Here is a 121,896-nt window from a genome sequence, read left to right on the forward strand (position 1 = left end):
CAGTGGCAAGAGAATTTGGGCAGTGCTGTTAGGCAACAAGGCCTAGTTTAGCAGTGCTGCCATGTTTCTGATTGAAAGCAAACAAAACTTAAAGCTGATGCTACACTATGGTCTAAAATATTATTGAATGCTGTAGAACTTAGATTTCTTGTAATAGTTCAACATGTTGGAAACACGCTTTCTTGCTGAGAGCTGGATGATACGACTCTGATGTTTGCACATTCAGTGTTGAGCTACAACCAGAAGCTTGTTATCTGCTGGCTCTGTCCACTGGTAAATAGAAATAGTCCTGCACATAAATCCCCATAACACCACAAGAGGGTTTTTTTTATTAACACTTTTGTATAGATTAAAGGTTTTTGTATAGATTAAAGTTACAGATTAAAGATTAAAGTCCTTCAGAGGTGCTGGAAGGCGGATTTTGTTAGCCAGGCCAGCTGTTTCTCCCTGTTTCCAATCTTTATGCCAAGCTAAGCTAGCCAGCTGCTGGCTGTTGCCTCATACTGATGGGACAGATATGACAGTGGCATCACTAAAACTAAAGCCAAGATAAAAATAAAGTAAACAAATGAAATTTCCCCCAAAAAAGAAAAATTATTTCTTTAATTACAACTAAAGGGCGTTACCAAAACCACTAAGAAAAACACCACAGCATGCAGACAGAGGTGTCCATATACTTTTGGCTTACAGTGCACATCAAAATAACTGAGTCACCAGTTTGGTGTAACTAACTCCAGAGAGTAATCAGTGCAGCAGATTTTATTATGAAAGTAACCTTGTCTACAGATCCATCCCACATAGATGTGCTATCCTCTGCCAGCTGGCTGCTTGTGTGAGTGCGTGTGTGTCTGTGTGTGACGCAGTGTAAAGGGTGATTGCGGCTTCCTGTGCCCGCATGTTGTGTTGTGATGTGTGTGTACGTGCAGCTTCATCGAGTGTGTGACCAGGCGTGTCCCCTGATGCGTCCCCGAGCTTAGCCTGACGCTCCATTGATTTGTATGGAAATACTGCCTGTTCACACAGCAGGTCGAACGCCCTCTCTCTCTCTCTCTCTCTCTCTCTCTCTCACTCATCAGTGCCCAGCTGTGGGACACTCGCTGTGTTCTTTCATTTGATTGTGTGTGTGTGTGAGTGCAAGAGAGAGAGGGAGACAGAGATCTGTGTGATTGAGTGAGTGCTACAGTATGTGGCTGGAAGGATGAGAGCACAAGACTGTGCAGGTTTAGCTCATCAGACGTGTGTGTGTGTGTGTAGCATACAGATTCAGTGTGTTGGTGTTTCAATAAGTGCGTGAACTCACATCTGTCTCTTGATGATACTATTGATCAATCTTTGAGCTGTTAATACAAACACACTATCACCATCTCTCTCTCTCTCTCACACACACACACACAAACAGAATCCATGGGGTGAAATATAATGACCAGAAGCACCATTCAACATCCTCCTATCAACACCATCCGTCCTTTTGTTTACCACCCATTCTTCCTCTTGTCCTCCTCTTCCTCCCTTGCAAGATGAGTCAGTCCTGCCCTTTTCCTTCTTTTCGTGCTCCTCTCCAACCCTCTGTCCTTCCTCCCTTTCTCCCATCTTTCTTTCTCCCCCTCCAACGGCCTCTCCTCTCTCTCTATTCTCTCCAGCTCTCCTTCCATCCCTCTCTCTCCCCCTCCTCTTCTCCTGTCTCTCTCAGTATTCTGTTGAAGTCACGACCCTATTCTGTTCACGTGCTCATCACTAAATGACAAACCAGAGACAGCTTCCGCCTCTTAAAGGCCAAAGCGAGATGTGTGCAAATCTCTCCCCCCCTCTCTCTCTCTCTCTCTCTCTCCCTCTCCCTCTCAGCCCTTTTACCACTCATACAATATGTGTTTTTTGAGCCACCCAGGGCTTCTCTCTGTCTAAAACTACAAGTAATGGCACTATTCACGCCAAGAAAAGACCACACAGAATGGAAAGGCCTTGTTGTAGCCTGCATTGCCTTTTTTCCGTGTTTTTTTCCCCCCACATCATTTTCTATGTTAAAACACAGACTGACAGCATATTTTCCTCTCCTGTAGCAGTGTCAGGGTGGCAGCCATTTCAGATTTTGACACATGTTGTACATACCAAAATGAAACCTACCTAATATCAGTATACACCTTCATTTTCTTGCAGAAAAGTTTACCCGCCTTTGGAGGCTGACATGCATATTTATGAGATGAATTTATCATCCACATCATAGCAAGTATCATCAAACGGTTGCAAGTTATATGAAGACAGGCTGTTTTAAGGGGGAAGAGGAAGGAATTGAATTTTTGTTCCACTGGTTGTTGTTAAGTCTCATGATGCCCAGACTTTTCCATTTTCCACTACATCACTGAATAAAATCATGTTATAAAAACCCGACTTTAATGTTGGTTTGTTTTTCTGTGGCATGCTTTTCAAAAAATTACACGAGCCAACATATTTTCCTCCAAAATGAAATTCAAACCAACTGATGATTCCCACAATAAATGACCAGACAGGGTATCCTGCCTACCTGCCTCCACAGTAAGTAATCAGCACAAAATGTTTCTCATTTGTGCAGCTGTTGTTTCAAGCCGTTCACTGAAGGCAAACCTTTGAAGAAGATGGGCCAGTATACAGTGTTTGGAACTAATATTGGTTTACTGCTGTGCTTCTCACTGAAGCAACAGTTTGATCTGACTGTACAACTATGCAGTTACTAAACAGGGGAAGGTGAGTTCACAGCACTGTTGTGCAAGCTCATAAGCTTCGTGTAGGGTTAGACACAAAGCTTTGATTCATTATGATGTTAAAGTTGATATAATTAGCTCTATTGGTGGCATCACGTCATGAAGCCACCGCGACATCACCACCAAGTGACTCGTCCTTCAAATTCCCTCTGCAGCCTCATATCCAAACAATTTTTATGCTGAATTCAGCCTGTGCAGCTACAACCGACCATGTTTATGACTATGTATGATGACATCAGAGAGAGATTCGCTTTATGGCTCAATTTTATGCTGCTCCTCCTCTACGAACTGTGAAGTGAGAGCAATGAGATGAAGTATAGGACAAATATGACCCTACGTGGAGCTGTGTGTGTGTGGCTGTGCATGGAACTACAGCATAAATTGAACCATCATAAATTTGCTTTATTGTGCTGTGTCTGTGTATGTTTGTGTAAGTGTGAGTGGACTGGGTTTTTTACTATCCTGTGACGCCAAAAAATGCCCCAGTGGGAATAGATAACCCTAAAATAGTGGTCTCCCGTGAGCCCTTTATCCTGCAGTTTATTAGAAAAATGTCTGTTTTTAAAACCGAGTGTACAAGTTAAGGGTGAGGATAGTCTTCGCTAGTAAATTAAAATGTGTGTGTTTGCTCTAGTTAAACAGAAACATGTGGAATTCAACCATTTCATTCACAATAAGGTAAAAACCCTGAAACTACACCTTCACTATGGCCTTCGGTGTGTGTGTGTGTGTGTGTGTCTAGTATTACTCGGTACTAGCTGGCAGCCATGTAGCTCAATAGTGGAATTAGGGTGATATTGGATATTGGATGGACTGTAACACATTACACCACTTCACTGTCATGGACGGCTCAGTGCTTATAGCAAACATCACTTACTGCACACACTCAAACTTGCACTCTCTCTCTCACACACACATAATCCGACACATGATAACATCCATTTAACACACATACATACACACATACGCACACGCCTTTTTATGATATTTTGGAGCTTGAAAGTAAACGACAAAAGAGGAGGACGTTTAAAGAAATGTTTTTTTCGGGGCGATTTAGGGAAGGAAAGTGCATACCACACATTAAGCGCGTTCTTTCCTTTATGCGAGCATGCATAAAGCTCTTTTATATCATTTTAGATAATTTCTCGCTCGTACAGGCTCCGGCTAAAGCATATTTCTCTCCTTTTATCAGCTTTTTTTATCGCTCCATCCTCTTAACAAGCATTTTCCTGTCTCCTTTTGCTAAGTATGGGCTTTTTTTCACAGCCTCTCTCCCCTTCGTCAATCTTCCCATTTTGCCAACGCTCATTCACAGCCACCACACACACTCTTATTGTCTTTTCTTTCATCATCAGTCCAGTCCTCTCTCAGCATTTATGTACTTATACATTTTGCACTGCAGACATGATATAGTATAGGTGTAGCTCACTATCCTGAATCAATCCTGACCTTTGGAGTGCATAATAGAATCTTTGCCATGTTTTTATGTTTTTAATGCATTCCTGTAGTTATTGCTGCCTGGGGAGGAATGATGTTGATTGAATTGTAATGTTTGAAATTGAATCTCTCCTCTGTTTGTCTTCTCATCCTCTTTCTCAGCCCTCCATCTATCTCCAGAGACTCCTATCTCCTTTCCGTCTGCTTTCTCCTCTCTCTTTCCTTCACTAATGCATCTTTACTCTCTGCGGCATCGTCACTCACCTTTCTGTTGAGTTCAGATAATTGGCTCCATTTTGGATCTGATTCCATGTTGTCAAAATACGCAGAATTACTAAGCTCCAAAACTAACAATAGAATATTTATCCTCCCTTGCTGCTTTCGCACTTGCAAAGAAAACTGCACTATTCAAGTACTACACCAGATACTATTCTCATGTTCAGTTAGCACCAACCATCACAGCTTAAAACACAGGTGTCAAGATTATTACAGCTCCAGCTAATTTAAGTTAATGCTGTAAATAACTTTATTTAAACATGGTTGAAGGAAAGATCAGGATGAAGTTAATAAAAAGGCCGAGTTTAATTGCAGGTCACTGACCGAACACAAACTTTGGTTTCCTGCAGGGAAATCACACATTCTACGAGCCAATCCTCCACCTCCACACCCTTCATTTCTGCTTTGTACCTAAAGGGCACACTACTTCCCACATTTTCACCGAATGTTGGCACTGAACTTGAATTGTGAAGTGCACAGTCATCCAATATAGACGTATAGGTCCCTCAATACCAGCTTTCAGTGAACTGAGGTCTGCACTCTACAAAAAGTTTGTTCGTTAGAGAATGAAACAGCACTGTAAGATCACAAGTAGAGAGTGTTTTTTCAGTCTATTAAGAACAACAGAATGATGACTCCTCACATGAACTCTTTAACTGCATATCAATAATTAATAATAAAACAGTTTAACAGTCCTAAATCTGGACATAAAGACTTTGGAGCCAGTACCTTATGAAAGGTGTGTGAAAGTAAATAGGCTACAGCTACTGATTCAATAAGTCACACTCTTATTTAATCATCATTTCATGTCTTTTGCTGGTCATCACATGTTCAGATTGGAGCTACAGGAAGTAGACATTAATTAGAGAGCCACTACAAAGTCTACTTTTCTGCTCAGCCAACAAAGGCTAATTGCAGAGCTCATTTGAATCTCTGAGTTTTTGTTGTTTTCTATTTAAGTTTCTCACAAACATTAGAAGCCATACCTGAATGGGGGCAACATGGGATTCAAAAGAATTTGGATTTGATAAGATGATCTGATAACGGTCACAGACAATGAATTTGTTTTTCACCAGAATATCAAATCTTAGTACAACATCCACATGTAGTGGCAACAAGATTATTAAACTTTATTCTGGTTGTGTTTAGGCACTCAAAGTACTTGGGAAAGGTTAGAGAAACAATGTGGTCTGGCTTTGTACAGACAAAAAAAAACAAAAACAAAAAAAAAAACACAAAGACACACGCTCAGGCACATGCTCATTTGCATTCAACTAAAACCACAAGCTTTGCCTAACCTTAAGCAAAGAGCCTCTGTTGCCTAAACCGAACCACAGACAGGACTCTGGATGCAAACTTTGGTCTCTGGCGTCACAGTCACACACTTTGCACACCTACCATCCACGCCAACCACCTGAATGATATCCAGGCAAGTGATTATGAAACTGGGAAAACAGTTCAGTCGTATACAAATGTAATTTCTAACAGAAGGGGTTGTCTTTAGATACAGTATATACATGATTAAATTTGACTTTCACTTTCTTAATGTTCTTAAAACTTTGTGCCATGTAACATCATCATCTAGTGGCTTTACCCTCTGCTTCTCCCCAAACTCTTCACTTTTCTCTTCAGTTTCTGGTTCTTATGTTCTCCTCTTTCTTCCTTCTTTGATAAGTAATACACTGACCTTCTTTCCAGGCCTGAATCTACTGCAGGACTTTTTTCTCATTTGCCTACCCCCACCCCCCTCACCCCCTTTTCCCCTCTATCATATCTGAAGCAAAGGGAAGAAATGGGGCAGACACTGCATACATTTGCTGTACTGGCACACACCCATAAATACACAGAGGAAGTGACAGACAAGGGAAACATAGCCACAAGGGATGGGGAGAGAGCTGTGTGCATGTGTGTCTGTGTTTTTGTGTGTAAGAGGGAAAGAGAGAGCAGGATAGCTGACACCAATATGGTGTTCTATTTGTCTGTTCATATTGGTAAACACCACCTCATCTGGCTTTAACGCTGTTTTCACGGTGACACCCAGAGCATAATTATGACACATTGTCCTGCTTCTTGCCTTTTCTCTTCAGCAGCTACCACATGCTCGTCATGCGCACACGCATACACACACACACACACACTAATACACACATAGACACATGGTCAGACGGTGCCGCAAATCTGTACGCAGACACACTGTGATAGAGATGCAAGTGCAGACACACACAAACACCGATGCACATCTAAATAAACAGACACACACAATGACTCACACCGACACACTCACACACACAAGCATGTCACACTTGTCTTGCATTGTGTTTGCTTACTGGCTTTGTTCCATCCATCACGCCATGACAGCCAGTCGCTGTGGATTAGAGCCATGTCAGCCTCAACAGAGAAATCAATGGTGAAATATATAAATAAGAACACAATTAAACCAATTGAGTGCAGGGGAGGCAACAAGTGGCCTGCAAGAGTGACAATTCCTGCCAGCAGAGGGCACCGGTGAGCTTCCCAGTCAGTGCAGGGAGAGGAGAGGGTGGTCTGAGGTTTCCTTTGTTAGTACCCCATCATGCTCCCCAGTCCCTCAACAACAATGTGTGTATGATTGTACAGAAATATGCTTGTGTGTGTGTGTTGGCAGTGCATCGGCTTTATAATGACCTCACCCTTGCAAATTATTTGCATCTGAACTTGAACGTCCGTTACACACACACACACACACAAAAAAAAAAAACAACACACCCCAGTTTCTCACCATCGATCATTGCACAGAACTCAGACACACAGTTGGCCCCTGGAGCCCCCAGCAGCATCATTCAGAGGCCTGTCTGATCATGAATAAAAATGATTCATGTGTTTTGGGGTTGGTGAAAAGCGCCTGGCCTTGGAACTTGGAGAAGACGGTGAGTTTTTCGAACTAGGCAAAGAAAAAAGAAAACGAATAAAAGAATATTAAAAAAAAAAAGGATATAAACCGAGAAATGCACAAATGCAGGAAACTAAAAATAGAGGAAGAGACCCATGAAGAGGCAAGTAGAGTGGCCTGAAAAGAAGAGAAAAGGAAAAAGAGAGAAAATGCCGCCAGCTGCTCCTGATTCCTCGGCGGAGGAGTTGAGTGGCATTTTTATCAAGAAAAGGCACGCAAGCCAGGACGCCGAACTGTGCCCACTTCACGACAGCCTGGCATACATACACACACACACACACACACACTCCGGGGTAAAATGGCCTGCACCGCTGCACATACTACAACTGCTCCGCGCATGTGTGGAAACGTCCGTGTGTTTGTGCAACTAAGGAGCAGGAATGCACTCAAAAATGCTAATGCAAACCACATCTCCATAACCTGCATTTGTCTGTGCGTGTGTGTTCGTTTCTGGCATTTCAAAGCTTCTTGTTTATGGCTCTTAATAAGTCACTTTCATGTCAAATCTCAAATGGACACACACACACACACACCCACTAAGTAACACCCCAGCGTGATGTTGCTAATAGCACTAATTAATAGGCTAAATTCTGCTAATTGAACTCGCTTATGCTGAACCTCTCTCTTCCTCCTACTCTATCCACTCCTCTTTCATTCTCTCTGGACTTCAAGTCCATGCTGTTAGCTTTAATTTAAATTTGCATGGTGATTACATTACTGTTCCATACGCTAATGCAATCTGTTCTTTCATCATTACTGTAAATAATTTCTCAATACTAATCCCACATTCACCTATTTTCAACCTTCTCTCATTTTCAGCATTTGCTGCCCCCCTTTTTTTAATACCTAAGTATTGTCCCCTACAACACACACACACATTTGCACAGACACACACCTGCTTCAGTTTGAAGCCTCCAGGAGGAGAGACGAGCAGCAGCAGAAGAAGAAGCAGCAGTGTTCAGCTGAGTGTGCATAGCGTGGAAGAGAGGATGGATCTGGGAGGGACATGGGGAGGGACAGCCATTAGCCACGCCAGCTGTTTCTCTTGTATATTAATACACAAGCAGACAGGCAAACACACACGCATGCACACACGCCGGCAAACATGCAAACTCAAACTGTGAAGACAAAATCTAGCGAGACAAGTAGAAAATTCAGACATACGTACTCTACTTTAAACATCAATGTCATGCAACAGATTTACAATAGAGACATATATTGCAGATTCGTAACAGGTATATGTAGACACACACACAAGCACAACCACATACACAAGCATATAGATATAATAAAAGGGAGTGGTGATCAGAAATGCATAACACAGAGACAAAAGAAGATACAACAGATTTATAGCTGTCCATATTGATATATACACACACGGATACAAGCTTACAAGCTATAAGCCTGACTATCATGTGCATAAAACACAGATGTATGAGATTTACAATGTCAAAATATACCCTTCAGATTCATAAGAGATACAGTGGAAGACACGTTCACACACACACACGCACACAAACAAACCCAAGCTATCAAGACAAGCATAGAAATCAGACATCTAAAAATATATATATGCATAAAACCCATGCAACACACTTGCATGGGTTGAGACACATGCTGTGCAGATACATAGCAGATGCGGCAGCACACACGCAGGCACACAAAGGAGTCGGCAAGAGGAGGAAGGAAGCAAGCAGTGCGGTATGATGGGTAGAGAGAGGGAGAGAAACAAAGTGAGGAGGGGAGAGAGAGGACAGAGGGTGGCGGTGATTGTGGCTGTGGCTCAAAGAATTCCCCGAGTGAGCATTATGTATTGAAAGGGGGATAAAGTGCAGAATTGCCTCTTCCCTTTCTCTCTCTGTTGTGTTTCCACCAGAACGAACAAACACCGTCACATCCCTGAAGGCTTTTCACAAATGCTATGTGCTATTTACTACTATGCATTATGTGCTATAGAAAATATACCACGGCACAACAACAGAACATACAGGAACATCTGAACATTACATCGTAGTATATCAAACATAACATTTGTGGAAAGCATACGCTGAGTGTGGTTTACTGTTGTGTTTGATAGTACCATTTTATTCCACGAGGTGTTTCTAATATTTTGCCCAGCCCCATTTATATCTGTGTGGGTAGACTAAATATCCGAGACACCTTTAAAGTGACATGACAGTTCAGCAGCACCACAAACTACAGCTTCCAAAACTGATCACACACTTGTCTAGTTTCTCACCAGAGTCAGCAAAAACAGAGCAGTACAACCTAAGAAGTATCACAGTGCTGTTGTATTAGAAGCCATTAGTTTCACAGTAGTTCGATGTGGCTGGAAACTTAGTGTATGTACTGTGTATAGCAGCTTCTACAGTTATCAAGCCTCTGAAGATGATATATATTTGAGCAACAGATGCAAAGGATTGTTGATGTTATCAAAAAAGTTATGTGTTTATATATTTATCAGAGGTGGCCTCATCCAGCATCAATCAGACTATGCAATATACAGAATATACTGTATCAAAAATACACATATAGCCACAGGCCTATTAAAGGTTAAAGTCACACACACAGAGGTAGAAATCCCCCTTCATGCATTTCTCGTGCATCTATAATGCATCAGGACTGCAGACATTTCTTTCTTCACTGTTGTATAGCAGAGGCAGAGGCAGATAAGTACATTGAAATATAAAACTGAAGCTTCTCTCAGCCTCCTATCAGGCCATTCCCTGTGACTTCTGACAGCTGAAAAGAGAGGCAAGCCTGTTTTTACCAAGCAATTGCTCATGGGGATGGTACAAAAGTGCAGCATTAGTTCAGATATCATGCGGCAGATAGCATCAAGGCCTTGGAGACGGTGCACCCTAATGGCACGGATACCCGGGCAAAACATGAAAAAACACCTGGATAAAAGACAAAAATGGGGACAGATAGACAGATAAATATGGAAAAATAATGTGTCATCTCACCCCAGACAACAAGCAGACAGGCTTATTAAACAAAGGACAAACAGAGTGACAGGGAGAGGAATTCAAAGGAACGCATACTCCGAGACTCGGAGTATGTTCTGAGACAGATGTACGCAAATACACACAATCACGTACACACACATGCTGAAGAAAGTAATAAGTGTTATGACATTGTAATTGTTAGAACATACACACACACCCACCCACCCACACACACCTACACGAGCGTCTCTAGTGTTAGCCTGACTTATGAAATCCTAACTGTGGCTCAACACCGCAATATTGTCTGAAAATGTCATGGCTTAGATGGAAGCCCCACTGGGACAAAATGTACTGTCAACACACACAGGGCTCAATCTGTTCTCGCAAAAGACATATGGCTTTCATTTATCACATTCTATGCTGAGACAAATTGTTTTCCAAAAATCTCGATGTGCAACACAACAAGAATGGTACAGCTGAGGTAAAGTAGAAATGTCACAACAAGAGAAAGGAGAGCGGAGAGTGGAGTCAGAGTTGATAGTGTGAAACCGCAAGACCAATATATCCAGGTATGTTCTCAGGGCTGCACTGCACTGGATATTTTATTTTATTTATTTATTTATTATTTTTTTTTTTTGTTAAAGTACTACTGGCTATCATCAAATTATATTTTTATTTGGCTGAAATCCTGTTGAAAAGTGTAGTTTTCATCTGCTTTATTTCAGTACAAACAGCCAAGTTCAAAACCAATTAAAAACAACACAGACTAAATATCTTTATTTATTAGGCATTTGTTAACTTCCCACCAGGTTGTACATTTGGCCCTGGGGGGGCATAAAACAAATCTAATTCTAGTCCCTTAAACTTCAGCTTAGCATAATGGGTTTGTGCTCTTACAATTAACCTTCTCTGTTGCACAAACCAGTTAAAAATACATATAAAAATAGAATCTGAGCATCAGCCCAGACTGCAATCTGCCCTCGGTTATTTTTTTTCTGTTATGCTTTCCAAGCATCAGCAACTTGGCTTTAAGACGTTATAATCTGTCTCCATATACCCATAAACCCTTGCGTTCCGGAGCAATTTCCTGTTCAGATTATGTTCTCACTCCTACCACAACATGCTGCAGTTGTCTGGGAAGAGTGCAGACGGAGCTGCATTTTAAGGTATCTCTGTAAAGTCCAAAGCTTCGCTCTCACCTGGACAGATGAATGAAACAAGAGCAAACTTGTTTGACGCGAACGCTCCCTAAATCAACTCAGTGATTCACCCATCTGAAAATGAGGGTTGAGGCTTACTCACCGACAGGAAATCTTTAATCTTTCACTTTAATCTACACAGAAGATACAGGGTGTGAATCAAACTCTTGAACACATGCACACTGACTCTGACAGAAGTGAGAGCTTCACCTGAAAAACCACAAACATAACAGCACAAACTTCAGGCAAAACACACATGCACCATATGTGTAACACACACACATCTTGATCCCCTACTTTAATTACAGTTGCCTATATTTCTTTACTGTGTTTCGCGCTAATTAGACAGAAGTGGTCTGTCGCGAGATAAACGATCCCATGTGGCAGCCTTATTTGGAATTTTATCACAGCATCACACCCACGCCCACACATGTGCACACAAACACGTGCACAATCAAAATACAGAAGTCTTAACTGTGCATCTATTTAAGTGTGAAAACGCAAGCTGGACACACAGATGACGCTCGGATAGACGGATTTACGTACACATGCACACACGCTCAGATATGCATGCGCACAGTGGATGCTAATTAGGGGATGCTGGTTTTGATGTTTATAAAAAGAAAAAACAAAATTCCATCAGCAAACCTCAGTTTCCTGTTGAGAAGGGCTGTTGGATTTTTAAACGTCTTTACAGGCTCTCCAGGCAGGGAGGTGCGACACGCTGGGTCCATGACGCCAAGCTCGTAAGGCTCACCGCGGCGCTGCCACTGTCGCCACCAGCCTCCAACCTGTACCTTCTACCCCTCCACACACCACCCCAACACTGGCCGCAGGACCGCACCCTACCCCGGGCCTCTGTTTATAGATGGGAGGTGTGCTTTCTCTGTGAGTGTATGTGTGTGTGTGTGTGGAAACGTTTTCACTTTCTTCCCTTGGGGCACAGTCTTACATTGTGACTCCCAGCTTGTGAAAGCCTGCGGTGTGGCAAGCGGGACACCGGAGACACAGAAATGGCCCTGGCACTCAGATTTTATTTACCCTCAAATTGATCCAAGATGGCAGCGCAGATTCCTAACTAACAATGCAGATGTGGGCCACTGTTGTTCATTAAGAGAGGCCATATTAGTTTAGCCCCAGGTTAAAGCACAGGGGATGACGAGGGATATTAACTTCGGGCTCCTTTTCAGTGGGGTCTTAACCTTCCTCCACCTCTTTCTCCCTTCCCTGTATTCTCTTCTTTTCTCTCTCCTGACCTCTCCCTCTGCCAGTTTCACTTCACTTGACCCCTGACCCGTCAGCTCCACCCAGCCAGAGGTAGGGTCCTCCGTGTCAAACGCCGTCTGTGAAAACACTGCTGCTCAGATAAGCTAAAGAGAGAGCTGGGCCAAACAGGAGACAACATTCAGATGTAGCAAAGTGCAGCGAGGCTCAGAGACCCAGCAGCCCTCCTCTAATGTGGACAACACAATGGGATAAGCCTAGTCAAGTATCAACACTGTGGCAAAACCAATTCAATGTTGAGAAAACATTGTACTGAGATAAGAGGAATAAAGTACCACACATTATGACTGCGTTTATTTCCTAGTCGCAGATAACAAGATGCTGCTGGGTGGAAGATAAGCCGGTGCAAGTAGTCAGGCAAACATATAGCTCCGAGCCCGTATGCGTAAACACACACAGTACAGTAGGGCGCTGCAGGAGGAGCTCTAGGCCAGTCACATGACAGAATGCGCTTCATTACAGGGATTAATCAACACTTTTCAATTTCAGTTCACTGTTTTACTCAAAGCAGGATTTTGCCGAACAGGGATGAAGAAATATTTCAACCATGTCACAAGAGTCCTGGTTTCTCCTCAGTGTCGCAAAGTACAACCATTAAACTGAAGAACTATGTAGCGCTGAAACTAAGGATTATCCTGTTGACAAAACAATCTCACCACAAGGTTTCATCAAGAGTAGCTGTTCAGGAACTTTTGATTGTTATCACATGATCTTCCTCAGCAGAGGGAGCCCAGTTATGATGATTCGCATTACGTGTAGATGTTCAAATTTCCATTCTTGTGAGCACTTCAAGGACTTTCCGTCCCCTCACCTCAGAGATTATCTTTAATAATAATAATTTAGTCTACAAAAATGTCAGAAAATTGTGAGGCCAAGTTGAGGTCCTCAAAAATTAAAATGAAATAATAAGGAGAGAAGCAGTAAATCTGAACATTTGACTCTGTGAATCTATTCCACTTTTGCTTGTTTGCAAATGTTGTTTCAGCAGCGGTGATGTAGTATTTCTTTCATTAGTACAGTGGTGTGGTAGCATGGCAATTTCCTATTTCAGATTAGGTTGATTATATCAGATTGAAGCTGAATTATCATTCCCTTCATTTACTTCACAATTACCTGTCAAAATTCTCTGCTGGCTTCTCTTAAAATTGAAATAAAAAATATTCCTCTGAGGCTGTACTGGGAACAGAAACATTATCACTTCTGAAATGAGCAAACAGAATGAGTCATGTGTCACTTTTTCAGATTTACAAGCCCTACGCTGTTCCCTGCTATCCCCATTAAAAGGCAAAAATGTCCAACTCTTTCATTCTGAATAAGGAGACTCCAACAGGTTTCTGTCACTGGGATGAAAAACCAAGCCCAGACACTCACTGCTCTCAAATAGAGAGCCTTTTAAATCCTCTGACAATGAGCGAGACAGATAAGGAGAGAGAGAGGAGAGTGAGAGAAAGGGAGACACACACAAACAGAGGGAGAGAGAGATAGAAAGGTGTAAAATGGAGAGGATAACGAATGAGTGCGCTGCTGAGAGGGAGCCTTAATGATGTCAGTGTGATAAGTCTAAAACGAGGTGAAAATTGAAATGAGTGCTGCCACGGCGGTGGTCGGCGGGGAGAGTGAATAGGAGTTGTGCTGAAGCCGCCGCTGCATTCATTCGCTTCGATTAGCTGGGGGAGAAAATAGAGAGGAGGTGAGAAAGAAGTGAGGAGGAGGAAGCAGGGGAGGAGGTGGAGATTTCTGTGAACCTGTAAACCGAAAAAAGCTAAATGAAAAGGCAAATGACAAGGAGGGGACAAAGCAAGAACAAGCTAGAGAGGGACAGAGGGTTAAAAGAAATACTGAAAGCCAAGCAGACAGTAAGATAGAAAGACAGACAGAAAGACAGAGAGAAAGGCAGAGGGAGAGATGGACAGAAAGAAAAGAAAGAAAGTACATGGGGTGAGACAAAGGGAGAGTGGGAGCTAAGTTCAAGCCAAAGTCAATTGAACAACTAATGTGAATCGATTTGTTGCCTCTGCTTTTGCTCTTTCGGGAGCGAGTGACATTTTAAAGGCATATTTTATTATTGGGAGGAGGCGGGGCTGTTTGCCTGGCAACTCAACACACTGACAGCCTGCTGACAGCTGGACGGAATACACTGAATAGGAGAAATACTGCAAATGGCCCGTGTGTGCTCAGGGATCCATTGTGTGTCTGGTGAAGTGTGAGTATGTGTGTCATGTCTCGGATAACATACAGCGTGAGCGTGGAAGTGTGTGGGAGGGCACACTTGCTTCTGTATGTACGCTTGTGTGTGTATATTCTTGCACAAGTTCTGTGTCTCTTTGTGTTTAACTACGTGATAAGTACTGCAAATGGCCTGTTTTACTGGGTGCATTGCATCACCAGTAAGCATGTGTGTGTGCATGTGTGTGTAGGTGAGCACAGTTACTTCCACATGTCCGCTGTGGGTTTTCATGCTCCCACATGTGCATTCTTGCATGTGCATGTTTGTGTACCGGCAAGTGTTTGTGTGTGTGTGTGAGGGCGAGCATGTTCTGTGAGAATAATTCATGGCAGTGAGTGAGTGAAATGTGGTGGCCGTCTACGGGCAGCCTGGAGTTCTGCCAATATGGAGGGCCAGCATTAATAATTAAAACCACTTTTACATGGAGGATCTCTGCAGTGTCTGTTGTCGGCTGTTCGCTTCAAGGGCAAATTCAGGACAATCACACAGAGAAAAAGTTTGGAAACACTGCACCAAAAAAAAAAAATCTCAAAGATAGCTCTGTGTGATACAGAGAGGTCATTATGCATGACTGCATAACATCTATAAAAAACAATTTTCAGAGTCTGTTTCCTTCACAGCTATCTGGCTAACTGGGTAATCCAGTTTCTTTCTTTTGTCTTTCTAATTGATTCAAGGTGTTTATCTTGCTCTGCTCTTTTCCACTGAGCATACTGTAATTTTTGGTTCAATACAATGAAAAGTCAAAGAGGCGTCTCAGGAATGCACTCAGTCGCAAGGACCTACATCCAAAAGCAGGGCGCCAAAATAAATAATTGAATCAGAGTAGTCTTAGCAGACCTCAGCAGACCTCATCTCTCAGCAGTCTTTGGTTGGAATCCAGTAAGTGTAGTAATCTACTTTTCATGGTATATGTAATCCTGGGGAAAGTCTTCCAAACAGCATGCTGTGCTGAGGAGTGGATCAAAACAAACAAACCAACATAGCTGTTCACCAGCGTGGCCACGTTCCAACCCAAAGGAGTCATCCTTAAGCCCAAACGGCTGGCCAAGTATCTGCACTGGGCCAATCCATGGTTTATTGGAAACACTAATGACTAGCAAGGGAAATCAGCTTTTGCATATTACAAATTCTGAACCACACACATTATCGCACATTGTGGACTCTGGCATATTATTTTGTGATATGCAGCTAATCAAAAATGAGGACATATTCTTCCTACAGTCAAAAGCAAACAGCTTTTCAGTGGTGTTTTGCCTCTATCATTCAACTTAACTTTCATCTGAAACAAGATGTTGGGACAGGACACAGTGTGGAGACTGGCTCTTGAAAAGCTGGTTAGTTTTACATAAGAAATACTAAAGGAACTTCACACAATCTATCCTAACCTTAATCTAAAGTGATTTAATCAACAAGGTCAATGTTAAACACAAATATCTGCCATTTTTTTTAAATCCTAGAGTCTAACAATCCATATTAACCTTGTACAATCGCTCTAAAGCTCACTGAGGTCTGGAGAAATTGTGATGGCAAGACCGTTCAGAGCTACGGTTATTTCAGTCATAACACTGGATAAAAATGTGGGATGTAATGTCATGTTTACCAATCATCAACTACAATTAAAGTTCAGTTCATCGCATTTTAATGATGTGACATTTTAGATGCAACAGATCAATTTAAGATGCTGTGACTGCACTTGTTAGCTGCTACAGCTGATATTCCAAACATTTGAAGACATATTTCAGCAATTAGACGAATGTCAAAAATAACAGAAAGCACTTGCACTGCCACCAGTAAAATGCAGCTTTGTAATCTGACAACCATTACATCAAGGTGAACTGATTTTGTAATCCAGTGTTTCTACTAGGACATTAGAGTACTACTCCCATGCGCCATCTTTTATCTCCACCCTTCACTAACCAACTTGTTCTGACATTCCTCTGTAGTCTGTAAGGTTGAGACTGAAGTGGCTGCACGAGTTTAAGATCATCATGGCCTTTTGTTATCAACACATCAGTAAACTAAACTAACTAGAGTTAAAGCTGTACCGGTGTCGTTCTGCAGCATCAACATCATGGCTCCTCATAATGAAAAAACAGAAACCAACGCTGTCAGGCCTTTAGTTGTGTGTGTGTGTGTGTGTGTGTGTGTTCAGTAATAGGCACAGATGTTTGTCAAATGTGGATCTCGGGAAAAGGGAAAAAAAAAAAAAAAAAAAAAAAAAAAACATGCCAAAGTGTCAGTGCTCAGAGGGGTGTGATAGAAAGGCTGAAAATGAATCCCTTTTGCGCACACACACACGTGCACACATGCACTCACATCCATTACCCGCCGCCCGAGCCTCCCTCCCCCCATTCTCGTGGGTGTCGGAGTGAGAAATTAAATTTTTCTGATGAGAAAGTTTTTCCTGCCCCCATTCCTCTCCTCCCTCTCTCTCCTCCCATCCATTCTTTAATTTATTCGCTTATTTATAAACTATTAATTTATGCACTGAGAGAGAAATTAACAGTGGTGCAGTCAAGTGTTCGGGCTGCTGCCATGCTCACAATAGATGATCATCACTGAGGGACTGGCATGACTCACACACAGACACACACACATACAGAAACACATGACACCATACACTCTCTCAAAAGGAAAGCAAGACAGGTGCTGCATATCAATTGGTACTAAAATAACTGTCCGTCAGTTCTGTGCAGGAAACAACAAACTTCCATTTGGTTTTAATTGTTACATCTAAGCCTGAGCACAAACCATTGTCCTGACAGTGCGAGAACGGGAAGTGTGTAACATGTTTAATGTGAGGAAAATTAATTGAATAAACTGTTTCTCCTACACACATCTATTACATTCTGCTGACAATGTGTTCAGTATCACACTTAGCGCAGAGTAGTGCAAAAAAATTTGCTCTGCCAACACTTCCTAGGTGAATAAAGACCAGAGAAACTGTAAAACACACAGCTTTGGGTCCTGTAATATTCACAACTATTAAAGAATGCGCTAAATCCCCTTTATTGGCATGAAAACTGATTTTTTTTTGTTTTCTGAAGCTATAAAAATAGTTTTTAAATTGAACAGACTGAATTTTAGAAATGGTCTAAAGAGTCTGGTAGTTTAAGGCTATTTGGTCCTACAGTTAAACTGTACATCCCTGCAGGAATGTTGAAGAAACCTTAAAGAGAGCCTGAAAAATGCCACAAGGACTGCAGTTGGTATATAGGGAGCAAAAGGCCACTACTCAGCAATAACAACAACACACTATGAGTCGATATAAAACTATTAAAAGTGTTTTTATGATTCCTTCCTCTAGCCAAGTCTTTCACAGCTAAATCGCCACTATCCATCCTTTCACGCTTCAGTCTACACCCACGTGCTTCTCCTCAAGTTCCCATGCCCACGCTATCCCAGCATGCTACACATTTATCCAGTCACTCATCCAGACGGTCAGTCGGTAATTCAGTCAGTCAATTAGGCGAGGCAGTCCATCAGGCAGTCAGCGTGGGCGGGAATAAAACCAATACGCAGACAGGTCGGTCGTCCCCGCGGGGGCAGCGGAACACGACACGACCCGTGCCGCCTCATTAGTAGGTTAACTGGCACGTGTGGGCGGCCAATGACAGTGTTTATGTATGTATGCGTATGTGTGTGTGTGGGAAGGTAGAGCAGACGGGCGGAGCTACAAGTGAGTGACAGCGGCGTGGGCGGTGGGCTGTGTTTCGGTGGCCAGAGAGCACCCCAGGGAAGGTGACAGTGTGTGTTTAAGCGTGTGTGTCCGTGTGAAATTGGGTGTGTAGCAATGTGGTCAGCTGCGGTGGCATCTACAAGGTTCACAGTGGAAAACGCCCGTGGGTGGACAAGCTGTTTGTCAAACACTCTGTTTCCATTTAGCCTGGACGCGCGGACCACAGGGGGGCACCGAAATGACCACTGGGACCGAGCAACAACCCTCCTGTGACATGCCCTGACCGGAGGTCGCCTTCGTACGGGGTGAATGGGCACTTCTCAGTCTGATTTTCGAAGCATGTGTAAATTCACAAAGAAGTCCTCAGAAAAGTCATATGACCTAATAATTCCCAGTTCCTGCCTTCCATCAGATTTGGCTTTGCACAAACTTTTTTTCCTCTTCAGCTCTAATGTGGAATCTTTCATGCAAGACTGAAATTCTTTACCACCGGGCTAACAGTGTTTAAAGTTTAGGCCTTAGATTAGCAGACTGCGAGAAACACGAGCTAAATGTTTAACCTGCCAGACACCTACTGCAAATCAGCACCACTTTAACAACACTGATTCTTCTTGTCACACAGGATGTTGCTCTTCATCTACCTCGCTGACGTTTAACCCCGAGCCAATAATGGCCCTGCAACTTCTGACAATGAAAATACAATCTGACATGCCAGTGCAGAGGTGGAGATATGTAAATAGAACAGTGGAAGCAGAATTAAATTTTGCATTATGATAAATTATGGTAACAAGGTTCCTGATTGGGCCTTAAAGGAATCTTGCAAATCTCACCTCACATAAGTTAAAATATTACACAGTATTTTGTGCCTTCAAACATCCTCAAAAGTGGACAGATGACTTGTGGGATAATTAAACACAACCCTTTTCTTGTATTTACTTAAGTGTCCGACATGTCTAAAGCTGCTGTGTTCATTATTTAATGTCTTTTATCCACTTCACAAAGCTGCAGGTGGTCGCCTAATGGTTCTTTTGTTCCAACTGTTCCAATTATTGGATCACATGGGAAAATTTGGATGATAAAATGCTCTAACCTCCCCCCACAATTAATGTCAAAGTGCCCTTGAGCACAGCAGTTAACCTACTATTCAGTAGTAGGGGATTGTGGTTGCATTGGGTAATGACATCATCCAGCCTGTGTGTGTGTGTATATGTGTGTGTAGACTGTTTTCCCAGTAGCTGACCTACAAGTCAAATGAATATGCTTCTTAAGTTATCAAATCTGGTTAAATGAGGATTAGAGGGAGGAAAATTCGACCCACCTGCTCACTTTAGCGTGCCATTATTGACATGGATAACAAGGAATATGAACTAATTGGTACTCACATACACACACGTGCACATGACAGATGGACCAAGCAGACACATAATATCTCATCCGCATATCATAACGCACGCACACATGAACATAAGCCCCCCTCCAGCGTCCTAGATAGGCTGAACCAGACTGGACCTGTCCACAATTTGATGATTGACGGCTTGGCCTAAATGAACTGCTGCAGAGCTTTGTGTGTGTGTGCTTGAGCGTGTGTGTATTCAGAGCTGGAGGGGGTCTACCAAAGTCAGTTATTGATCCACAGGGCCCCTTAAAGCCACTAATCAAATGAGGCGGACGCTGAGGGGACACAAGAGGCACTTGAAAGTTTCTCAAGTTTCTCAGACTTGTACACTACCCACACATATACACACACACACACACACACAGTCTGTCAATCTGTTGTTCAGTTTGCTTCCGTGTGTGTGTGTGTCTGTGTGTGTCTACACGTACCCCAACAACCTCTCTGTCTGTCTGGGCCATCCATCAGCCTCAGTGACTGAGGGTTCACTCCAGCAGGTCCAGCTCTGCAGATGGACTTTTCCCTGCCTCTACAGCCCAGAGGGAGAAGCAGTCAGTGTGCCAGCGCCGCTCAGAGAGGCTGGGTGTCTGGACAGAAGCCCTGGAGCTTTGGGGGGTGAAAGAGAGAAGGATCAATGGCAGACTTTAAGGATCTCATAATAGAATGGATTTGATGTGTGTGTCTCGGTGAATATATGGGACGGTTGAGGATGGATGAAAATAGAGGATGGAGAGAATGGATAGATAGATAGATAGCTATGGTTTGGAAAGCAAATCTACAAGAAGATGAAGATGATTGTTATGTGGTGTTGAAGGAAATAATGAGCAACACCAGCTAACAGGAGACCACGTCCCAAATCCAAATACATCACAGGATCAGATAGAGCTCATGACTCAGTACTGTGTCATTCCATTTCTTCCAGCCTCTCGGCTGCAGAATAAAGACGAAAAGATTTACAATAATCTTCAGGAAGAATAGCAAATTGCAGCCATTTGCAAAAGACTACCCAGTGTGTTGCAATATGCCAGGGTGCAGACCAACAATACAGCACAATCACTGTTCCCACATCTGTTGCCAGGGTTAATCAATGACTATACAGTGACAGCGAATAGACTGCTGATTCCATATGCCCGGCAAAGAATAGACAATCATTGACTAATCAGAACTTGATAGAAGCCACATAGGGTGAAGAACAGCTGCTGTGCACTGTGAGCCCAACTGTAATCACATTATATATTATTGATCTGCTAAACTCAGGATTATGGGTTCCGATATTTCTACTAGCAACGAGGACAGTCACAGTTTTCAAGGTCACAGTTGGAAAATCGCAGTGTACCAGCGACCTTTGGGATTATTGATATCAGTCCTTAGTTTGATCCATGGCATTGTGAGGATGGCTAATTCTAATGACTTTATAATTTTCCTCTCACACACTTATTCAAGCACCAACTCTCTGCGACAAACACACACACACATAGAAGTTTACACATGCACACAGAAAGACACTCTGCTGCTCGGATATTAGAGGTAGTGCTTCAGGCATCAGAAGTGTAGCTGCAAACTGTCCACACTGCACTGCAGAGATATTGATGTCTTAATACAATAAAAAGCAAAATAAACATTATTATCCTGATCGTTATAATTATCTTCAGCCCAGAGGCTCAAACTGAATTATTCATAGAGTGCTTAATTAAATGGGTAGACTAGGCTCCGTCTGTGTGTGTGTGTCTGAATGTGTGCGTTTGTGTATATGTGCGTCTCTGTTGCCCGATAAATTTTGGACAGTAACATTAAATTAGAGTAAATATTCAATCGTTCTGGAGGGAATGAATGAGAGATGATGCTGTGACAGACACAGAGGGGGTGAGAGAGAGAGAGAGAGAGAGGGAGAAGGGGAATGGATTACACACACATCCTCATTCGCCCTTCACTGTGGTCCCTGTTGAGGAAAAAGAAGACAGACAGCTGTTTAATGTTTCAGAGCGAAGGGTGTTCTTTATACACTTCCTACATTTAACAGCTGGCACAATAAGCAACCAGTCACTGCACTCCACAGCACTGCTCATGAAGCCATAACACACACACACACACACACATACACACCACACACAAGTGCGTAACAAAGCCGAATGCGACACCTCAAATGCAGTCAATAGCGAAGTCAAGGCCACAGTAGTTAAATGGCAGCACAGCAGACAGTTATTACTTCTCCCTCACTGTGATTACTGTATCAACCACTGAATGAAGGCGCTTCCTTTGGCCCTGCCACTGATATTACTCTTGAAAAATATAGATGGAGTCACATAGCCAAGGGTACACACACACACACACACACACACACACACACACACACACACACACACATATATATATATATATATATAGGTGCAAACAGAAGCAAGAATAACTGGATATACAAGAACTTCTAGATGCAAGCATACACAAAGTACACTCAAGAACATCTACTACCATGATAGACTAGCACAATATTTGCACACATGCATGCACAAATACAGGAGACACATACGCACTGGTCAGTGTATGCACGACATGCCTAAAAAAAAAAATGTCCATGAAACACGTACAATTGCATATGCACCCGTATGAGATCTCTCACACAACTGCAAGCACGGAAAGGTTCAACTCAGAGCTCACTCTGTTTCCGTCATCTTTTCCTCAGATATTTGATGTAGTGCCGCAACACACACACACATACACACACATGCATACACACCAATGATGTGCTGATGTGCCAACAGGCGCAGTCTGGACGCTGTGGTAACGTAACAGCCCATTCACTTTAATATGCATTAGTACCATTGCTGCTTTTTCATTACACTCTAATGACATTTGGTAGGGTCCACTAATCAGCCTCATGGGACCCCTGCCGTCTCCCCAAACCTATTACCCCCCCCCCCCCCCCCCACACACACATTTATATTACTATACACATTATTATATATATATATATATATATGTGTGTGTGTGTGTGTGTGTGTGTGTGTGTGGGTAGTACTGGAATGAATGGAGTGGAGTGGAACATGTCTGTGGTTAGGCCTTGGTTAGTCAATTCAGTGCAGGTGTCCAGCTCCAGAGAAGGCAAAACACCCCCAGACTTTAATATTCCCACCTCCACATTTCAGTGTTTGTTTGATACACTGCTGTATCATCCTCTATCCTGCTCATCTCCTTACATACACCCTCCTGTTATTGCCATAAATCTTGAGGTTGTATTAGTCAGTAAATAGAACTTTTTTTTTTAGTCATCCACTGCAAAATGCTGGTATTTCTTAGCCCACCCCAAGCGTTTGGCCTTGTTTCCCCTCCTGAGAAGTTGTTTAGAAACTGCTTCTTGTCCTCTGAGACATCTACAAGACAGCCTTCTTTTGACAGTACTTTTGCTCATTGGAGTCTTGCATTCTTTATTTAGAAAATTCTGCATCTGTGATGAAGTTGCTTTTCTATCTCTCAGGGAACCGAGCTTGATGCTTTGATCTTCAGAGGGTGCGGTCACTTTTGGTCTGTCTGATCATGCTTTGGATGCCACTGATCCAGTTTCTGTAAAGGGGTTTAGAGTTCCACGCACTCCCTGCTTAAAGAAACCTTTAGTCTAGTCATGACTTGATGCGCTGCATAGACAAGTATATACCTAAGGACACGCTGCCAGGCAAACAAGAAGACATGTGAACATATAAAGCTGGAGGACAGATGCATTTGCAGTGTGTGTACATTGTACACCATGTAGCTACAAAAAGCAATTTTGAACTGTCCTCCCAAGGCTAAAGTGAACATACTGTACACAATGAACAGATCCACAATGGGGAGGGGTCTTGGGATGGCTGGGGCCCCTTGGGTTTGAGTGATTATTCAAACCATACCTACACCACTTCAGCTGCTCCATAAGAGAAATGCCATGGCAACAGGATCACAGAAAGTCCATGTCATGTCTAAACTTCTGAGGCCCTATCTGTACAGCTACTACAGTGCAAAACAGCAAGTGGACACTAAGCACAGAGAGACAGCAAAGTGAGACATTATGGATGGACACTATGGGATCTGAGCTTATGCACAGGAAAAGGCATCAAAATGTAAGCTTAAATAAATTTAAATTCATAATGCTCCACAGCACAACACGAGAAGGCTCATGATTAAGTAAACCCTCAGTAACCCTGCACACTCTATACTGTGTCTTATCTTCCAAACATCCAGCGGGAGAGAAGGTGAAAGAGAGAAACATGGAGATATGGCACAAGTAACAACACAGGGACTCCAATGGGGCAAATGGAAAACTCCTCAAAACACAAAAGACACACAATTATCCAGAAATGCAGAGTAGCACACAGCATCACTGAACACGGCAGTAATGTGGCCCAGAAATGCAGCAACAGTGCAAGTAATGTCTTTAAAATAATCTACTCACCTGTTACACGAGGTGTGGTCGAGATATTTACAGCAGCCAAGTTAAAATACACTTTCCGAAGTTGGTCACCGTCAGTCCTCAGTCTGCTATTTAGCCACATCCTCTCCCACCGTGACAAACGCTGAAGACAGACGAAAAAAACTATATTTACTATATTTATTTATTTTTCACGCGTATCCGTTGTTTTATCCTCTATTTAATCGTTTTGTTTTCGTTTTTTCGTTCCTTCGCTTTCCCCGTTGTCCTCCATGGTCTCACCTGCGTCAAACAATGGGCCACGTTAATGACGTTTAGCTTCTGATTGGCTAGCCCCAACCAATCAGCGAAGAGTACTTATGACAGACGTAAGACTAAACAAATAAAAAAAAAAAAAAACACAACAGCGAGCGTTCATCGTTTAATCAGGAGATTGAACAACCAGACACAGGATTCAGGGCTTTGGGTTTTGTTTTTTGTTTTTTTGTTGTTTTTTTTTTTTTGCAGACAGGTGAGTTTGATTTATCCAGCCCGTTGTAATAAAGAGAAAATGTCACACTTTTATCAAGAACTATATGAATATGGCGGCAATTAAATCCGTTAAGCACAAGAAAGCAAGGAAAACTTTTTCATTTCATTTTTCATTAACCGTAATATGTGCACATTCTTTTTTTTTATATTCAAAAATCTATTTTTATATCCCTGATATATTTAGTTTTCTTTGTACATATTATATAGTTTATTCTGGTGAAGGTTAAAGACAGTTCCAACTGTGAGTTTTACCATGTTCAAATCTGTGCTTTTATTTTGATAATCTGATCATTATTATTATTATTATTATTAACATTATGTGATTGCTGTCTCCCAAGTTAGCCTGTGCTTAACACAGCCAAGCACACATGCAGACACACAGAGCCCGAGGCCATGTGTAGACACATACACTGCAAGTTTTACCCATAGGAAAGCACATGCAGTATTTAAACACACTCTCCAGCAGTTTACTTTGATGCTTTACATCATACCACTGATATCAATCTAAGAGTGGGAGAAAGAAAATAATAATTAAAAAATATATCCGAGCACACACACGCATCCTCCTCTACTGTATATGTGAAAGTAAAGGGCATCTGCTTATATGCAAACATGCACACAAAAACACCCACACACACAGGAAAGAAATGAGTGGAGAGATTAGGTTGGCAGAGTGGAGGAGTGTTGCCTCCACTGAATACTGAGTGATTAGGTTTAGAGTTTCAACCTTGGGGCAACAGTGGGCAGGGAACATCGGAGTGTATGCATGTGTGTGTGAATGTGTGTGTGGTGCCTGAGGCCAGAAGCATTATTGTACCGGGGCTGGGTGTATTGTTTCAACCCTGAAGTGTTTCTGTACACAGCGATCTGTTGACCCTACCTCAATGCTCTTAAAATTGTTTTCGCCACCAAAGCTTTGGCACACTTTCCCATAATCACCTAGAGAAAATGCATCATTCTGAGGGCAATTTCACCAGCGGAGACGAACAAGGACGGTCATTTATTACACTTTTATTTCTCTTCTGTCCTCCTTGTTGTTGTTGTTATTAATTTTGTCTCTGTAACTCATTCTCATGCCCACTGACAGCAATATTAGCACTCTATAATGTATTAGCTCTCTTAACTTTGTTACCATCACTTATTTTAAATGTATACTTTACTACTAATTACCTCTGTCAGCCATTAATTTTTTATACCTATTCCCAGTAATGCAGAGGTAAATAAAAAGACAGATAATCAACAACATTTGTTTGCTCTTCATGAGGCAAAAACATGCAGTTTATACCAATGACTGCCTGATGCCTATTTATTATTGATGTGTATTATAAATTATATATATTAGACATATAGATAATTCTGTATATCAGCCTCCAAATGTGTCATTACTTTCTTCTATAAAATATGAGAGTTGTTACTCTGAGTTTGAGCGTGTTTACCACTTCTCTCTGTTTATTGTTACTTTTTTCATACCAAAATGTTGCTTCAAAAATAAATCATAGCTGTAAATTCATTTTTGTTTGAAGAGAACAAAGACAGTGGCCACCCCACAGTCAATATAATCTCTACCTCACAATCTACCCACAATGCCCTTTCTTTTTTACTCACATAGTGCTATAGAGCTAATCTAATATTAGCTCTGCTCAATGGAGGTAGATGACCTTTTGAGTCAGGGTACTTTTAAGTCCGCCATGGCCTGAACAACTAATGGTGTATGTATAGTCTAAGCAAGCGAGCACAGAGAGCTTCATTGGCTACTTAATGGGGGTTGTTTAATCGAACCCCCCCCCTTCTTAATTCCTTGTGTCTGTTATATTGGTAATGTTTTTAAAAGGGAAGAGAAGGGAGAGGTGGGAACCAGATGTACACTCTGAGTGTGTGTGTGTCTGCTTACAGGCCCCAATGGCTCAAAGAGAATAAGACAATGGTGTTTGCTGCTGGCACTAAAGGCTCATCATCGGCAACCCTTCCTCAGCTGATGCACACAAACACAAACTCATACACACGTAGAAACACACACTCCAGCTGGGACGGTACCCAGTGACAGGCACTAGGACTCACAGATGCCCAGGTGGCGCAGGAAACCCTGGAGCTATGCCCAGACTGGCATAGGAGAGACTGCCTACACACTTAAAAGAAATCAGCACACGCTCACACATATAGAAATGCACACATATACGGTTGCAACGGTTCACACACACCTATAAAGCTCATGTTCTTGCAGACTGACACACACATACACACAAAAGCACACCCTTGCTCACTCCCCACCTTCTTGCAATTAACACTGCTCCTATAGCTCGAGGCAGAGAGGAAATGAGGTTTTGGTTTTGTAACTGTGTGTGTGTGAGAGAGGCAGGGAGAGAGAGTTGTAAGAGGTAGAAGGATTAAGGAGGAGGTGGGTGGAGGGTTATGGTTGGCAGAGGAAATATAATGTGTGGCATGGAACTATGTACTCAGGGTACGGTAATGACTGTGCATGAGAGTCTGTCAGTGTGTGTGTGTGTCTGTGGGTGTACATGTGTGCCCGGATGTGTGCATACCCGTGTGTGTGCATACGTGCGCCCACATTAAGTCGTTCCCACCCATTCCCTCTCTAAGTATCATGTTCAGAGGCTGCAGTTCATTCCTGTCTGTCTGATTGTGTTGTTGTGCAGTCATGGCTAATTACCTTGATAGTCTGTTGACAGCGCTGAGACAATTAAACAGCCAAATGGAAAACAGGAGGGGGAACTTGTCTAAAATGTCCTCTCTGAGAGTTGAACTAAAGAGTGATTCATCTCCAACATGTGTTTATAATAGGAAATCGTTTACAGGCAAAATGGATGGAGTTTGTTTAGCAAATTGTAGGATGCCTGCTCCGATGTTAGCTTTAGCGTCAAAGCGATTACGGCTTTGTTTGTCTTGCTGTTAAGACATCTCAATGTATACATCTCAAGCTTGCTGAAGAACATTATTTTCAACATCATTATGAACTTCTGTATAGTTCACTGTTACCCAGTACATTTTACCTTGTGTATTTAATCACCAAGGGTAGGATAGATAGGCCTGCAGACTAGTATAAGACAAGTCATTAAGGGAGGTTAACAACATCCAGTTTGCCTTAATGTAATTCTAACATACAAAAACATCTGTCAAAGCAAATGAGTACGCACATATTTTAAGATTTAAATTAAATTGTAATCCATTTGTTTTATCAGGACTAACAAGCAAAAGCAATTCAACTGAGTGAGAACAGTGATCACAGTTATAAGTCCACCCACATTATTTGAAGTATGATTTTCTTTGCTGAACTATCTTTGAGAATGATTTTACACCAGGTTACAGTGCAGGTTTTACATAATCAGCCTAGCTCATCTGAAATATATTTAAAAAAAAAAAACACATTTCTCCCATCTGCAGACTCCATATATAATCTTTATCAGCTTCCCTGTAATAGAGAAACCTGCATTAAATACAAGGAAGGTCTGTCCCATAGGTGATAGCAGCATCCATTATGTACACACAGTACATACAAATGGAATTTGCATAAACATGATTAGGGAATTAAGAGGGTTAGGGGGTTAGTGTCGCTCGGAGGCGGGGGGGTTGAGCTGAGAAGAGGTTTAAAGATGCATTATGGGATTTCTAACAATGATTTGAGGCACTTCTCATTAGATAGCATGCATTTGATACAAACAGAGAAAAAAATAAGAGAGGAGATGACATGGAACAAAGGTTGTGAGCAGAATTTAAATCCACAACATCAGTGGTAAATGATACTACATGTGTCAGCTGAACCACCACTTCACCCTTCAAAGTAAATAAATTGCGGGTATGTACACAAAGGTTCTCCATGGCTAATGCTCGCCTATGTAAAACAATCTCTTCACAACTTACTGCTCCCAGGATTATATAACATCCAGATTGATTTTGCTCCAGCGTTTCAGAAAAATACAAATGTTCTCAAACAATTCACAGCCTCAAAATGCATTTCAACCTCTGAGCACTGTGATGTGTGATCAGTCTTTGTGTCGAGAGCACAGTCAACCCACATCTCTAACTCAGTGAAATAAACACGAGCAGGGCCGGCAGCAGGGCGAGCCTGGCACCAGAGTTGTCGTTGTAGACTGGTTCCAGATTGGGTCTTCAGGGGTTGTGGGGTGTGCGGGTGGATGGGTGGTGGTGGTGGGGTACAGTTGGCCGGGTTGGCACACACATGCACGCACACCCTTAGGCCTGGCCCTAAGGGTGTGTGTGTGTGTGTGCATGTGTGTCTGGCTCCTGGTGTGTGTTGGCAGGATGTGCTCTGGCAGCACCCCCGTCTGACACCACTACAGTTGGTCCCCTCTGGATATCCTTCGCACCCCCTGCTCTCCTGCTCCACAGCCTGCCATCCCTCCCCCTTCTCTCTTCCGGGGAGGAAGCCTGGGTGCCTTCTTCCCACTTTTCACCTCCTTCTGCCTTTCTTCCTCCTCCATTATCAGTCCATATCACACTTTCCATCATCTTTAAACCTGATTCTGCACAATCGAAGGCCAGTCCAGATATTTTGATACTAAAGATGTCATTGTCCAATATTTTGTGTAGTTATAGCTGACATTTAAATGAAAAATTAATTCCCAAAAAAATATAACTGAACAATAAAATAATGAAACATAACCAGCACAGAAAATAAAACTTTATTGCAGGTTTTACAGGCTGTTTTCAGGCAGCTGTGGTCAGAGAGGAACTGCCATCATATTGGCAGTGCATGCCAATATATGATATGTAATAAAAAGCAATAACTGCCCAATGTAACTGCAGATCATATATCTGCCTAACTATAACCAGATTTGCACAACAGACCCATCCTCTCCGTCTTTGTTTCTGTTTGGGAGCTATGCCTCACACCAAAAAGTTTCCATGAAACTTCCATGAAGCCAAATTTCCCTTTGACTGGAACAGATTTTCTATTAATATTACAAGTTTCCACATCAAGGAGAAACTCATATGTCCAAAACTAAGAAAACAAGCTTGGTTTTCAGACAGAAAACCATGTTTCTGATGAACTATTATTAAAATAACTTGATAAGTCTGAGGAATTAAGCTAATATAACACAGTAGACTATCAGTAGATGTTAAAAGAATGACCCAAAGTGTAGATAAGCAGTTTTTTCATGGCGACAGCAAGTTCCTCCTTCCTCCGTTAGGCCTCCCAAGCCTCTGATGTCTTTGTTCCCTCTCTGTTCCTCATCTGTTCTACATTCAGGACAGTAGTCAGCCTCCTTCCTTGAGTATTTTCTTTATTTACCATAGGAAGTCTGAGACGGCTCCAGTTTAAAAGGAGACAGCGGACAGGAGGTTCTGGATAGATCAGCCCCAGGCTAACAGGAATACATTTTGTACATTTTGTTGTTCTTGAGGTATGTGTGTCTCTGTGAGTGTGTATTTTCGATGGTAAGGAGGGGGAGGGCTCAGAGAAAGAATAGAGGGGGATCTAAAACCACTGAAACTTCTTTGGGCACCAAACGGCACATCTGTGCAAAAGTGAACTCAAAATTTACCGTGAAGACACATTCTTTCTTCGCTCTGTTCTGTTCTAAGTTGCTCTGGTGCCCAACCCCCATGGTGCACCCCTATCCCCCTCCCCGCCACCAACCCCAAGATCCAGCCTCCCCCTCCCCTCAAGACACCCCTCACCCCACCCTCGTCCCCTCCCTCTGTGCCTCTCTGTGGCAGATGGGCACTGTGTGTGACAGCAGGGTCATTGGGTCACATCCACATGGGGTAGGGCTCTCCTTTTGTGCGTGTATGTGTGCGTGTGTGTAATTTGACCTTTTGCATACACACATGTATATGTGTGTGTGTGTATGGTAAGGTGTTTGTGTGTGGAAGCACACAGATTTTTGTGCTACTTTCTGTTTTTGAATGTGTGTGTTGTTTTTATGTTTTTTATGAGTGTGTTGTTTCATATGTTTGTGTGTGTGTGTGTGTGCATGTGTGTGTGTATAAAGAGTTGCAACCATGTACAAGGGAATTAGGGGAAATGGTTTGTAACCCCGAAATGGTTTGTAACCTTAAGCAGCCCCTTTTAGCCTCACCACACAGCAGCTCACACACACACACACATGCAGAAACACACGCACACACGCATACTCCCCTGCTGTGCCTCCAGTCTCAGACATGATATGCGTGACTGTGTCTGTGTGGCACAGTCACGCATGTTTTCATCAGTGTCTGAGCATGTGTGTGTCTGAGAGTGTGTGCGGGAGAGAGTCACAGACTGCATGGATGAGAGTATATGCGTGAGTGTGTGTGACATAGAGTATTTCTGTGTGTGTGTGTGTGTGTGTGTGTGAGTGCCATTGTGTGCGAGACAGAAGCCTGAGGGCATGCTCATCAGCAGAGAGACATAGATTTGCATAATGAAATTCCCTCTATCGCACCGCCACAGAGGACAAAATAAAACAAGACCCTTAACAAACCCTTTAAACACCAAACACCCAGGTGAATGCAGCAAAAGTACACACGCACAGACACTCACTTATTTATCCTTCAGACCATCCATTGTGCCTCATGCCTCGCAAGAGGCTTTGGAAGTTTGTTACTATTGGTACCATCGCTCTTGTTGAGTATTTGAGTGTGTCCTCTCTCTTTTGCATGACACTTGTTTTGCTCTATGTAACAATAACAACAATGCCATTCTGCTTCACAACTGTTCCCCCTCTCCAGAACTGTATCTGAAAAGCTATTGTAATGTGAGTGTGTTTGATTCTTTCACAACCCAGACAGACACACGAAATCAGGAGCACATCACAACCTTTCATGGCTCGATTTGTCTGAAAAAAAAAAATCTCAACACAGTGACCAGGTCATTCGGTGGAAGAATCCGCTTTCAAATAAGCGTCATCTGAGTGTCCCAGTCATGTCTATCTGTCCATGTGAGTGTGTATGAGAAAGAAAGAGTCTGTGCTTTCGTGCACCATGGTGCTATCAGTGTATCTGTCAGGCAAGATGATAAAGGCAACCGGGGACCTTCACATGTGCATGCCTGGCAGACAGGAAATCTCCCATCACCACTGTTCTCTGCCTTCCTGCCTGAATGTAATGTGGTACACGCTTCAACTGCACAGAGAGGAGGAAGAGAGCGAGGGGGAAGGGGAGAGGTGGATGTAGTGGTGCTGGGGTAGGGAGCAACTGGTCGATAGAAGAGAGGAGGTGAGGGGACAGGAGGAGGATGAGTGAAGGAGGAAGAGAAGGAGAGACAGAAATCAGTTGCTTTGGACACGCATCATTTTTCTTCCAAAGGACACTGGCAGCTGTTGTGTGTAATTGTGAGGGGTGAGGAGAAGGGGAGGGAGGAAGGGAGCGAGAGAATGGGGGAGACGGGGATGCCATGAAAGCATCGGGGAGGAAAAGCATCCTTTAGCTATTATGGAGAAAACCTGAAGGGAGTAGGAGTGTGTATGTGGAGGAGAGGGGGGGGTGGGGGGAGGGGGCTGTCAGATCTATACAGAGACCACCTGTTTCATCAGAGGAAAAAACAAAAACATAGATTAAGCATGTCGGCAAACAAGGACAGAAGCAGCAGAGGATTTCACAGGTCTTAAGGATGTTATTCCTCTGTGTGCTTAGACACTATGGCCAGCCTTTAACTAGCACTGGCAGCAGTTCTGTTGAATGAATGAATGAATTCCATACAAACTCAGCTGGCATCTTCCACTTCCTAAGATTCACTTTGAAAACACTGATGTGTGGCTGCAAACTTTAACAAACAGCCACATTAAAACACACGCCTGTTGCCTCCATTATTATCATCATTTTGCATATTAGTAAAGTCAATCGCAAGGTCTCAACACGGCAACCCAGGAAGTACTATTAGGAGTGTTCAAACCAACATTAGCCCTGCATGAAAAAAAAATGCAGCCCCCTTATTTACTGGAATGAGGCCACTTTTGTTGACGCAGCAGGGAAACCAATGCAGAAAAAACCAACAGCAGCAGCAGCAACAAAACCAAAACAGCAAAGAAGTTTAACCTGGCACAACTTTTGCCAGTGCAACATTATCAACCAAAGCACTGCACTGGACAAGCAACAAGACACGTGACAGAGCACAGTCATACTAGATATATTTCTACTGTGTGCCTTGTATGTCAATTGCTCAGGGCACTTTGTGTACATAATTTATCTGGCATGTATGAGCATGTGATCACGTTCCTGCCATGTGTTTAGTATGTGCTCAAATGTATATGTAAATGCAACATTTGCAGGTGTGTCTATGTAATTATGTACTTTGTACTTAAGTGTCTGTGTAATGTGTTCATGTTTTAGCATAATGTGTCTGATAGCACAACAGCATAATATTCCCCTGCTTCAGCTGTGTGTGTCTGTGTACATACTTAAGTGTGTGTGTTCACCAACATGCCAGTGTACTTGCATGTGCGTTTAAGTATGCATAAGTACTATGTGGAGGTGTGTGTGTGTGTACATAAGTGTACTTAATGTGTGCATGCTGGTGCATAATGTATAAAGGAATGTATGCATTCGCCGTTGTGTATACATGTGAAATGTGGGCACATAAATAACATTCCATGTTTTTCCAGCTTCAAAGTCATACATGTATACTTGTACTTTGCGCATGTGTAAAATAAACTGCTTTTGGAAATGCTTTATTTCAGTGGGGTTTTTTTTTCACATCTCTTTTCCCCATTTGGAGACATTAGAGTGTTTTTTGACCCTCGTCCATCTCATCCCATCAACGCTGCCCCCATCCCAGAGATAAAAAGTCTACCCAGCAGGCAAACTTCTTAACCTACACCACTTCACAACACTCTCCTCCTGCTATTACCAACCACTTACCACACCTCACACACCAGCTAGAAAATCAATACTTCTACTGTGTGTGTGGCAGTGGTGAGGGCTTGCTGCCCCCCCCCCCCCCCCCCCCCCCCCCCCACCCCAGTTTGCTTTCAAAGCAAAACACCCTATCATTGAATCCCCCCTCCTCACACACACACACACATTCAAAGTCCCCACTCAACTACCAATACCCCCACTCTCTTCCGCTCCTGCAACTGTTCAAACACTTGCATACACTCATGCAACCTCATACCCGCATCTTTGAAACAAAGCGCGACCAACACCTTTGTCTGCAGCCAGCTGCACGTTGTGTAGTCTGAAATGTGTGTAGTTTGAACGCAGGGCACGCACACACAATGACACACACACACACAGAGATAAACTTAATGAGGACTTGGTGAATGTGAAGTCGTAACTATACTGATGTCATTGGTACAGTGAGGAGCAGGGCCCCTTTGGTATGCTGACCACACACACACAAACACACACATATACACACACACACACACGTCTCGATACTGGGCCTTGTGTTCTGTTTCCTTTGGCAACGGAAGTTCAGTATTTAAGAGCGCTGCTAGACAAAACAAATACCCTTTTACACTCCTCTGTCTCCCTCCTTCTCTCCCGTCATTCTCTCTCCCCCTCATTCTTATGCCTGTATGTTTTTCTCTATCTCATCATCTTCCTTTCGCCTCCACATTCCTCTCATCTAGCCCCGTTCTCCATCACTTGTCTTTCTCTTTTTTTCTTCCATCCTTTCTTTCTCCCTCTTTCTTATGTCCTCTCTCTGCTCAGTTCGCACACTAACACGGCTCAGTGCCTCCCTGGACACACACCATTCTCCATGCTTATTGTTCCCCCTGACAGCTTTTGTAGTAGGGAGAAAAAGCGACCTCTCCCCCTCCTCCCCTTCTCCCTCCATCTTCTAAATTCACCAGCTCCCCCCGCCTGTCCTCCCTGCCTGCCTCCATCCCTCCACTCCCCTTTACCATCGGCCCTCACCACCACTGGTCCACACACACACACACATACATCCAGGCGCACACACAAATTCCACAAGCGGAAAGGTCAAAGGGTGCAGCTGCCTCAATAAAGAGATGGGGGAGGGAGAAAGGGGGGAGAGATGGTGAGGGAGGCGGGTGACTCATTGAGTTTCGTCCCTTTCTGCAGTGGGCAGAAAGAGTTAGAGCACTAGGGTTTTGGGGTGGGGGGGCATTCTGGGGGGCCGGTGGGGGTATGAGGAGGAGGGGGAGATTGGCTCGTTTCTTGGCCCGTTTTGCTGCATTCAGAATAGCAGTTGTTGTACCTCTTTCTCACACTCTGTTTACTCTCTTTGGCTGCAGCAGATGTAAACACAAACGGTTGGTTACAGCTATTTACCAGAAAGGATCCTTGGCTGCTTCTTCTTTGTATTTATGACGACCAACATGCTGGATCGGCTGTTGGCTAATGGACAGCATCCTCCACTGCTGGGTGTGTTTTACACCGACACCGATATGTGGGGATGATAAAACCCTTTCTATTCAACATCAGAAAGTGGTGATCTGGTATCCACCTCTGACATGATGAAGATTTCTGTTTGACCACTGCTACTGTGACTTAACTCTCTAAACACGAGAGCGTTGGCCTTACCAGAATTTCATTAGCAGTGGTTTCAGCTTACAGATTTGGAATACAAATAAAAAACAATAAATAGACGGTCAGAGGACATGGAGAGAGCAGCAGGTTTTCTCAAAGACTTCAGTACAGGCTGAAGGTGGCCTGTGGGACAAGCTTCATGGAAACCCATCATGTCGCTCAGCCACAGGTCTTTTTCACAGAAGACATTTTGCTGTGTCCCAGTAGGAAAACCATAGGTGTGAGTAATAAAGTTAATCATGGCTGAATTCCATTTAGCAGCTTCATTTTCAGGGTCCTGGTATTGTTCTCGCAGGCTTGTTGTCACGCTGCCATGACTCACTGGGACACTGCAATAGAACAGAGCCACCGTTAATGTTATTAGTAACATCTGTGCTTTTCTTATGATGACAAGCCAAATTGTCCCATAGCGCCACTCATGTTCCTTATGTACCCCTGCTCCCTCCCTTCCTTGTTGTGTCCATGTATGTTGTGTCCTTTGTCTGTGCTTTCTTTCCTCTTTGATGTTTTTACCTTAACTCAAAACTTTGTTGTATAGAGGCAGACAAGGGGAGACAAAGGCCTGTGGTTGGATTCAAATTGGGAACACTGCAAAGAAAAAAATGGCCAGATTAAAGATCTGAGTGAATACTGATTTTATCCACATTAATACAATGTCATTCACTCTGGCTTCCAACAAACTTTACCCCCACCTATCATATTCCTACGACGCCAAATGACCAAGCTTTACTGACAGTTATTGTCATGCAGTGAAACTTGAGACTTCTGTGGGAAGTTTAGAGCAGGAGCTACCTCCCACCTTACGTACTCATAACCCCAGAGGCTAGTCATACAGTTGCCAGTCTGACATGAGGATGTTCCTGTTTGTCTGTCTGTCTGGAGAGGGTTCAGTTACTCTAGCCTGGAGACAAGAGTTTTGTAGAGTCCTGTAGCCGCAGGACTGGAGTCTGTATCACCCATGTGACGTAATGTTATTCTATAAGACTAGTGCTCTCCTCCTAATTATGAGTCAGATCCAACCCTGACATTCTTCCTTCACAGACTTTAATCAATCAAAGTAAAATACTTATTCAAACAGCATAACTAAGAGCATGAAGAAAAAGGGAAGTAATCTCTCAGTAATATTTGTGGCACATGTTGTGTCACTTCAGTCTGTTCGATCTGCTCCCAAAATCTTGAGGAGGCCTTTTCACTTGCTAAAAGTAACTGTAATATACCAACAGGGACAGATGGTGGATCTGTGGTTGTTTGAAAATGGCATATTAACCTTTTCAAAACTGCCACTCTCACATGTTGATTGATATTTTTAATATCAGAAACATGGTGAAGTGTTAGTGAAGGTAAAATAAATTTGATTTAATATCTTTTAAAACACCTGGCTGTGGATCACAGTGGCTGTCCAAGGACTGTAAGTTCTAAAAATCAGGGAATGAGCCAGAGAACTGTGAAAAGAGAAATTTGACTCTCACTGACTGCTACCACCTGCAAAAGCTAATGGGAGGCTGCCACAGCACAAGTGGTGTGAAATCCTTCTTGATGGATTGAAAAGTGTCTTTAGGGATCCAAAAGCTCGCCTTCTTGAGCATCTCAAAGGGTGTGGCGCTAACCAGGATGACTTTGGCATGATCACATTTAGACTTGACTGAGTGAAAATTAAATCAGATTTCCTTTGAACAGGATTTGCTTTGAACTCTGCCCGGGCATCATTTAGAGAAAGGTCTCATGACACAATTTGATCGTGGAAATGTGTGCAGGTAGAAATCCGCCTTCCCGTGGTTAGACTTAAACTTTGAACTTAACATGAAAAACTTCCTCTTGCTCTTCATGCAGCCTCTCATCTTGTTATGCACACACTTCCTAGCGGCAATGATGATGCATTAAAGACTTGAAATAGGTGTGACATGCACCACTTGGTATGATGAAAACGGCTCTGTATCTTGCATGTTGTACATTTTTTTTTGGGGGGGGGGGGGGGGGGGGCAAAACAGGACAAATCTTTCATGGTTAATTAGTTTGGCTTTACTGTACATAAAGTTCTAACACATTTCTATCAAATTCCAGAGATACTAGAAATGAAATACATCAGATACAGCAGGTGATTTTGGTAAGGTAATTCTGTCTTTTCTTCCTCCTCAGCAGGGAAGTTAGGAGTCGGATTCTGCTGCAGAACAGTGACCCAAACTAAAAATTCACATCCAGAATGGCCAAGAATGCTTTGCGAGGGGCTATCTGCATATTTTTTGCACTTCAGTTGCTTCAACTATAAGCGCAGATTTTTCATCTCAGTCAAAGAAATGTATGCAAATCAAGTTGTGGCACAAACAAGCTCTAGAAGACAAGCGCTGCTCATCCAAAAAGCCCCCTTCATCACCAATTGCAAGAGCAAATTGCATGCTTTAGCTGTTAAGACTAATCCAGCAAGCCTGGCACCCATACACCCTAAAGTCCCGACGCAACTGGAGCTTTTTCTGATCTGATTTGAGAATCAAACACGCAAAAAGCAGTTCAGTTTTCTGGCTGTCACTGATGTAGGTCTGCAATGACAAGACTCATTGTGTACGGCCAAAATTGCACAAGGGATTTTATGCCATTTCTGTAGAAATCACAGAAAGAAATGGAAACATGGGGAAAGGCTCGAGTGTTTGAGGACTGTCTCACCTATAAATACTTACAGGTGGAAAGTCACTGAGCACATTTTCAATAAGCACTACACTTAGTTGTAATTTTAAGGCATTTCCCTCCAATATTTCCATGTTGCGAGAGGGAAATATTTTACTTTTTTTTCCTCTACAGCATTTGTCTTGCAGCATACCTGACAGAATAAGGTTTTAGAGATGTGTTTGCTTCAAAGGAAATTTTGTTTTAATAAAATATTTTCCAGTAACTTTTATGGTAATGCACAGTTCATAAGACAACTGTTTATTTTTGTACATAAAATCTTTAACTGTGCTCAGTATGCAGTGATTCTTTCATCATTACTTGACTGGCTGTGCCTTGGGCTTTGTGTCCCTTCACATGAATTTCCTCCCTTTAAAGAGTACAACGGCAGCACTGTGTGAAGCCGTTAGACCAACTAGAAGCTAGAATAGCTCTTACAGGTTTGTGCAATAGTCATGTAACACTGTGAAAGAAACCAGTCTTCACAATTGATGCAAATGCTTCTGATTTGGTCGTTTTGTCTAATTTCCTACTTGCACAAACTGTTACCGAGTCCAGGCTCCAGTGTCTTGCTCAAGGACACGTCAGCAGGGTAGATGTTTGCGAACAAAGAACCCACAATCCTTCAGCTGTGGCACTCTTTAACCACAAGACCACCCTGACACCAGTAACACATGTCAGAAAGCAAGGGCATTCCTACAGTTTCGCAATGAACTTGAAATCTAAGTAGCCTTTTTTTTTTTAATATATGAGCTTACTGGTAAACTGGCAGAAGAAACAATAGATGGGTGTTTGGAAATAAACTTAAATCATGACACCAGTACGTAGGGTTTGTTTTGCTGGGTCACAGTGGAATTTCTCTGAGAATGCGGTTTGTCTGAAGTCTGCTCGGGTTTGTTTACTGGCTCTGGTGCCTGTGGAATGTATCTGTGTACAATATCCTGTTGTGCTGTATTGGTGTATTATTCTTGTGTGTGTGTGCATGTGTGTGTGCAAGTCATGCCTGAAAAAGTACTTCCACAGACTAATCTGTCACATTACCTGAATAAAAACATAAGATAGATAGAAAGCTAGTTAGCCTGACAGGCTGAATCTTTGCAGCTTACATTAGAGCAGACAAACGAGCTGTTTAATCAGGTTCTTAAACTTTTGAACTTCTGTTTTTGATTTTGGGAAGGGAATAAAAATGAATAAAATAAATATATTTTTTAACATACAGTATCTCTCTTGCTACAGCCCCATGCACATCAGAGAAATCCAAAGCTTGACAAGCGTGTCGTGCCTCGATACTGTTCCTAAGCTATGATTGGGCTATTGCTGCTTCAACGAGCTATTTAGCGAACACTCTGCTCCGGATGTCATTACTCTGTGCAACGCAATATTGTGTTAGTCTTATTCTCTAAATCTCTATACGAGGAGAGGACTAAAACACTAAAACAGTCAGGAATAATGACGGAATCTTTCTAAAGATTCTGACTGAACACAATCTACTTTATTTCCTGTGGCCTCAGTTGTGTGCATAATGGTGTATGTGTGTGTGGTGGACAGGGTGGGGGACATCAGGGGAGTTGTTTGCGTGACAAGCAGAAGCATTGCAGAACTTTTGCTTGTCTCCAACAACAAGGGTGGAAGTGATGCTATCCGCTCTGGAATATTAACAAGTTAATCATCTGAAATTCACGCCGTTATATCCTCCAGCCAAACACATAATGTACAGCACCCCCACCCCCACTGCGCGACCAAGCTATTTTCTGTTTTCCCATCCCTCTCTCTGTCTCTCACTCTCTCCATCAGCTCTGCATTTGCAGATCGCAGCTGCACTTGTCATCAGGCCTGTTATTAACTGTAACATTTTTCTCACTCTGAGAAAGTGAAAGATTCGGGGAGGTAGGGAGCAGAGGCAGGAGGGGGGAAAAAAAGACAAAAGATGAGTGAGAGTCAGGTGGTGAAAGAGGAGAGAGATTGAGTTAGTACAGAATGGTGGAGGGAGAGAGGGGGGCAACGAAAGCGAACTTCAGGCACGGAGAAATAGCTGCCAGCATCATTACTGTAAAATCATGGATTTTCTACCGATAATTCCTCCACTGTTGAGGCTTAATTACTCTCTGCAAGAGCGATCTGTCCGCCTCCAGGTCTGGCCACACGCAGAAAGGCCTTTGCATCCAATCAAACAGCTTGACCTTTTAACCCTTCATCTCTTCTCCAATCATGACATGACATTTCAGGTCTGTCAGGTGCGAGCCATCCCTGCACTCTGTGCCGCTCTCCTCTTTAGGGTGTTAAGGCGCAACACTACATTAATCACAGTGACATTGTAATCACAGCAGTTTTAGCCTGATTCAGTATGCAGATTCCTGGGTATATTTCTTTGATTTAGAGCGTTGTCTCCCTCTCTCCCCACTTCTCCCTCACTCTCCTCTTATCCTTGACCTTTGCTCATTCCCATGGTAACTGCGTCTTACTCGAGGATTGTTTCGTTGGTAAGTCAAGTGGGCCAATCCTTGGGTTTTAAGTTGCGCATCAGCGGCGAAGCTTTTCAAAATCTAATTTAAGGGATTATCTCTCTATTGATTTCACTTAAAACTGATTCTTTTTTTCTTTCCATCCTTCTGCTGCTGTGATAAAGTATCAGGGAGGGAGGCGGCGTGTGTGTTTCTGTGTGTGCGACGTATCAAGCTTTTCCTTCCTCCACGGAGTTAAAGAGGAGGCTCAGTCATCTCACTTGGCAACGCACAGAGAGCACGCAAGAGTGTGCGTGTTCGTCTTTGTGTGCTTGTGCGTGTGCCGCTCCAACTTTTGGCGCCTATCTGCATCTGTCTGTGTGTGTTCATGCGGCACACACACACGGCTATCATCCTCCATGGCATTAATATTCATCTGTGTGTGCATTGAGCAGAACAGATTAGCAGGAGTAATGATGAGCATGTAATGATAAGGGGACCACAGCAGTCCCGATAGTCGAAACAGGCCTACTTTAAACCCGACTGGAAAGCAGCAAGCAAACTCATTACAGCTTAACAGCCATTAGATTAGCATTAGTTCCTCTTTGAAGGGAATATGGCTGCTGGTTTCCATGGATTAGCAACAGTGGTGAGCAATTCAAGGAACATTATCGCCACTGGTTTGGTATTCAAGTTAGCAATTTGTTGGCAGCTACTAGCTTCTTGCCGTAGTTGGTCTCTGCCAGCGATGCAGGTACTGCACAGGTAGAACTAATCAACTACTGACAGTGGCATGTTTTTTTTTTAATTTTATCTTTGGAAGGCTGTGACAAAAGTAAGCTGAGTAAGATTACTACATAAATATACAGTAAGTAGAGTAAGACATTGTGTTCCTTCTTCATATGTTACAGAGATAACATGAGTTATTTTCTGTCTAAAGTAGGATTCTTTCACACACAGCATCCTTTTGCATCCCTCTAGAGGATAATTCTAGCTTATGGTCTCCTGCTGTAAATAAAAGCATCATCATAAACAGGAATACATTGAAGGAATTTTAGCAAGTCCAGGTACATTGTCAGTGTTGCTCACCTATCTGCTTCTTCAGTGAGTTTAAAAAGGACATGCAGGTTAAGTGACATGAACTGTGCATCTAGTTAATGTCACCAGACTCCATGTGCTAAGGTGTGCGGTAGACTAGCAGCCTTAGCAGATTGCTGGTGGATGGATGTTTACTGTTTGCCAGCCTTCATTGTCCTGGGCCTCAGTCACAGTGACAGGTTGTCATGGCAGAAGCAGTGACAAGTGTCTACCAGGATCAATGCCGTTCTGTGGCAGTGCATAAGATTGCATTTGTGTATGCACATGGGTTGGTGTTTGTAGAGTTGGGGTCAGTGAATGTGTGCCTGCATGTGTATGTGTCTGGCATGTAATCTACTCACACACATCACAGATCAAAGGCCAAAGGCAGCTGCCTGGTCATCTCACCCTAGGCCACCCTGGTGGCACAACCATGCTCTTGAAGGACCTTATAAAATGCACACAGACACACACATGCAGTCAGATGAAACAAATTTTGGAAGGGAGCAAAAGACGCTACTGGTTACCATAGAAACATGCCACAGAGCTGGAGGGAGAGAGGGGGAAATAGAGGAGGAAGAGGGGTGTAGAGAGGGAGACAGCGAATTAAATCAGCTCTGTCAATACGTTGCCAAGCAACACTCAACACTAACGAAGCCTGGTTTGATAACTTGTTGATAACACCGTTGGGAGAGCCAGAGTGTGTGTGTGTGCGTGTGTGTGTGTGTCTGAAATGGCAGTGTTATTAGCAGAGGCAGTGAAAGAGCCCCTGCTGAGACAAGCCCAAAGCAGAGATAAGGGGAGAGACCTTCTATTAAAGGCAGGGTTACCAGTGGGCCTCAGGAACTCTCTCTCTCTCTGTCTCTCTCTCTCCCTCTCTCTCACACACACAGAAGACCTCAGCAGACCCTCATTCAATAATGAATCACACAATAGGACCAAGAGAGTGGTGCTTAAACATTTTTGTTTGTTTTTTTTTATTCAACCTTTTTTTTTCCAAACCAGGAATGTACTAGTTTTTTCCTCTCTTTAGAGGTGTGTTTGGGGGAAGGGGCAAGGGGAATGGGACAGGGAGGGAGGGATGGAAGGAGGGAGGGAGGGAGCTGGGGGGGGGGGGGGTTCAGGGGTCGCCGTGATGAGTAGACAAGGGGTAAGGAGGAGAGAGGAAGAGGAGGAGAGGACACAAAAAAAACCTTCTCACACAGAGTTGTCCCAAATACAAAGTCTCAACACGTCACATACGAGAGCCACCTTGCTCCACGGCCTCCGCTCGCTGGCTATTGGCACAAAGAAACACACACACACACACACACACACACACACACACTCTCACACACATTTACACACACACTTTCACCAACGGAGAGGTGAGGGAGCTCGGCGGTAGCTGCTTTTTTTTTCTCTCTCTCCCCCGTTCCATAGAAACAGCACTTCTTTCTCTTTTGAACATGACAACCAGTGGCCGCGTCCATGATTTTTAGAAAAGCCAACACGTTGAGTCGACCAGTCAAACACAAACAGTGAGAGCCAGAGACGCAACTTTGAAATAACATCAACATGAAAATCAAACAATAAACAGATTGACAAAAAAAAAACTACTTTGAGTCCAGGAGATACTTGACATTCTGCTGAGAGGGAGGGGGGAGAGGGAGCGAAGTGGACTGAAAACAGGGCAGTGGCTTCTTTGTCGGCGTCACCATAAAGTCAGAGAAGCTTAGTTTTCCCCTTTCGTGGCAGCGGCCATTTTAGAATAAAATACTGTCATTTTGGATTGGAGTGCTCCATAGAGTTGCAGAAGTTGTTGAAGAGAGAGTAACAGACACTTCATTTGGCTTGGAGGATTATTTTAGGTACTCTGAGCATGTTTAAATAGACATAGACTTAACAGCATACATAAAAAACACAAGTTGGTAGTTGTACAAAGAAGAATTTGAGGTGTTTCCCTCTCCTTTCATCTTCGAAATCAATTCTGTTACAGTCAAATACAATCCAAACTCATTCATGGTATAAAAACACATCTGAACATCATCATCATGTGTTGAACAAAGTCAATTGGGACGAATGTGACACTTAAGTATGAAAGATATCTCATTATATGATGTTAGATACCGATACAAAACACAGCTGAGAAATGTTGAAAGGTCCAGATTTAACACTGGCTTCACATAGAAAACATGGCTACATCACTGGAGGCCTTATGTGTGTGTGTGTGTGTCTGAAAATAAAATAAAAATAAAAATAAAAGCTTAAGCTCTCCACTGCCACCCAGTTTTCACATAAGCCATAAACATGTTTGAGCAACACAAAACAGCTTTATTAGTATGCACATGTGAACATATTGCACCTCTGAACACAGCGTTGTGTTATTGCCCTCCAAGGTTGAGGTGCTGGGCACTAGCGTGTTTGTGCGAGCGTGTATGTGTGTGTGCGTTTGCACGAGGGCATGAGGGTGTGTGACAGAAGGAGAAAAACACACCGCGCACAACCCCTCTTTTCATCCCTCCCATGTCCATCGGGTTAGTCTTAATCACAGAAATACAGAGTCATATGAAAGCAATCAGCAATTTTTGTCAAGTGTGGGTGGAAGTGTGCATGTGTGCGAATGTGTTTGTGGGAGAGCAAGCAGGAGCGAGAGAGAATGTATGTCATTCAATGCAATCAGTAGGCATTTGTGACAGTCATTAAAAGGTGTGAAATTTGTGTTAGGATGTGTGGGAGGGTGTGTGTGTGTGTGTGTGTGTATGTGTGTGTGTATCAACCAGAGAGAAACAGAGTGTACTGACTGTCTGGGGGATTTCTCTTGTGTGTGTCTGCAGCTAGCAGTGTACCGTGTGTGCTTTTATAATAAATGAGAGAGCGTGTGTGTCTGTGTGTGTGTGTGTGATACACAAAAAAATGCATTTCAACACAAATTTTGGCAGAAAAGAGGAGCAAATCTGAAATGTGCCACCTCACGTTAACGTAAAGTGTGACCGAGTCACAGCAGATGCGTGTGTGTTTGTGAGAGAGAGAGCATGTGATGGGATCTCTCCTTTCCATGGTCAGAGTTCGACTCCTCCGAAATCCGTTTTGGTTGTCGGTCCATCGTCTCCGATCGGGAGGCTCAGACCTTCCGTTTAAAGAAAAGGTTTCTCTCCTTCGCCAGCCACTCTTTCGTGTGCTCTCTCCATCCTTCCTTCCTTGGGATCCTTCATCTCTCACTCCTGCCGCTCCCATCCTCCCCTCCCTTCTGCTTCTTTTTCTTTAGTGTGCAATTCCTTCAGTCTTTTCTTTCTTCATTTCCCTCCCTCCCTTCCTCTCTTTTTTTTAAAGTTCTGCATTCAGACGCTGCTTTATTCCTCCTCCCCAGACAGCACTCTCTCTCGCCCTGTTCTTTTTCCTTTATTCTTCTTTTTTATTTCATCCCCTCTCGCCCCCCCTTCCCCGCCATCACCACCTCCCCCCTGCCCCTCACTTCTTTTCACTTCTGCGTTTCAAAAAAAGCGTTTGAAAAAAAAAAAACTTTCATAGATGGTTCTACCTCAACACTTCCACAAACGAGGTCTAAACTTCAAAACTACAGCATAGTACAAGGAGCTATAAAAATATACACAGAGTTCAGAGACCCTAGAGGGGAGGGAGGGGGAGGAGGAGGGAGGGAAGGAGGGAGTGAATGAGAGAGGGAAGAGAGGAAGAGAGAAACAACCTCTGTTCACCAGGAAAAAAAAGGGATTAAATTAATATACAACGCAAAGGGAAAAGGAAGGAAACAAGGTCGTTCTAAGTTGTGAAAAACAAAAACAGCAGGTAAAAAATGTCTAGCAACAGAAATGTAGTTTAACAGAGTGGGTAAAAATAATAAAACAATAGAAAACAGAAGAAAACATCTAGAAATTATTTACTGGATATTCATATATATAATCTATAAGTGTTGATAGCGATAAAAAATCTCACTTTTTTGATATTCGCTCACTATTTTGTGTTTTGGTATTTAAGACAAGTCTAAAGAACGCACGCGTACGCACAATCACTCGCACACAAAGCTTACACACGCACGCAAACTAAACCCCACACACGCATATGCAAACTCATATGCAAACTTGCTGTACTGAAGCACACTAACTGCACACACACATCTAATGTGGAGCAGCAGCGCCATAATTATTATCCAAGTCGTATGCACGCTCGCACAGTCACACGCACACACACATATTATTAAAATATACAAGATTCTGAGTGTCACCGATTGGTCAGACCTCCTCAGGCCTGGGCCTGGTCATGTGACCGCGGCCCGGGCTTGCTGATTGGGGGAGTCCGAGGCCCCTGTCTTCCCAGGAGAGACAAACACAAACAAACTAGAATCCTATTGGTGAGTCAGTGGCAGGGGCCGGTCTCTGGTTGGCTGACGGAGCTCTGAGGGGCGGGGTGGTGGGAATAGGCAGGTATGGCCTCTGGGAATCAGAGTTCTCCAGCGTTAAGTGGGTTCAGGGGTGTAGGGTTTTTTTTCGTTTTTTTTTTTTTCTTATTGTTATTGTTGTAGTTCTTTTCTTTTTTCTTTTTTAAAACATCACATGTCCCAAAGCCCCTCCAAACTCCTAAAAAAAAAAAAAAAAGGAGTGTGTGCTGCACATACACACTGGCGTTTGGGGGAACGACTCTTCTATTCAGCACAGGTGGGGCTCATTTAGCTCTGAGCTAACAAGAAGGGGGCACTCAGAGGCTCTTGCCCATTCGTGAGGGCATTGTTAAGAAGGGCTATGTACGGTTACGACATTGCCCTTAACACACACTTAGTGGCCCAGTTGTGTGAGAATGGGGTGGGGTGGTTTATTCAGCTAGGAACACAACTGTGGCCGGGGGTGTGGGCTCACGGAGCAGTGAGTAGTGGGGTCCGAGGGACAACACTGGTAGTATTGAGGGGTTCAGGGTCGGAGCTATGATGGCAAGCTTTGCTGTGGCTTCATTTGGAGCAGGGAATTTGTCGGTAATGGGTGGAGGGAGGTGGGTGTGTCCAGTCGGCCGGATCAGCAGCCTTCTCATACTTTGTAGTAGATGTTGGCTGGGCTCTGAGGCGGCATCTCCTGGACAATGTAGACTGGGTGTCCGTAGTCCCCGCTCACCTTCTCGTAGTGCGGGCAGTAGGCCGAGTCCGACGTCCGCAGGGGGATGATGATGTCGCTGGGCTCGGAGCCATTGTTGTTGGAGCTGGTGATGCCTCCACCGCCTCCCCGCTTGGGGCTGGTGAGCGAGGACAGCGACAGCGGAGGGTGGTGGGTGTCTGAGTGCTTGGCATGCCGCCGCCGGTAGCACACGACACAGATCACAGCGGTCACCAGGAGGAGAAAAGCGGAACCTCCCGCAGCGCCAGCGATGAGGGCAATGTTGGAAGGCTGAAGGGGCCCGTTCTCACCGCTGCCTTCACCCCCGAAGCTGTTGGGTCTTTGAGACTGAGTGGAGTTCCCCGCGCCGCCTGAAACAAATCACAAAACAATCTTACTCCAATATCAACAGCATCACAAGCTGCTCTCACTGTTTCTGTGATTTATATGATTTATACGTGCATATTAATCATCACGAATATACCAGAGCAACAACATAACTGTCTTTCACAATTTGTGTTTTTGTGAACTTTTAAATAAACATACCAATCCTTATGACTCTGCACCACAGTATCATGAGTAATGATGGTGGTTTAGCTCTGCTAGTGAAGGCTGCAGAGACCTAACCCAGTGGAATGCAATAAGCATGCAACAAATCTCACAGAAGCTTATATGTGGTCTCTTTATTGATGTGATGAAGTGGACAGCAGTGCATATAAAACAGAGAGGAATGCCTGTCGACTCAGTGTGTGAGTGAGAGAGTACTGTACACTATATACTCTTGTGGACAGCCTGGCTAAGCCACAGTATGTATCAAGGTAACGCACTCTATTTCCCTAACCTTAACAACTGTATTTACTTAGCATTACAGCCAGCCACATGAAGAGAGCCTCCCCGCTCTGCCTCTACCACCAGACCACACACCCCGCCTGCCCGCTGGCCTTCCTGCCTGCCTGTCTGTCTGTTTATCAAACTGTCTGTCACACTATCTCTCTGTTTGTCAGCTGATTGCTCTCTCTGTCTGTTGTGTGTCTGGCTGAAACCTAAGATCTTCACAGCCTTGGAGCTCACAGTTTTCTCTGCAGGAGGTCGGGTCAGAACTCAGCAGGTGGATGATGGTCTGGAGGTGTGTGTGTATGTGTATGTGTATGTGTGTGCATCTGTGTGTATGTATGTTTATAGAGTCCGGGGGTGCTAAGGCTCTGGCACCGGACCGTGTGAATGTGTGTGGCGAACTTGTTAGGGCCGGTAATACGAGTCCCTGCTATATAGAGCCTTTGGATTGGCCTATCATTATTCTTGGCACACATCCCTTTCTTTTCTCCCCGCCTGTCTCTCTCTTGCGTCTCCTCCGCTTCCTTGCCCTCCCTCGCTCTGTGGTTCTCTCTATCTTCGGGTTATTGTAGCCGTAATGACCTACCTTGCTCTGAGCTCAGTGCCTAGCAGCACAAACACACATACAGACACGCACACACACAAACACACACACACACTAAGATATGGACGTACACAACCATGCACGCAAATACACGCAAACACACGCAAGCACACCTCACCCCCTGCTGCTAGCCCCCCGTTGCGCTGGACTGACTGGGAGCAAAGCACTAATGCCGGACGTCGATTACACTCCCGTCTCCACCTCTGCTTTCTTCCTCCCTCCATTAACCCAACATCCCTCATTCTCCATCTCCATTACAACCGCCTCCTTTCACCGGTTCTCTTTATTATATCCTCTTCCTTCACCTCTCCTCCTCTGCCTCCTATCCTCACTTCCCCTATTTCCTACTCCTCGCTCTGTCCTGTTTTTTTTATCACAAAAGTTCAGACTTTTCCCCTTCGTAAGTGAATTTAACTTTGGAGAGAGACGACCAGCAGGTCAGAGATGAGAGAACAGGTCAAGGTGGTAACACGGTCTTATCCTTGTTTTGAAGCCAATTGTCCTTCCCTTTCTGTTTGTTTGAATATAATTCACATTTCAGGAAGAAGCAGCCGATCTCACACAACATCTATCGCTTCCTAAGGTTTCTGCCATTTTTTCCCCATTAAATGTCTTTTTGGGGGGAGTTTTTCCTTGTCCACTTCCAGGGTCAAAGGACAGAGGATGTTATAATTTTGAACAGATTGTAAGGACCTCTCGAGGCAAATGTGTGATTTGTGATATAAGGCTGTATTAATGAAATTTGACATTAAACTGTTGCACAAGTTTCTGAAAATTTAAGGAGTGATATAGTAGTATATCAGGTTGCATTTTGGTAAATCTGCATCATGCAGAGTCATGATACTTTAGTTACTGGCACTTTCTGTTGACATTGTTCAGGTGACAGTCAACAGAGTTGCAGCAGGAATGAAGAAAAAGGCTGAATGTGATGATCATGAGACGACATCCGAAGTTTTCAGAATAGCTTTTTTTTCCCCCTATGATTTCTGATATTTGTTTACATCCCTAGAGAGGACCAGATGAGACAAACAAACAAAAGAGAAACTGGGGATAACCAGCAACACTCCACCAGCTGAGATGATTTCGAATATATTCACATGAGGCTTAGAAATTCTGTCAAAACTGTTGTGTCAGGAGTCAAAACAATTATTTCAGATATGTGGTTAAGTGTGTGCATATCCTTGTCTGATCTGAAAGTCAAAAATGTGTAAAAACCCTCATTATGTGTGTGATGTAAATTAGTCCTTTAGTGCGTCTGGTGTTATTTGTCTCATTCTACTTCACACATACAATTCTCACCTATGTGAGGTATGGACAAGTGATCGGCCAATGTGCAAAATGCCCCAATTCACACATTTGGTATAGTACGCACATTCACCAGCAAAAGAAAAAAAAAAAGCAAAGGCAGAAATGAACACAGAGTGAGAGTGAATCATGTTCTTTCTCCTCCACTGAATGACTCTGAGGTAGAGCTTGAATCTGGCCTCTCTCCATTTTCATCTCCTTGTTCTATTCCCCTCTCCTCTTTGCTTTTCAATTATTCTTTTCTTTCTCCTCCTTATGTGCTGCACACTTCTACCCACTCTGCTCCATCACTCCCCTATGCCTCCTCTTCTCTCTTCCCTCATCTTTCTGTAATTCCCATCTTTCTTTCTTTTCTTTCTTGTCTTTCTTTCTTGCTTTCTCTCTCTCTCGACGGAGCTACAGAATCCAGGCCGCCTAAACTAATGACAATAATAACTCTCTGAAATGTCGCCGCTGGTCTAGCCCTCTCTCCTGCTTCTCTTCTCTCCCTCTTTCTTCCTCCTGCCTCTTTCTTCCTCCCTCTCTTTTGCTTGTCCTTCTCCCAAGGTAGCTATTAGCCATCCATTCCCTGCCTGCAGCACTTAGCTCGGAGGGCCGGGTGCAGAGATGAGGAGAGGGATAGAGAGCAGTGAGAGAGAGAGAGAGAAATATATGGAATTAAATAGAGAGATCCACAGATGTCACCACTGCACATTCTCCATCTGTTGCCTCCTCCCTCCCTCTCCCCGCTGCTTTTCTTTTTATCTACCCGTCTTTGCTTATTCCCTCCATCCATTTTGTGGATGGATCCGCTGCGGATTGTCCCCATTTGGTCTCCTGCTCACCTGGGTTTCTGCTGGTGGTGCGTCCTGCTGGCTCCTTCTTCGGAGGCAGTCCATATGGGCCTGGGGAAGAAAAATAAGGGTGGAATATGAGCAGGATGGCTGAAATACAGAGACAGCCTCTATCTTCAACAGCCAAGGCTCTCAGAATTGGAACCAATAATTGACATTAGCAAAGAGAGACCCAGCCAGAGAGAGGAATCGAGACAGAAGAGGTTTAATAAAGGCTTCCCTCCCTTCCATTCCCATTATAAGAGAACACATATTGATTGGGCTTTGATGCGCTGTGTATGAGCACTTTTCCATTTGTTTGAATGGGAAACTAAAGAGAGGCCGTTTGTTGTTTTGGCCAGAGTGAATTTACACAAGGCCATAACGGCTTGTAATCTGTAGTCGCTAAATCAGGCCATCTGTCTACCAAGCCCTCAGTAATAGTGATGGCAGTAAAGAGCGTTTATGTGAGACACACACACACACACGCACACACACACACACACACACACACATCCTTGTTTTACTCTATTCTTGGGGACCAATCGTTTGCATAATGCATAATACTAAAACTAATTCTAACCTGAACACTAAAAGCAAGTCTTTACCCTCAAACAGCCATTTAAAATTGTGGGGTCAGGCCTTATCATCCCCACAAAACTCCCCCCCAACAAGAGATTGTTCCAAAAATACTTCACACTTCTAGAGTTTTATGTTGACTAATGTGACAAGAATAGAGTTTTATGCTGGTTACTATGCTTATTTATCTCTGCAGTTTATGTGGCATTTTAAAAAATGTCTGTTATTTGTCACTGCAGCAGCAGGGGAGAGCAAAACAGGCGTAACCATGAGGTGAAACTGTACGGTAAACCCATAAAAACACACACTGCATTGTGGCAATGCACAAACTGGTGAGTGTGTGTGTGTGTGTGTGTGTGCAGCCATCAGCCTATACATACTGACATTTAGAGAAGTGTAAAGCTATTGGCCGGCGGCTCCCTCATGACAGCCCACCAAACAGAAGTTAGGGGTGGTGCTGTCTGGATCAATAGGAACTGCTGTGTGGTCAGCAGGGGCTGGTGGAGGGAGGCTCAGACTGTGTGTGTGTGTGACAGACAGAGAGCAAGCAAGATAGATAAAGAATAAAATAAGAGAAGACAGGTCACTGTATGTGTGTGTGGGGCAAAGGTGCAAGTGTGTGCATCATGAGTATGGGTGTGTGTGTTTCTCGGAGCAGAGCAGAGCGCCATATCTCATCAGAGATCACCATGAGGCGGCACGCCACTTATTTAGACGACAAACAACACAGATGTGACCTTTCAGCCGCAAAGCAGATAAGATGGAAAGACAGAGGAAAAGAGAGAAAATAAGAAAAAGGGGGGATTGAGAGGGAGAGCTGTAAGGAGAGGATGGCCAGCATGCAAAGTGAAGCGGAGGTGATGAGGACGGGGAAAAAGGGAATTTGAAAAGGAAGCGAGCAATGTCGCTTGAATGAAAAGGGGTAAAAAAAAAAAAAAAGAACTAAGACCAATGCAGAGAGGATAGAGATGAAGTGAAGGAAGGAGGGATGAGAAAAGAGAAAATGACAGAAGATAAAACAGGGACCGAGAGAAAAGGGACAGAAACATTACAAATAAGAAAAAAAAGATGTGAGTGAGTCTCAGAACTTCAGAGAGTTGTGTAAATGTGGCGAAGAGTCTGAATATGTGTATGTGTGTGTGTGTGTGTGAGGAAGGCAGCATTTCCATTGCCCATGTGGTGAAAGAGCCAGGGGAATGAAAGTGTGTGTGTGGTGGTATTTCCACTGAGCTGAGCTGACTATGCTGATGTTATGGCCTGATAGAGCAGCCACTTGGCTCTTTGCTGAAGAGCACATACAATACACAAGGCCTGATAACACAGCATAAGGCTTAAGAAATAGAAGTAGGCGAAGGTGTGTGTGTGTGTGTGTGAGGGGGGTCGTGTGAAGGACAGGTGCCCATTATGTGTAGGAATGCACAGGTCAGTGAAAATGCTTAAATGGGCCTTTTTTTCCTGCTGCTTTTTTTTTTTTTTTTGTGAAAAGCGTGCATGTGAGGGTCATTACCTGTGAATATTTTCCAAACAAATTAGACGTGTGTGCAGCTATGAGTCATTAAAAATCACTGACTGTGTGCTTTAACACTGAATGGAGTCATTTTGTTATCGTGCTTTAGCTGGCAGGTCTGCTGTGCGGGGAAAACGTGTGTGTTCTGGTGTGTGTGTACGTGTGTGTCCATATGCTTACACGGAAGCTTCAGGTTGCATGTCTCTGTCCACGTTATGCGTTCGTGTCCTTTGCATATGAGAGCTAATGTTTATGCCTGTAATGTATACACCGCACAGGGATGCGTCTAAGTTTCAACGTGTGTGTTTGAGTGTGTGTGTGTGTGTGTCCAGCATGAGTCAGTAGTAGTTAAAAGGCAGAGTGAGAAGGGAGTCAACAGGGCTCATTAGAGCTGACTGATCCCACACTTCTCTGCTGTTCTCACCACTTAACAAGCCCTAATGTGCTCGGTGAGAACACACACAGACAAAGAAGTGACGTACGTGTGTGTGTGTGTGTTTAGTGTGTGTGTAAGAAAGAGGAACATTAGAGAGATGGTTTAAAAGTGGATATGAGGCTGCATGTCAGATAAGGTGCAGTAATGAATGTGTAGCGCTCCGCACTGTACAGATGGGAGATGATGTGAGATGCGGTGGACTGGAGCCAATGTGTGTTAGTCATACTGCGTGTTAAGTGAGCGATTGTGTGTGATGCATGAATAACAATGAGTGAGTGAGAGAAGAGGAGTCCATGTGTGGTGGACTCCTGCAGTTGTACATATGGGAGAGCTCACGTGTGGGTGAAAATAGAGAGAGAGAGAGAGAGAGAGGAAAAAAAGGTGAGCGAACTTACTCTGTCCCACTTTCAGGACCACCTTCATGCCTTGCGTGGCACACACTCCGCCTCTCATGCTATCCAGGCCTTGGCGCGTCCCATCTGACGTAGCTGGAGGGATGGAAACACAAGATTACACAATTAGTCAAGTAGCAGGGTGGTATATATACATATATATACACATATATACACTCACACACACACACACACACACACATACACACTGGAAACCCATCTGTTAAAACCAAACAAATTCACTCGTTCTCAGTCTATAGCTGATGCCAACAATAGCTTCAATTCATATAGTCAGCCATTCCAGAGAGTCAGCGAGTGACATTTGCAGAGGAAGCGATTTAAAACTCCACCAGAAGCTCTGAAATGTCAAACTACGAGGCGGCAGCGCTTTAATAAGTCCTCATTTAGCAGTCCGCTGGAATTCATTAACACCCCCACCGCACCGCGTGGACTCAACCGCTTTCAGTCAACTGAAATTGCTGCTGGGGCCAGAGAAATAGCAGAAGAGGGGGGTAATCTAGAGAGGCAGAGACTGGTTGATGGAAAAAAAAGGGATGGTAATCCAATCAAGGGCGCACATGAAATCAAATGGAGCCTCTGAGACTCAAAACACTGTATGTAGAGAGGATCTGGACCTGATTGGATAGAATACAGACTGTGTTGAATGAGTTAAAGCTCCAATTGGTAATATCCCATTTACTAACACTGTTTATGTTTTAATTAGGCAAATTAAAGAGAATATTTTATTTAATATTGAGGGACCGATGTGTTAATACACCCGATGAGGGATTTAATCTGCATTCTGAAGCTGTAAAAGCTTTTTTGACACTGAATAAAATGCAATAATTCAATCAAAACCATAGAGATGCAGTGTCAGACTTCAAATCAGCATCCTGAGCTGATCAGGAATCAAACAGGTTTCTCTCTAATGAAGCTATAAGGAGGCCAAAGGAGGTCAAGCAGAGATGACAAAGTGAACAGGCAAGAAAAGTGTGTTTGTGTTTGGATGAACCCCTGCAACATTGACACTTCCTCTTACATAAAGCATGTCAGTGAATGCATTAAAGATTACTGGTCTGCAGGTCACAGAGGCTGCAGGAGGAGGAAGGTGCACACGCAGTGAGAGAATCAGGGTGGAGACAGGGGTGGGGGAGCTACAAAAATAAGAGGGATATAAATATAAAGCTGCAGAGACAGTGATAGGAGAGAGAGGGCAGAAAGATGGAAAGAGGAGGTGACGGGTGAAGAGATGAAAAAGGTCTTCAAAGTGAGAATCACACCTTCGCTTTTGTTGCACTCATCACTTGTGCAGCCGGTCTCAATCATTCGTACACAAAATGTTAACAGTCTCCAGCTCTGACCTCGCTCGACACTCCAAGTCACACCTCTGTGACATGGCACAAACTTCTTCTTGTCTTTCAAATGTAGCCACAGTGGCAAGTGCCAAAGACAGTAAACATATTCGTCCTGCTTCCACCGACCCACCCAAACACCCCTGCACACACCATCCATCTATCCTTATTTTCCACGTTACAGCCCTCGGGGCAAACCCTCACCTCTTCTCCTTAACTAAAAAAAAAAAAAAAAAAAAAGAAAGAAAGAAATCATTTCCCCCCGCCACTTCCCTTCAGGCTGTAGATTAGCCTGTCTGAAGCGAAGCAGAGAGGGAGGGATGGCGGATGGCGAGGGAGAGCGAGGGAGACAGAGAGAGAGAAAGGGAGGTGTGAAAAAGAGGCAGCTTTACTTCTAACACCTCCCTCTCTCTTTCCCTCCATCCCTGCAGGATGCAGTGTGAAAGCAGGAGGAGGAGAGAAACAGGCGGAGGTCAAGGCGAACAGCATGGTGGGAAAGCCAGGAGACAGGGACGGATGAAGGGATATATAAAGCAGGTTTAAATAAAGTGCTGTGAAAAAGTTTGTACATTCCTTAGTTTTTCTACTATTTGTTGTGCTAAAAAATTTTTTTTAAATCGTAGTATTTTTTCTTTCTATGAGACCCGTGTAATATTTTCAATTACACTAATGTAGGAGGACAATCTCATTTATTTTTAATGAAGTTCAAATAATATGGAAAGAAACTGAGTGTGCCAAATTAAGTCGCGCTCTTGTTTCATCAGGGCTTAATTGTGCTATTGAAAAATATTTTTAAAAACACATTTTTGTCGGCTCAGGTTTCCTGTTTAGACTAGCAAAATGTGTTTAATGACATAAAATATAAATTGCATTAAAAAAATAAAAAGAATATTACTTTTTCAGTTTTATAATTTTAAATACTATATAATATAGTAAAGGCTGCATTTATTTTATAACATTCACTCTGGCTGTAGATTGCCATGCAAACCATGTACATTTAGATAATAGGGAGTCAAATATAAACTTGTATTTTCTAATTTCATAGGCTGTTTTATTATATAACTAGACAACAATGGCATGTTTAGTAGTTTGAACATTCAGCTTCTCTGCAAAATAGTTTTGTCCTGAATTATGTATACAAATGTAACAAACAAACCAAATTCAATGCAACTGCAACTACATGAAATGCATTTTTAACATCATTAATTATGTGTTCTTTTCCTGAGGGATTACGCACTTGGAAACAAAATTAAATCATTTTTAAAAACATCAAAACTGATAAACATTACATATTCAAAATAACATGATTTTTTTTCATATTATTTACTTATTTTACAAAACTTCCTTGGAAGCATTCCTCTCCATCAACTTAATAAAACACACGCCTAAACATGAAACCTTAAACAGACACTTAAGAAGGTGACATAAGAGAGATTACATGATTTTACCCTCCACTACACCCCAGGACAGGGGGCACAGAATGTGATAAAGATGGCCTGCAGGGAAAAAACCGAGTGCAGCATCTCTGATAGAAGGAATGGATGGAGGATGGAGTAAATAACCTTAACTGGTCTTAGAGAGAAGGGCGGAGGACTATGATTTTTGGGAGTAATAACTACTGACACATGAAGGAGGACAAGAAGGTGACAGGACACAAGGGAGGTGAGGAAGATGAGGGCGAGGAAAAGAGGAGGAGGAGGAGGAGGAGGAGGAAGAGGTCGTGCAGGGAAGCGAGGCAGAGAGACTGATTGCCTGTGACAAGCTGTTGGTGATATGATGGGGACAGGAGACTATGTGAGACGATAGAGACGACCCAGAGCCCAGTGGACACAGGGTGGAGGAGGAGTGGAGGGAGGCGGGAGGATGACAAGATTCATCGAAAGAGGGAGGGAAAAGTGGTGGAGCAGAGAAAAAGTAGAGAAGTTAAAAACAGAAAGTAAGGAAAGAGTTTAAATGACATGATAGATAGCAGAGAGGTAAAAGACTCTAATGTCTCCATTATGGAAAAGTGGAGCAGTAATGGATACAAAGAAGAGGGGGACACAAAGAGAGACGGAGACTGAGAGCTAGAGAGCCAAATTGAACCAGGAGAGTCTCCACAAATGTGATTTTGCAAATGCAAGCTATTTTTTTAACATCATAATCAACAGGTCACAAATATCACAAAGGCAATTTTTGTTAAAACAGTGAACTGTATCACGACAAATCCTCTTAAAGCCATTAGACATGTAACAGGTGCCGCTATTCCCGTGAATCTCAATTTCACAGGAACAAAGTGAACAAAGAGATCACGGCTGCTTTGTCCTTGGATCGAAAATATTCCCCCTCCAAATCTTAGTTGCTAAACACCAAAAAAATGCTGCAAATGTTCCTGCACTTGAGGGGGAGAAGATATCACCAAATCAAGGTAGAAGTAATCACAGAACATCTGTGAAATCCTGATGTGAGACAGAGATGATAGCAGGGAAGATGGGGAGATGTACACACACACTTAGGGAGGACAGAGAGAGAGAAAAAAAAGAAAGCGGGGAGGAGTGTATAGAGCAATTTGGGATGAGATAAGAGGAGAAAGGAGGAAGAGCAATGAGAGAGAAAGAGGGAGACAAGGGAGGGAGAGGAGGGATGAGTAATTGATACGATGATCAGCAGTGATGGGGGGATGTGAAGCGCCAGAGGACAGCGGAGAGGAAGGGCGTCGCTCTGCCACCCTTGTTCGACAGGAAGACAGGAGGGAGAGGCGGAGGAAGTGGAAAAACTTAATTAATGAAATAAAACTGCAGTCAACCTCAATCAGGCTGCATAGTGCGCCGGGACTGTGCACACAAGGAGGCAGGCGGCCAGGCAGGCCGGGGGAGGACCGTGTATCTAGTCCATAGAAAAGATCACAGTGGATGAGAGTCTTTCTCTGCGTCTCTCTTGTTATTACCAAGGTCAGTGCTGGGCCAAGGCTCGTCTCTGCCTCCATTATCGCTGCTGAAGTTGGTCCACCATTATGTAAAAGTGGACAGTGACTCCATTGAAATCATATCATACATTGTCCATGCATTCAGGTACTTCGACCCCACTTCAGTACATGTATTCAGCTCTATACTGAGCTTATTTCATTTGCATTAAGACGCAGCGTGTACCTTTAGTGTTTGCTCTCCCACTCTATCCGGCCCCCCTCTCCTGTGGTGTGTTTTTCAGCCCTGGTTATATATTCCACACATGCTGAGTGACAGCCGGCCTCCCACAGCAAAACACTTGCTCCTATGTGAGTGATGTGAATTTGTGTACATGCTGATGTTGTTATTTCCATCACATCCTTCTGTCTAGTTTGGGGCTCACGGCTCACATTTCACTCTGCTAAAATTCAATTTGTATCGCTCAGTTCTTTGGTTGGTTGCAGTGGGACGTCAGGGATACATTCTAGCTTTGGTGCAACATTTGGTCTTAGGAAGTGGACACGTATTGTGGGCTGTTTAAACCCAAAACGCACTGCTGGAGTACTGACCAGGCAAAGTGGGTAGCTAGTCTAACGCCCCCGAACCCCAGGAGCTCCAAAAGTTTGAAAAAAAGTTTAAGGACATCCACAAATTATTTATAGTATCAAAGAGATAAGACACTGAGCCATTACTGACAACTGCCAATTAAAATGACATTTAGTTTACCTTTAGAAACCTCATACTTTATACTTTTACCACCATAAAATGTGTCCTTGTATTCAACTGATGCTCAGTCCTAAAACGTTTTTTTTAGAATACTGCAAATAAAATTAAATGTGTTGGTTTTTCTCTTAAAAACAGTTGTAAGTATTTTTTCCCCACCCCTGACCAGTGCCTGCAGTCTTCGTCTAAGGCTGCAGTTACATCATCCACCCAAATCACAGGGTAGGACAGTACACAGTCTGAAAGGCAAAACCCAGGGCAAAGAAAATCTGCTAAAAAATAAAAAGTATAAAAAAATAACCTGCTGCTGCTTGTAAAGCTTAAAGCTGTGAGCACATGGAAAAATAATTTAAAGTGACAGAGATGAGCAAAGCAACATTTTCATCAGCGCCTTTCTTCTTCTCTTGTCTGAATGATGGTAAGAATATTTCAGTAAAAAGAAAAAAAGAACGCTCTTGCCTGTGCCTGTGCTAAATCTGATTTTAGATGGTGCATATTACAAAATAACTGTGTTTATGTGTTTTATTTGAAGGTGACAGGATACATATTGCACAGAGTGGAAGGGGAGGTCAACAGGGGCCCACAGCTCAATTTTCCCCAGGGCCCCCCAGTAGATTAATGTCATTCATGTCACTGCTGAAGTTATGAAGTTGCAGTATTTCTTTCTTTTTTTTTTTTTATTATAGGAAGGCCTAAGGTGGAGCTGCCTGTGTACTGCTGTTGTGCATAAATACTGTATGTGTGGCCAGGTTTTTGCAACAAGCTAGCTTCTGTACCACACACACATGCTTAAAGTGTAAAGCGGGAACATCTTTTCTGATGACAGCGAGATTAAAGGGAGCAAAAATGGGAATTGTGGCACACAGCAAAAGAGCAGATTAAACAACAAACAGAATGAATAAACAAGGAAGGAAAAAAAAAGGCCAGAGAGGAACAAAGCTCGCTTGCTCGCACTGTGCTGTCTCACGTTCCGTGAGCACAGCGGCGCCCCCGCTAGCCTCTGGTCTGTGATGGCGTGTTAGGCGCGTCATGAGTGTGTCAGGTTAACGAACGCAGCAATCACGAATGCAAATGCAACGTCAGTGGTTCAAATGCAAGTGGGTGTTTTGTTTTGCTCCAGGCACACTGGTGAATGTTAAGGCTGGAGTGGTTTGAGTGTGTACGTCTCTGTGTGCGTTTGTGTCAGTGTGTGTGCAAAGTGCTCCCATCTGTGCAAATCAACCTAAAACCAATGTATTGCTTCACAGCAGCTTTGCCTATAAAATCCTCTTTTTAGTTCCACTTGTTTGGATTTTGGACCACACTCTCCCGAAACAACCACACAACTAAGTCTGTCACTTGGGTGGATGTGGAAATGTGTGTTTGTGTGTGTAGGTGCAGAGGGGACTTGGGGGTGGGATTTATCGATGCCTTCCTGTTTAAATTTGTAGTCCTCACTCTCCAGAGGCTCTATGAGCTCCATGTGTGTCATCTAGATGACGAAGAGCGTATAACCTGATCCCTTCTCTCTTGAGGCGGAGCTGAAGGATTCATTCCCACTCACTCTCCTTCTCTCTGTGTTCCCCCCCTGAAAAAAAAAAATCCTGGATCTCGCCATCGAAATTTCCTGTAACTAAAAACGTCTTCATAAATCTCCTATGGTGCTTTTATGACCTGGCTATGACGCATTAACGAAGCTATCACAAGCCATTACCTCGCCGCGGTGGCAAGGAGGGGAAAAGGCATTAAGTTGTGTACTGAAACAGAACGGGCATTATTTTAGCTCCCCCTCAAAAAAAAAAACAAAAAAAAAAAAACAAAAACACCAGCCGAGTTTTATTTTCACATTCCACCTCCAAATACACAATACACCATTACTTCCAACACAGCATGAGGTTTTCCAAACTTGTTTTTCTGCAGAGAGTGCAGGTTTTCTGTTCAATTGTTGCAGACAAAGGCCTACTGTTGACTGTGTTGTGGTAACACTTGATCCACAAATGGGACCAGCTACAAAACAAGGACAACACAAAGACGTCTGCGTGTTTGGCGCCTCTGTTGCACAGTGACATGGTGGTATGTGAGTGGTTTGCAGACAGGATAAGTGTGATATGCGTTTGTCACATGAGGTAATGCAAGAGTGGGAAGAGATTTGTGCTGATAAAGGCTTGCACTGGCGAAACACTGGCTAGTTAAATATAGAAGGCAGCCACTTTTCCACATAGCAGCCAAAGTTCCTTTGTAATACTGATACATGATGCTGCCTGTTCTGCTTTGAGTGGAAAGTATAGCATTCAAAGAGACTTTGGTTACTATGGTTACAAATGTTTAAAAATATACTTTTTTAGTTAGTTTTTTTTTTTTTTTAATGTGACCCATACTGACAGGTTAAGATAAATCAAATTACTTTAGTACCCAAAGTGCATGAACAAATTAAAGCCGTATTTCTCGTTTCTCCTCGCAGCAAAATTGGCTGATTTCTGATGGGAATTCTCTATTATTTGTATTCTGTAATAATGTGATTTAAAATGCAGACAAGTATGAAATTTAGGCGAATAAAAGTAAACTTATTCATGCAACTGGTGTTATCTGACATGTTTGCTGAAAGCCTTGGTGCACGGATTTGTGTGCGAGAGAAGCAGAGGCGACGGGACCCACCCGGACAGGCCAACACTGGGAGCCAAGTCATGGTCACAGGTTGAACTCACATGATGTGTCACATGCTGACCAAAAAGACACACACACACACACACACACACATAAATTCACAGAGAAGAATCTCACGCAAGCCCCTGATTTCACACATGCCTCTGCAGCACAGGCACCAATACCTGAAAACACGGACATCAACTCAGACACGCAACTGCCATACATGCACACACAATGCACTGGGGGAAAATGATCTCAGTGTCTTTGCTTGCGTGTGGTTGATCTCTCCTCTGTGCTCGATGACATTTTAATTCTCAGCAGTTATTCAATCCATCCTGTTCTATTACAATCATACCCCACCCCACCCCCACCCCCTGCCACTTTATACACCCTCTCTTTCACTCTCACCCCTACCCCTCCGTCTCTCCGTCTTTCGGTGTCCTGTGTGCTCGGAGGGTGGGCGACACAGAATCACTTCGGATTAACCTCCAGCATCAAAACACACACAACAAACTGGGCCACTGCACAGCAGCCTCCATCCTCCCCTCTTCTTCCCACTGCCCGTCTGAGTTCCGGAAAGGAGGACCGGAGCGAGGAACGCACCTGATCTCTACATCTGACAGACACACACATGCATGCATGGCGCTGAGAGGGAGAATTTCATCGCTTGTGACAGATCTGCTGCCATTTCGCGGTTTAGTTCTGAGGCAATGAAAAAAAAAAGGTCTGAAAACGCTGCTGTTTGCTGTGATATCGTTGTTTGCCTTTCACAAAATCCATATCATTATCATTATTAGACACAATGTTCGGTTCACACTGATAATCCAGTTGAGTATTAGTATAGTGTGTGACCTTAATTTTGTACAGCACATGCAAAGGTCAGGAGTGATCACGGATGCCAATGTGTGTGTATATGTGTACGAGAGATCCTCCAGTTTACAATCTGGTGTGATGCACGGAGGGTTAATGATGGCTGCAACATTAACACAGTAGTTGACTGTGTGCATCAATAAACAATCAACACACGACCTCTGCAAGCTGCTTACAGCCTCTACAGCATATATATTTATATATCTTATAGAGGCCTGTGGGGGAAGGAGGGTCCTCACCCTTGTCAGAGAGAGAGAGAGAGAGAGAGAGAGAGAGAGAGAGAGAGAGAGAGAGAGAGAGAGAGAGAGAGAGAGAGACACACATAAATAAGGTCATCAGCAGGCACAAACACGGAGGCTGATTTCTTCCCTTTCATTCTCACGTTAATTATAAATGACGAGGAAAAACAAATTGCGTCCGAGCAAACGTAATAAGTCTCACTGCCCAATTCAGCAAACAATCCACGCCAAATAAATGTGACTGCCAGGGCATAGATGTGCATAATGGACCAAAAGAAAGACAGGCAGGCACAAAGCAAAGGATGAGAAAAATAAATAAATAAATAAATAAAAAAGCAAAAGCAAAAAGAAAAGAGGGAGCAGGGCCATTAAAAAGAGGCCTAGTGACTGGGCAGATGAGTTCTTGTGTAACGTCAGTAAAGTGCTAGCCATGTAGGACAGTCACGACCAATGTTCCTTACAACTGGGTCAATGTTCCCATCCTGGGGCAGCGAGGGCATTCTGTGTGTTTTTGTGTGTGTCTGAGTGTGTGTGTGTGCGTGTGTGTATAGTGACTATCAACCCCTTAACTTCCACAAACCTGTTCGAAACTGCTATCCCTGCAATCCCTGTCAAGTGTACCTCTGAGTGGACCTACATGCATATTGAATGAAAACTTCAATGACTACTTATCAATACTTAATGAATACTTATCAGTGAATCCCTGAGTGACTTCTACAGCACTGATTTTTTTTTTTTTTAAAGCCTTTTAAAAAGAATGCAAAGCCTTTTAAGATGTGGCTCAGTACGTAACACACTCCATCGCTGGCGGGGCTGAAGAGAGGAGGCTGAGCTGGCGGAGCGGGCTGGAGAGTTCATGGTCGCGTTTGAATGTCTGAATGTGATATTTTCCAGTGTCGGCTGAGGTGATGGCGGATTTGCTGCAGTCGCACAGGATGAGAAGTAACACTTGAAGCTATCATGGGGAATCTGGCTGTCTGCAGATCCAAGCGTGTGTGTGTGTGTGTGTGCGTATACGTCTGTCTCTGTGCGTTCTTGTCTGCTGGTGTCTGGCGGTGTGTGTCCGTCTTAAGGTTTGTGTGTGCGTGTGGGTAGCCGTTCTCCATTATATCAGCCACTAGATTGGAGGCCTGGAGAAATGGGTCAGCGCCAGCCTTGTCGTACCTTCTCACTGTCTCTCCTGCTCTTTGCTCATGTTTTTTTTTCCCAGCGTCTCTTATTCCCAAGTTGCTCCCAGAATAAAAACGAAACACCTCCGGTTGTCCACTCCTCCTGCGGCTGCCTGGATCTGGGTTAAACCAGAAGAGTCCATCACTCACTCCTTCTTTCCCTTCCTTCCTCTTTCTCTTTCTTCTGTTGGATAACAAAAATCTAAGAAGTCTCAACTTGCGTACATTAATAATCTCGACTGAGAGAAAAGACGCGTACAGTGTAATGATATCGATGCTAAGAAGAGGAAATAAGACATTTAATTTGTGGAGTAAACAAGGCATGTTTCCATGTGTGGTGAGACACGTTCTGTCTCCTGATATTTAGACAGAGGAAATCACGAACATAAGTAGTTTTGATAGAATAATGATGAACACTAAAGTTTTTAATTAAAAACTGTTGCTGAACAGATTTCTGTCTCGACTTTCTTGTTACTGAAAACATGTCAGTAAATTTTAACCACTCCTTCTCCTCTGTGTCTTCATTCTGTCTCGCTCAGAGGTCGGCCTCAACTTCACCTAACTCGCAGTTCCATGTCTCCTGTCACCTTGTCATACTTTAATCACAGGGGAGGAAAAAAAAAGCTGTCTGTTGCAGCAATCACTTTCTTCACCAGTAGCTCTCGCTTTCCCTCTTCTCCAACATTTCCCTCTCCCTCGCCTTTCAATTATTGCCTTTATGTTTTCAGCCTTCCTGCCGTCCCCCTCTTTGTAGGGGCTTCCTCTCAGGCAGAACCTAGCTGTGACATTGTCTGTCATTGCAGGATTACAGTGTTGGCGCCTCGCCACGAACATGCCGAAGACGCGGAGGAGGCGACCCTCGCCGCATGCTTTCTGCTCTGCCACGGGGTACAAACCCTTCGACTAGAAAAACAACTCATGAAACACTGTATGTATCTGAGGCCAAAACTTCCCTCCGGGACACTGAGCTGTCAGACTGCCTTAGTATAAGTGACTTTGAGTCAACTTTGTAGCTGATGGTGACTTCTAAACAATAGAGATATTTCTGAAAAATTGGCATGATACTGTTCAGGGATGGCTGGGAATACAGTTTGACTCCCATGGTTATTAAAGTCTTGTACCACTATTTTTGGATTCATATATTAGCTGACATTTTATGATACTACTTTGTACCTTTCCATTTCTTTTAAAATCAAAACAAATCCCAGAGATCCCTTGAAAATCTGTGCTTGACAAGGTAGGAAAAACATTCGAAACAACACTTTTAACCGCATCATGTCCATCCAGCACCATATACCTAATATCCATTTTTAATAACAGCAATCACACAAAAATATAAGGAAAACCTTCGAAAGTACCATCGTGTCGAAACATGATGAGCCAATTTAAAAACCTCCCTGAAGGACGAGCGGTCAAATAACGTTGGGCCTATTTTTTGCTTTTGGGTTTGAGATGTAGGTTATGCGACTTTTGGTAAATAGAAATTGGGAGAACAGTGGAACAGGAAGCTGGGAGAGAAGTTGCTCGACTGAAGGACAAACGTCTGGTACAACAGGAAGCGAGGAACGATGCAAAAAAGAGGGAAGTGGGTCAGCGGTCTGAAGGGAGGAACGTGACAGCGATCTGTGACATGTAGCAGGAGAGAAAGAAAGCAAAAGCAAGTGGGAAGATGGCGGCGGGGAGAGGGGAGGGGTTTCTAAATTAAGAAGAAGGGAAGCAGAAGGGTGAGAAGGAGGAGGCGGAGGAGTGAGGGTGAAAGAAAGACGGGAAAAAGAAGAATCCATGGGAGGCAGAAGCTGTTCGAGGAAAGGGCCTCATAAATGTCACTCCCTTCTGGGTGATATTAATGGCAAATGTCAAAGACTCAGAACTTACAGGAGGTTAGGTCTCCTGAATACACACAAACACATGTATGAACACTCGCAAACACACAGAGTTTTTCCCTTCAGACAATGACTTTTGAAAGGAGGCAGTGAAGGAGTGGGCCTGCAGAGGAGCTGTACATCTTAAAGACTGTAATTACACATAACTGTCAGTCTAATTAAGGCTTTTAATGAACTCTATGAGAGCCCAGAAAGGACAAAAACCGCCAGCCACTGGAACACGTGCATGTTTGTTTGCGCGCGCGCACGTGTGTGATAAATGATGCGCTCAAGGAACCACGTGCACATAAACGCCAACACAATCAAACATTTTAATGAGCCTGAGAGCGGCTTTGAGGTCCACCATCTAATAAACACGCATACCTGTAAGGGTCTCTCATCTCCTATTGCAACACACACACACAGACACACACACACACACACCCACACATACACACACACAGAACTAATTATTCCTGTCATGCTCTCTATGGTGATAAAGTGTTAAAGCCCTGCCTACTGCAGACGCGTGACTGGACCTATAGGAAAGACCTTTGAAACAATTGGATTTGCCATTAAGGAGAACTTTATTTAAGGTTTAGCTGAAATACTTCACAACAAAAGCCCAATCTACATTATACATCATTAAGCTCAGCCGCTGAAACTCTTGGCTGCACTTTCTTGTTGGCTGGCCAGGTATTGAAAATAGATTGCACTCAAAGACTGGAAAAATGTTAGGTCTTGATTTAGTGGCAGGTCCAGAGCAATAACCAGAATCAAACAAGATTTGATTGTGGGTGGGAAAGCTCAGTAATGTGTAATGATCGCACAGAGTTCACTCTGTCTAGAAATGTAGAGGTCAATATCTTGTCATTTTATTGGACTGGTTTGTTGGTTCTTTGGTATGACTGCATTAAATGAATGTGTTGTACAAATAGGCTAAAGTAGCTGCAGTAGCAGTACTTGCATTACAAACTAATACTAAAGGCTGTGCTGATGAGTAGTGACACTGTGTGGAGCAACACTACGAGGTTACCTACATTTTCCAGTAGCTTTGGGGTAGCACAGCTATTTTCAAAAACGTTTCCAGCAGTAAGCTATTTATTTTGCAAAGTCGAGGGGTATAGAATGATCAAAGGCCACGTTGCTATCTTTTATTTTCTGCTAAAGAGAAAAGGCTCAGAAATGATGGGGCATTGTTGAGCACTTTATTAGACAATGAATGTAGGAAGACGACAGGAAATGAGGGGAGAAAGAGACAGAGACTGCGACGCAACAGAGTTCCTCAGCTGAACACTAATCAGGGACGATGGCTTTCATGGTCAGTGCCTTAACCCCTACAGCACCCCAGCTTTAATATGCTACAGCAACTCGCCTGAGCAGCTCGTAGAGTAGTTTGCTACTTTGAATAAAAGTATAGCTTTGCTGTAAATGAACTACTTCCATTCAATAACAGCTGGTAGCTTCAGGAGCAACAGTTTCAAAGGAGCTTCCCCAACACTGAGTAATGGCCATTTGAGTTAAAACTCTCTTTTCTTCATATAACGCAGATCTGTTAAAGGCAGTGACACTATCACTACATTATTATTATTCTATTACTCTGACTTTTACCATTACTATTATTAATTCTTTCCATTTCAGGGGCCAGTTCCACCATCCATTTTAGGGCCCCAGACCATAGATCAAGAAAACACTGGAGACATAGAAAACAGTCTCTCTTTTCTTTCTCCCTTAATTTTCCTTCTCTCATTGCACACCATTCTTTCAACCAGCGGCTATGTCATACACTGTAGACACACACACACACACACACACACACACACACACACACACACACACACACACACACACACACACACACACACACACAGAAGCACTTTAAACCTGGCTCAGTTTTAGTGTTTAAATGCACAAGCCAAGACTTGGCTATAACACAATCCTGACGAGCATGGAGGTCCTTCTAATGGATCAACACAAATTCAATACAAAGCACCAGTGTGTGTGTGTGAGTATGTGTGTGTATGCTTGCCTTAAATGTCCTTGAACCATGACTGTAATACTTGAATACTGAGTCATGTATCCCTGCGTGTGTGTGTGTGTGTGTGTGTGCGTGCTCTTTCTAGTGTATGCTTTAGCCTACATGGGCATGTACGTTGGAATTCAGATATGTTTTACTGATCTTTACCAGCACAGCCCCCTTTCTCTTTCTCACCACCCCCCCAACTCTTATTCTTGTTTCCAAAAGAGGAAAGCAGAAGAAACACACAACACACGCACACGCACGCACACACACACACACAGAACATGGGAGCCAGCCAGCCGAAATAATACATCTTGACATCTGTGCCTGCATACTGCTTGAGGGAGAGATTGGAGAGAGAGAAAGTGGAAAGAAGAAGGGTGGGATATGAAGGGGAAGATGATGGACAGCAGAAAGCATAGGGCAATTATATACTGAATGTGTGTGCGCGTGTGTGCATGTATACTGAATATGTGTGTGTGTGTGTGTGTGTTTGTGTGTGTGCATTTCTATATGTGTGCAACAGTGAGAGAGAGAGAGAGAGAGAGAAAGAGAGAGAGAAAGAGAGAGAGTGATGACAGTTGTGTTTGTTTAGCTCCTCTGTGATTAAAGCAGCCTGCTAGAAGCTGTGTGCTTAGCTGTATGGCAGTCTGTCTGTTTTTTACTGTGAGTGTTTGTGTAATGTATGTGTGTGTGTCTGTGTGCACATGCGTGCTTCTGCTTGTCTCTGCTTTTCAGAAAGGTGGGTGTATTTGCAATCCGTATACGTCAGTCTGTCTTCAGGTTTGAAGTGTGTTTATGTGCGAGTGTGAAAATCGTATTTGCATGTCATGAGTGTGTCTTGGGGTCGATGCACGCGAGCGTGTGCGTGTATGTGTGCGCTGCAGTCTGTCTGCATCTCCTCCCCCAAATGTGTGTTTTAGCATCTAATCTGTCGGTCCTGTTTGCTTAAGTAAAATCATCCACGGATGTCTGGTGCACGCGGGACTGGAAAAACCTGTGTGTGTGGCTGGGTGTGAGCTCATTAGCACAAGGTTTCTCTCGGTGCTGTCCTGAGGTCTGTTTGCATTCTCGTCTGTTTGATTTCGTTTATTTCATCTGACAGTTGAAAGATATCTGTCTGCCTCTTTCTGTCACCTTGGTTTTCAAGTTCAACAAGCTTTATTACCTGATAAGATCACTGCGCCAAAGTAGAGCACACCACGCCAAGTCTGTCAAGGCGGATAAAAACATGTGTACAACAAACCTGTGTAACAGCTATAACTGTAAATCATACTGAAGTTGTGCAGAATATTCTTCTCTGACATTATAACTTTATTGAGCTGTTATGAATATTTCACAGGTGTGTGTTTGTTTAAAAACAACTATAAATTAATACAAAAGGATTGTAGATTCTGACTGAACTCAATTGATGGAGTGACTGACCCTTGAAATAAAGGGTCACAGGTTCGATCCATGTGTCCTTGAGGGAGACACTGAACCGTACCTGCCCATCCACCATATAAACTAGAGTTACCTCCTCACGGTTGTGCGCCTCCGCCAACAAATCCAGTTGCACTTTACACCCATGTCTGTACAAACACATATATAATTTACATCAAACAACATGTTTTGTTAGGTCACAGTGACCTTTGACCTCTGACCACCAAACTGTAATCAGTTCATCCTTGAATCTAAGAGGACATTTGTACGAAATGTAAAGAAATTCCAGGAATTCCTCATATTTTTGTGAGAATGGGACGGCTGGACAACCCGCGACTTATGTCCCACGGCTGTCACCCTCGCGGCATAAAACATCAGCTAAGTGCCTAAATGACAATATGATGCTTCACTGATTAGTGGGCTTTTATTTTGATGGCAAGCTGATAAACACAATCTCATTCACATGCAGGTTTGTTTGTGCAGAGAGCTATTACAAGGCTTTTGACAAGGACATGTGATTTATGTGAACAATCAGATTTTAAGTAGTTTAAACATAATATTCTTTTTGTAAGTGTATTTTTTTCAACAGGTTTGAAAAAAATGATGGTTGAAATGAACATTATGTCCTGATCTGGAAACCTATGGAAAAAAAAAAATTCTGATTTCATATTGGGGACTCATGCACACAAAATTTGCATTTGCAAGAGGAAAAGCGTTTTTTTTTCCTGCTGTATCTGATAGCAAAAGGAATGCATGTATCTCTGCACTGCTCACTTTTTTTTTCTGTGCTGTCTCAACTTTCAGCGGGGAACTGAACGAGGGGAGAGAACATCTAAAAGGGTAATAAGTGTGCCGTGTAGAAAGAGAGCTGGAGACAGAGTGACAGACATGCAGAATGACAGAAACAGAATAGGACAGAGATGTAGAGGAGAGACGGAGAGTTTCCCACCTGAGTAAAACTTTTAACAGGGTCAAGTGTGAGGTTCTAGAGTAAAAACATCTCAGGCTAATTCATATTTTAAATGTGCCATTCACACACACACACAGCAAACACACACACACACAACTCCCACAGGATCCCACTACTCTTACCTCCAAGGACTGCTAGCAGCTCTTTTAAAGGCCTGGCTTGAAAAAAAAAATCTGCCACAGCATGCCAAAACATGACAGATGGGAGACATTTTCCACTCACAAACTGACTGACAAAACCTCACATAACAAGAACTGATCTGGTGGTGTAAGGATTGATTTAAGTGTGATGTACTCTCCCCACTTGGGGGGCAAAAAGAGTGCACTTCAACGTCAGTGTCTTCAATGATGGGTGCTTGTCTAAAAATATCAGTTCCACAGGAGTACTCTGTGATTAAAAAAAAAAAAAAAAAGAGGTAACACAAATCCCAGGAAATAGGCAGAATCGTGTTAGCATCTCATATAATGCAACAGCCCTAAATAAACTATGACTAATTTGTCGCTCTGTGTCATATTTGTGGGTTGAGCGACCTTTTTCTTCCCAAGCGCCGCCGCCGAAACTTCTTCGATTACTTTATCAGTAATCCGTTTAAACCGTCGTTCTCCAAGTGCCGTAAATCTGTCCCGCTCCTCTAATCTTCAATTCATCACACATTTATTTCCTAATCACACTCCAAAAATAACAAACCTGGAATTACTTACTCTCTTCTTCCTGTACAGCCGCAGCTGAGCCAAATTCAAGCTATCAAAGGTTTATGGCGTGCGTATGAATCACTAAAGACCAACAAACTACCCTGTTCGCCTTGTTATATTGTAAAATAAAAAAAAACAGGACTTTACTCTTAATTAAAGCTTCAAATAATTTGAAATGGACCTGCAATAATGTAATAGTGCTTTCTTGGCAAGGTCAGGCTTGTAAAAACAGTTCTTAAACCTTCAAAGGGACAAACCTGGATAAATAAAGGTTAAACCAATAAAACAGACCGGGCATTCTCCATTAAACCTTGTCTTTCCTCCCAGCCGGCCTGCTTCCAGAGGCAGTGACAGCAGAGCTGTTGCTACAGATGAGGTAAGACGCTATTTGCCACAACGGGGCCCTCTTCTCTCGCAGCGCCACCAAGAGAGCAACGGAGCGAGGCTGGAGGTGCCAATGAATTAGTTCACTGTTTTCACTCATTATACCGGACTGACTGCCTCACTTTTTCTCTGTCTTTATTTACACCCTTTTCTTCATCTCCGACTTCTCTGGCACCACACACACACAGTCAACAAAGACCCCGCTCATAATGAGGGCATAGTGGTGTCTGAGTGTGTGTTATTCTTTGTGTAGTTAGTGTGTGTATGTGTGTGTGTAGGGAGGAGGATTATGGCAGTTCCAAAGCTGTGAATAGGGGCCAGGCTGGGCCTTGGCCCTAGCTGAATTAATTACTCTAATTAGCTTCTTAATTGCATATATTAAACCAGTGGTTAGCGGGGCTGGAGCCGTGGTTAGGGTCTGGATCTAAAGCTGGAGCCAGGGTGGGTACAGGGAGGACAAAAGGGTATTACACACAACCATAGAAAGGCTTCTACACACACACACACACACACACATACACACACACACACACACACACACACACACACACACACACACATACATACACATACACATACACACATACACACACACACACACAGAAAAGTGATAAACCAGCTTCACCTTCCCCCACCCACTTGAGGTAGTCTGAAGTGGAGAAACGAGACCAAGCGCTCCCCTCCATGATGAGGGTATTCAATTATCCAACCCCCCTCATCAATATATAATCAGTGCATACAGCAGCAGCAGATGTGTGGTACTAATATGGACGATAAGCCCCCCCAGAGGGAAAAGAGAGGATTAATATTAGAACTCCGGGAACTACTTGAAGCCGTCTTCAGCTGAATCTCTTTACTGTATCACTTACTCAGTGCTCTGCTCCCTGTGACATTCAAGACGCAAAACTCTGCCACTGATTTGTGACCATCAAGCCTCGGCCCGTCTGGCCCTGCAGCGCGTCACACACAGACTTGCATAGACCGTGACAACACCGGGATCATTAGTTCCACTGCTCGTTCCACTTCCTCGCATTTTTTGGCTCGTACGTTCTGTGCATTCTAAATGATTATCAAACTCTTGGCTCTCTGGAGTGGACAACATGCATCAAATTAAGCTTTTTTTTTTGGCTTGAGTTGACCCTCGAGTAAAAATAAGTAAGGCTAAGAAAGACGGAGAGGGAGAACTCTATCCAATAAAGGTGTGTGTGTGTGTGGGAAGAAGAAGGATTATGGCTCTGACGGCAAGAGGTGGGGGGTAAAAACTGCAGAAAATGCCTTGTTGTATTTGTGAAATGCACCCAGTATCTCACAACAACGACGATTAGTCAAGAACAAGTAAACAGCCAGTCTGCTAATGAATCTCTCTTCAATAAACAAGTGGAGTGCACATGCACGAGCACACACACACACACACACACATACCACACACGTGCACGAGCACTGAGTGATAAGGATGTTCTTTGTGGAGTTTTTTGGGGTAATTAGGGCTGCTTAAATTGTGGTTAAAAAGGATTTGCAACTGATTGTATGTCCCTGTGTCTTTGAGCTGTGGGCCCTTTTCCTTCGCCAAGTGTCAACACTGTCTTCTTCTACTGTCTCCTCAGAGCACACAGCCGACCCGTCTCCTGCTCCCCTCTATCTCTCCCTCTCGTCTTTAAATTCTCCAGTTATTCTTCAGTCTAGCTCATCTCTTTCCCTGTGATTTACTCTTTCTTTCCCTTTTGTTCCTTCTACTCCTCCTTTTCATCTCCATCTTCTTCTGCCGAACAGCTGTCGGGTCCAATCCTGCTCCAACAGCGTCATAATCTCCCTCACACATGCCAAAGATCATGCCTGTAACTTACAGAGAAAACACTCTGATAAAAAAAAAAAAACATGCACGTGCTTGCTTTCCTCTCGAGGGAACTGTTCAAAATATTAGTAATACACTAATGCCTTATCTTTCTGAGAGTTAGATGGACGGATAATCTGTTGTTAGTCAAGAAATATTGCCAACACGTAACTCCCACTTTAATCCCAAACTGTTGTTTTTCCATTTCTGTTTAAGTACGCAATAAACGAACTAGATACATTGTGTAAACAAGACTTTGGCATTGTTGAAAGGCATTTTTCCTCAGTTTGGACAGTTTCCAGTCTTTATGCTAAGCTAGGCTAACCATGCCTTTACTCCAGTCGTTTTTTAATTCCATTTTCACAAAGAAAGAAAATAAGCGTATTGCCTAAATCGTTGAACCGTTCCACTAAATGATAAGGGGAGAACAGATGGCTTAGCACCAAGACTTTCAAAGTTTGTCAGTGTGTGTAAACAAACACACACACATATATCACGTCTGTGTGTCTGTGTGTATGGTTACGCATCTGTCTATGTGAATGTGTTCATTATGTTGATCAGGGGTCATGTTTGCGTGAACCTGGCCACTAAATCAAAGCTATATTAGCAGGGTAATGTGTTCTACTGATGGCAGAGGTCAGCTGAGAGGTGTGCTTGTTTTAAACTCCCCCATGTCTGATTGTCAGGGAACACATCCTTCTGCAAAAAGGTTCCTCGGCAGAAGGCAGCAGCACAATGATGCTTTTGTCTGTCAAGCTGCAATGGGGGGGGGGGTTTGTGTATCTGTGTGTGTGAATGCGTGTGTGTGTGTGTATTTGTGAAACAGGCAGACAGTGTAGGAAGGTTAAATAAATCATACAATGTTAACCAGGCCCAATCCAATTAGGAAGGGATTCTTCTTGTCTGACCTTTAACAGGAGAGACGTATTCACACTCACTCACGCAATCAGCCCCCACCCCACAACTATACACACAAACTCTCACAAACCACACAGTCAGCCTTCCACACAAACAGACCGACACACAAGACATGATGCTCACGCAATCACACACCAACACCCACAAACGCACCCTCCGCCCACACATACACATATGAGCAGTCAACCAACATCGCACACATACCAGAGGACACACACACACACACACACACACACACCCATACACACAGCCAATCTCGCAGACAGTAGCGCGGGTCTGATTGCTGACCTAAATCGGCCAGGCGATCTGTCACTTTCTCTTACTCACACTCAGCACACATCTTTTTTTTTCATCTTTTTCCTCCCCTTTCTTTCCCTCTCTCTCCTTTTTTTCTTGCCCAAATATCCTTCGCTCTCTCCCAGTGTCACTTTGCGTCAGCTCATTCTCGTCCCTCTCCTCTCGCCTATTATCTTTACCAGAAACGACTTGACCTCATTTGTATCCCACAATAAAGATGTCAATATACAGTATGTTGCACATTGGCGGTGGTGCCTGCATACTGTATTTAAGCATGTGTACACACAGTACTCTCATGCATATAATGAAGATAAATACAGTGAAGCTCGGGGGAAATCTCAGGCTTAATCATTTAAAACACTTGAGATGACTATTGTTCTTTTAAATAGAGTCATCGTATCTGCTGTTCACTTTCTCTCATTCATTGAGAAGATGCAGATCCATTTTATCTCCAGTGGGGAAATTAGTTGGATCCATTGCACCAAAACCCCTGCTGACCTATTCTATTCCATTTTCCACTTTTGCACTTTATTTGAGGCTATTTTCACACATGAGAGTTTAACTGAGGCTGTTCGCCCCAAGAATTTGATGTGTTTGGTGGAGTGTGAAAAATGTTTTGCGGGCTAGAAAAGCAGTCTCAGGTCCAGCTCAAAATAGTTGTCAGGGGTTGGCTGGGAGCAAACTCTAGGCTTGTCCCCTGAGGGCCACAACAGATGTAAAAGCCTAAACACACTTGAAGCTGAAAAATGTGTAACACAATTTTACTTGTGTGTTACCACTTACAGTAAGATTCATGGTGGTCAGGAAGGAGAGGTTCAGGACTGTAGGTGTTTTTTTTTCTTTTTTTAATTTGTAATGGAAATATATATTATTTATTATAATGCAAAAAACCAAATGATTACACCCTTGGTGAGTAGTCATCCTCATCCTAATATGGGCTGGGAGGGTGTGTTGCTTTATTATTCTGTGAAAGCACAAAACACAAAGATTTCATCTGTGTAAACTGTTTTACACAGATCACTGCCACAGCACTTGTTTGTTTTGTAACAGGAGTGCAAACAAAAGTAAACAACAAAAAAAAGAAAAGAAAAAGAAACTAAAATCTTTACCATGCCCATGCATCTGTCTTTATATCTATCTTTATCTATGTTGGAAGATGGGATATATCGTTCCACACAAGCATTTCCATTTCAGTGGCATTATTCTGTATAAAACAAGCCCTAAACTAGCCGTAATCCCTTCACTGTGGTCATCGTGTTTTTCCCTCCTTCGCCCTCTCCTCTCCTCTCCTTCCTGCAGCTCTTCCTCTTCTCTCCCCCGTGTCTGTGGCTGCTTCAGAGCCTGGCGGGAGCCTCAAATCAGAGGGCTTAAACTTGATCAAATATTCAGCAGATAAAGATTTCTCAGAGTCCCTGGATTCCCCACCTCCTCCACCCAGCTGCTTTCTATTCCTCCGTCCTTTCCCTGAATCTCACACTCTTGCTCTCCTCGCTGCAGTCGCAAGCGGAGTTGTGTGCCGCTCGCAGTCGCACACACACACGCACAGCCACGCAGGTATGCACATGGGGAATCATAAACTAACGCAGAGTGGCGGAGAGGTGCAGCTCATTTAAGCTGCAGTGCAGTGTTTCTCCCTGCTTCCTCTCCTCCATTGTCTCTCCTCTCTCCATTTCACTCTCCGTTCCACTGTTGTTCACCATCTTTCTCTTTCATCATTTCTCTCTCTCACTCTTTCTCTCCCCTCTTTTCTGTCCTCCCCTCTTCCCTCCATCTCCCCCATCTGGATTCTGTCATTTATTCCAGCTTAACCCTGATAAATAAACCAGTGAGTACCCCTGCATTATTGAACACTTCAACATTGCCGTCTGCACGAGCTGCGCCAGCCCCGCAATGTCCAACAATTAGACCACACACACACACACACACACACACACAGCCCCACCCTGTCCCAAGTTGCTCACAGAGACACCAAACAAAACTTCTCCAATCTAAAAAGGTTACACACAAATTCAAGAACATACATATAAACATGTTCACACAAAATGACACAGAGGAGGAAAAGAGACAGATGTCACAGAGGAGAAAATAAAGTTTGCAGAAAAGAGACGAGACGGTATGCTAATGACTAGCCTCTAACTTTCCCCACAACCTCATAAACACAAACATGCCAGCATGTACAGACACACAGAGTTATTTTTCTAGGTGTGCAGGCTTCAGTCAGCTCTTCTATTATTCATATTAGTGAGGGGTTGGTGGGGTGGGTGGGTTGTTTATCTCCGCCATTGTGCGACGCCGAGCACTGGGCTCTCCGTGGAGCCCCAGGGGCCCTGCTGCCCTAAACACACCACTGGGAGTCATTCATCCACACACGCAAACACAGAAAAGATCCCACATGTGCATGCATGCACGCTGGAGCGGCACGGTCGCACACAAAACGGACACCCGGTTTCATACCTGTATCTGCCCTGAATGCGAACACACACAAACACACTGCCATCTGTCTCAGTATGCAACAACAACAATACTGCAGTCCCACAGCGACTGACCCATTCACCACAACAGATCTGACCAATCTTTGTGCGTGTGTGTGTGTGTGTATTTCTGGGCATGTGTGTGAGCTATTTTGAGACTATTTTCTGCGTGTTTACAACCACGAGCCTGCTGGTACTCCAGTGTGTGTGTGAGTGCATATATTTATGAGAAAGCTCCTGTGTATGGCGATGTGAGCATGCATATGTTAGTGTGAGCACCAAGGAAGATTACTGGTACGTGTGTGTGTGTGTGTGTGTGTGTGTGCGTGTGTGTGTGTGTGTGAAAGAGAGAGAGTCGGAAAGATCACTCACATATGAGGTCATATGTATGTTGACTGTGAGCCTGCAATCATTCACTTCTGGTGTACAAGCTTGTGTGTGTGTTCAAACATGTATGTGTGTCTGCGTACGTGCGAGTGCATTCATTCGTGTGTGTGTGTGTGTGTGTCTGTGTGTGTGTGCGAGTCCCCTGACAGCAGCAGCAGTGATTGAAAGTGACCGCGTTGTTTCAGTGTCACCCTGCAGATGAGATGCTGTGTCTGTGTGTCAACTGACACTCACTTCCCATTCACATCAGCCACGCACACACACACACAACGGCAGACCCTGCCTCTGTCTGCTGTCGTCTTCCTCCACCTCTTTCTTACTTTTTTCTTTCTCTTTCCCTCCTTTCCTTTCCTCTCAGAACTGTCCATGCGACTTTTAACTTTTTCCTACACTCGTGCCGCACCCCCCTCCTCTCTCCTCCTTGTTGTGACTCAGCTTCTCCGCATGTTTCCAGCTTTCACTTCCATCACTCAATCTCCAAAGAAAGAGACATTGCTTTGACGGCCAGCCAGGCCTATTACTCGCTATGTATTTTAACCCATTTTAGTAAAACCTGGGTGCTGCTTGCCACATTGGACCAGAAACAAAACAGAATTGTTATAAGAAAATTACAGGAAAGTATGTTAAAGTGTTATTTAATAACACTTAGATGCCATTTTGAATTGAAACGTTCCCACTCAGTATATTTTGTGATTTAACTTCCCTCATCCTGGTCTGCAACTTTGTTTTAATATCACATATTGCTGCATTGTAAACAAATAGGGAAAAAAATGACCCTTGTGCCCCTTGTGGCTGAGAATTAATCTCCAAAAAGCTGCATGTTTCAGAGTATGTTCACCAAAATTACAAAAAAAATAAAGCCCGGATAATCTGATTTTATAGGAAGTATTTCTTAGGAAGAAGAAATAGATAAAAACTGTTCACGCTGAGGGTTACGTATTATCCAGAGTAACAAGGACATAGTCTCTGGACATGTTGCTGTTGATTTCTTTTAAATATAAAAAAAAAAAAATCAGAGGGCAACCCGTGCAAATAAAACCGAAACCATCAACATGGCTTGATACCTCGAGGATTAAGTGAGAAAAGACGTTTTTCGTAATTTGGGTGGACTGACCCTTTACAAGCATCTGATCCTGGACCAGAACAGCTCTTCTGTCCTCCTCATGTGAAAGTTGTCTTTTAAGCTGCAAAGCAAATCAGCTGCATGGAGATAGTTTCCTCCTGCAGTTCTCATTAAGAAATCACGTCATCAAGACCGTGCTCTGAGTGTGCGAATGTGTGTGTGCGCATCATGTGTGTGCGTTCTGGTGCATGCATGCTAAGAGTGTGTGTTACACCAGGCCCTGGCGCCTGCTTTCAAAGGATTCATTAAAAGCAGTGAAAGGCTTGATCTGCGGTTTGGGTTGATGTAGTGAGCATGTCTGTCTGTGTGTGTGTGTGTGTGTGGTGGGATTTGAATGGTGAAAGAGATGAGGAGAAACTAAAGGGGGGGGGGGGGGGGGAATAGAGGGAGGGACACTGATGAAACAGAGGGAGAGAGAGTGTGACACAGAAATGGGTTTACATAAACTCTGACCTCATGTTATGAATGAAAACATCAATCAATAAGTGTAACTAATCAAATTTTCCACCCGCTCTCTCCTCTCCCCAGGATGCGGAAGTTAAGAATTACATTTAATGGGCTTCAAGTAATCTGATTACAAAACAGTGGCATCTGTGATGCATTAGTGACTGCAACAACAAAGGAAACTTTGGATTTTTCCAAATTTCTTCATTTTCTCAGGACATAGAGTTTATTTTCTCTTCAAATGATCAATGATACCACTAGTTGATGATCAAAATGAAAATCAAATTATAAAGAATTATGATTTACTATCCATCATAGAGGCAAACTGTGACAGAAACTGATTACCAGGTGGACTTTAAGCAAGTTACTGGTAATCTGTCATGGTTTAACTTTAAATTAACCTCCGGCGCTTTGTTTCCTCCTGCTACTCCACCATCCAACCACTCCACGCCACCACACGTACGCTTCCCACGTTTGCCCCGTCTGCAGTGTGCAAATTAAATCACACCGGGCTATAGGTTAATTAAAACAAGATTTCCCTGAGGCCTCCGCATACATCGGTGCCCTTACACACATGCACAAACATACATTTATGGTGACTAAATCCAGAGACACGCAAGTCCACGGTGTGTTCAGTATGCACGATATCCTCCCTACAGGGCCAGTTAGCTCACACAAGCCAGAGCAGATATGTGGCTCTAAATGAGCAGCAGGATTAACAGTTATTAATTATCTCACAGCCTCATTAAGTACACAGAAGCTCTGGTGAGAGGCTCAATACAATTCTTCATTAAGGACACATGATCAAAGACACGTCGCTCACTATACACGAGCTATCTGGTGACGTTATCAATAAGTTATCAGTACCAAATGCTCTCTACGATCAGCTACTCCTCTGTCTCCTCACCTCTCCAACTCTCTCTGTCTTCAACTGTGTGAGTAAGCCTGTATGTGTGTGTGTGTGTGTGAGAGATAGTGTGTGTGACCTTGTGTTGCTGCCGTCATTGATTGGGCTGGAGCTGTCAATCGATCAGTCTGGTCTGTGTGTGGAGATAAAGGCGTTTCTATCTCTGGACACTCCATTTGCCAGGTTGGAGCACAGAGCAGAGGTGGGCAAGATACAGACTGTGGACCACGTTTGGCCTTCTGCTGACATGTTTTTGGTCCTGCAAAGTGTTTCGAGAATATATTGACTGTACTGCAAGATAACGAAATTCAAGTTTAGGACTGATGTTTTTTTTACTCATGGACGTTCTCCAACGTGCACTGGCTTTGTGCACGATGAGCAGTCGACTGGGTGTGTTTGACACATAATCGCTATCTGTGCTGTCATGAAAGATTAGAAATATGAACCCTCTGTCACTCTGAACAATTTGGAGAATGCCCAAGATGAAAGCAGAGTCAAACAGAGTTGGTAAAACTACAGAACTGGTGTGTGACAGGGTGTAACTGGTTTGCAGATGAATACCTGTCGGCTTCACACAAACTAGTCGATAGATATTTTACACCACGTGTCAATCGACGCCTCCAATTTGGCATGATATTACTGAACAAAATCTCTGGATGATGTACCTATCTTCAGCCTTGTTGTGTAATATTTCTAATTTATGGATGCTCGGTTGCAGATTTCTGTACTTGTAGGCAGACACTTGTGTGTCTTGCTCTGTCTCTCTCTCTCTCTCTCTCTCTCTCTCTTTCTCAGTATCTGGGGTTTTGTGAATTCTGAATATGGACAACATCCAAATCTGGCAACCTTTCTATATTATAAACACCATATGTAAAGAAAGCACTTATAAGATGGGGATTCTGTAACAATCGTCCCATTGACGTACCATTAAATGCCATTTAATGGTACTTAAACGTATTATAGCATGTTATGCATGTTAATCTGTTTCAGAGAGATAAATCTACACTATATATACTACATATACATGTCAGACGGTATTTCAAACAAGCATGAGCACACTGGGATAATTTCACAGCACTGACAAACATAAAAATCCAATCTATCAACATATGTACTTGCACATGATGGGTTTGAAACCACAGGATCTGGGAGTCTGCTTCATGTATCCCACAGGTTTCGGTGTCTTGCAGCCATATTTGATGACTTTACAGGTTCTGCTGTTCAACATCTGTCAGTCACTGAATCAGGTATCAGTAGGTTTCAGATTGCATTCACTTTCTTTGCTTCTTATCAAGCCAAAATTCCTGTATCATTTGGTCCCTAGGTGCAGAGACAATACACTAACACACACACATACACATACATACAATGTATGGTACTGCACCACTGCATGCTATCTCGCCTCCTCGTATCTAATCTGAGAGAAATGCCTGCATGCTGATAATGATGCAGGGTGCAGGAGAAACATGCCCAGTGCCTCACCTCTCTTCACAAACACGAGCACTGATAGCAAAAACCCAACGCACCTGAAAAGTGTGAACAAATATAGAAAGCAAAGAGGCACGAGGGACTTCACAGACTTCCAGAGATCTTATATTCTCTTTGTCTCTTTCCATCTATCTCTGTCTGTCTCTCCATCTCTGTCCCAGCTTCCTCCTCCTCCTGGCTCTACTCGTTCCCTCGTTTTTAGTTTTTTTGTTTTTTTTTTCCACTTGTAGATGAAAAGAAATGAAAAGAGCATTTGCACACCTGAGTGAATAGAGCTCGCAGGTGCGTGGGAGGAGAGCTATGGGAATCAAACAGGGTCTCTCTCTGCCTCTCTCTCTCTCTCTTTGTCTATCCTGCTCACTCTCTCACTCCTGAGGTGTTTATACAGTGCTTGTGTTTGTATTGGAAACTTGCGTGCATGTGAGAGTGTGTGTATACACTCATACGAGTGTGTGCGTCCCATGTGTGCTGCGTGCATTACTCCAGTTGTGTGCGCGGAATGCCCCTGGCTCTTGGTCTGTATTTAAAAACAAGCCACAGGTTTCGCTTGACTCGACCTTTTCTTGCAGATTGTTCCGTCCGATACAAACGTTTGGCCGGGCTCGCCTCGATGACCTCATCAGGTCTTCACGCAGGCTAACTCCAAACAAACCTTCTGAATAAACCAAAACAAACTGTGCTTCGCCGTTTGCGGTCACTGCGAGGATGGCAGTAACAATAAACAGGCCTGAGGCCAGCACAGCCCGCTGAGGAGGACAAAGACATAGCAATGGTACACACACACACACTCTCTCTCGAAGAAATCACACTGAAGCACATATGTAACCATAGTTCAATAAACACAAAATCCCACAAAAGTGGCAAAAAAGAACCAATCAGGGGACATCATCTGTTTTTTTTTTTTTTGCAGTGTATGTCCTGTACTGTATCCGCCCGTGGACCGGATCACACACACAATTCTCAAACCTAATTACTCCAAACACACCCACCCAATCATTACCAGCATCACTGAAATAAACAAACACACGCAGGCACAATCAAAGATCAGTCATGCAATCATAACAGCCCCCTCATCACCCCCGCGTCCCCCCACCACACACACACTGCAATAAAGTTCAACACACACTCAATCTTCAGTGTTCGTTCTGCTTCCTCGACTCACCGATGATGTAGTAGTCATGCATGCTCTTGAACTCGTGGCCCCACAGGTTGGGCGAGAACTCCTGGAACTTGATGGTGAAGCGACGTTCGCGGGTGGGCTCGTCACAGGTGAGCACAATGTTGGGGGGTCCCATCACCTCGCAGCGGTCCGCCTGCTCCCGCGACGACACGAGGTAGAGCTTGTAGTACTCATACTCTGGCGTGGACCTGGCGGTGTCCAGCGGGGGGCAGATGAGGTCCAGCCGGTCCCCAATCTGAGGGTACAGAACGTAGCCCTTATCGTCCCTGAACCTGGAAGGTAGGAAAGAAGAGGAAGCAAGGAAATAGAAAGAAAGAAAGGAGTCAGGGGAGAGAGAAGGGCAGAGAGTCATTAATTAAAGTCTTTTGCTTCCCGCACTAGTGATATAAACCAGTTCAGTGCCACCTGTCCTTGCTGCTGAATGAGCAACAGATGGGTCCTTTACTTCTCTTACTTCATTATTATTTTCCTCTCCTTCACGGGGAACAGGTGCCTGTACAGAAGAACTGCTGTGCAGTCAACTGCACAAATAAATTTTTACCACACAAGCTCACGCAATCCCCTGTTGACCCCATGAAGTGGTGGAGAAAAAAAAAAAGTGGTGAAATATAACCACCAGTTGATGATCCACATGAGGAACATAACCACCAATCTAAAGCCAAATGGAAAGCGCTAATTTATGCTCTCCCCTTGCGACTTGCACCACAGAAATGACCCTCTGTTCAGAGATATTTTTGAGTGATCCAAATATACTTCAAATGTATGCAAAAGCCGACTGCAGGCACTCACAAGTGCAGAAGCAGGAGCAATGTTTCTGAAAAGCCTGAGGTTTATTTGAGTCTACATAGAATTCAAAACAAAAAATAAAATAATTGCAAACAAATGTAAAGTAATAAAGTAAACCGAGAGACTATGTAATGTATGCACACGTAAAAATACGAATGGGGAAGTAAACAACAACAAAACCACTTTTTTTTCTCCTCTGCAAAACAAATTTTCTCTCAGAGCTCATTTGCTTTTCCTGTCAGCCCTTATATTTAGAAGTGAGAAGTGAGGCATGTCCACAGAGGAAGAAACAGGCAGACAACTATCACTGCGGATCAGCAGGACGAAGCTGCCGATGTCACATCTCAGGTATGTACAGTTAATTAGTTTGCTAATTAGCTGTCTTGATGTCAGTCTGTCAGCCTCTTCTGATGTGAAGGATTTTGCAGTTTGCTTGTTTATAGTCTAAGTGATGCTTTGACTGTGTCATCTGTGGGAAACCTGCAGCCTGAAGTGGTTCTAATGCAACAGTTTAATTCAATTTAACAAAAGTATGCTTGAATATTGAGGTTTATTATTGTCGTCATTATATATTACCCCGGCTTTCATTGAGCAGCTTTGATGTTACATAGTCTTAATCTTGTTAAATTGCTTTCCTGGAGTAAACACTGAGAAGGTTTGAGGGAAATGTTTCACATGAAAGGTGAAATTAATTCTGCATATCTGCACACACCGAAATTGGACAAAACCCAGTTAGAAGCCTACACGAAAAGTGTTGTTGCAGTTTTTTTTTTTTTTTCTCCTCGAGCTGGTGGGCTCACTGTGGCTGCACAGCTTCCAGGGGCCTTTCCAGAGCAGGGAACATGAAACACAGCAGTCAGAGGGGCATAAACTCAACAAATGACTCAGACTCTGTCATTCCCCTCACAGCACAGGGCCATCTCTTGCTGATAAGGCCAAATAGTATGAGTTATCAACTTAGCTCCTGAAGCGGATGATGACTTTAGCTTTGACTCCATGCTAGCATGCTTGGCCAACAGTGGGAAAACAGAAAGCAGCCCATGCACACCCACACTGACTTTATCTCCAGTCAAAATAAATGTCACTACTGACAGACCGACGGAAAGTGTTTATAGTGGTAAAAGATAAAAAAGGAGGAGGAGATTTGCTGGATTTTCTCTCCTGTTAACATTCTCACAGAATGTTAAGTGACACTTTGATGTGGAAGTGGGAGGAAGCAAATGTCTGTAATGTTAAGAAGCCCATTTTCCGTTACCTCTGACTCAGACTCTGTTTCTGTTTCCAACAAATCCACACGAACACCTGGGGAGTCACAGCACTCAGACCTGCTTAATTATTCTCTCTGTTCTGCTGTCAGTTCAACTGTTTGACCATTAAAAAATAAATACAGGATCACAAAGCGTGAACAGACTGAGGATTTTGCCGCTTAATTGTACCGTTAAAAGAGACAAAACAAATTCTACTAATGTCATTAGTGACCACTGATTCTCTCATTTGTCCAGTAAACAATTCTGTCCACCTTTCAGCTCCAAACAGATCAATGAGTATTTTCTTTCCTTCAAAACATAATTTTTTTTTCCTATTAGGCAGTAACAAAAAGGGGGCAAGTGGATTTTAATTGTCATAACTTCATCTGTAAAAACAATAACTTTCTTTTCATGCATGTTTTTCATTAGTCATATTTATGCAAATTTAAAGTGGTACTCCAGAAAATTTAATATTGTATTTCCATGGATGTGCTTTTTTAAAATCTGTCCTAGTGACCGAAAAAAAAAAAAAAAAACAGTCAGAATTGAAGCAGCAGAGGCTGAGATAGCCTGACTTTGAGTCCCTAGGGTGGGTAAAGCTCCAAAAACATTGGCTCCTACATTGCCCATCATGCAACCTCATAGCATTTTTGTTAAACCCTCACAGACAGTGAAGGTTAAATGCCCACACTTATATAACTCCCCTGCCAAAGACTTTAAACATAAAAACCACAAAGCTGTCCCACAGTACTGACATGAGAGCAGAGGCTCACTAAACCTTGCTAACCTGCATCTTGATATTCTCTCTAATATCAGATCATCCTTGTTGCTGTTCCCTCGTGAATCTGATTCATTTAACATCTGCCTCCACGTTTTTTCCTCCTGGTCATGCCTCTCCCCCCTTAGCAAGGGCTCCACTCCTCCCCAGGGGGAAGTTGCTCCACAGTTTTAGAACCACTGACCTAAATAAAACTCAGCAAGGGTTTAGAGCCATGTTAGAAGCTCTTAGGCACAGTGATGTATTGGTCTAAATGCTAACATCAGCACCCTTACAAATACAATGCAAACCTGCTAATGTCTAACTGTTATATTAATGTTTGTTACCATGTTTATTATGTAAGTTTAACATTTTAGCTTTAGAAACATAGAACGGCTGAAGCAGATGGGAATGCCATTTGTTTCTGCAGGTATTTATTCCTAAGCCCAGGCACTGGATGAGTGATTGACAGACCAACATTAACATAAAGCCATGCAGCTGGCTTTATGGATTACAGGCTTACATGCAGCAAAGTTCTGATAGCTCATATTAGATCATTTGAGTGCTAGTGCTGCTGGACAACACCGCAAGGCTCTTTGTTGTTCCTCCTTTCTGACCAAACCTTCACCTCCATGCAGGCCTCCTAGCACTGTGAGCTAACAGCCCTACACCTGCAGCAAAGTGAGATGTAAGCTTTATCTGTTGGTGTGTTTGGCTGGCGGCACACACCGAGGGGGGACTTAAGAATGCAGACTGAACGGCCCAGAGGCCTGCTGGGAAGTCACTGTTCCACTTCTCATTACCCAGGTCACTCTGGGTTATCAGGCCATACTTAGACTGGAGAAGTAGGCACTCAGCTTCACTCAACACTTACACACACACTGGCGCACACACATATTTCACCTTCCTGTCTGCCTCACACAGACGAGCACATGCACTCACACCATTTATAGAGTATGAACTGTAAACATGGGGGTGGTTCCTGAGGCTTCTGCAGCAAAGCCTAAACAGAAAAATCTATTCAACGCACACACACACACACACACACACACACACACACACACTCACACACACACACAGGCCCATACAAATGCCCTCCTGCTAAACACAAAAGGTTTGCCCAAACACATACACCCACATCCAAACGCACAGGTTTAGTTTTTCCCTAAACATGAACAGTGAAACCCACTGACACACACACATTCACACTCATAAAAACAAGCACCTTTAGCTTCCTGCATGACGCATTCTGTGAGTGGTATCTGATGGTACCCTGAGTCACAGTCAAGCTGCATTGCAGAATGGCAGAGAAAACACACACACACACAAAGAGTGAGAGAGAGAGAGAGAGAGAGAGAGAGAGAGAGAGAGAGAGAGACAGAGACAGAGACAGAGAGAGAGGGGGGGGGGGGGGCATTGGTATGAGTGTTAAAGTAAAATGCCACTGGGCAGGTGCAGTGCTCAAAAAAGAAAGAAGGAGAGAGGGAGAAATCAGTGAAGTGAGAGAGAGAGGGAGGGGAGTGGAAAAAATATTGAACATGTCAGGCAAGGTATGTAGCAACAACAAAGGAACGTGGCAAACAAGCAGAAAGGAAACACAGAGACAAAGGGAAAACACTCCACAGAAAGAGAAAACCTTAAAATATAACTTGGAAGAGGAGGAGGCAAAGACAAAAAAAGACACGAATAAAACGGAGAACGAAAGGAAGGAAGAAGGCAAGATAGAAGATGACAGTGAATTCTAGCACATTCCTACGACAGAACTCAATTTTCTGATAGGCTCCATGTTCAGGGTGTCAGATTTGAGGAGTTAACCCAGGTTAACCTAGTGTGTGTGAGTGAATGATGGTGTTTGTGTGGGTCTGTGTGTGTGTGTGTGTACTATAAACAGGACAGGGTGGGGAGAGCTTGTCCCAATCTAATCATGTGGTAGAGGAAGAAAAATAGTGTGTATTTATCTGAGAAATCACAGTTTCCTTCTCCTCCGTGTGACAAGCCCAGCGTCAACAAACCTGGGCTGCATTCAAACAGCCAGTAACGATGATATACAATCATTCACACTTTGTTTTTTTTTTTCTTCTTCTGTAACTGATGTACTAAATCCACCTTAAAATCTGGTCAGAAAGTGCGGGACAGTTTGTGAGACTCGTGAATCTGACCTCCAGCGGTGAAGTGCAGACGAGAAGAGGGAGAGCTGAAGTGCAGAGAGGGAAAAGTGAAGTGAGGTGAACTTATAAACAACTTTATAGAGTTCAGCTGTGACCACATCTAAATAAATCATCCCATTCAGACACAGCCCTGAGCGGCATTACGTCTTCTCCTTCACTCTTTTCTTTTTGACCACATTTCGCTCTGAAAGAGACATTCTCTCTGTCTCTGAGTGTCTGTTTTTTTTTTTTTTACCTCCTATCCTCCGTCACTCTCCTTCACCTCTTTTTGCTGTCCACTCTCCCTCTCTCTCCTTCCCTTTTTCTCAGCCGTTAACAATGGAGCCATTCATGTGGCCACACTTTGAAACATGGCGTGGGAGGCGGAGGGGGTTAGAGGGGGCCAGAGGTGACACCGAGGGGGGAGAGGAGAAAGGAGGAGGAGGAGGAGGAGGAAGAAGAGATGGAGGGAGTTTGAGGAGGGGGAGGTGGGTGAGCTTTACTCTCTTTTCTTCTCCGCAGCTCTTTTATGAGGGCAGAAACATCATTTTCTCAACCCAAGCATCGCCCCGCCGTGACCCCTGAGCTGAGCTGAGAAGACTCAAGTGTCAGTCTCCCTGACCTCCCCCCAGACCTCTTACACCTCCTGCTTCTCACCCCACAACTCCTCCCCCATGCACCCTTCTACTCCACCCTCTCCCACTCTTTCAATGCAGTTGTCAACATGTAAACCTTTTACATTTTACAGCACTTGAGACGGTTTGTTATCGATATCCGATTTCCAATAAAATCCAAAAACTCTGAAATTTGAGATCATGCACTAATGTGAAAGATTTAAAAGCTATTAATTGCATTTCAAACACTGTTCTTTTGTGTGATCTGAATGTGAGTGTGTGTTGTTTCTCTTTTCTCTTGTCCATCTGCATGTTGTGTGCTGTTGTACCTGCTCTGGGCGGTGTATCGGACGGCTAGAACATTTCCCAGATTCCACAGTGGCAACCCGAGCCGTGTCCGGACCAACGCCGGGCACACAGGTGCAGCCGGGGGGTTGCAGGGTGAGACAAGGGAGGGTGTGTGTGTTCGCGAGTGTGTACGTCTGTGTGAACATGAGAATATGGAGCGGAGGCGGGGTGAGGGAGCGCGGACGAGTGCGAGCGCTGAGTCCGTGAGAGAAAAATCCAAACGCGAAAAACAGTAAGATGGAGAGAACGAGGCGAGAGACAAAAGCGAGAGGTGGGATTCAAAGTGATAAAGCATCAAAACAAACACATAAGGATGAAGAGAGAGCAAGAAGTTGGACAGATTGGCTCCACAAACGTGGAAAAATAAAGTTCAGTGAATGAAAAAAAAAACAGAGGAAAGAACAAAACGGAGAGGGAAGGACAATGAAACTGGCAGAGAGAACAAACTAAACTAAAATGGAATCAGTGTGGAGGATTTGCTCAGAACTCTTCTGAACTTTGACCTCTTCCATCCTCTGAGGGGGGGTTTCGTCCTTGAGCTAACCACAACCTGGTGCAAGGGGGGAAGCTAAGGAGAGACAGCAAAGGACGGATCTATTAGAGAATAATAAACGACGGTGGTATTCGGTTCTGTGGTGGGGGAGATTTATGGCGGGCTCTGCGCATAAAGCTGTCTGCACTAATCTCATGGTATACACAGCGTAATCACACACACAGGGGCCCTGAGTCGCCCCCCCCCTCCTCCCCTTCACCCCCGCCTCTTTTAATGTACACACGCTGTCATACGCACGGCAGGGGAGCACGCACACTAAAGAGCAGCAAACCGATCGGCTGCTGGAGCAGTGCTACACACGCTATAGGACAAGCGTGCACGCCACACACGCCCGCTGAGCTGCAACACCTGCAGGCCATCTAGTAGCTGTCTAAAGCAAATCCGCTGGGTCTCATTTTCTGGAGAGGTGCTTTCCAAAGAATGCCACAATGAGCAAACACACACACACACACACACACTCAGCGGAAAACCTCCATTTTGAACATGTCATTAAAGCCCACATGGAATCGTTAAACCTCACCTCAGATGAAACAAGTGAAAATTTCAGCCAATTCCGCTCCATAATTAACTTTGTTCCGATGCACTTTCATTTGCTTTTAATGACTTTCCTATCAAACACATGCTAAAGTCTTGAATGGCTTAAAAAAAAAGGCTTCTCCATTATGAAAAACAAATATATTCTAAAGATATGGAAATGTAAAATTATCTCACTCTACTGACAGGCTGTTTTACCTACGTGAAGAAAAATATTATTCCAAGCCTCGGTGCTGGATTCAATCACTTGCTACGATGGACATGTTTTTTTGCAGAGCACCCACACAGAGAAGGGACTGCAGTGGCTATCACTTTCCACTCTTCTGCTGTTGCAATCAGTACCCCTGTAATGCTGTGTAGCCCAGAAATACCAGCTATTTATAATGTAAAACATATGGTCAGGAGCATATAATGATATATATATATATATATATATATATATATATATATATATATATATATATATATATATATATATATATAAAACACGAATTCAGCTAATGCTCAATCTGTCTTTGACACAGCATTTGCAGGAACAGCAGCTTCATCACACTGACCTGTTGTGCTCTGCACGTCTCACCTACATCTTCTGCCTGCTGCTCCATCTGATCCGGTTTACAATAAAAGATTCAGGAACTTTTGAATTTTACTCATGCTGTGTTCTTTTATCTTGACCTTACCTTTGATGGGTTCTGTAATCGAATGGGGCCTTTTAAGAGCTGGTACAAGCCTGTTTGAAGCCCGTTTTGCACGTTAAACCTGAGGCCTTACATCAAAAAAAAAAAAAAAAATGCTATTATCAGCTGTAGTGGTATCAATGTGTGAGGTCACTGTGAATTATCACCAAATTCATGCTATGATCCTGTTTTTATATAACATCATGTAGCATTTTATATGTATCTTCAGCCATATCAGTCTGAGAGTTTTAAATCATTCACTGTCTTCAGCACCATTCAAGTTAACACTCAAGACAATTATCTAATTATTATCTTTGGCATAATATTTGTGATCTTCTCTGTTGTAGGAATAAATATTCAGTGATCATAATTTATTTGAAACTTAGCATGATCTAACAGGAGATTTTGCATGCAGACACTGCAGCTTCTGCTCCCATCAGTGCAAAGGGCAGACAGACCGTTTTAAAATATCCATAATCATTATTACTGTCTTCATTAAAGAACCATATACCCTGGAGAAGAGCTGCAGAAAGTGGTCTTTGACTGTGTGTATAGAGCTGGAGAGAGATAGAGATACATTTGTATGAGATAGAGGGAGACAGAGAAGGGTTAGGAGGAGACAGAGAGGGGTAAAGAGAGAGCTATAATGTAAATTGATGAGAGTTTGAGTCTCTCTAGAAGCCATGGCCCAGATACCTCTGAACATTTCTATTATGGATGAAATGGTGGGATGGATGCGAGTTCGATGAGGACAGGAAGAGGGAGACAGAAAGTTACAAGCTGGCTTTCCAGCTTTAAGTGTTTGTTTTGTAAATTACCCTCTCTTTAGTTAGAAAAAAAAAGGGGGGGCAAACAGCAAATTTGGATCACATTTCTTCTACAACAAAACAAATCCTCCTCGGCCTCGCTGCCCTACTGGTAGGTCAGTCAGTACAAAGTAATGCTGTGCAGCCAAACTTTGCTCAAACCCACAGAAATGTCTTTTAAATTTTAGTGGAGATCTCGACGTTTCCAGAGATGCCAAATATGTCAGGCTGAATTTGGGGGAAAAAAGACAAACAAAACACAAAGAATATTATTATTTGATGGAAAGATGCAGCCATAAAAACACAGACAGTTTTTATGGCTGTTTGGTCTGAAACATCATGTACTATGGCTTCAGCGAAGAGATTCTATGATAATGCCATACAAAGTGAAACTTTATTTATTTTTATTATTTTCCCAACCTTAAAGCTGCACTAATCAATAGTCTTTTGTATGAAAAATGGATCAGATGGCATCAAATGTCTGCCCAGCACCAAACAGCACACAAAGTTAGAAACTAGCTGGTGAATATCTCACAACATCAGTTAATGCAGCTTTAAAGCTACATATGTAAAACTGAAAGGGGAAACCTTATGTTAAAGGGTTAAACAGAGAACAGAACAGAGAGAATGAGAGATAAAGCAACTATAAAGGAGAGTGTGAACAAGGACAGAGGAGCACAAGGTTGATGTAAAGTCAGCGAACACTGGAAAGCCCTCAGGAATGTTGGTGGTGAGAAACGACAACGGTGGTAATAGTTTCCATATGTTGAGAGAGGGAGGAAAAGAGAGAGAGAGAGATAGAGAGAGAGAGAGAGAGAGAGAGAGAGAGAGAGAGGTGGGGATGAGAGAAAGAGGAGGCAGTGAGGAGAAAGGTAGAACGACATTGATAAGGCTTAGGAGGGAGAGAAAGAGAGGGAGAAAGAGAAAGAGAAAGAGAGAGATGGAAGGCAGCAGTCAGCAGGTAGGGATGCAGAGCCTTGTTTGAATAGTTAGTTGGCATCATGGGACTTTGAAGGTAACTGTGTCCTTGTCGTCACACACACACACACAAACACACAGAAACACACCCTCCTATCCAGTGGCGGTCCAGAATGCTGCAGCGTCGGTGTCACATCCAGTACATATCACACCCAGCGTCACCACGGAGACACGGGATGGAGGCACCCTGGATGCCTTGGCATTTGCAAAAAGCACGTACACACACACACACACACACACACACAGTTTGTCTCTCCTCTAAACACACACACACACCCTTTATTTCCCTGGTTGTCGTGCTCCTGCTGCGTTCAATACATTCTATACGATACAATACAGCAGATGAGCGTATCACATTAAGCTGAAACTTGTAGCTGCACCATAAAGAGAAAGTGGAACTAACTGACTAACTATGGAGAAAGACTTCTTCTCCTCTTTGAACAAAGCTGAACAACGCAGCCATATTCAGGTCAACAGAAACTTTTCTCAAGCAAACATCTCTCTCTCTCTTCTTCCTCATCTTTCTCATTTGCATCCTTGTTCCTCTTTTTTTTTCATGTTTCTGCTCCTGCATCTCCAGCTCAGAACTTTTGTTCACAGCTTCTTTTGACTCCTCCAAACATTCGCTACAAGTGAGTTCTAGACACCGCTGTATATTCAATCTTTTGTGTCTCACCGAGCCTCCCCTCCCTTGCTCCTTCTCTCATTTCTCCACCTCTGTGTACCTGTCTTCATTACCATGTTTCCTCTCTCTCCATCCAACCATATGTCCCCTCACTTGTTTGCAGCTTTTCTTTGATTTTGATTTTTTTTTGTTAGAAAACACTTCAGTGGTGTAGAAATGGAATAATGCAAAAACAACCAGAAATAACTATTAGCCATGAAAATTACAGTATAATCCACATTACCCTTAAATTTAAATCATTTCCATTATTATGTATTATATTTAATGTTCTACTCTGTATCATGTTAAGTTAATCTAAATTAGTTAATCTAAATCACAAAATCAATACTAAAATAATTGTTTCCATGTCTGCAACAAACAGTAATTATCATTACTGATTAATCCATTAATTATTTTATGTCTTTTAGGCAATAAAACATCAGAAAACAGAGACCAGTGCCATCCTGATATCCCAGAGCCTGAGCTAACATCTTCAAATAGCTTTGTGTGACCAAACAACAGTTCAAAAGCCAAAGATATTCAGTTTACAATGATATTAAACAGAAAAATCTCACATTTTATGAGCTGGGACAAGCCAAAGTTTGACATTTTTCCTTCACAAATGACTTAACCTATTAACTGATGATCAGAATTGTTGTCTCTGTTTGTTCCACCTGTCTGACATTGTTGAAAGCCAGGATTGTGGCACGTTGTTTTTCTCCTTGAACATTTTGTCATTTTTCAACAGAATAAGTTAATGTTGGCAGTATTTCATGCTTCCGTCTGAAAATGAGTGCGATGACATGCACTAACCAGCAGCCATGAAGCCACAGTGGAGACATTTTGAGTCCAAACTGAACGAATTGTTCCACAAAGCAACCGAACCGTCCCTCTGGGTGATCATATGAACCTAAAATCATATTTCTGACTTCCTTCCTCATGGTTACAGTGCTCCCCCGTCTTTCTTTTTCTGTCCTCGCTCCTAAATCCTCTTGAACCACTATTTCTTCCTGCTCCTGTATCTCTTTTCCTCTCACCTGCCCCCACTCCCCCGTCTTCCCCTGTTTTTCAGCTTGTACTCAGGATGATTTGCAGCAGTCTGGATTGGTCCCATTAAGGTGGTCTAGCGGAGGTGTGTGGTGATAGAGCACTGCGGGTCCTGACAGCTCTGTGTGTTCGTATGCATGTGTGTGTGATTGAGAGCCCCCCCAGTCTACAAATGGATACACCTACGCATGTGAACCCCTCAACAGAGGCTGAAGGAGACCCCTGAGACACACACTAACATACACACACACACGCTACACACCCCCTATAACTCCCAGTGAGGTCTTCGGTGCGTTTAAGTATATAGTTAAGGATAACACACACACACACACATATATATATATATATATATACATATACACACACACACACACACATATATACATGGATAGTGGCAGCTGGTGTTTATGCCTGGTGTGTGAAAAGTCTTTGAGCTTCAACTCATTCACTCCCACCACCTCACTAATTTAATTAGGTCACCCAGGGCTCTGGAGGAATGAAGGTTATAATGCATGCAGTGGCTCTCATTCTTTATGCCTCACACACACCCACACACGCACACACACGCACACACACGCACAAAACCACAGAAAGAGAACCATCCAAGAGTCGTCCCTCAGGGAGTGAAGGAGTGAGGTGAGACGCTGACCTGCCAGTGTGGGTCACCTACATTTCCAGGGCTCCCTGTGTGTGTGTGTGTGTGTGTGTATGTGTGTGTTTGAGTGCATCCACATGCGTTCATGCATGTAGGCATTCTCCCGTGGGTCCCCTCTCCCCATCTGTGACCTGTGAGGGCTAGTTGTGTGTGTGTGTGGGTCTGCTTGTGTGGGTGTGTGTGTCGAAGCTCAACTTTGCTCCAGAGGGGCCACAGGGTGCAGGGAGTCTGAAACTTTAGCTAAAGGTGACTCAACTTAAGCTCAGTCAGGCCACAGTGTCAGGAGAGCAGTGTAATCCATAGGAGGCCCCTAGGGGCCACCAAGTATGCAGGGCTCCTGGGACATATCTGCTTTTACCAAGCTGCTGAGCTTCTGAGCACAAGAACATGCAAGTAATCACTGCATGTTTGTTTGTGTGTAAACATTTATCCACTTTAGACTATAAGGGACAAGGCAGGCATCATTCTATATCTTTCTTATTGTCAGCAAATCCCATGAAAACATCACCACCAACAACCTGTATCTCAATATCATTACTATTATTATTTAAATATGTAAACCTTAAAATATCAGAAACAAACAAGCTTGTTTCCCAAAGTTTAAAAAACAAGGAGCAGCAACTTCCTGGAGTCTTTTAGTCACCGTGAGGTTGCCTGACAACCAGCAGAGGATAAGAGAGTCACAGGCCATGAAACAGTCTAGCACATAAACCCTTGTCACACCACATCTTCTTTAAACTTAACTTTTCATGCCTGTTTCTAGTCTTAATGCTAAACTAAAATAACCGTGGCCTTGCTCTTGCTTCAGATTTAGTTGGTACAGACATGACAGTGGTATCAGTTTTCTCATCTAAGTCTTGGCAAGAAAGCAAATAAGCATATTTCCCAAAATGTTGAACAGTTCAATGCGTCCAGGTTTTTTTCTTATTCAAGCTTACATTTTTGAAATATATAAGAAATAGCTATATGTTTAGGTTAAAGATGAGGTTAGTTTATGTTAAGGGAAATATTATACACCAAAGAAGTTCTTCATAAGGATGTAAATCCAAGGATATGTGTGTGTTTGCTGTGCATATCCCAACAGAGGCCTTGTGTATCTGCAGCAGTGCTTAATCCACCATTCGAAATGGGAACCTGGCTTCCATTCGGTTTCCCCACAGGCTCTGAGCAGTGCTACCCGACTCCCAGACTCTCAGCTACTCCGACTCCACTGGAACGCATCTTGAAGCGATTTGGGGCTCAAACCCTTTTCTGCTCCCTCACTTTTTTTTTTCCCCCTTCTCTTTGGCTCTCCAACCTCCACCCCCTCCCTTTGCCCAAACGCCTCCTCCCGTTCTCGGCTGAAGGAAGCTTTAAGGGCTTAGGGGAAAGCGCTGGAGCGGCAGTCCCGGCTCGACCCAGGGGTTGTGCAGCCCCGCGGTAAAATCAACAGTTAGCCCGCCACAAGAGCAGAGAGTCCGAGCAGGCGGGGAGGGAGGGATGCGTCCATGAAAGTAGGACAGATGGGGTCTAGGGTTAGCTGACGTCTGCCTCAATTGCAAACAGACACACATAAAATGTAATCACATGCACACACACACACACACATGCCCGCACACAAACATGCTGAAAGAGAAAGCCTCCAGGTCATCAAAAATCCTATTCACTCCCGTCAGGATATTGAAGTGTGTCATGCCAATATTTCAGTGCTGATAGCTTTGCCAGAATATGTGTGTGTGTGTGTGTGTATGTGAGAATGTGAGTGCATGGCAGTGTGTGGGTGTGTGCTTGAGCACGTCCGTGTGCGTACCTCACCACTTCTCTCCCACTTTATTTTCTAAAGAGTGGCTTTTTCAAAAGTCACCCGGGTATTTTCAAGGGGCCTGTCTAATTCATGCAGGTGAAGTGTTTTAAAGTTCCATTCCCCGTTTACCTGCGGGGCCTGAAGAACACACAACAGAGGTGTTGAAATAACACCTCCTCCCTTCCCCTCCCACCGTCTCCATCACTTTTATCACAACTTCTATCCTTTTGTCCTTCACTTTCCTCCTGTCCCTCCACACCTGCCTCCTCCTGCTTCACTCCTTCGCTTTCTTTCTATCTTTTTCTTATCCCTCCTTCTTTCCACGGCTCCTTCCCTCCCCACCTCCCTCCTGCTCTCTTTTTATTTCATCCATCCCTCATCCTCTCTCTCTCTCTCTCTGTCTCTCATAGTGTTTGAAGCAGAGTGTTTGTCTCTAGGGTTGGATGATTGACAGCTGAGAGAGAGCCAGGCAGCTCTCTGGTGACAGATAAGGACTTTGGCTCTATTACTCACTGGGTCCCACAGACACACACAAAAACACACACACATGCACACGCACGTATAAACTCTCACCCATCCTCCCACATGCACACAGATTCACTTACTTGCATGCACACACACACACACATGCAGAAACACACGCACCGGGTCCCATGCTGCTCCCACAGTTCAGCAGGGAGCAGACAAACCTATTTGCATTAGGAAGCAGCGTGTAAAATAAATAAAGAATCGGATGAATCGAGGAATAAATAGACAGGAGGCACGGCTGGGGATGAGTATGACTGATTTGCAGAGTGTGTGTGTGTGTGTGCGTGCTCTCTTTTTCAACCTCTGGGATCCCAAGTGGGGAGAGCGGTAGTGCAGCAAAAGAAACACCCTGCACACCCTGTTGAACACACACAAACACAAGCACAGTCAAATATACATGAAAAGATTCTACAAAGCCCAAATCATTATGGTAATGAAAAATGAAAGGATCTAAAAATACTGTTTTATTCCTCCCTTTGTTTCAGGGGGAACTCTAGAGAGACCACTAGCTGACAATAAGAGACGGAAAGGGTGAGACAGAGAAAGAGAAGGAGAGAAAAATAGTTTTTCCTCCTATCTGCTTCTCCGTGAACATCTCCCTCTACAGCCACCAAATCTCTGGATTGCAACACTTTCCTGTCTTCAAAGACTGAAATTGGATTAAGTGCAACTGGTTCAAATTGGGTGCATGTTTATGTTCTTGGCAAAAAAAAAAAAGGAGCCTTGGTGACTTGTTGATTGACAGCCGAAAGTGAGAGGAAGATGGCGAGAAAGAGAGGCAGCCGGCGCATAAACAGGTGCAACATCAGATACGGAGAGGAAAAGCAGAACAAGAACAGGAAAAGAGAGCAAACACGGAATTAGAGAAAAACACGGAGAGCTCGGTACTTACAGAAGTTTGTGCAAAGGTGAAAAATAGGCTGAAAATTTGGGGGAAAAAAAAGTGGAAACTGAGATGAGGAGCTGGGAGCAGAGCGTGATGAAGAGAAAGAGGGATGGATGAAAGACTGTGAGATGTCACGCTGAGTTACAGGTGTGTGTGTGTGCGTCAGGGAGTCGTGGGGGAGAAAATGGAGGGAGAGATGGAGAAAAGATGAGTGAGGAATAATTAGACCGACCCCCGGCAGAGGAGTGTGGCAGGTGAAAGGACGAATGGAGGGAAAGCAAAGGAGAAAGATGGATGGATGGGGAGGGGTGGGGAGATGAAGGATGGAAGCGTTGACGGCAAGGACGCAGAGACGTAGCAGGGGAAAGGGACAAAGAAAGAAAAGGCTAAGGCATGACTAAAGAGATGGCAGGCTCAGCATGAGAGAAAGAGGGATGAAAGGAGAGGAGGGCAGTCTGGAGGACAGAGGTTTAAAAGTGAGAGGAGAGAAAGAGTGGAAGGAGGAGGAGGTGAGAGAGATAGACACAGAGCATGAAAATGGCCTTTGTCATCTCTTCTCCAACACGGAGCTGGAAGACAAAGGGAGCGTGAGCGCGAGCTGCTTTTTCCAGCATCTCTTCGATGACAATAGCTATTTGTCTCCTCATCAGAGAGAGGAGAGAGAGGAAAGTGGAGAACTCACTGTTCCTCACGTCTCTGCCTCCTCAATCGCTTCTCATCTCTCACTTTTTCTCCACCTCCCTCCCCCTCCCCCTTCCTCATCTCTCTCTCCAGCCACGAAAACACCTTTAAACACAGTTTCCCTTCCTGTGCATGACATGGATCTAAACAGCTCTAACTCTCTGTTAATGTTGTGGGGGAGAGCAGTGTGTGCCTGTGTGTGTGTGTGTGTGTGTGTCTAGGGGGACCTCCACACCCTACCTCCCTTATTTGAGGTTAGAGGTTAAGGGTCACGCTTGAGTGCTGATGGTGCATCCAGCCAGACAAAGCAGATTAACACACACACACACACACACACACACACACAGCGAGTAATGGTATGTCACCCCTCTAACCCTCCTCCCAGCATGTTCCCAAGCCTCGGCCTCATTGGGTGAGATAGTATCATATGTTGCAGGCTGCACCAATGGGAGGTCAAGGCCTCGATTGTGCGTGCGGTCAGCGGTCAAACCACCTCTTGCCAGGGGCAGTGATGTCACAGCCGAGTTAGTATTCATAGTGAACAAATTGCAGATAAACACGGGCCTCATTTGGTGTTACGGCTTGATTGTCGCTCTGCTCCGTGCATCCTACCTCATCTCAGGCGGTTATGTTTGCAATTTAGTGAATATTTCTCTCCACCAAACACGCATTTATCTCTCTATCCATTCTTAATGTAGCACAGCTGGAAATCGAACCCTGGCTGGTGCCACGCTCCACTCTCCCATCTATAAGATCACTTCCATTCAGTCTCAATAAAACTCTGAAGAATATTATCTGGGCAGTGTTTAACTCTAAATTAATTTCATTTAGTCATCTTGTTTGACCCCACTGTGGCAGTAAATTTAAAGATAAGAATTTTTTAATAATATAATATTTTATTTCTCTTTATTGGGAAACTGTCCTATGACCTTGCCAAACTGGGACCACAGGGTCTCATTTGCTCTTCTAAAGACATGTCATAATATTATACTACAGGGCTACAACTTCATTTTATTGTTCATTATTCTGTCCATTATTTTTCTGATTGACCATTTAGTCTTATAAATGTCAGCAACATCTCTGGGATATGTCTGCAAATTTCATATTTTGTCCAACAAAACCTGGAAAACATTCCATTAACAAAGACAAAAAACAGGGGAAACCTGCAAATGTTTGGCTTTTTCCTGTGATAATTTGTTAAAAATTGATCTATTACCAAAACAGTTGCTTCATTTTCTGTCAACTGAAAAAATCAGTGCATCAACCACATGTTTAAGAAACATGTATTAGATTTTAAATTGACACAACAGTCATACAGCGTAAGTAGGGATACAGCTAAACCTCTATCACATCTAAGTTACAATCTCTCTTTCCAGAAATACCACACAGAAAGGTCCATTAAGTAGCTGTTCTGTGGCTTTGGATCATTTCACATAGTCTTTATCAGCACATGGTGTTAACCCGTGGAATTGCAGATATTCAAATTTGCACTTTCAACTGCAATTTCTGTCTAAATTGAGTCATTAAACTCTATTGTTTAAAAAAATAAAATAAAATCATCTGCCAATACAGTGAAACCATTTCAGCTGGTTTCCAGCAGAGATCTACTTCACTGAGAATTTTTCTCTACATTAGTGTCAGTATCTTGAAACAAGAGAGATTGCCGCACTCATTTTGGAAAACAGTACGACTTTAAGAACGTGATTACAGACAAAAACCGCTTTAAGGACTTTATAAAGAGATATTTCACAGTGCTAAAAAAAAACATGCATCCCAAGAAAGAATGTAGAACAACAACAAATCAGTGTCCTTCATTACACTGTTGATCTGTGTGTGAGGTCCTCCTTCTGATCTGGCATCAGTGGGCAGTTCTGCCTGTGTGTTTAGAAGTGTTAAATGCCCCCCTGACCTGCTGCAGTCTGTTATTAGGCCTACCGACTGCCAGGCCTGCTAACTCATACTGGCATCAACGCCCACTCCTGGCAAAACACACTCACACACACACACACACTGGTCAGATACACAAACTCACATGCGCAAACACTTATAGGCAAACATGTTGCACAGAAACACACACACACACACCCGACGGGCACTCAGCAGAGGGTGAATGGCCAGTGATCCTTCTCCTCCTTCCGCCTTATCACTGAGTCGTGTTCCGCCTTAGCCATGCATACTGTACAGTCATTAATCATGATTCTCATTAATTATCTATGCACCCGGCTGGCTAATTAACATATCAGCTCAAGCAGAACTAATGCTGCATGCTAGTTCACCTCCCACTCAACACTCGCCAACCCACACACACGCACACGCACACACACACACACCCTGCAAACCAACTCCAACCCTGCTTCTACCAAACTTCAGCTCCAGTCAGCTACGAAGAGGAAACAGATCTGTGAGCCAATACAACTGGAGGAGAGCATCACGCCCAACCACCAGCTGCAGATTACATGGAAAATCTGCTGTTTATTATCAGTCTATAATGTTTAATGTCTTGTGCTGTAATTTACATGTTTGTTGAGCCTATTTTTAACGCTTCCTGTCATGTAAACACAAGTCAGTGGTTTGTTTCAGTTCCTCTATCCCTGATTGTATTTCAGCAGCCCATAATGATAACCTGTTACAAAATCAGAGTGAATGAAAAGTCTAGAAATCCAAATCTTGTTTCCCTCTTACAGCTTTACTGACTCCACACGTATATTCTGTGCTGCTATGATACCAAATGCATAAAATCTCAATTTAAAAAAATTCACTCATAAACATGAAGTAATGTAAATTTAATGTGTCGAGTTCAACTTTAGCCGCATTCAAGTTTGTGCTGTTGACCTTTAAAAAACTGTCTTGATGGTGCTAAACTTTGAACTGTGTTCCTGGCTGGCTAGCATGGCAGCTGTTTTGCAGGATTTCAGAGGAACTTTGCTGCTCTCGGCTGCTACAATTATTCAATTCAAACTACTCAGATTCATCTTTTAGTCTCTCACAGTTTCCCAGGGTCCAGGCTGATGTCTTCAAATAGCTTATTTCATCTAAACATCATTCCAAAATCCAAAGATATTTCAATTTACAATCCTATAAAACAGAAAAAACAGCAAATCCTCACATTTCTGATGCTGGAATCAGTCAATTCTTAGTGTTCTGCTTGATAAATGTCAATTTATCATTTTGTCAGGTCATGTTGTTGAGCACCGTCCTGTCTGTCAATCTATTTAGCATTTCATCTCTAATTCACATGCCTCTCGCGTGCCCGGATCTTTGCAGTGTATATAAGGCGTTGTATAACTAAAAATACATTTATACCTATTCACCTTTATTCAGTCACTGATGTCTGATGTTACAGGACTCAGAGAGATAACAAGCAGCGAGATGGATTCAAAACCGACTGCATTCAGCGTACAGGAGAAGTGCCACATCCTGCTGGTATATTTGGCCACTCCATGTGGTTTATTATGCTGGTCCAGCTTCTATAGTATTTACTCCCTTTAATCTCCCATGATGCCTTGAGCTAGAGTGAGATATGTGCCTGGGGTAAAACAGAGGGTAATTCACACTCGGACATGGAATTATAATGTTTCCATGCATGAAGCCTCTGAATAATTTACAGCATTCAATGGCTTAACATTACTCATCCCACGAATGCACACACGCACGCGCACAAACACACGCACACACAGAGACACAGGTCTGGAACCACCCAGGCTGTGGTGCAGATTTAGTCATCGCCTTCACCTCACCAATCTCTCACTAGTGCATCACTAAATACAGCCCCCCCCTCAACTCATTCTTTCTGACAGGCTGTGCAGCATATAATTATGTCCCCCCAGAAACCAGAACAGTAATCTCACTACTTGTCTGCAGGCTCTGGCTTCTTTCTGCCCACACCCTGCCTCTCCTCAACCTCTCTCATCCAGCACTTGTTCTTTCAGCCGAGCTCTGATTTCTCTATCTCCACTTCTTCATATCTCTCTCTCTCTTTCTTTCTTTCTTTCTCTCTATGGGCCAAAAGCCTGAATGAGAGAAAGAATGAGAGAGAGAAAGAGAGAGAAAGAGGCGCTCTGACATTAACGAGATTGCTCGTTAAGAAAGGAGGGAGGGGGGGAAAGGAGAGAGGGAGGGAGGTGAAAATCGAGTGGCTGTAATTGGGAGGTTTTTGAAAAGGAGAGAAAGAAAAGACAGAATTAGGTTTCCATCCAGGGCCTGTCTGAAAGTGTGTGTGTGTGCGCGTGTGGCTGTGTATGTGTATGCACGAAGCAGCTACAGAAGGGACTAAATATAAGGTGAGAGAATGACTTGTTGGTGCTAAAGGTCAGACACACCTATCAATCAGGTTCATACAAAAGGCCGGGTCTGGCACTACCCCCCTCCCCTCCCCTCCCCTCCCCACCTTGTTCCCACTCCTACCAGCTCCCTCCATCTCTCTTCTGAGACAAAGAAACACTTTACAGTAACAGGCTTCAGGAGACTATTTCCTCCCAGTGCTTGTAGCTGCTGCACTGTCAGCAGACCCATTATAGAAATGCATTTCATTGGCATTTCACTTCTTGTTGGGCAGGGAGGCTAGAAAGCTGCCTCACAACACCAGACACATCCTGCCGAGACAGCTCGGTTTATAGCAACATAAAAAAAAAAGTGTTGACTTCTCTCTGCATGTGGATAAAAATATTTACTCTTTCTCCGACATATTAAGCCTCAAGGAGTGATACACAGTAAATTTTAGGCGTTTATTTCCTCTTTGAGCGACTGGCCCTCTCTTAAAACTTTTTCAGCTCATAATACTTGCTAATAAATTTATAGAAACTGATATCCTTGTGTCTGAATGCATGCCATCCCAAATAAGCCCGTGTGTGGCTGAAAGCATGGGGTTTTTGCATTTCTTAATGTGCAAATATGTGCCAGTAAATGTGTGTACGTGTGTGAGTGTGTGTGTGTGTGTGTGTGTGTGTGTGTGTGTGTGTGTGTGTGTGTAAGTTGGTGTAATCCCTCTCTATGGGACGCTCTTCCTTCTTCCTGTGCCAGATGAGGAGATATTCGGCCAAATTTGATGGGCAAGTGGGCTGCCAACTGCGAACATACACCCTCAACCACACACTGAAATCATACACTGCCATGTGATGTATACATATAGGACCCAAAAAGCCATGCTGTGTGTGTGTGCAGGAACACACACACAGGAACACAGGAACACACACACACACTCTTGGCTGAGTGTGGGCAGGTTTATTCTAGTGTATAGGTCTGGAAGAAATGTTGGAGGATTAGGGAGAGAGCCCACAGAGAGGTAGATGGAGGAGCTACAGGAGGGATGGGTGGATGGAGATGAAGAGGGATGGGAGGAGGGGAAGAAGAAAAAAAGACAGAGTTCAAGCAAATAAAAGATAGCGAGGGAAAGAAGGAAATTAGATCGAGAGGCATGATGACGGAGGAATAAAAGCAGGCCAAGCCGATATGAAACAGTTAACTCCATGGTTTATACGGCAGGATGGATTATCTCTACCTCTGTTTCTCCCCCCTCCTGCTCCAATCTCTCCATTGTGTGCCACTATAGAGCACTATGGAAGCAGCGGTGTTGGGGGGGGGGGGGGGGTGAAATTCCCTCTCTTTCTCTTTCTCCAGCTAAATTAATAATATGAAGCTCTCTATCCCTCTCAGTCTGCTTTATCCTTTTATTCCCCCCCCCCACCCCGCTTTATCTCAGAGTATTCCTTGATTCTATTATTCCCTTGGCTGTATGCTAGAGTTATAGGAGTATATGCTGGTGTGTGTGTGTGTGTATTGAAAGCAAGCTCGACAGACTGCACACCAAACTGAGCATGAGAAGTTTTTCTGCTGGTGAGAGACTGCAGGGTATGAAAGAAAGAAAGAGTGAGAAATACTGAGAGATAGATACAAGTGCAACAAAGGGAAAGCAGAGGGTGAGAGGGAGAGAATTGGAGAGGGTGGGGGACAGACGTGGGGAGAGAATGGGAGACAGAGCAGGTAAGCAAAGAAGTGGGAGACAAAGTGACGTGCTACGGCGGAGGTGTGAGATGAGACCAAATAGATCAGAGTCACAGTTTCTAATAAGAAGTATGACACGTTCTCATCTTTTACCTTTCTTCGTCTTTACTCTCAGCCCTCTTTCCTCCTCCTGTTTTCCTCCTTTGTTCCCTCCCTCCCTTGCACTTTCTCTCTCTTTGCTCCTCACCAGTGCTTGAACTGGAGCGAAAGAGCTGCCACTGCTGTTAACATGCAACGTTCATGGGAACAAATCACGCACACGAATTATTAGTTGGAAAATATAAACGACTAACTCCCAAAACAAAACACTCGCACAGCTCGATGTGCACAGATTACCTACAGGGCTCTGCGCAAACGATTTATGGCCGGAGGGTTTTGGATGTGCAAGCAGAAATCTAAGCTCTTATCCAGCAGGTTTTTGACACTACACATATTGTACCTCACACCTCCTCTCACCTCTCGCCTTTCACCTCTTGTGGCTTGTTTGAACAGGAAAAAGGCCAATTTGGGCTGATTCTTACACTGTTTTTCCATGGGCCCCGGACAGCCACTTTAATTCCGCCAAAGCATGCCAAGCCGCGGACACTGCGTTTCCGCTAAGGCCTGCTAAAGCTGCGGATAGCTGCACTGAGCCGTGCTGTTGTGGCCCTGCTCGGTAGCGAGTCGGTCCGTGATGATCTGCCCCCTCAAACAAGCTGTGTCTTGCACTAAACTGATGGCTCAAACCATGTGCGGATGTGCTGGTAAGAGAGAAAGCCCTGTTTTCAAAAGTATCTCAGTGCTCAGCTGTCAGTACTTTTTGTAGCTTCTAATTGAATCTCAGTGGTTTGCGGTTTAGCTTCACTCCTTTTTTTTTTTTTGCACTTTCAGATATCAGCATTATTTTACAGCTTTCTGACCGCATTCAGCTGCATCAGTGCTGCTTTAAGTTAATACTCATTCAGACTGAGCATCCCCCTCTGTTACCCACTGGAGAACCAACAAAAGGATTTTATTGTGAAGCAGCTATAGGAAAAGTAGCGTAGTATTTGCCACCAAGTTAAAATAGCCTTGTTAGGGAGACGTTCAGACCAAAATCTGCCCTGCATGAAAAAAAAAATTAAAGAGCTGTGAATCTGAAGTCTCATCAGGCAGCAAAACACTGCACATGGCTATAATAAAAGGGGACAGAGTCACAGACGCAACTGTCACAACGATTGCAAAGCAAATACTAGAAATATTGCAGTTGCATTATAAAGTTATCCAATGCAGAACCTTGCCAGACGTCGTCATGTGACGTTGCAGCAAAAGCTGAGTCTGGTTTAACCTTTTCACTGGATGACCCTGCATTTTTTTTTTTTTTTTTGCTGGCCGCCTCTACGCTGGCACCCTTGCTGTGCTGCTGGCTCCACTGAAATAGATGGGGAGGCTATGTTTTTTCATGCAGGGCTGGTGCTGGTCTTAGCGTTTGTTCTTCTCTGCAACAAAAACAGGTTTAGACAGCGAAATACGGACATATTCTGTGCTATTTGGTTAACAGATGAGTTTTCAGCAATTGCTGGTAGGAACAGTACAAGCAGAAACACCCACAATGAGCTGTGGAGCTGCAGACAACAGGCTCTACAGCACTTTGTGCCAACCAGCACGGCTCATGTCGTCAAGGTGAACTTTTTTTCACCTTGTTGTGCTGCACAGGAGAAAAATATTCACACTGTACCAGCATGGCTTGACCGGCTGCAGCTCAGTGCAAGTTTCCACACCCATATAAAAAAAACGATGATACTCAGGCCAGTACTCTGTAAAAGTGGGTCCGGGCCCAGTTCAAGTACTGCTCCTCCGCCCCCCCGTTTGCCCCCCCATCATACTACCCTCTTTCTCATTTCTCTCCCTCTGTCCTTGTCTCTGCATCTCTGCCAGTGGATGTTTTTAATCAGAGCGTCAATCAGAGTGCGACGCGTGTAAGAGAATGAAGCTTAATCCAATATGAGATACACAAGATAATACAGCTGTTAAAACCATCAGCTGCCTGCGAGATAACAACCCTGTCACTCTCTCTCTCTGACAGTCTCCCTTCTCCCTCACTTTCACTCTTCATCGTTGTCTAATCTCGTTCTCTTAATGGTAAAATGAATGGTTGTTAGCATCTCTCCATCTCTCAATCAGTTTTTCTTTTTTTCAAATTGAAGTCTCTTTGCATCATAGACTCCTTCAGGGTTATTATTGTTAACAAGAAGTCTAAATCCAGCCATGAAAAAGACTTCTGGATAAACCGAAACAAGATTTAAAATTATGGTAGAAAAAAAAAAGTGGCTCAAATCTGAGAAACTTAAAGACTTTTTCCTGTGACAATTAAACTATTCTCTTGCCAAAGTACAGAGAGAATCCATAGATCAATGATCCCAAATGAAAAGAAGGAACGCTTGTTTGGAAAGATTTACATGTAGAAATTTAAACTCCTAACTTACATTTTGAAAGGCACAAACTGAACAACTGACCAAGAAATGCAAAGCCTTAATACTGGCCTGAATTAAAACAGAACTTTAATTAAAAGTTGTGTGAATCTGTAAAAACCTTGACCCTCAAATCTCTTTTTCTCTACTAACAAAGACAAATCTTTATTTCTCCCAGGCTGGGCTGACTGCTGAATGTTGGATTAAAGCAGGGAGATTATTCATAGGATTGGGGCAGATTAACCTGTTAACGTCCTGCAACGAACCGTGACCTACTGGCCAAACTGGTCAGATTATCAGTGAGCAGATAAACAGAGTAAAACAGGCAGAGCATGCAAAATAGAGAGTGAATTTAAAAACAAAAGGAGACGGTGAGAGATAGAACAGGGCCGCAGGTGGGCAAACCTGTTACGGGAGGTGAAGAGTGAAAGCTCGTCTGCGAACTGACAGACGTTTAAACTAAACAGACATTTAACAGACAGATACTGGAGATGGAGAGATAGTCGGCGAGGAAAAACGGGAAATTAATGGAGGGTGACTGAGGGGAGGAGGAGAAGAAGGCTCCGTCACCACCTGCAGGAGCCGATGGAAGCAGTGGTTGGGTTTAAAACAGCATGGTTAAGGACGGAGAGATAAGATAGGACTGTGAGCTATTCATCACATTTATAGGAGAGGTGACATTTAGCCAGACGACAGTTTGGTGCATGTGTGTTTTGAGGGTTCATCGGCCACAGAAATGGCAGAGAGTTTAGAGAAGTTGCGAAGCAAGGCATGCATGCAAAAATCGATGTGTTGTGTATCTACTTTGTATCTTTGGGAATGCACACAATGCAAATTATAAGAATGAATTTACTATTGGCACTGCTCAGTTCTGTCTTTTGGGTGTAGGTGCAGGGCCACTCTTCTCAGAGTGGGTTTGGGACACCTGTCACCTCCTAAAAACACGCACAGAAACACAAAGATGCACACACACACACACACACACACACACACACACACACACACACACACACACACACACACACACACACACACACACACAGACACACACACACACACAAACACCTGTCCCTTGTCTAGGTGAGAAATAACGCACGGGTGGGACGAAGAGATAGAGAAAGAGTGAGAAAGGCTTTAGAAAAAGAGAGAGAGAGAGAGAGAAATGGGGCTTACAGAGGACAGAGGGAGGACGGATGGAAAGCTGAAGATAAACTAAGCCTCAAACAGCAAAGCAAAATGTGTGCTGGGAGGAAGACATACTTTGTTGTGAGAGGACAGTGGACAAGGAGAGTGACAGGTAGGTTTGAAAAGGGAAAACAGGGGCGGGATGCAAGAAAGGGCCTGAGAGAAAGAGGGACAAATGAATGAGGAGAAGAAGAGAAGGAGGAAAAGGCATTAGGAGGAGAAAAAGAGAAGGGTGAGGCAGAGGAGGAAGGGTCCGTGGGTTCATAATCCCCTTACAGACAGCTTTGTTGAGTGATTGACAGCCCAGCGCGCCACGTTAGAGCCCGAGCAAAGGGGGGCTGCCATGACTGGAGGGATTATCTCTCCCCTGGCTTACAACCCCCCCCCGCCAACCACCAACCCCACACCACCTCATCACCCCCTCCTCGATAGGGTCAAGTGGTACAGGCCAGTTTTCCTGTTGTTTTCATGCTCTCTTTTCATGCCTGCCCAGAAACCTCACTTTGTCTCTTGCATGATTGTGTTGTTTTGCAAATAATGCTTAATGCGCTGTTAGAGGGGCGGGGAGGTGGTAAGCAGCATGAAGGGGGGGGGTTGTACACAAACCCACGCAGGGCATGTACACAAGCGCATGCACCCACGCATGACGCATGCCTGACATCCACACAATCGCACTCGCACACAAACAGGCGCACACACACACACACACACACACACATAAAACTCACTCTCTCTATTCAGCATGCAAGGGCATCATGAGGGTGCAGGAGCACTTAAACAAGACCTTGAGTGAATTCTTTTGTTCTAGCTAAGTACCACCATAATAGAGTTAGCTCGCCCATCACAAGAGTGATTAAATTTAAGAGGAAACATAAGGAGAAAGCAAAGGGTTTGATTGAAAAGATATAACATAAAAAATACAGCTAAATTACTGCACCTTTGCATGAGAGCAGCATTATTCGGCTACTCCACAGCAGCTACGTTAAGGCGTCGAGAAATCAGATAATGTGCACGACGTACAAAGTGCCAGAATACACACCTCAGAGAGTGGACATGTTGCAATACTCAGCTGTGTACACACATACATAACGGCCACCCAGGACTTTAGGCTCCAGATGGACTCGGCCTGACTGGGACCAGTGGCTTTAGTGAAACGCACAAAATAGGGAACCAAACGCAAACACCAAAGCAGCTGTGTGTGTGTGTGTGTTAGCTAGCAAGGACAGACACACACTCTTCACAACCCGTGACCACAAAAACAGAAGGTTATCAGTGCCACTTACAAGCGTCACACACAAATGTGCATGCACACATTTACAACAAGGTACAGGGCTGCAGATATTCGGCACAGTGACCCACAGTCGTGCCACCCATCCATCAACTGAAAACCAAAGAACACAAGAGAGAGACTGTCTGAAAAGGAAGGCTTTTGTCCCACCTACCACCCCCCCAACCCTCCCACCCCCAACTCCACGCACCAGCATTCTTCTGGCTTGATTTTCTTTGAGGGTACGGAAGGAGAGAGGGAAGAAAGAAAGGAAGAAAGGAGGGCGCTCCATCTGTTTTTTCCCCCCCTCCTGTGGCTGGGGACCTGCAATACAGCTGCACTCCAATGGAGAACAAGACTGATAAAGAAGAAAGAAAGAAAGAAAGCAAGAAAGAAGTAAAGAGAGAAAGATTTTTGGAAGAGAGGTTAGAAGACAGGGTAGCTAATGAGGAATGGCTTCCTGATTTCCAGAGAATTTTGAGGGAGTGGTACATCTGCTCATGCATGTACGTGTACGTGTGTGTGTGTGTGTGTGTGTGTGTGTGTGTGTGTGTGTGTGTGTGTGTGTGTGTGCAGGCTGAGCTCTGGTTCACAGTTACTCCCAAATTACTTTGACACCGCAGTGATAGGCAATCATGATTATTCATCCTGTCGTCACTACAGAGGACCTATTTACTGCTGGACATTGATGAGTGAGTGAGGAGAAACAGAGACTACACATCAAAAACCACCCACAAAGAAGAAGGGAGACAAAAGAAGCCTTTGGAGGGAAAAAAAAGAGAAAAAGAAGTGAGCAATTTAAAAAAAAAAAAAAAAGTGGGAATAAATTTTACTGTCTGCCAACTAGCTGTAACATGATAACGGCTTGGATATGTAGGGAAGGAAATTTACACTGGTGGTAAGCCAGGCAAAGAGAGAGAGAGAGTGAAAGGAAAGACAAAAGAAATGAAGGGGGGATTAGTGCAGAGAAGTGGACTGGTTTTGCAGACGACAAGAGGGGTAAGAGTGCGTGTGGGAGAGTGCGAAGCCAGCGAGCCGAGTGTGTGTGAGGGCTTTCAGTGGAAGCGCTGGGAGGGTAGCCCTTTTGTTCACGAGGAGCAGAGGGAGGAGGATAAAGTGAAGGAGGGAGAGTGAGGGAGTAGGGAAGGAGTGGAAGGAAGGAGTGAGGGACATGCTACTGACGGAGAGAGGGGCAGGGGGTGGAGGAGGAGGAGGAGGGAGGGGGGGACTGTACCTCTGAAGAAACTCAACCCCACCACTTGGACTTTTTCCAGCACTGGGAGCAATAACATTTTTCATCTGTGCATGCATGAGTATGTGTGTGTGTGTGTCTGTGTTAAAGCTCTCCACTGTGTGCATGCATGCATGCCTGGATGTGTGTCTGCCAGTGTATATGAATACTTATGTGTGTGTGTGTTAACGCTGGCTGCAAGACATGAGGACAAAGACGAGAGAGAGAGAGTGAGAGAGACAGAGTAGAGGAGGGCAAAACCACGAGAAAGCTGCTCTGTGGCTTTGAGTGCGCACAGAGTCGTGTATTATAGCCAGGGCCGGGGTATCAGATGTGTATGTGGACGAGGCAACAACAATCCACTTCACTCTCTCTATACAAGATGGATCTTGTTAGAGTTACTTGTCCTAGACAACAAAGCACTGCGCTGCACTGCCCTCCATATGCTGCAAAACGAAAAAAAAAACAAAAAACCACGACCACTGAGGCTCCATGAGGCCGTCAGTTAGTTTATTTTCGTACGTGGCCTTAAATCAGCACTTCAGGTTGAAATACTTTTATCGTTTGAGGGATAAACAGTCTTGTTTTAGTTTGACTACTATGAATTTTTGAGATTGTGCATTGAAGGTTTGAAAGGGGCTGATACACCAAAGAGGCTGGATGCTTTCTTCAGCCCGAGAAAACAATGTAGCTCTGCAGCTGAAGTCAAAGTGAGACTATAAAAGTTTTAAAAGAAACAAACAGCACATTCTTCGATTTGTAAGCAATAACAACAGCCGTACACTCAGGGATTTTGTTGCTCCAGTGTGTCTTGATCTGGTATGACCACTGGCTTTATACAGTAAACTTTATGTATATAACAGAGTCAGTTTGCTGAGTTTATGATGCTCACTTTCAGCTTTATGTTTATGCTTCTGTTGTTACTTTACTATTGTCCTTCGACGGCCACAAGCAGTGAGGGATATGCTGCTTCAGTGGTGGCTCAGCTCTCCCACACAAAGACAAACATTCTGCCTCCAAAACTAAAGATTTAATCTCACATTTCCATGTTAATCTTGCATCTTTAATTTCAATCCAACTTAAATTATATTTAATGCTGAACCCAGGAAATGGAGCGTGATTTTTCCCCGTGCTGTTAGCCAAGGTCAGTTTCCCCATAGACTGTAACAACGATGGGCTAATGCCAAAGCCAGATGGACTACGCTCACTGTACGGTCTTTTAACTCCTAATTAGAACTATGCATATGTGTGCGCACACACTCACACAAACACACACGCAAGCATCTGAGGAGAAGAAAGCGTGAAGCCTGGAAAAATAATCAAGGTGGTCAGAGTTAGGCATGGAGAATGTTAGGAAAGATCTGAGGTGGAGACGTAGGCCTGTGCTCACACGGAGTCATAAATGTGTTCGTTTATTAATAAGCCAAGTTTCAAGACGACTGGTTATTATTGCAGCGGAGCAGAGCAGGACAGGGTCCCCCACCAAAGCCTCTTAGCATTAGGATCATCTCTGACCCATTGTAAGTCAACGCATAAAGATTATCTTAGCGCTAAGATGCTTTGGAGTAACAGGTCTCCACATCTCCCACACAAGAGCCCAAACATCTACCACAACAGCCAGAAGATCCACCCCCACCCCACCCCCTCCAACCACCACTCCCCCCACACACACACACAAATAAAAGCCATGTATCGTTTTGTAGTTGAGCGGCAAACAGTTGCTGTGCTTTGTTACCAGGCTCCTTGCAGGCAGGGTGATTCATGTGTGCTTACTTTAGCGGCTCTGTGTGTTTCTGCAAAAATTTCTGGGTAACAGTTTATTATGCCAAAAATATAAATGTAAAATGAGGTATTTAAAGAAAACTCCACCTGTAACCACACTTTAGAAAAAGCAGCCACCCGCTGTGAGCCTTGCATTTCTAGATCCAATTCTTAGTTTGTGTATTTTTGTTATTTCTGTCATGACTTAGTAAGATTGAGCTCCTCCTCAGCTACAATGGCATACAATAAAAGGAAAAGTATCCCAGTGAATGCCAGGTTTTGGAGTGTGGTTCACAGAATCAAAGAGCAAGGGCTCCCAGACTCACCAACAATCGCACAGGATGAAATCGATCAAAGACCAGGCAGACATCATTTGACTGTAGCCTCAATAGACCAGAATGCAAGTTGACTTTTGAATAAGATGCATGAGTCAGACGATGTCTCAGAAAAACCTGCTGTCTTGCATTCACTGTATTATTATCCCTCCTTTTCGCCTACACACAACACAACGCAACACAACACAACACAACACAACACAGCCGATCGCTACACATTCTCTTTCGCGGAATGTAGAAAATCAGAGAAGGGGAATATGAGACGAGGTGGGTTCACGTAAATGCAAATTGCAGCACCTCCTGGAGTGCCATGAACTTCAGATATTGATTATACAGTGGAAGAGTGGAGCTTTCTTTTAAGGGGATCGATTTAGCTTTTGGCAAATTACGTCTATCAACACACTGTTGTGTTTCGAGCTGGCATCACTGCTGCCTCCGTGAGGCCTGCATACTGTGTGTCACGTTATAGCACAGTGTGTGTTTGCAGCATCTCATCTTATCATATGAACTGCAGCAAATACAGAGAGGGGAAACAGCTGCCAGTCTCTTAATCGCTCCACGCTAAGTTGATCAAAGAGCTCATTCTGCCTAAAAAGTCAATGAATTCCTTTAAAGCTTACCAGGTTTCATGCTGGACTTCACAGGGATAAATATTATGGGACGTGTCAGTAATGACGAACGAGGGGGCGGCTCGGTTGTATGTGAACAGGAAGCAGCTAGTCATGGCGGTGACCTATAGATCATCAGTCACTCTCCCTGTCTGGGCCGCGTCACATCAACCAGTACCACTGTCAAACCCGGCCGCGCTCCCAAACCATCCGTCTCTCTTTTAACTCTCCTTCCCTAACTGCCTTTCATGCTTTTTGTTTCCTCCTCTGAGCCTGTCATCTCTCTGCTCTCCTCCTCTCGCCCTCTATCTTTCCCTCATCTCACCCTGACAACACCCACTTCTTCTCTTTCTGCCCTCTCGCTCGCATCGGTCGAAGATGTTTGCCAAAATTTCAGCTGTGACAAGGCACAGCTGTCCATCAGCAAACCCGCTCATTTGTCTCTCTTGTGAAGACACACATACACACACACACACAGACTCTTTAACATTCAGTTACAAAACCATTTCGGGCCTGTGTCCAATCAAAGCAGCGCTGACGTCCACTGGGCAGACGGCGAGAGGAAAGTGATGGAGTTTCAGTGCCGATGAAAGTGACGGGACGTAAAGGCTGAAAGTGGAATGAATTCTGGCTGCTGAGGAAGTTAGCAGGAGATAAGAGGACACAACATTTGCTTTTTGTTTTGCATTTTACAAGGTCTGCACAACTGTGTGTATGCGTGCTATGCAAAAGAGGACCCCCTGTTGTTGCGGAAAGCAGGTGTGAAAAGACCAACAACACGCTGCAAAACTCCTCTTTTCATCAATTTATTTCCTTCCTAAAAATCTGCTCACGTTTTGAAATATTAAACCTATTTCCCCTAAAAATCGACGAGTGTCTGTATCTTGAGGATAATGAAAGTTGCTGCACTAGAATCAAGAATTTCACTTTAATTTAAGAAAATACTTGAAACAAGTTAATTTGTATTGGAAACGGGTTAAAATAATCTTATTACACTGGCACTTTTTGTCATTTGTTTGGAGAAAATAAGACTTAAGGACTCAATTACACACAAAATGGTTTGGTTAGAAGGACTTTTTTTTTTGCAATGCAAGTTCACAAGGCATACACACAGCGGCTTAGCTTGGAGATCTTAACACGCGGTTTAGTATTCATGGCACAAACACACACACATACCAGCACATCCTCTGTCACAAACCAGAATCCACACACATGAAATGACAACAGCGTCAACTCCCTCTCACTGCTATCCCATTCATCTGGAATGATGTTGAAACCACAGTAACTGCTGCAATATGAGCCCAGCCCAATGTTGTGGGGATGTGCAGAGCAGCAACAGCAGCAGCAGCAGCAGCAGCAGCAGCAGCAGAGCTGGGAGTCTCGTGATACTGAACCTAAACAAAACTAAAGAGCAAAGGAGGAGGGGGAGATGGAGAGGTGACAGAGGAGGAGGGGAGAGAAGAAAGGACTGAGAGGAAGAGCTAAGACTCTGGAGGGTGAGTAAAAGAAAACGCAGAGAAGGTGATGAACGGTGTGACAGAGGTTAGCCCCTACACTGCACACCCCTCAGGACTACAACAGTCCACACACACTTTCATACTGGCTTCCCACCACACCAGTCTGCTTCTCTGTGTCACCCGGGGGAGGAGGATTGACCTGGCCCAGTCCAAATGCTGCCAGGAGGATTGGATGATCCTGCTTAGGCAGGGTGTGCTGTGAAGCAAGCTAATGAGAGGCCAATGTATGTGTGTGTGTGTGTGTGTGTGTGTGTGTGCTGGACTTTGTTAAGGGGCTCTGGGTTCAGCCACCCAAGGCAATCTGCCCAGTGATGCTGGGACACATGTGACCCCTTCAGACCTACGGCCTGGATTACTGTTACCACTACTACAACTGTGAATGTGAACGTGTGTGTGTGTGTGTGTGAGAGAGAGAGTGTGTGTGTGTACATGTGTTTCCGGGGAAGAAAGATGCTTGTTTCTGCATGTGTTCCAACACTCTGAACCAGCCACACGCTTTTAATCTCCTTCATCCTAATCATCAGCACTTTTAACAATTACCAAAATCCCAAAGTCACTTCTAAAGCCCGCGGGACTGGGGAAGTAAATTAGTTCTTTAGCCAACCCCAGCATATTTACAACGCTGCTTTATAGCTGTTATGATGTTGATGAATGTGCACTGCCCCTGCCAAATAAACTTATAATCGAGTGATAAAATAATGAATGAATTCCGAGTGGAACAACAGTCCGTGACGCCTGCCAATTTCCTCACCTCTCCCGTGTGTGTGTCTGTGTGCGTGTGTACGCACATCTGCCCTCCCTCTGTTTACCGTCTACTGGTAGCAGTGTGCGTTTAATGCTCACTTGCACATGCAACAGAGAAGATACATTAGGACCACACACTCTTTACACATGTGTCCGACAGAGGTGGGGAGGGGAGGTCGAGCCCCCTGACGCTCATTGATGTGTGCGTGTGCAGGCATCTGTTGAGAATGTGCGGCTGCAATTGACCTGTCTGTTCGCATGCGTGTTTTCACAGTCCGGCTGCATACCTGTGTGTCCGCCCGCCCGCCCGCCTGCCTAAGGTGCCCAAGGAAAGAAAAAGGAAGAAAAGAAACGAAAAAGAAAAAGATTGCAGCCTCTGGCCGGATTGGCTCCCTTCTTCTTCTTTTCCTTCCCCTGGCCTTTCCATTCTGCCACATCAGCTGAAACCTCTTTTCACAGCTCCTGTTGCTCTCAGCTCATAAACCTACACACACTCCTCTTTTTCGCCGGGGAGGGAGGGAGGAAGGCTGCTGTCTGCTCCCTTTAGCAGGCAGCTCAAGCAATAGGATTCATATGCTTTCCATCTCTTCTTCTCTCCTCTACATTCCATACTCTTGTTTTTACACTCCCTCGCTCCTATAATAAAATAAAAAAAAGACTACCCCGTGGATATTCTCTAATAATTTACCCTAAGGATGAGTGTAGGCTTAACTTGTCCACACAGCCCAGAAAAGCCTCGGTGCATCCATGCATTATTCATGAAGGGGAAACCTACAGTTCGAGTGGATTTCACACCGGTGAAACTGGGTGTGGAGTTTCAGACACACAAACAATAAACGGGTGTTGGAATGCTGCTCCTTTGATATGACAACCCATTTGACCCACTAACACTTATTCCCCTCTCCGTGCTCAGTCCCAGAATGCCCTCACCAAGAAGATTTCCAGTGATTCTTTTCTTTTCTTTTTTTTTTTTTTTGGGAGTCTTTTCTTTGGTTTTTTTGTAGTTGAAACACTTAGCCTAGTTAGCTAGTCTTTTATCCGGCGCCAATTAGCCGGCGATTAATGAATTATTGAGAAACGAGAAGGGGGGATTAAATTTTAATGTGGATCTTAGGGGGAATAGTTGTATTACAAGTCACCGCGAGCGCCGGGCGAGGAGACGCCCACCCTCAGCAGCCGTTTACAATAATCTACAGCCGTTTACCAAAGTATGGAAAGAGAAAGAAAAAGAGGAAGAGGGGAGACTGAGAGCAGAGGGAGGGGTGAATGAGAGGCTTTGGCCTTAAGAACAGACACTGAAATCAAACTTGCAAAAGGGCCAAAAACTACAAAACTCCATATGCTGCGATCAGAGGAGTGACCAAAGCCAACATTCTCTCCACTTGAATTCATTCTCAGCGTATGCACCCATCAGTGTGACCTACAGTGCGATCCCAAGTGTGTGTGTGTGTGGGTCACCTGCCAACCCCACACCCACGTTACACCCCCCCACAAACTCCTGAGCAGTAATGTAAGATTCGATCTTTCATTAGGGCGTCCGTGTAAGGCCGATAATAGGAGATGCTGAGATAAGGATAATACATTTCTAGGGGGTGGGGGGTGAGGAGGGGTGGTAGTGGAAAGGGAGGGGGGGGGGACTCTCTTCCCAAGGTGATCGTTCTGGTTCAGTTCTCTCTTCCTCAAGCAGAACCTGTATTGGCACTTGAGTCTTAACTGGTATTGATTTACTTAGGGTTAGGACTGTCTCTACCTCCACTCTGCTCCCTCTGCCGCTCCTTCTGTTTCTCTTTCACCTCCTGGCACCTGTCTCTGTTTATATTCCTCCCCGAACACCTCTGTCTCTTTTCTCTCCATAAGACTGTAGTAATTTCAACTGATGGATGGGTGGATGCAGCATTTAATGACAGTCAGCCTTTTTATATTATATTTTACTGTAACGTACGTCAGCCTGATCATTTCATTTGTTACGGATTCCAGAAATTAAACAGGTAGAAGAATCTGAGGCATCTGTATCTTCAACTGCACCCATGGGTGCCACTTTTCCTCCTCACCTCTGTCACTCCTAACACATCTTAGGGTGCGTCAGTGGCTGCTGTAGCGCCATAATTAGTGGCTGGATGTGACACATGTTTCCAATTTGCTACGTCTGTTCACCGCACTGGAGGGGGGTGGGAGATGGAGCGAGGTAGAGATAGAGACAGACGGAAAGTGACAGGAGGAAAAAGAGGGAGAGAAGGACGGGGGACGGAGAAGGAAGCAGAGAGGAGAACAGAAATAGAGGCAGCATGAGGGGAGGAAAAAAATGGAAGAAAGAGGGTGAAGCCGGTGAAAGAGAGAAGCGAGAAGAAAGTGAGGAGGAGAAGGAGCTGGAGAGTGCTCACAGAGGCGGAAAGAAAGACGGGAGGAGAGGTGGAGGGAAGCTGCAGGTGGACAGTCTAAACTTCAAAGCAGTACATCCAGCAGAGGTCTAGAGGTTAACAACGTGACAGTCCATTTGCTACACAGACAAGATGTGAACCATACATGCGCTCCTGCACCTGATTGATACACACTACCGCTTCTGCTTACTTTTCGCCTCATTTCAGAAGTACAAACCAGATGTGGGTGGGCTCTGGACCTCGTCCTTGGACGATACGCACTATTTGGACAAGCATGGGCTCTTAACATATTTCAGCCCAGGGCCAAAACCTATTTTGCCCTGAGGCAGCTGAAGCTAAAGTAGCGCTCTTGTTGTGTAGAGAGCGAGGAGAAACAAGTACATGGAAGTGTGTAAAAGGGCCAAGAAAATAAACTGGAGGAATGACTAAGCTGATTAACTATGAATAGTAAGCTTCATGAATAAGCTTCATAGTATACAATAGGCTTTGTATTTTGAATATATGACTGAGCAAATCTGTGAAAATGACTATGGAGTCTGGCGTCAAAGCCACCACCCCTCTAATTGCCAGCCAGGCCCATTCACTAAGCCCTGACACCCACCTAACCCTAAACTCCATTAGGAGACAATGGCGTGGAATCACCTGTAAGGCCTCAAAAGCCCAAGCTGTTAGCTTCTCAGTGAAAATTACCCTCCCGTGTCCAACTCTACTCCCTGTTGGGTGAATCCACCCACTGCTGACAAAAAGCCCTCATTAAGGGCTTCATGCCTGGCTCCACAGCAGGGGCCCACGCACAGTCACATCTGTGGAGAGGGGAGAAACCGGGCAGGCCATAGCCTACAGCACACGGACGCATTAAAAACCTGTTAGTCTCTGAAAAAGCTCCTGGCATGGGTGTGACCCGGGGATGGGAAGATTTGGTAGATTGTCACAAGTGAGGTCAACTTTGCTTTTTTATAGTTTTTTTATTTTTTTTAAACTATTATAAAGTCACTGGCGTAGACAAAGTTACAAGGAAAGAGGTCTATTCAGGATCACTGTGCCCTCCAAGCCGATTTGATGGCCTATTTATCAAGCTGAAACATATCACTGTTCCAGTGTGTGCCCAGAAATGTAGTCAGGATATTTAGAATCGAAACCTGGTGTCACTAAAATCCCCCTTCACCACCATACAAGACGCCTTGTTATTCTCCAGTCATACCCCCCCGACACACACACACACACCGCCACCAGCCAGTCTATTCAGACACAGGGAAATTGACAGAGGTGTGAGAAAAGCGGTGTGGGTCGTTAAGGCCGGACGGCGGAGAGGTGTTTAAAATGACATTTCCTCAGCTAATGCCTGACACCTTCTCCAGAGGAAAGAAAAAAAATGCAAATGAGCGTGGCCAAGTTGGGGTGGAGGGTGGGGGGGCAGACAGGGTGTTTGAGAGGCCTGCGGGCCGGGGCCTGGACTATAATCAAGGTCATCCACAGCAACAGCAATTAAAGCATCACACACGTCTTTACTATCCAACACAGCTTCCATCTTTTCGTCTGGGGCTTACAGAGACTTTACCAATAGGAACAACTACAGCTGGATTATCCACAGTAATCAGCGCGAGTGTGGCAAATTCAGAACAGCTGCGGAGCAGAGCAGCCTGTTTCAACTCAAGGTGTATACATTTTTCAGATGACATTGTTTTCAACTTCAGTTATATTACAAACAATAAACATGGAGTAAAGAAAGTGCAACAAATTGACCGAATACAAATATTAATAATAAAAAAGCCTTGATACTCTCAGAGGGATTGTGCCTGCGGTAGGCCTGCACACTGAACTGCTGCCCCTATCGAACTTTATGGTGTTTTGTATTTCATGTTGCGTTAATGCAAAGCACTTAGTAGTGCACTTAGAGGAACTTGCTCTCATTAAATGGTGCCTAAATCCCCTTCTCTCAGCAGCAGTTGCCTTTCACACTTCGAACATGCAATTAAACTAATTATTCGACCAGGTTTTTTTTTTCTCTTGCTCGAGCTGAAAGCCTCAAGTCCAAACCTGCAATTAGGCAACCAGTAAAAAATTTAAGGTTTGCAAGTGAGAACTGCTCTTACCTTTCGTTCAGGGAATTCCAGTAGATGGGCTCCATATTGCTGGCCGTCGTCCCCAGTAAATCCAGTAAGAATACCAGCAGGATTCCCAATCCATTCCCACTTCCTCGACACGCCATTTCAACCCTGACACCCAGCATATGTAGCCCCATTTGCAAGATTTGGCCAATATTTTCTGTTTTCGATGCTGTTGCAAGGAGACTCTCAAAACAATGGATGTGCGACTCCAGCCGACCAGGCTATAGGTAGAGACAGTCAGAGCGTGAAGTGAAAGCCTGCTGTGTACAACCTCATGGATCCAAAATTCAGCAAATTGTACTGACTCGAAGCAAAAACAAGAAAAAAGAAAAGAAAACCACCTTCGAATGTGCAGGAGAAACTTCAATCCGTGCGCCTGAATCTCCAAAAACGACGGGTTTTCTGCGCGTCCACGATCGTACTATTTCAGAGCCAATCCCATGACTTTCCCATTAATTTGTCATTAGTCCTCCTTCCTGCAAAGCAGTGCTCCTCGGCACAAATATAACTCCACCGAATCGAATTTTCTGAAATTTATCGCCACCCAGGAGCTATTTCTGTTGCCTTTCGGTGCGCCCTAATTGTCTTTTTCCGAACAATGTTCCCTTGTTCTCTGTGCCGACTCTGTGTGATTTCTCTCCCATTACCTTGTTTTCTCGCAAGAAGATCTAGCTCCCAACATATCAGGCTGGACCGAAAAAGAGATATTGTCAGTCTGCTGGAAGGAAACAGTCGAGATCAGGCCAAAAAAAAAAAACAACTGTGAGGGTAAAGCGTTTAAAATGGAAAAGATGTCACTCGTGTCCACAGCTCCATCCTCATAAAGACATGTTGATGCTCGGTGAGCTTAGTCAGTGCGCATAACAATCCTTCTCCTCTTTGTAAAAATACACACGGGTTCAACACGGGCTGTAAATCCGCAAATCCTTCAGCAATGGACTCGTTGAAAATTTAAAAAAAAAAAGAAAAGAAAAACAAATCAGGATCCAAATCGATGATAAATCCAAGAACAAATTCACGCTACAACACAAGAAAACTAAAAGAGAAACAAACCAAAGAGCTAGAAAAGCATCTCCGCTCTAATAACGTCGCACAAAGGACAACGTGAAACTTGTGAAGAAATAAAAAGAAAATAAAATGCGAGTTGAGAGCATCAGTCCCTGTTGGAAATTGAAGCCAATCTGATGTAGCGCATCATTTGGAGAGCTGGACGTGTCGCGTCTCCGCCAGAGGAAAGCGCTTCATTCGTTATCTCATCCGTCTCTCTGCCTCAAAATCCCACTGGTTTGACTTGCCCTAACGCTCGCAGCGCATTGACAGACCGACTGGCTTGTTTGAGAGGAGGAGGAGGGAAAAAGGGGACGTGGATGAATGGGGGAAAAAAATCCCCATCCTCTGACTGGCAGGCAGGGCGCACTAACGGAGCGCAATTCTTCCAGGTTTTTTCGGGGGGCGGTATAGAGTCCCTTTCAGCACCTCCTCTCTCCTCCGCCTCCTCTAGGTTTCAGGGGCCCCCCGACTCGGACCTCTGGACTCCCTGGCGCTCTATTCTGCCTCCTTTCAAACGATGAAGAAGAAGAACACCCCCCCCCCCCCCCCACACACACACACACACACCACTAGACGCTCGCCAACGGGCGCACTCATCTGCTAAAAGCCATGACGGAAGAGCAAGAGCGCCCTCAATGCATTTACTGGGCATCACATGTGACACTGGAGGTGGATTGTATTGAAAAAAAAAAATCCAGCTGGAATTTCAGAAGGCTGTTATACAAATGACAGCAAAGTTAAGTCCCTATAGGAGCATTTAAGGTTGTTTATAGATGAAATGAGCTCACACCATAACTCCTTGCAGATATTAAAGGAATCTTATGGCTGTATTTTAAAGGATCAGACAGTATTACACAGCCACAGAACAGGGAAACTGTTGAAAACCACAGTAATAAGGAAAAATCTTTCTGGAAAAGAATCAAGGGGCCACTCATGATCACTGGACTGGAGTCACCTCATATGTCCGTCTGCAGCCCAGTCTACTCAGAAAGAATCGCCTCTCTCTGTGTGGGAGGATGTGGGCCTCTCCTTCTCTCTTTCCCTGTCCTCCTGTTGACAGAGCAGGGGAAGAGTCCCAGCATCCAACACTTCAAAGTGGGCCGTCCAGCTTGATGAAGTGCAGGACGAGCCGGGTGACAGGCCCCGCTGAGGGCCACACACACCAGTGTTTACGCTGGGGCCCCTGGTCGCCGGAAACACTAACACTAATTCACTCATACACTATTATACACACACACAGAAACGTGTGATGGAGAATGGAAGACTATCAAAACTGTGGCTGTACTGCCCCCATGTGGTAGATAGAGTGCACGATCCAGAGTTTTACACACACTACACTTCATGCAGTCTTACAGGTTTCCAAATCTGCATTGGAGAAACAATAAGTGTGTGTTTTTCTGCTTTAACACACTATTCTGTCAAAAATCTAACCTTCAGGGGGACTGAGACGCAAACTTAGACCTGAGCATTCCACCAATTTGAACCATGAAGTTCAGCTCACTAACTGAGCTGTGTAATTTCTTCTGTTGCACTGGAAGGATCTTTTAAAATAGAAATAAAAAAATAAAACAAAACAAAACTGTGTTGATATTTTCAGGGTTATCTTGGACTGAGACCTTCTTAACAGAAAACCTGGGATTTGAAAGAAGTGGGCATTTAACAAGCTAGTGAAATGGATTATGGGAAATCTAGGATCTAACAGTTTTAGAGCTTAACCCATGCTAGAGCCTGAAAGTCTGGATTTCTTGGCCTCTGCTGCTCCAGTTTTGGCCCTTCTTGTCCAAATCTGGTTCTCGTGAGCTGCATTTAGCTGCTCATTTCCTTTCCAAAAAGTCCAAACTACAGAACGTCATAAAGAATTTTGAACTTTCATAAGCCCATACAAAACATAATTTGTCATGATTTGTTTTTTAAGATCTTGTGATGTCACTGCCCAAACACGGCTTATGTGACATTTCCATCAAAGAAATTCATTCTGTGCAAAGGCCTTGGTGCCTACACGACTTTCCAGCTATCTATCACTTCTTCAAACTGTACACAGCTGCAGATACATACAGAGAGAGAGACAAAGAGAGGAAG

At 43.8% G+C, this 121,896-nt stretch overlaps 1 protein-coding gene across 1 annotated transcript; it reads right to left on the reverse strand.

Moving 5' to 3' along the window:
* Window positions 1–45,090: 45,090 nt before the first annotated feature.
* efnb3b (ephrin-B3b) lies at window positions 45,091–119,761 on the reverse strand. The gene is made up of 5 exons (XM_041031525.1): window positions 118,753–119,761; window positions 81,496–81,785; window positions 53,219–53,311; window positions 50,314–50,373; window positions 45,091–47,117 (listed from the first exon to the last, which is right to left on the reverse strand). The coding sequence occupies exons 1-5, from the start codon at window positions 118,899–118,901 to the stop codon at window positions 46,684–46,686; spliced, it is 1,026 nt and encodes a 341-aa protein (XP_040887459.1). The 5' UTR covers window positions 118,902–119,761; the 3' UTR covers window positions 45,091–46,683.
* Between the last annotated feature and the right edge of the window lie 2,135 nt (window positions 119,762–121,896).

Source organism: Toxotes jaculatrix, chromosome 23 (assembly GCF_017976425.1).
Source record: "Toxotes jaculatrix isolate fToxJac2 chromosome 23, fToxJac2.pri, whole genome shotgun sequence".
NCBI classification, from domain to species: Eukaryota; Metazoa; Chordata; class Actinopteri; family Toxotidae; genus Toxotes; species Toxotes jaculatrix.

What these genes read in the sequence shown, in the direction of transcription:
- efnb3b (XM_041031525.1), bottom strand. Translation starts at nt 118,901, where the DNA reads ATGGGGCTACATATGCTGGGTGTCAGGGTTGAAATGGCGTGTCGAGGA. An exon ending in TGGAATTCCCTGAACGAAAG is followed by an intron (nt 81,786 to 118,752) that starts GTAAGAGCAGTT and finishes CCTACCTTCCAG; the next exon opens with GTTCAGGGACGATAAGGGCT. An exon ending in GCATGACTACTACATCATCG is followed by an intron (nt 53,312 to 81,495) that starts GTGAGTCGAGGA and finishes CCATCCCTCCAG; the next exon opens with CTACGTCAGATGGGACGCGC.